The sequence below is a fragment of the Pelodiscus sinensis genome, chromosome 1 (assembly GCF_052426305.1).
Source record: "Pelodiscus sinensis isolate ZL-2025 chromosome 1, ASM5242630v1, whole genome shotgun sequence".
NCBI classification, from domain to species: Eukaryota; Metazoa; Chordata; order Testudines; family Trionychidae; genus Pelodiscus; species Pelodiscus sinensis.
Window position 1 is genome coordinate 94,860,660 of NC_143052.1, and position 140,925 is coordinate 95,001,584.

At 48.4% G+C, this 140,925-nt stretch overlaps 5 protein-coding genes across 13 annotated transcripts in view; 3 read left to right on the forward strand and 2 right to left on the reverse strand.

Annotated features, from left to right (window-relative positions):
* The first annotated feature begins 19,719 nt into the window (after nucleotides 1–19,719).
* On the forward strand, nucleotides 19,720–47,941 carry IL2RB (interleukin 2 receptor subunit beta). Its single transcript, XM_075937558.2, has 15 exons — nucleotides 19,720–20,803; nucleotides 22,017–22,125; nucleotides 22,525–22,648; nucleotides 24,115–24,190; nucleotides 24,949–25,057; nucleotides 25,444–25,592; nucleotides 25,889–26,081; nucleotides 32,105–32,228; nucleotides 33,724–33,799; nucleotides 35,153–35,261; nucleotides 36,002–36,150; nucleotides 36,682–36,874; nucleotides 38,967–39,078; nucleotides 42,243–42,327; nucleotides 43,106–47,941. Exons 1-15 carry the CDS (start codon nucleotides 20,768–20,770, stop codon nucleotides 44,018–44,020), a joined length of 2,559 nt encoding a protein of 852 aa, XP_075793673.2. The 5' UTR covers nucleotides 19,720–20,767; the 3' UTR covers nucleotides 44,021–47,941.
* Nucleotides 47,942–62,025: 14,084 nt separating this feature from the next.
* On the forward strand, nucleotides 62,026–98,556 carry TMPRSS6 (transmembrane serine protease 6). Of its 5 annotated transcripts, none has more exons than XM_025189993.3 (18): nucleotides 62,026–62,111; nucleotides 63,711–63,867; nucleotides 64,017–64,159; nucleotides 64,356–64,423; nucleotides 66,253–66,434; nucleotides 71,495–71,536; nucleotides 72,313–72,517; nucleotides 73,591–73,727; nucleotides 75,318–75,430; nucleotides 76,359–76,468; nucleotides 78,352–78,497; nucleotides 81,130–81,228; nucleotides 88,199–88,312; nucleotides 88,766–88,882; nucleotides 89,553–89,721; nucleotides 92,461–92,735; nucleotides 96,384–96,520; nucleotides 97,489–98,556. In XM_025189993.3, the coding sequence occupies exons 2-18, from the start codon at nucleotides 63,711–63,713 to the stop codon at nucleotides 97,645–97,647; spliced, it is 2,373 nt and encodes a 790-aa protein (XP_025045778.3). In that variant the 5' UTR covers nucleotides 62,026–62,111; the 3' UTR covers nucleotides 97,648–98,556. The 5 variants fall into 5 exon arrangements, with proteins under 5 accessions (XP_025045778.3, XP_025045777.3, XP_014434402.3 ...); XM_025189992.3 differs by lacking the exon at nucleotides 62,026–62,111 and adding an exon at nucleotides 62,122–62,231; XM_014578916.4 differs by lacking the exon at nucleotides 62,026–62,111 and adding an exon at nucleotides 62,129–62,395.
* Nucleotides 98,557–100,812: 2,256 nt separating this feature from the next.
* Nucleotides 100,813–111,532, reverse strand: KCTD17 (potassium channel tetramerization domain containing 17). 4 transcript variants are annotated; one of them, XR_012906225.2, is made up of 7 exons: nucleotides 110,093–111,526; nucleotides 107,944–108,052; nucleotides 106,087–106,178; nucleotides 104,524–104,619; nucleotides 103,989–104,114; nucleotides 103,081–103,202; nucleotides 100,813–101,695 (listed from the first exon to the last, which is right to left on the reverse strand). XR_012906225.2 is itself a non-coding variant. In XM_014578918.4 (6 exons), exons 1-6 carry the CDS (start codon nucleotides 110,306–110,308, stop codon nucleotides 101,666–101,668), a joined length of 669 nt encoding a protein of 222 aa, XP_014434404.2. In that variant the 5' UTR covers nucleotides 110,309–111,527; the 3' UTR covers nucleotides 100,813–101,665. The 4 variants fall into 4 exon arrangements, 3 of the variants coding, with proteins under 3 accessions (XP_014434404.2, XP_075793736.1, XP_075793747.2); XM_014578918.4 differs by lacking the exon at nucleotides 103,081–103,202 and having other exon boundaries at nucleotides 110,093–111,527; XM_075937621.2 differs by lacking the exon at nucleotides 100,813–101,695 and having other exon boundaries at nucleotides 102,836–103,202.
* A 3,202-nt stretch (nucleotides 111,533–114,734) lies between these two features.
* Nucleotides 114,735–121,797, reverse strand: MPST (mercaptopyruvate sulfurtransferase). Of its 2 annotated transcripts, none has more exons than XM_075937612.2 (3): nucleotides 121,714–121,797; nucleotides 118,585–119,224; nucleotides 114,735–115,503 (listed from the first exon to the last, which is right to left on the reverse strand). In XM_075937612.2, the coding sequence occupies exons 2-3, from the start codon at nucleotides 119,177–119,179 to the stop codon at nucleotides 115,205–115,207; spliced, it is 894 nt and encodes a 297-aa protein (XP_075793727.1). In that variant the 5' UTR covers nucleotides 119,180–119,224; nucleotides 121,714–121,797; the 3' UTR covers nucleotides 114,735–115,204. The 2 variants fall into 2 exon arrangements, with proteins under 2 accessions (XP_075793727.1, XP_075793716.1); XM_075937601.2 differs by lacking the exon at nucleotides 121,714–121,797 and adding an exon at nucleotides 120,975–121,104.
* Nucleotides 121,798–134,740: 12,943 nt separating this feature from the next.
* TST (thiosulfate sulfurtransferase) overlaps nucleotides 134,741–140,925 on the forward strand; it is a 7,518-nt gene continuing 1,333 nt past the window's right edge. The window contains exon 1 of the mRNA XM_006133797.4: nucleotides 134,741–135,398. Coding sequence (XP_006133859.1) covers nucleotides 134,804–135,398 — 595 coding nt within the window. The 5' untranslated portion in view covers nucleotides 134,741–134,803. The remainder of the gene's footprint in view (nucleotides 135,399–140,925) is intronic.

Sequence of the window (140,925 nt, forward strand, 5' to 3'; positions counted from 1 at the left end):
AAGTTCTGTCCGGTTCCAGGAAACCAGCCACAGATCCCTGGTCAATTTACCCTCTGGACCTTACCCACAAATCACGCTGGGCCAATCCTTTAGCATCTAACAACTAAAGGTTTATTATCACAAGAAAGAAAAGCATGAGAGTAAGGTTGTTAAAGTATAGTACGTTACATGCACCGAATCTCCCAGTTCTCGATGCAGGCTCTAGCAGAGATGTTACAGCTGCTGGTTTAAAAGTTCTTATTGCGCATCCTAAGATCAGGATGGGTCCACAGGTCTTTCGGGCTCTTCAATCCCTGCAATGCTGCCTCTGGGATGAAGTGCTGAGCTGAAGACAAAATGGCATCGACCACATGGCCTCTTTATGCCTCCTTCCTGGCCTCTTCTGGTATGCAGCCGGTCACCTGGCCCTCAGCCTCTCTCTGCTGGCAGCTCTTAGGTCTCCGCCCTCATGCTTTAGGTGTGTCCTTGGCCCATCGAGTGCCATTGTCCCACAGGGCCTCGCTAATCAGCCTGTTCATAGCAATGCTCAACCACATTCAGAGAAATATTCAGCTTCCACACAGATTACAGATTCCTACCTACACACACAGACATTATACACTCACATAAATAGCGTACACAGGATCAGCAAACAACAAGCTCCCATTCAATACCCCTTTTATACCATTGTTGGGGCCAGCACCCCCACCTATGGGTGCAGCCATGATCCGGCTGCTTCCCTCAAATTCCAGTAACGTGACACTACCCCTTTAAGGGCTCCGGAGAGGGAGGGGGAGGGAGAAGAGTGTTCTTGGTTGAGGCCAGAGTGGCCACCAAGGCACCCTGGGAAGGCTGGAGGCCCCCTATTTTGAAATAAGTGTCTACACAGCACTTATTTCAAAATAGCTATTTAGAAGTTGGTGTTATTCCTCATAGAATGAGGTTTACCAAGTTTGAAATAAGCGCTCCGCTATTTCGAATTGATTTCAAAATAACAGTTTGGCTGTGTAGATACTAGGAAAGTTATTTTGAAATAAGGGCTGTTATTTTGAAATAACTTTGCTGTGGGGACATACGTCTACACTGGCATGATTTTCCGAAAATGCTTTCAATGGAAAAGTTTTCCGTTAAAAACATTATCGGAAAAGCACGTCTAGATTGGCAGGATGCTTTTCCGCAAAAGCACTTTTTGCGGAAAAGCATCCGTGGCCAATCTAGACGCAGTTTTCCGCAAAAAAGCCCCGATCGCCATTTTCGCGATTGGGGATTTTTTGCAGAAAACAGTAATGTGCTGTCTACACTGGCCCTTTTGCGCAAAAGTCTTTCGGAAAAAGACCGAACGGGAGCAGCATAGTATTTCCAGAAAAGCACTGACGATCTTACATGAGATCATCAGTGCTTTTGCAGAAATTCAAGCGGCCAGTGTAGACAGCTGGCAAGTTTTTCCGCAAAAGCAGATGATTTTGCGGAAAAACTTGCCAGTCTAGACACAGCCTAGGAGTCCCAAGTTCTGCTGACAGGGCTTCAGATGTGACCAAATCTCCAGGGCTTCTGGGTATCAGACCTACTCCAGCAAACCTCCAAACAGCCCAGCCTGGTGCTAGGTGTTCAGTGTGGTGGTGGTGAGTGTGTGTGTAAAACAATAGCAAGACAGCATGAGTATATGGACTGACATCCATCTTGGGTCCAGATCAATCACTATTTTCAGCTGTCTGTCCAGCCCAGTTTATAGGTCATTTAAGAAGTCCTGCATGTACACTGGCTGTTGTGACACCTACATTGGGCCCCTCATGGATGTCTTAAAGCAATTCACATCCTCAGGCAAATCCTCAGGGTCTTAGAGTAAAGAGCCATTGAGTTCCATAGGGCATCTTGGAGCTACTGTTTCAGGTTCTCTGCAGACTCAGGCACACAGGGCTGCTTTGGTTCCATATTTTCTAGCAGCCATGATGGCCTCCCACCCCTTAAATACAAACTAAGAGTCTACTGCAGCCTTATAACCTACTTCAGGCCTCTGAGGTGTGCATGCTCTAATCCAGTGGTCCCCAACATGGCGCGCACCGGGGCATTTATGTGTGTCCACCGAAACATCTGGGCTGGCCCCGCCCCCAGTGCTCAGCAAATGTGTGGTGCCGGCCCTGGGCTCAGGGCGCGTGGCCCCACCCCAGGAAAAGTGGCGCATGAGCAGCCCCGCCCCCGGACGCCTGGCACGTGAGTGGCCCCGAAAGGTTGGGGACCACTGCGTCTAATCCCTCCTCCCTTATGGTGAGGTAGCATCAATATTGTTACACACTGAGCAGCGATAGCTTCCAGTGCGATATGCAATCCACCACTGCTTACTTTGCACCTAAAACTGAGCACCTAGCAGCTCTTAGGGATGGGGCGAGCACCCTCTTTTGCAATGCACTCTACTTTGCCAGTATTCTAGAGGGTCACTTTCCCCTCGTTTTGTTTTCCATGTCAGGGCCAGCTAGCTCTGCCTTACCAAAGACTCGCAAAGGAAGGCTCTGGGTGTAGAGCGGAGGGGAAGTACTTGGTGGGTCAGGTGAAGACTTAGTAGGGCAACAGGAAAGGGCAGTGAGCTAGCTCTCTCACCTGAGCTCCTCTCTCTGGTTAATGTGGCTGGGTTGCATTTGTTGCACTCAGCAGCAATTCACACATCTGGCAACCACAACTCCTTCCACCGCCCACGCTCCCCCCTCCCCGCCATGGCTTTCAGCAGGAGAAGGGGGGAGTTTTCACCAGGCTGCCAGCATCACTTCCAGCACCAACGGGACAAAGACAGTTCTCAGAGAGCTTCACCCTGGTCCTCATTTAGTCAGGGAGGTAGTCTCAGATGAGGAAACTGAGGCACAGCAAAAAGTGAATGGCTCCCAGTCACACAGCAAGCCAGCAGCAGGCAGAGTCCCCTCTCCCAGGGTGGAGGGCAGTGCCAGTTGAGACTGAAACTCATGGCTGACCCCCAGCGATGGATAAAGGGCAGGGCCCCGGGCCCCGAGTTGCAACAGGCCCCGCGCTCAGCCGCCATGCGGGGCCCAAACGGCCACTTGCGCCGCTTGCTCCTGCGCGGCGGCCTGGCTGAGCAGCGCAGAACTCGGCTGAGCGCACGGCGGGAGGTGAAAGGCATGACAGAGGCTCCAGGTCCTGCCCCCAGCCGTGTACGTCACCACCCTGCCCACCTTTGCCTCCTGCCGTGGTGCTCGGCCGAGTTCTGCACCGCTCAGCCGGGCCGCCGCATGGGGCCCAAACGCCTGTTTGGGCTCCGCGAGTGAGAGGCAGGAGGGGGAGGAGATTTAAATACAAATGAAAATTTGTAATTATTAATGCAGAATTTTGTTTAAGAATGACTTACAATATAATTTAAATAAAAATTATCCAACTAAATTAAGTTTCTGTCAAATTGACTCAATTCACATTTAATATGAAAATAGCCTTCAATTTGCACATTTGATGCCCTTTTTCTATTTTTTCTCCAAAGGGGGGCCCCGTGAAATTGTGCTGCTCTGGGCCCCGCAAAACTCTCATCCACCCCTGCTGACCCCCATGTCAGGTTTAGCGTCGCAGGAACTGCAGCAGTGCGTGCACACACACCCCTGCCCAAGGAATCCCCATGCCGACATGGAGAGACCATTTCCAAAGGGTGAGCAATCCCCAGGGTTCATTCTGTCTGTGGCCTGTTTCCAAGCAAAGCATTCAAGCTGAGCCAAACCTTTGAACTTCTTTGAGGCTCCCTCGCCAGTCAGGGAGTGTGCGCGCCTGCAGTAGGGGATCCAGAGGACGTCTCCACGCCCCTCCCTCAGCAGCATCACTCTGGCTGTGAAACAACGCCGCAGTCACCTCCCCCAGAAGGTTGGAGGGGATGATACAGTTGCCAGAATTGCTCAGCCTGGTGATGAGCTAGGAGTAGAGGGCGAATGAGACATGAACGGTTTCCGTGCTCTGTCACTGATTGCCTCCTTCTCCTGAGCGGCCAGCACTTCTTAGGGCGCCGGCATTGCAAAAGGCACTTTTCCCCTCCCCACCCCGCTGCCTCATAGGAGCTAGCAAAGAAAGGGTTACGTAACATCTCAGCCTCCCCTTGCCCTGAATGTCAAATCCCATCTCCCTCAGGACTCTCCCATAGCGCTCCCCTGGTGAGTGGACGGCCCGCGTCGGCCCTTAGCATAAGACCCCTCGACACGTTGCCTGCAAGTGGCTCTGCGTCACTCCTCCACGTGAGCAGAGCCAGAAGGGCTCCTCAGTGACCACACGTGGATAAAAATAATCCCCGTCCTTTCTGACTTCTCCTCCTGGGAGGGGCCACCCCCCCCCCCTCGCCACGGGCTGACATGCACGCAAAGGCCCCACAAAGAGACTCGCTCCGGGCTCACCACCAGTGGCCACTGCAAGCTCCGCTGGCTCCCCTGACACCCATTTATATCAGCAGAGAACTGGAGGCTTTCCCAGGAGAAGTCAGCCATGAGGCCGCCCCTCCAGCCCCTCAGCGGAGCTACTAAGACAGTAGCTGGCACCACGTGGCAGGCACTGAAGGCAAATGAGGGGCACTTCATGTTGCCATATTTCTTGGCTTGTCACAGCCCCTTTGGGCTCAGACCTGCAGCCTGTGTCTGGTCTATGTGGCACTTGTTCCTTCAGGTCACTTAGCTCTTTGATCTGGGCCTTGTCCCAGGGCTTCACTTGATTTCTTCCTTTCAGGTGCCTGTGGAGTGGCCTGCAATGCTCACCTTCTAACAGTCCCCTACCTCCCAGGGGTGCTGTGAGGCGCTCCTGGGGGGCACTATTAGAACATAGGTAGAACCTGCAAGGACAACACACGCCCGGCCTCAGCAAAAACACAGGCTTACTTGGCATGGATAAAAGGCTGCATTGATGGGGAGCTATGAATGCAAAACATTAAAAGCTGTGAGTGCAATTTGTTAGCACAAAGCTTTAGGGAGACACGCTCGCCTCTTGCACTGCTGAAAATAAATGGCTTCTATTCAACCACATTAATGTCATTAACTGTAATAACAGTCATGTCCACGAGCCCCCTCCCTCTGCTAAAGCACTGGGGCTCTGGACCAAAGATTCATAATAAAACACATTCAGTAACTGAGCATCTAATCAATCCTCTCTCTCTAAAGGGGAGAAGTTGCCTGGGACACAAGGTGCAGGAGAAAGGTTTTAAACAGAACGGGGACTGTGGTTATAATGACAAACTTCTCTGGAGAAAGAAAGGAAGTGTGATTAAACATTAAACAGGACCTTGTAAGAACTCCTCTGGGTTTATTTCCATTGCATTTCCCTGAAGCAGCATGCACTTTCTTGAAGTCATTTTTAACACACAATGAACCTTTGAATTTATCTTAATTTATTAGGCCTTGGAGCCTTTCCTCACTGCATAACAAATCTGTTGCACTCATCTGCACAAGTGTCCATAAACCAGTGGTTTTCAAACTATGGGCCGCAACACAATATTGGGTCAAGGAATGTCGGTCAGTGGGTCTCGCTGCTGCGGGGGGGGGGGGGGGGTCAGCTGTAACCCACAGCTCCTAGGTTGGGGTAGGTGGGAGGGGGAAGAGAGCACTCAGGGCTCTGTGCACTGCCCCTGCCCTGAGCACTCGCTCCATACTCCCATTGGCTAGAACCTGCTGCTGGGGCACAGCATGGTCTGCAGTGGCAGGAGAGGCAGGAAGCCTGATGTAGCCCCCCCGCTGCACCACTGACCTAGAGCCACGCAAGGCAAGCCCCTCCTGCCCCAGCCCTGATTCTCACCAAAGCCAGGGCCCCCTCTTATACTCCAAAGCTCTCATCCTCGGCTGCACTCCAGAGCTCACACTCTAATCAAATTATGTTGGATCATGGGGATCAACAATTTTCTTCAACTGGGTACCGAGAAAAAAAGTTTGAAACCTCCTGCTATAAACACACACGGATCTAGCATCCCGGGACCGTTGTGTGATGGGATCTCTGGGGTACAATGTGGAACTGTGAGACTCCTGCACCCCCTTAACCCTCCAGCTGTCTCTCACAATGCTTTCCTAGTGACCAGCAGCAAACCCCTCCAAGATATCACACTGCCAGCATGAAGAGGCGCAGCCAGCTTGGTTGCACAAAATTTCTCTGAGGGTGTGTCTACACAGCAGGGCTTAACTCGAAATAAGCTATTCAAATTGAGCAACGTCACTTATGTAGCTTATTTCAAAATAGCTTATTTCAAGATTGGGAGCATCTACATAGCAATTATTTCGAAATAGAGCACTCTGCCTCCGACTTCCCTTACTCCTCCTACAATGAGGGTTACAGGAGTCAGAGTAAGAAGTCCTCCAGCTTGACGGTATTTTGACATTATTTTGGAATAACTGCCTGTTGTGTAGACATGGACTAAGTTATTTTGAAATAACAGTAGTTGCTGTGTAGATGTACCCCAAGCCACTCATGAACTATTCACAGGGAAACACCAGCAAATTTCTCAAGCCTCCAGCCTGGCATCCCAGAAATAGTCCATCTTACACTGCTCAAGGTCTTCTCTTGAACAGTGCAAGCTTATTAAATAGTTTGCTGTTTTGTCAAAGGAAAGTGGGCATGCACTAGCCTTTGTAACCTGAGCAAATTTCCCAAACACTTCCAATAAAAACAACGAGAAGTCTTGTGACACATAAGCTTTACATTAAGCTTTCATGGGTAAAACCCACTTCCTCAGATGAAAGCTTATACTTTACTAAATCTGTCAGCCTCTCAGACTATGTTTACCCAGCAGCGTTACTTCAGAATAACTGACATTATTCCAAAATTACATAGTCTGTATCTATACAGCAAGCAGTTATTTCGTCATAATGTCGAAATAATGGCGAGCTGGAGGACTTCTTACTCCGACTCCTATAACTCTCATTTTATGGGGAGCAAAGGAAGTCAGAGGAAGAGCGCTTTACCTCGGACTTCCTGCTCTGTAGACAGCGCCAAAAGCTGAAATAAGCTATTTCGATTTAAGGTATGGAATTGACGTAGCTCAAGTTGTGTAGCTTATTTCAGCTTTAGCCCTACTGTGTAGACATCCCCTAAAGTGCCACAGGACTTCATGTTGTTTTTGCAGATACAGATTAACATGGCTGCCCCTCTGAGACTTCAGACAAACTCACGTGTACAGATAAAACATTAAAATAAGTTTATTAACTGCAGAAAGACAGATTTTAAGGGATTATAAATGGTATACTTTAAGGGTCAGAGATAATTACCTTAAGTAAACAAAAAGTGAATAGGCATTCTCTATACCCTAAACTTTTAGACAATGCAAGAGTTGAATCAAACAGCTTTTCTTGGATGTTGCAGGTAAGTTACAGTTACAAATACCCAGGTGGCATTTCTGTCTCAGCCTCAAACCAGTCTCCTTAGTTCAAGTGTTTGTCTTCTCAGTGTTCTTGTTGCCTTCAACATAGGTGGGAAAGGAGAGAGATGGTATCCTGATGCCACTGTCCCTGATTTTATACTCTTAATTAGGGGGACCAGACAGCCCATTTTTAAAGACACAGTCCCATATTTAAGCCCTCCGGCAGGTGTCCCGACTTTTTCTTAAAAACAGGTAAATTGTCCTGCATTTTCTGTTCCCTGCCATCAGTACTGGTGAGTCCTGCTGCTGGTCACCAGCAGAGAGCGGGAGGGTCCGGTGGCTGATGATGAGGGTGCTATGAAAGGCTGGTGACAGGGCAAAACTGCCACATGCCCAGCCACTCCCCATTCTGGTTTATTAGCACAGCCTCTGCTACACGCCAGCTCCCAGCCAGCAGGGCCCTGACTTCCAACCTATTTGTGGCCACCATAGCAGCTGGTGAGTGCAGGCAGGTGCCAGATAGTGTCCGGTTTTGCGTTGCCTCTGCTGCCCACACATCAGTCCTTTACATGCTCCCCCTCTCACTGCCCTCTCCCTAATTTTTCCCTTCACTCTTTCCTACCCCCACTACTCCCTCAGGGTATGTCTACACTAGCCCCGTAGTTTGAACTAAGGAAGCTAATGTAGGCATTTGAAGTTGCAAATGAAGCCCAGGATTTAAATATCCCAGGCTTTATTTTCATGTTCCCGTCCGGTCGCCATTTTTAAATGCCACTAATCCGGATTAACTGCCCGCGGCTACACACGGCAGTCAAACATTAACTCAAACTAAGTCCTTAGTTTGAGTTAACTGTTACACCTTGTGGAATGAGGGACAAGCTGCTTCCAGCCACGGGGTGAGCAGGTGGGAAGGAGGAAGAAGAGATGAGCTCTATAAAGACATAGGCCAGGTCACCCTTCCTCCCCCCACCCAGGACTGGGAGCAGCTCCCCTTCCTCTCTCCACAGTGCTAAAAGGTGGCTGCTGACCACATTCTGGTGTGACCCTGTGTAACACCCCATGTTGCCTTGGGGACACATAGCTCCAGGTACCAGGAGAGGTGGGTCTCTCCTGAAGGTCCAGCCAGACATGTAGGGCAGGGTAAGGCTTAAGGAGGATCCTGCATATTGGCTGAACTTTTGCGGTGCTGTCTCCCTATCCCAGGACTAAACATATGCAAAAAAAATCCATCTCCCCTCCTGGGTGTCAAGTATCAGAGGGGTAGCCGTGTTAGTCTGAATCTGCAAAAGGATATCCTGTGTTCCCCATTCCCAGCACTGAGTCCTTCCCTGCCTCCTTTCCCTACATTGTTGTGATCCCTGCTTTCTGGGGTAAGAGTATTTGCTTTTTAACTAGATGTTTCTATTCCCAGCAGCATTTCTTTAGCTGCTTTCTGTGCCTTACCAGCTAGGTGGAAGACGTCCCTCCCTCCAATACTTTTGTGCTAGCTGGGTCATTTGTATGCTCACAATCAATGCTTGGAAGCTTCCTGGCTGTTACAGGTATGTGAACTGCATCTTGACTTAAGAAGCAATTACTTTCCACAACCATGTCAGGACCAGAAAACTGGGACCCCCTGCTCTGTCCCTGAGAAGTCAGTTGTGTGGCTGCTCCCCTCTCAGGGGGCAATTGCACAGTTTCCTCCCTGCATCTGAGCTACAGGCTGCCGAAGTCCACAGATGCTGAATCAGCCACTTTGTCCTGGGCGTTCACTCCCAAGTGACCACTGAAGAGACATTTATGCGCTCCCACTCTTCTTTCCACATGAGGCGGGCTAGGCAAGCCAACTGCTTATGGCAGAGGTCCCCAACGCGCCGGGGCATTTATGTGCGCCCATGGAATGATCTGGGCTGGCCCCGCCCCGGGCACGCGGCACATGTGCAGCCACGGCCCCGGACGCGCGACGTGTGAGCGGCCCCACGCCTGGACGCCCTGCGCGTGAGTGGCCCTGTCTCCGGACGCCCGGCAGACCTAAAAGGTTGGGGACCACTGGCTTACAGGGTTGCTTATCTCCTGCAGAAATCCCTCCCCCATTTTCCTTCTCTGGGCTCCCCCCCAGACACATGCTCACTGAAGTGGGATCTTCTCTTGGGTCAGCTGCAAGGCATGTAGTTAACATCTGGAACAGTGACAGATACTCCACCCCTCTCCGTGCCTGCGGAGGTGCTGACTTTAGCTGTGGCGCAGGCAGGGCTGTAGGATTTATGGGGCACCAAGCAGTTCTGTTAGACTGGTACTATTGAATTATGCCCAATGGCAGTCGGGGGGGGGGGAGGGGGGAAGGAGGATGACGGTGTTTTAGAGCTGTGATTTGATAATCTTCAGCAACCCACTAATGAAATATTTTTAAAGCAAATTTTAAACTCGGGTCCTGTCAACTAACACAGTAAATTCAGAATAGTGATAGAAATGTAGCTGTGTTAGTCTGGTGTAGCTGAAGCAAAATACAGGACTATGTAGCACTTTAAAGACTAACAAGATGGTTTATTAGATGATGAGCTTGAGGAAGTGGGTCTGGCCCACGAAAGCTCATCTTCTAATAAACCATCTTGTTAGTCTTTAAAGTGCTACACAGTCCTGTATTTTGCTACAGTAAATTCAGAAACTGACAGTCTGTGATTGACAGGATCACTATGGGTCTCTCCCGACCCCTCATTGCACCTTATTCCCTGACCTGGGCGGACTGCGGTGTCAAGGGGGTTGCCAGACAGCAGCAGTGGACAGGGCTCCCCGCACTCACCACAGCAGCCATGAGCCGTGGGGAGCTCACTGGAGTGGCTGTGAACCTCTGCCCAGATTATGTGTGGATTTCACTATTCACGGTGGTACCAAGAACAAATCGACTGTGGGACTGGTGAGGGTTGTTTTACAGTATATACCTGGGGATGGCAAATGCATGTTAAATGGCTTCATTACCACTTGAATGGCCCTTTCGCAGGTACTGCTAATAGGTCGGGCAGGCTTTTCCACTTTTAAGTTAACTAGCTTCTCTCCAGAGGAAGCAGAACCACAGAATAGAGATTGGAATTTGTGGGAGGGAGGACATTGAGACCCAGTGGAGCCCCAAATTTTGGGGAGCCCTACACAGCTGCATATTCTGCATATCATAGAATCACCGAACACTAGAACTGGAAGGGACCTCAAGAGGTCATCGAGTCCAGTCCGCAGCTCTCATGGCAGGACCCAGTACTGTCTAGACAATCCCTGATGTTTATCTAACCTGATCTTAAATATCTCCAGAGATGGAGATTCCACAATCTCCCTAGGCAACTTATTCCAGTGTTTTACCACCCTGACAGTAAGGAAGTTTTTCCTAATGTCCAACCTAAACCTCCCTTGCTGCAGTTTAAGCCCATTGCTTCTCGTCCTATCCTCAGAGGCCAAGGAAAACAATTTCTCTCCCTCCTCCTTGTGACACCCTTTTAGATACTGAAAACTGCTATCATGTCCCCCCTCAGTTTTCTCCTTTCCAAACTAAACAAGCCCAATTCTTTCAGTCTTCCTTCCTTCATAGGTCATGTTCTCTAGACCTTTAATCATTCTTGTTGCTTTTCGCTTGACCTTCTCCAATTTCTCCACATCTTTCTTGAAATGTGGTGCCCAGAACTGGACACAAGACTCCAGTTGAGGCCTAACCAGCGCAGAGTAGAGTGGAAGAATGACTTCTCATGTCTTGCTCACAACACTCCTGTTAATGCATCCCAGAATCATGTTTGCTTTTTTTGCACCGGCGTCACACTGTTGACTCATATTTAGCTTGTGGTCCACTATGACCCCTAGATCCCTTTCTGCAGTGCTCCTTCCTAGGCAGTTGCTTCCCATTCTGTATGTGTGAGACTGATTGTTCCTTCCTAAGTGAAGCACTTTGCATTTGTCCTTATTAAACTTCATCCTATTTACCTCAGACCAATTCTCCAGTTTTTCCAGATCATTTTGAATTATGACCTTGTCCTCCAAAGCAGTTGCAACCCCTCCCAGCTTTCCTCTATAGACTTAATAAGTGTATTCTCCATGCCAACATCTAAATCATTGATGAAGATATTGAACAGAACTGGTTCCAAAACAAAAACTGGTCCCAAGAACCCCACTTGTTATGCCCTTCCAGCAGGATTGTGAACCATTAATAACTACTCTCCGAGAATGGTTATCCAGCCAGTCATGCACCCACCTTATAGTAGCCCTATCTAAGTTGTATTTGCCTAGTTTATTGATAAGAGTATCATGCGAGACCATATCAAATGCCTTACTAAAGTCTAGGTATACCATGTCCACTGCTTTTCCCTTATTTACAGGACTCATTATCCTTATCAAAGAAAGCTATCAGATTGGTTTGACATGATTTGTTCTTTACAAATCCATTCTGGCTATTACCTATCACCTTATTATCTTCCAGGTGTTTGCAGATGAATTCTTTAATTACTTGCTCCATTATCTTTCCTGGCACAGAAGTTAACTGACTGGTCTGTAGTGTCCCGTGTTGTTCTTATTTCCCTTTTTATAGATGGACACTATATTTGCCCTTTTCCAGTCTTCTGGAATCTCTCTGATTTCCATGATATGGGTAAGGATATATCTGGGTGCTGGAGCCAGTCTCAACCTCCCCTACGTCTGGAAGTATTCTGCAGAGGAATCAAAGTGTGTGTCTACATGCACCCAGAGCTCAAAATAAGCTCAAATTGCGTAGCTTATTTCGAATTAATTTTGAAATAGAGTGCTATTCTGAAACGTCCCTTACTCTTTGTGGAATGAGGTTTACAGGGACATCAGAATAGTGATCCCATTAGATTTTGAAATTACGGACTTGCTCAAAGATGCCGAGTAGCTATTTCGGGATACTTTGGTATCCCAAAATCTCTCCTCAGTGTAGATGTAGCCAACGAGACTTTCTCCCATTCCTTTTAAGTTTCCTGGACTTAATCCTTTCCCTCTGGGTCCCAATATACTATTCTTTCTTGCTGTGGGCAAACACCTTAACATCATGAGCTGCCCAGAAAAATCATTCCCAATAAGGATGTCAATAGAGATACTGTTCACCACCCCCACTTTTAATTAACTTTCTAACCCATCAGTTTCTATGTACATTTTGGCTACAGGAATAAGAATCCTGAACCCTCCTGCTAATAAAAGCTCTGCCCTTGGTCCTGGCAATATGTCACCTTTTGGAATTTAAATTATGCTTAACCACAGAAATCTATGCACCTGTATCTTTCCATCCTAAGTATTCCCTGCCATGAATTTTAACAACTTTTATGTGCGCTGTGGCTGCTTCTGCAGAATCCAGTCCAACAAAACCAATCTAAGTTGCAGGCATCTCAGAGGTTTTTGTGTTGAGGACAGCAGCATTAACATGGGCTATTTATTACTTAGCTCCTCCAAGCACACAACATTTATTCCTCAGGTGATCAATGGTATTACAATGATAGCATCTTTTGGACTCTTGTTTTTATAGGAAGCTTCTGATTTTGGGAAGGTGAATGCTCAGCCTCCCAGCGACTCTCTTTTCTTCCAGAGGTAAAACAGGAACTTCCCTTCCCACCAGTTTAAACCTCTCTTTCTACTGTTAACTTTCAACAGATGCCTGGGTAGACCCAAAGGCATCAGGTAAAGAAGTCATCTCCACCACAGAGGTCACATTTTTAACTCACAAACACTGTTTTGCATCATCTTTACATAAACTTATGGAATGTTATTGACCAATGGAATCAGTCATTTGCTCAAGGTTTTCAATTTCTTTTCCCCTCACTCATTTTCTTACCAGGTCATTCATCCTGTTTATATATTCTCCATTACTCATACCAGCACCCCTCTTAAGAGTTCTAAATGTCACCCAATATGTATCCAAGATTATTTACATTTTTGCATAATAGAATAGAATAGAATTTATAAATGTCCAGCAATCTAAAACATCCTTAACTGGCATTTCATTGACTATATTTGGAGTTTTACCAATTCACTTTGCAATCAGGGTGGGCCCTTCTTCCTCAGCAGGAATTTCACAAACTGCACACAGACTCTCCAAAGTAGTAAAATATTCTGTCATGGTGTCCGTTTCCTTGTAGACGGGACATAACTGGTCCCAACTGTGGATTCTTGGAGTGATGGGAAGAGATAGGCTTGATTTTTGGTTTCACTTTTCTAGTAAGCCCTGTTGGTGTTTTTGCTGTGTCTCTCTTTCCTCAGCTTCTGTGGCTTTCAGCTCTAAGCCCACTGATGTACTGCCTCCTCTCTAACAGTCTCTTTCTCTTTCTCCTTTATCTCCAGTTCTTTCATTCTTAACGGACACTCAGAGACTTTTTTCCATTATCTGTAATAGGTATATTTCTAACTTTTCAACTGCTTCATTCTTGCTCATCTTTATACATTTCTGTCCTTATTTCTTTCCTCCAAAATAAGCAAAGTGAAAATATCAAACTTGTAACTTTATTTTTTTTTACTGTTCTCAGCCTCACTGTTCAAACCAAATTAAAATGGATACATCAGTGAATAAAGTGCACCTCTTGCTTAGTACAACTGGCTGTGCACTTCACCCTGTTTGCTGCACCACTGTGATGGGGTCACTGGGGCACAACATGGAACTGTGGGACTCCTGCAGCCCCTTAACTCTCCAGCCAGGGCCGTCTCTTGCAATGCTTTGCTAGTGACCAGCAGCAAACTGCTCCAACTACTGTTAGCACACTGACGCCAGCATGCAGAGGCACAGCCCGCTAAGTTGCATGAAAGCTCTCCAAGCCACTCATGAACTATTCACAGAGAAACACCTGCAAATCTCTCAAGCTTCAAGCCTGGCACCCCAGAAATAGTCCATCTTACACTGCTCAAGGTCTTCTCTTGAACAGTGCAAGCTTATTAAATAGTTTGCTGTTTTGTCAAAGGAAAGTGGGCATGCACTAGCCTTTGTAACCTCAGCAGATTTCCCAAACACTTTAGACCATGGGTTCCTAAACTGGGGGGTGTGAAGAAATTCCAGGAGGGGGCGCGAGGCAACTCAGTCCCCCCCTCCCCATCAAGTTTTGCTGCCCCAGTCAGTTCCTTTTTTTTTTTTTGCTCAACAAGCTTTCCTGGGGGCGGAGGCAGGGGGAAGAAGGGACATGAGGGTTTTTCAAAAATCAAAAAGGGGGCATGATGCCGAAAAGTTTGGGAACCACTGCTTTAGACAAACTCACTGTTAAGGATAAAACATTAAAATAAGGTTTTTTAACTGCAGAAAGATAGATTTGAAGTGTGACATCTGTTTGGCATAAAGATCAGATATAGTTGCCTTAAGCACATAAAAAGTAAACAGGCATTCTCTAAATCCCTAAACTTTTAGACAAAGCAAGAGTTGAATCAAACAGCTTTTCTCATCTCACTGGATGTTGCAAGCAGGTTACAATTTTTAATATACAGCTGGAATTTCCTTCTTAGTCTGGGACCTGTCTCCTCAGTTCAAGTGTTTGTCTTCTCCACGTTCTTGTTGCCTTCAACATAGGCAGAGGAGGAGAAAGGTGGTGTCCCAATGCCGTGCACTGTCTCTGATTTTATTCTCTCAATTCTTTTCCTGGAAAGGGACTAGCCCAGGCATGGCCCTGGTGGGCCTTTCTGAGTCTCAACTGTGTGGTGCTTGCAAAACTGTCTCTTATTGACATGTAGCTTTCTTGTTTACAATTCCTCTGTTGGTCAATGGTTGTTTTATGCCCGCCTGGGTGTGGGTCACTTCCTTTGTTGTCACTGGAGATGTAGCAGTGGCCAAATCCCAAACTCACAACATCTTTCAGTAACAATCACCTAGCAAAATCTCATAACACTATATACACAAATGAGATACATATTGTGACAGAACAATGAGTTTCCTATGGTATCCTGCATGGCTTGATGGGTATGAAACACCACAACCATATACCAATGAGGAAGATGGGGGTTACAGAGTGCTACTTTGAGGTACAGCATGTCACACCTGGTACTTCTAATCTTACGCAGGCAACAAGATCATTGTCAACTCCTCTCAGGGCAATAAAGGAACTAATTTAATGTCAGCTGGCTGAGTGCTCATTGATTCGGTGGCTTTGGTGCAGCGCTGGCCTCCTAGGGCAAGTCAGCTGCCCAAAAGCTGCTATAGCCCTCTCATGAAGATCTTATCCTTGCAGAGTACCCTGGTGTTTTGGTCCTGCTACTGCTGTAAGTGGGGAACTTTGGGTGCAGGTCTGGGGTGGGAGGTTCCAGACTGCTCTCTAGCCATGCTGTCTTCCACTGCAAGGAATCTTCATGGGCTTGGGTAGAACAGCTTTTAAATCAGTAATAGCAATGCGTAAGCTGGAGCATCACAAGGGGGATGAGTCCTTGGGGGCTGAGGATGCAGGATCTGGTCCTTCCCCTGCAAATCTCAGTCCTTCTCCGAGCTAGGTGAGGGTCATCAGCTCCAGTTTCCATTAGAGTAGTTGAGGTTTCACAAAGCCATGCATTGTCAAGACGGGTTAATGCTGCATAAACCTGATGGTTATCTCATAGGGACACGGCTTTAGTGACAGCTTTTCAGAGACGTTCTCTGGGCACCTCGCCTGGCCATAAGTCACTTGGTCAAGGGCACAGAAGGAGGCAGTACCATGGCCAGGACTAGATTCTGGGTTTCATGTCTTATTACCGAACCACGTGGGCCCTGTGGCATTGCAGATGTGTCACAGAGGACAGCATCGGCCTGCAGAAACTTTCTTACTTGGGCTGATGCACACGAAGGAAAGACACCAGCTTGACTTTCTGAGCCTCTGGTGAGTTTGCAAGACTGACCATCAGGAAACCAAAGCATCTTTTTTACTGGGAACAGTAAAAAACACATTCGCTATAACACTCACTGAGGTGACTAGCAGACCTTCCCCTACCCCCATTTTAAGAGAGACAATTTTCAGACTAGAACCACAATTTAAGGGAAAATATGCTTGACAGGAGGTTGTAGTTTTAAGAAATGTAAATGTCTGAAAGGCAGGAAATTCAAAGTAAAGGTTACACTTAAAAAAAACCCCATTCTTTGGAAGGTACCAAAATTAACCCAGGGGGTGTCGAGAGACCTCACTAATGCTTTTGGGTGGGAGGAAGGCTCAGAAGTCCCTAGTGCCACACTTCCAGCTTCTCCTCCAGGATGCACCGTGATGGTTGTGCACCAATGGCATGTCTGCCATACGAACCTCACTGTCAATGTTATTGTTAATAAACCATACTCAATGTCTGCAATAGCCAAGGGCTCCAGTCCTCAGTGAGGGCAACAGAACAAATCAAAATTGAGAGTTTCTAGGACAAACCATTTTTTACAATATGATGAGCTGACAGCCACCCAGAACAGAATGATTCCATGCAAATGATTCTGTGCTCTCATACCTAGCAAATCACTTCTCTGAATTGCCTCAGTTGCTCCAAAGAACTGATATGTAATTGTATACGTGTAATTTCAGGGCGGGCTGGTTCATTTCAGTCTGATTAGAGAAGGGGGATAAAAATCGGGCTTTTAATGGACAGCTCTACACTATCCTTAAGTAAGGAAAGGCTAAGTTCCCACTGATGCTTCCAATCTGACCCTGTTAACACAGTTATAAGGACCCTTTGCATTTATAGGTTCAAATATTAAGCCTTAATGTTGGATTAACAAAGGGTTTTGTATTTAATTGCCGTGACTGTTTATCTGTTTTAAAGACAGAAAAGAAACCAAAAGGCAAATATCTTCACAGGGGCTCTACGAGGGTGGGAGTTTTGCTCAGCTTCACAAAAAAACATCCCGTAGCTTCAGTAGTACAATTTCATAGGAAATGATGTAACTAGCAATCAAAGGTAATGGGCTTGATCCTTAGTTGGTATGAATCAGTGCAGCTAGCTGACATCAGTGGAACTAGACCAGTAGTGGATCTTATTCAGTTATAGCACCAACCATGCACACAAGTGTCTATGTATTTTTTTCGGAAATATCCCAGCACATGCGCCTCACAGAGGACAAACTACATGGGAAGTTGGATATCTTACTTTTTTTTTTTTTTTTGCCAACTCCCTTAAATTGAGAATAAGTGAGGGCCTTGAGCTGCAACTTTCCAAAGCTATTGATATGAAGGCTGAGAGCAAACACAATCCCAAAGGGAATTGGGGAAGGGGATGAGTCTAATGAACACTGCATTGCAAGATTAGCAATAGGTGTTGCTACTTCAAAAGCTGCTGTGGTGCCCAGACACATAGGACTTGGCTCCATTACCTTTATTCCCCCTGAGGAGTGCCTTAGTCTGCAGGCAGTCCCCTTGAAATCTATGGAACTAATCACAGCATAGGCTACTACATGCAGCTTGCCTGCATTATGGATTTTTGCTCTGGTGTAAACTACTGATACAAAATCGCTAAGGCAGGTAGGATAAATTGCACTGAGGGAACAGTGCTTTACACCAGGGGCTAGGGTTACCATATCTTTAATTAAGGGTTTATCTTTAATTGCTGGGGACTGCAGGGCAGTCCTGGAGCCCCTCCCTCGTACAAGACACCCCCGACGGGTCATTGCACTCCACTGGTGGGAACACAAGCCCTCAAAGTGGAGTAGTGTTGGCATCTGGACCACATACATTTAAAGTATTTGATTATGGTTAAGGGATCTCCACCTTACCTTTTCCTTCCTCAATTTGCAGAGTTCTTCAGTCTCCAGAATAAGCTAGTTTCATTTATGCTGGCGGCTGGTTCACAGCCCTCAAGTGGTCATTACACTAGCTAGGGAATATTGGAGCATCGTAGCATTTAGCCCACACCCCCTCCTTAGTTACTCCCTCTCCATGCCACACAGAGATTTCCTTATGTCAGGATTACTCATCTGATTTTACGGCCTCTTTGTGCTGCCAAATACAGATCGGGGCTCTAAGGCGCATGGCATTCAGACCAGACTGTCTCAATTGGAGTCTGATGTGTCATGTTCTCCACTGCAGCACTTTGAGCATGCCCTTGATATCCGGACTGCAGTGGTTTGCGTGAAATGGTGCCTTTGAGCCCCCCTGACAGGATGCTCCACATCTCACTAGGCTGGCACCTTCTCCTGGCCACGAAATCAACTCCCTCCCACTTCCCACAGTAACATGCCACCCTTTGCCTCTCTCTTTGGGTCTGCAGTTCCTCTCTCGCTCCAAGAGCTGCTGCTGCTTCTTCATGGAGTCACAATTTGAACTTTCCCCTTCCAGGGGATGAAAGTTCCTTTTCCTCAGCAGTTACTGGCAGGCTTCCCTCTCACTGCTCCATGGAGCCACTCCCTCAGCGTCTGGTTGGGGAAACTGGGCTCATCTCTACTCCAGGTCCTGGGTTAGGGACCCTCTATTGAGCAGCTGAGGTCTGTTCCCTCTGAGACCTCACTGTCTTTCCCTCGGCCCTTTCCTAAACTTCTGGCTACTCCTTCCTTGGCTGGGTCTGCCAACTTTAGCTCTCCCTGATCCCAGGGAGAAACTACAAGCTACATGTCTCTGTAGCCTCCAAACCAGGCCCCCTCACCAACATTCCCTTGAATCCTTTCCATGCACGTGCAGATTGTTTCCAGTCATGTGCAGAATACATTTTATTATGTGCACCAAAGCATGCATGATTGTGCACCACCATTAGAAACACATGCTGCCGGCTGTGGGTCTGCTAATCAGCTGAGCAGCATTTGGATATCTCCTGAGGGCCACACAAGCATCCAGAATGCCCCAGGACTGACTGCAGTGTTTCGCAGCAAGCCCTCTGTCTGTTGCCATGGGCCTGTCCTGGCTTTATACGGGCCTGTCCTGCTCCTGCTGGGCTTAATTTACTCTCTCAGGGCTCATGTGGAGAGTATACCCTACTACAGCCTCCAGCTACAATCTTCGTAAAAATAACCCCTCCTCTCCCTCAAACCACTGTCTCACTCCTGTGTTCTTGGTATGTGAAACCGAATCTCTCTCACACTCACTTTCTGTGCTGGACTATCCATGACAAAGAGCGAACTCTCTCTCCAATACCCCCTGAACCCACTGTCTGGTTGGCTGTCATAGAGGGCCAATCCCACAAGGTCTCTACATTCTGCTCCATGAAATTGCCTGTCCTGGAGCTCTCTGTGACTTGGATTCACCTCCCAGACCCCTCCACTCAGCCAAACCTCCCACTGGACTTGAGCTCAGGCCTCAGAGGTGCTGAGGCGTGGACGCAGGGAGAGCTCAGCTCAGTGACTGACCACTGTGAAGTACCGGAGCAATGCCTGTTCCGCTCCAACACCACAGGCCAATGTGTGCAGCCCTAACCAGACAGGAAGTGCAATATGCTACACTTCAGAGAAAGCTATTTGTGTGTTTGGGGGTGGGGAGGAGGGGCGAGTGGGCGTTGGGGGATGTGTGAAGTGTGGGGCGTTTGAGAATCCTATTGCGTTTGTGTCTGTCTGGGTGTAGAGTGGGGGTGGAGGGACTATTGGGGTATGGTGAAAACGTGCCTGAGTGCACCTTAGAGAGTCACGTCTGTGAGGGCTGTCACGGGGAAGGTGCCTTATGCTGTGGTCACTACAGAGGACAAGGAGCCTGGCATTGCCACTTACCAGTTAAGAGAGTAAGTCACTTCATAACCTTTCCGGGCCATCTGTGAAATGGGCTTTCTCTCTGCCTCACAGTTGTGAAGAGCATTAATTAAGTGAGCCCCTCATGCAGAAGCGAAGATAGAGGCTCAAAGCTAGCGAGCATTATTTCGGGGGAGGGGGTGGTTTGTTTATGAGTGTGAGAAGTGTGTGAAGCAGACAAGTTGTGTATGCATGAAGGGTGTATTTGTACATGGTGCCATTGTGGCTGTGAGGGGGGAGGTTGTGTCTGAGGCCTTCTAACCACTCACTTGCATTGGATGAACACCAGGCATGATTTCCAACTGATTCAGTGAAACTGGTGCAACGGGTGAGTGCGTGAATGCTTTTAAATCCGCTTACACCGGGCTTCTGTTGGGCTAGGCACTGGGTACATGCAGGGATAAGCTATTCCAGCTTGTCTTAAACTGATACACGTGCCCATGTGCCACGGTGGGCATGTTTGTGCATGGGGGGCACGCACCCAGTTATATATCTCTGTGTAGCAATGTGCGCAGCCAAGTCACCAGTGCAGCTAAGCGCTTGCTGGAGCCTCACACCTGATTCCTTCCCGCCCCCTCCCATCACCTTTACCGTCAGGAAGTGGACGTGGTTTGGGGCTTTTTATTCTTGGCCTCGCTAGCCATTTCGGTACTCTGGCTCTCAGTCTCACTTTGACAGGGCGAGCTAGATGTAGCTTCCTGTGCTTACAGCGAAGAAACGACAGATCACTGGCAAGCTCTTTGCGCTTTCAGAACTGTCCAGCTCCAGCCCCCGTCTATTCCCACCAGCTGTGCCATGTGCTGAACAGGAAGCCCTCCTTGCCTTACCCCATCCTTCGTCATTCCAAGACCAGCACCTGAGTTCCATCGGACAGACCGATCCAGTCCCCGAGGGCCATCTCTGGCATGACTGCACGGCTAAGGAGACCATTGCTTAGGAAGGTAACGGGGTGATGCCAAGTGTCTCCCACACGGGGGTGGCTGAATGGAGATGCTTCTTGGAAGGGGTTTCAATATGACACATTTTTCTAGCTATTGGCAAGGACTGAAAGTTTCTCTCTCTCAGCATGCCCCACATCTCCCACAAACGGGGGGGTGGGGTGGGGTGGGGGGGAAAGAATGTTGTTTGTTTGCTCTCTATCTCTGAACTAAAATCGTTTAGCAAAACTGAAATATGTTTGTGCCCCCATGGCAGTCCTCTGGCAAGTTTTTGCAGGTCCTGCCCCCCCCCTTCCCCATCCAACATGTCCAGCGTTTGCTCAAGACCCCATCTCATTTTGTACAAAGAAACCTGGGGCTGCTCTTTCGAGCGGAGAAAGGACTGTTCCCCTTGCCTCCTGTCCTAGACAGAACATGGTCCCATCTCAGGAGCTGCATGGGTACAAGTGTAGCCCTGGACCGTATGAATATGGAGAGTGAATGCTTGGAGCCATGCGAATATGGAGTCTCGTGTGTGTGTGTGTGTGTGTGTGTGTGTGTGTGTGTGTGTGTGTGTGTGTGTGTGTGTGTGTGTGTGTAACCTAGATCTACTGAACATTAAATCCTTGCAAACATGGAGTGTGTGTGTGTGTGTGTTTTGAAACCTAGGTCTACTGAACATGAAATCCTTTTCCAAGCCTCATTTTCCCTGTCCCAAACAGGCTCTTCAGACTCATCCACTCACCCCTAACTCCTCCACTAACTCTCCCCTACACCCAGAAGACCCTCTGACTCCACAGCTAATTAACCACAACCGCCCCCTGAAGTCGCTAGAGTTTAAGATTGAAAAGAAACCACTTCATAATGTGAATGGGGTGTGGCTCCTGCAGTACTGTCTGCCTGAGTCAGCAGCCTACCTGAAACAATAGTGCTGAGCGGTGTGTGCTCATATTCATTTCAAGAAGGCTTTAGCTTTGTTATCAATTTCAGTGCTAGCATTGCAAAGTGTTTTGCTGCTAAGCAAAGCACACGAGGAAAGAGACAGGTCAGAGTACAGAGACAGGGCAGCTTGGTGTGTATGTAGAGCTTCAGTGGGGGGCAGACCTTGGATGTGTCACAGACTCCTGGTAGCAGCGCTGAGGGAGAAGACTGCTGAGGGAACAGCCTCTGCTGAGACATGTGGAAGTTTGTCATCCTCACCTGTGCTGTGGGGGGGTGTGTGTCTTCTCTCTTCCAGTGTGGGCCCCTCCTGTGCTCTGCAGGGATGAAGTCTGCTCTTCCCCTCCTGCTTTACCTCTGGCTGTCCATTCCCCTGGATGTTTTGCTGGCATCAAGAACCACTCTGGGTAAGAAGGGGTTCCCCTGCATCACTGCAGGAGAATAAGGGAGGTGCGCAGGTGGGGCAAAGTGTAAGACACAGTTTATCTTTATGTGAGGTAAGAAAGGTCACTGCAATTTGATGGTTTGTCCATGTTGTGCCATAGGGCAGGACGCAGTAGGGCTACGCAGCACAACAACAATGCAATATACAAGTTCTGATGGACTTCTGCATGTGAGATGTAAGAGAATTGTTAAGGGCCATTGGTTTCTTCCATTCTTGTTTGGAGACGTTCTTTGGTTGTTCCTCCAGGGCGCTAGCCAGTCTATGGAATGGACACTGCATGGAACTGGACGGAATGCACGTTCACATTTAATGTCTTTGTCATGCCAGGAATGATGTGATAGAATGTTTTCTCCATTCACAGGACTCTCAAATCTAACTTGCTTTTATGACACGCGGGCGACTCTCTTTTGCACCTGGGCTGCAGACAAGAGTCTCACAGAAACACCGTGCCGACTTCATGCCTTTTTTCATGAAGATATTGATGGGTATGTGGTGTCAGGCTCTAATTGTCATCATGACATCCTTTCATTCTACACACACACACACACCCTTTCCTAGGAGACCCTAAGCATAGGGCCAGATCCTCAGTGGTGTAACGTGATTGACTGCAATGGAACTGCTCACATTGACACTTGCTAAGGAGATGGGCCTCTGAATCCTCTTCCCCGTCCCTTCCCACACCCGTATGATAGCTAAAATCTAGGCCAGCTACTTAAATATCTCTCCACTTTTCAGTGGCAATCCAGAGTCAGCTTTTCCCTGCCTTCCTGTTTCTGTAATCAATTTATTCTCCAAAGAGCTCCACTCTTCCTGGGCTGTCCTGTTCCCAGGCCATAGAGCAAGGGCACTAATAACTAGACTGGGGCTTGCCGATCTGCAGAGAGAAGATGGAAGTAGTTTTACATGGATCATAACACTCTTCTACTGAAGGGATGGGCTCCCTCATGAATGTTCCATCACAGGCAGCAACGTGAGGCGTTCTCTGGGTCAAACATGCTTCCCCCACCATAGTATCTGCTAACCTTTCCCCCTTCTCAATCCACCATATTACCCTTCCCTAGCACCTTCATGACCTGCTCCCCACTGCAGGGGTGGCAGGCAGGGGCTCTGTGGTCTCTAGCTACAGGGTTTTGGTGAGGAGAGGGGCCAACCCCCTTTGGTGGTTTGGAGGATGCTCATTTGAGCAACAGCTCTGCACTGGTTCTTGCGGATGGTGGCTCCCCACTGACAGCTGGTGGCTTCCCTTAGATGCTGTGGGTGTGTCCACTATGGCAGCAGGTTTGCCATGGCTGGTGTGTGAGGTGGAAAGTGGGCTCCAGACACCAGCCCGGTATTAGGAGTTTGAACTGTGAGGAACTGGGCCGGCCAGCACCGGTGGGGAGAGAGGCAGGTGGCAGTGGCTAGAGGTCTCCCAATGAGCAGAGCACCAGTTTCACTCCATCGCTTCCTGCTCTAGTGCCTGGTGGGGTATATAGGAGAGACAATGAGGCGCAGCCTCTCGGTGCTCCCAGCGGCATTGCAGAGGGATGCAGGAGGCATTTCCTCTTGCAGCGGCTGCCACAGTCGGGCTGGGCCCTCTCGTGGGGTGAGGACATAAACCAAAGCGGTGGCTGGAAGGAGTTTGCCTGTGAGGACACCAGGACCCTTCAAACCACCCCCCTGCCTGGCCCATAGCATTTGGAATCTGGTGACTTTCTGGGCACACTGCCAAAGAACATCTGTTTGGAAAGGGTTTTGGAGGGGGTGGATTCCCCACATGGGCACAGGGGCTCTGTGGGTGACTGGCTGAGTTTCTGTTAGCTGCATAGTTTAATGCTGCTGGGATTTCGTGGCGTTGTTGTAGCAAGGATGTCAGACTGCCTAGTGCCTTAGATGATGTCAAATCTATATAAATAATGACACGCCCACAAGGCCCTGCAGCTCAACACTATTCTGGTCTTCTCTCCAACAGGAATAAAACAAGGAATTGTGAATTACCCATCACGACACCCAGTAGATGTGAACTAGCCTTCAATGAAAACATTGATGTAGGTAACCAACTGCAATGTAGTGGCTAATAAAAGTGGCTGAGTATGATTTGTTTGCAGGCTGTCACTGTCATAACAGTGAGACACAGAACTTATTTCCTGCTTCCAAATCCCTACTTTGGGTTCCAAAACATTCATGCCCTGGCCCACGACAGGAGTAATATCCCATCTCCGTCTCGGCCAATCTGTTACAATCCTCAGAAGGTGTCAACTGTTTTACAGTAAGTTTAGCTTCCTTAACTGGCTCATCAGTCAGTCCACAGCCCTGCAGCCTGAGGTCACAGGACACTTACCAGACCCAGAGAATCGTGCCAGGCATGCCAACCCAGCCTCTCCAGGTGCAGCACTGTGCACCCCACGTGTGGTGCACTCTGAAACTGCATTGTTGTGACATAAAGGCAGAAAAGCAATGACGCAGCGGCTGACCCAGCCTCATCATTGGATCCTGCAGCACAGATGGTACTTAAGGAGCAGCACCTGTCACCTCTGCCCAGCTTCAATCTGCTTTGCAGCCTACCCATTGCAGTAGAAGGGATAAGACTTGGATATTTAAGTTAGCTAGGTTCTGTGCCTCAGTTTCCCCAATGGGGCTAATCTAATGATTGCCCTGTTTATTAAGATGTGCAAAACACATTAAAACCATTAGGACGGGAGGTGCGATGGTCATGCACTAACAGAGCCGGAGGTGTTGGAGACTCGGGAATGTGAAGAATACCTAGTGCAGGGACTGGTAACACTAATAACAAATTTCCCTGCAGGTTCAGGTCTTCACCATATCCGACTCAGTTTACCTGACTGTGTCCTGTCAAACTGGGGAAAACTGGACAACTGTGGTGCAAGAGCAGGAATTCAAACCATGGCATAACAGTGAGTGGTCTTCAGGCTGCAATGTGTGGTTAGATCAGAACCCTGGGCCAGCTTGTACTCACATCTGTTTTACCCCATATACCCAATCCTCAGGCTGGCTTTTTCTCAATTCCCTACTGCCCTGTATGCTCACCTGAGTCACACAATGCCACATATTCACCATGTTGCAGCCCGTAGCTTCCAGCATGGTACTGCCACTTCCCTCAGTATTACCTCTGACATATTGCTTTGTGTCAACCCCAGTGCCCAGCCGGGGTGCATGGATCTAGGAACCAGAGCACTGTGTGTTAAAGCTGTGTCCTTTGGTGCCCAAAGCTGAGCTAGATGGTGTAAATCCTGTTTTCCATGAGTGTGTCCCAGCGCCTTCCTCCCTTTTCTCTCCCCAGTCCAGCTGAGACCTCCTGACAGCCTGCAAGTGGTATACACCAGCGACTCCAGCTGCAACATAACCTGGAGGGTTCCTAGTTCCTCTCACTACTTACGTAATCAACGGGAATTTGAAGTGCGGTACAGACATCCCAGAGAGCCCTGGGAGGTAAGTGCAGGACCCCAGACTAGCTTCTGATGCTGATGGGCCTCAGGCCCGGACCTAGTGGAGGAGGACAGAGCCACTTTGGTGCAAGGAAACTGCCACGCTTGCTTGTGCTCTAGACCCTTCCACACATGGCTGCAATGCCATCTCCTCACAGGTGAGGCCAAAAGTGGCAGTGGCTCCTGCTTCCGCTTTATCTGCAGCATCTGCTGCCAACTCTGCTCTGATTGCACAGCAGACAGGGAGTGGACCCTGAGTGGGAGAACACGGCAATCACTGTAACTTTTATTCCATCCCAGACTGCCAAGCTCCTCCCGATCAAACAGAACCAGACTTGGGTGAAGATTGAAAACCTGTCGCCTGACTCAAAGTATGAGGCCACCGTTCGCGTGACACCAAAGACATGTGGTGTGTGGAGCAACTGGAGCAAGACGCTGGTGTGGAGGACAAATCGTAGCAGTGTGGCACATGGGCCCAGGCTTGGATATGCAGGTAATCAGACTCAGAGGAGAGCAGAGGCCAGGGTTTGGAGGTAAGGGAGGAGAGGCACAGAGGAGAGGGGAGGAGGAGGTCTGGAGCTATGTGGGAGCAAGAAAAGTAGGGGAGTGGAGCGATGCACAAATTGAAAAACAATAGAAAGCTTGGAAATAGCTTGAGAGGAGCCTTTCCTGTAACCTTAGTCCCTGATCAAGTGAGCAGGGCCTGCTTATCTAGAGGACAAGAATCCCAGCGTGAAAGCCTTGCTAGTATTCCTGTCATAGACTCCGCCTCCTGCTCCTCCTCTCTTAGCAGGGCAGAGCAACTGCCTGACCTGTGGAGCAAGAGACCTGGGGAACATTTTCAGCAGGGTCCCTGTAACTTCAGAGCCAAAGTCTCACTTTCACTTTGACGTGGTGTTTTCAGAGCTTAAGGCTCATGGAAAATCAATGGGACTGTGACGGGGTACTATCACCCCGCACTCCGAGTGCTCCAACCCCTGCGCTGTACGGAAGGCGCGGAACACAACCTGCCGCTTGCGCCGCGTGTTCATGCACCGCGGCACAGCTGAGCGGCGCCACAGCCCGGGGCGGGGCGCTGTGGCCATGTCACGATTGCGCCAGAAGTGACGTAAGGGAGGAGGAGGGAGAGGGGGAGCGGCGTGGCAGATACAAAAGGGGCGTTGGAACGGGAGAAAGGGGGAAGACGAGGGAGCAAGCAAGGGAGGTGGAGAAGCAAGCGAGCAAGACGGAGAGAGAAAGAGGGAGAGAAGGCCGGCGAGGGAGCTGCCAAACAGGGCCAGATCCTCCCTACGAGCGGGAGAGGAGCTGTGGCCATGGCGTGCAGGCTGTGACGGCTGAGGAGCCCTCCAGCTAGAGCCGGGGTAGGAAGTAGCCCAGGGCGGGGGTCCCCTGCCTGGGCCTGCGGGCTGGCAAGTTGCCGTCAGCTGGACAGGAACGTGTCTAAACCTGTCCTTAGGGCCCTGGGCTGAAACCTGTGAGAAAGGGCGGGTCTGGGTCCTCCTACCCCGTCCACCCAAGGCGGGTGCGAGTGTACAGCTTATTGTAAACCGGGACTCACAGGGGCTGCCGGAGGGGCAAACTAGACGTTGAAAACTCTAAACAGAGGAAAGTTGAGGGCCCGAGCGGGGCCTCAGAAGGAGGGGGACTATCGTGCCCCTTCACAGGGACCTATAGGACCTAAGCTCCAAAGTGCTTGGTCTGACCCAGTATGACCACTTCTTATGTTTAAATGTCCTTAGGTACCTCAAGTCTATTGAAATCAATGGGAGTTGGCTGCCTCAACATCTTCTGTAAAATTTTACTCCAGGACAGTCTAGGGTTGCCAACTTTCTAACTGCAGAAAATGTGATTCCCCATTGACCTCCCTATAGTCTTGCTCCTTCCCAAAGCCCTGCCCCTTCCTCACCTCTTCTCTGTGGCCCTGCCCCTATTCACTTCATCCCCCCTCGCTCCGCCACTCACTCGCCCCACCCTTGCTCACTCATTTGTTCATTTTCATTAGTCTGGGCAAAGGGATTGGGGGGCTCCAGCTGGGGGTCTGGGCTCTGAGGCAGGTCCATGCATGACGGGTTTGGGATACAGGAGGGGACTCTGGGCGGAAGGGTAGGCTGAGGGGTTCAGAATGTGGGAGAGGACTCTGGGTTGAATCAGGAGGTTGAGGTGGAGGGGTATGGATTCTGGGCTGGGAGTGCAGGCTCAGGGTGGGACCAGAAATGAGGGGTGCTTGTAGTGGGAGGGGGCAGGTCCCTCGCACAAACGGGATCCTGAGCACTGGGATGGGACTGGGGATGAGGAGTTTGGGGTACAGGAGGGGGCTCTGGGCTGGGGCCCAGGGTTTCAGAGTGTGGGAGGAAGCTCAGGGCTGGAGCAGGGGTACAGGAAGCAGTGCGGGGTACAGGAGGCAGGGGGCTGAGGCGCAAAAAGGGGTTTGGAGTAAGGGCCCTCGGTGGCACTCACCTCAAGTGGCTCCCCAGAAGTGGCAGCATGTCCCTCTGATTCCTAGGCCAAAGGATGGCCAATGGGCTGCAGGCACTGACCCTGCCCACAAATGCCACCCCCAGTCTGCATTGGCTGTGGTTCCTGGCTAATAGGAGCGGAGGAGTCAGTGCTTGGGGCAGCCTAGTGTTGCCAGGTGTCCGGTATTGTACTGGACAGTCCGGTATTTGTGCTCTCTGTCCAGTAAAAACAAAAATATTTTCTGATTTTTCTGGCTGCGCACTGGACGGAAGCCTGGCGTGTGCGGGGGGAGCAGCTGGGAGTCCCAGCTGGGAGGCAGGGACGCGATTGCCGCCGGGAGCCCTCAATTGGTTGAGTGTGAGGAGGAGGGGAAGCCAACTCCTCGCTCGTGTGTCACTGGGAACCTGCGCAAGACAGGCAGCAAGTGCCCGGCTCAGCCTCACTCCCCGCTGGCCAATTTACTCACCCCCCTCCCTTCCCGGCCAGCTGGTTCTCCCTCACTTCCCCTCCTGATCTTCCCCGGCCAGCCTCCCTGCACTCCCCCCAGCTGTGCTTCCCGCCCCCCCTTACTCCCGGCCAGCCCAGCCCCCTCCCGGCCGGTCCTCCCTCCCCCGATATCCTGCGGCCAGCCCCGTTCCGTCTGAAAACCTCCCCACGATCAGCCCTGCTTCCTGTTGGCCCCCCCATTTCCCCTGGCTGGCCCCATTTCCCCTGGCCGGCCCCATTTCCCCTGGCCGGCCCCATTGCCCCCCCTCCCCCATTAGCTGTTTCCAGGCCCCACCCTTCCCAACTAGCACCACTCCTTTCCTGGCCGGTCCCCCTTCCCCTCCCCCTGCCCAATGAAGCCTGTCCGGGTTTTTGTGGGTTTTTTTAAATGACTACCTGGTAACTCCTAGCAGCGATCCAGGAGGTTTTTTTTATTTTGCTCACCAACTTTGGTCCCCGCCCCCCAACTTTTTTTCCCTTCAACAACATTTCTGGGAGTGGGACGGTATTTTTGTTTCAGCCATCTGGCAACTGTAGGCGGGGCAGTGCGCAGAGCCCCCGTGGCAGCCCTTCGGCCTAGGAGCCAGAGGGATGTGCTGGCTGCTTTCTGGGAGCCGTACAGAGCCAAGCAGGCAGCCTGCCAGTCCTGCTGCACTGCCAACTGGACTTTTAGCAGCCTGGCCAGCAGTGCTGTCTGGCGCCACCAAGGTCTCTTTTCAGTGGTGCTCTGGCTGGCAACCCTAGGACTCTCCCATGGGTAATGCAGAGCAGGGTGCTGGGTCATCCAGCAGTCCATGCCAGTCAGAAGCCTGCACAACCTGCAGCCCGTAACCAGCAGGGGTGTCTGGTGAGTCTTCAGCTCTGATCAATTTTAGTTTCTTCATGGGAAGTAGGTAGCTCGTGGGTGCCTCCCGCTGAGCCAGGTGGTGATATAAACACAGCAGCTGTGTTTAGAAGGAGCAGTGAGTTGCTGTGGCAAGTAAACTTTGACAGCACATGACCTGAGCAAAAAGGATCCAGCTACAACCAGTTGTCGTGGCAACTGGGAACCAAAGTTACCAGAGGCGGAGGAAACAAAGGGATCTTAAGGCTTATCTGCACTAAAGTTTTACTGAGAAAAGTCATCTTCCATTGACAAAACATTGGAGAGATACATGCTACAATATTCCTTCCATTGACAAAACTCTCCTACTTTGCCACCAATATAAAATGACCTCAACGAGAGGCATAGAGCTTTTTGTGGCAAAGATAGACCAACAAAGTGTCAGTGTAAACGCTACACTTGGTTATGGCCTCCAGGAGATGTCCCGCAATGACCATCCCAATCACTCTGGTCAGCAGTTGAACTCCTCTGCCCTGCAGCCTGGTACACAGGCATCTACCTCTCCCCCTTTAAAGGGCTGGGAATTTTTGAAATTCCACTTCCTATTTGCTGTATGCAGACAGCTCACATTGCATCTTCCCAGTTGACCATGGCGGTTCCATGCAGCAAACACTCTCCCACTTGGAGCACACTGGAGGAGTTGTTGGATCTGCTGGGTCTGCAGCTCTATCCACACTGGAGGAGTTGTTGGATCTGCTGGATCTGCAGCTCTATCTACACTCCAGCCCTAGGAACTTCAGTGCATGTGGTCAGGTTTCTCATAACATGTTAGATAAAGGCTATGATTGAGGCTCGCAGCCACGCCATGCAAAGATAAAGGCTCTGATGCAGGTGTACCAGAAGGCAAGGGAGTGAAACTTGCTCTGGTGCTGTGCTGGAGACTTGCCACTTCAGTCAGGAGCTGAACACTATCTTGGTGGGGACCCCACCTCCATCACCAAGAGCCCTGTGGATACTTAGGGTGGGGACTCCAGACAGCAGACTCCACCCTGAGAGAGAAAGTGAGGGACAAGGAAGTGGAGTTGAAGGATGACATGGGAAAGGCATCAGGGTTGTGCAGTTCTGTGATGAACCAGGACCTCTTCTTGACCCTGTATTGTTTGAGCCGTTCCCTGCATTCCATCACTGGAGGAAAGCACTGGTAAGTGACTTGTTTATTTTTTGAGCTGATGCTGCTTGGTTACATGGGGTAGAGTTGTCCTCATGCTAGAAGTGGGTGAAGGGGTAGAAATGGACAAGACTAGCTCTGTCGGCATGTGCTTCACAGTCCCATCTGCAACTGTGCAGTGGGGTGGAACAGTGTGTTAATGCACACTGAAATTTTACAGAAACCCTTCAATGAGTTCTCTAGGAAACTTTCCTGGAGGTACTTGCCAATCTGCTGCCAAAGGTTCCTTGGCAGAGCTGCTTTGTTCCTTCCCTGTTGTAGGGAACTTCCCTGCATTAACTGGCAACCATTTGTGTAGGGACCAAGGGATGGCACACAGGTGAGCAGCACTGATCTCAAGCCATATGCATGCATGAGAAGTAGCCTTGTTTACCCTCAGGAGAGAGATATTAACCCCAGCCTGTTGAAAATCACGGCAGAATTGACAACCGTGTCCCTGTTCTCTTGCACTGACACACTCAAAACATCTTAAGTCCCTCCCCATCCTTCCCAGGCTGAACTCACTATAAAAGGGTGCTTGCCAAGGGACAGAGAGGAAGAGGTGTGTTTTATTGCTGTGATGTGATGCTGTGAGCCCACTGTCACACTTCTGTTTATTATTTCTTGTGGTCTTGCAGGTGTGGCCTATGGGGGAATTCCCTACACACTGGTGGAGGAGGACATGTTTCGGGAGGCACTACAATTCTCTGATGGCACAAAACAAAAGCAAGGGGGCATGGAGACAGACAATTGATGAGTATTTTAGGATAGAGAGACAAGAGAGGAAGGACGTCCAGGAGTGAGTGTTAGTGGGCCTGGAGCAGACGCTGAAAGCAATGGAGGAGCAAGCCAAGATGAAGTCCCTAATCATGCTGCAGGCAGAATACTAGCCTGTTTGCCTTCCCTCTTCCCCTCAGAAGCCCACACAGAGTTGTCTGCCATGTCTTCCCCAAGTCTCTCCCACACATTCCTTGCATCTTCTTGGCCTGTCGCAGTATTCTGTTCACTCCACCCCTTTCGACCACTTCCAAAATGATACGTGGAGTTCCACACAGATTTGAAAGCCTCCATGAGGAGGCTGCCCTGTTGTCTCCCTTTCCACCTGGCATTTGCTGTATGTTGTTAATTGCAATTTAATAAAAATATTCTCAGAAAGCTGATGAAGCTATATTTGTCTTCTGCACATGATGGCTAGTGATGGAATTAATATGAAGTGGCAACAGGCACATATGCAGACTCCAAATCATGGATGCGATGGTTGGTCCATGTCTTACAAAAGGACAGGACACGCTAATGCAAAGAAGTATAAAAATGGTACAATATATAAGGTCCTGTTTGGGGCTCTTCATTTTGGGGCATTGGAGAAATGGGAAGGCCATAGGTTCCTTCCGTTCTTATTTGAAAAAAGTTTCTTAGATGTTCCTTCAGGGCAGTAGCCAGTCTATGGAATGGACTCTGCATGGAACTGGATGGAATGCATATTCACATTTAATGCCTTTGTCATGCCAGGAATGATGTAATGAAATCTCTTCTCCATTCACAGGACTCTCAAATCTAACTTGTTCTTATGACTCGCGGGCGACTCTCTTTTGCACCTGGGCTCCAGACAGCCGTTTCACAGAAGCACCTTGCCGACTTCATGCCTTTTTTCATGATGATATTGATGGGTACGTGGCTGAAATTATTTAGTAAAACCAATCGGTGTCAAGCTCTAATTGTCATCATGACATCCTTTCATTCTGCGCGCACGCACACACAGTTTCCCAGGAGACCCTAAACATAGGGCCAGATCCTCAGCTGGTGTAACGTGATTGACTGCAATGGAGCTGCACACGTTGAAACTTGCTAAGGAGATGGGCCTCTGAATCCTCTTCCCCGTCCCTTCCCGCACCTGTATGATAGCTAAAATGTAGGCCAGCTACTTATGTATCTCTCCACTTTTCAGTGGCAATTCAGAGTCAGCTTTTCCCTGCCTTCCTGTTTCTGTAATCAATTTATTCTCCAAAGAGCTCCACTCTTCCCTGGCTGTCCTGTTCCCAGGCCATAGAGCAAGGGCACTAATAACTAGACTGGGGCTTGCCGGTCTGCAGAGAGAAGATGGAAGTAGTTTTACATGGATCATAACACTCTTCTACTGAAGGGATGGGCTCCCTCATGAATGTTCCATCACAAGCAGCAACATGAGGCGTTCTCTGGGTCAAACATGCTTCCCCCACAATAGTATCTGCTAACCTTTCCCCCTTCTCAATCCACCATATTACCCTTCCCTAGCACCTTCATGACCTGCTCCCCACTGCAGGGGTGGCAGGCAGGGGCTCTGTGGTCTCTAGCTACAGGGTCTTGGTGAGGAGAGGGGCCAACCCCCTTTGGTGGTTTGGAGGATGCTCATTTGAGCAACAGCTCTGCACTGGTTCTTGCGGATGGTGGCTCCTCACTGACAGCTGGTGGCTTCCCTTAGATGATGTGGGTGTGTCCACTATGGCAGCAGGTTTACCATGGCTGGTGTGTGAGGTGGAAAGTGGGCTCCAGACACCAGCCCGGTATTAGGAGTTTGAACTGTGAGGAACTGGGCCGGCCAGCACCGGTGGAGAGAGAGGCAGGTGGCAGTGGCTAGAGGGTCTCCCAATGAGCAGAGCACCCGTTTCACTCTGTCTCTTCCTGCTCTAGTGCCTGGTGGGGTATATAGGAGAGACAATGAGGCACAGCCTCTCGGTGCTCCCAGCGGCACTGCAGAGGGATGCAGGAGGCATTTCCTCTTGCAGCGGCTGCCACAGTCGTGCTGGGCCCTCTCGGGGGGTGAGGACATAAACCAAAGCGGTGGCTGGAAGGAGTTTGCCTGTGAGGACACCAGGACCCTTCAAACCACCCTCCTGCCTGGCCCATAGCATTTGGAATCTGGTGACTTTCTGGGCACACTGCCAAAGAACATCTGTTTGGAAAGGGTTTTGGAGGGGGTGGATTCCCCACATGGGCAAAGGGGCTCTGTGGGTGACTGGCTGAGTTCCTGTTAGCTGCATAGTTTAATGCTGCTGGGATTTCGTGGTGTTGTTGTAGCAAGGATGTCAGACTGCCTAGTGCCTTGGATGATGTCAAATCTATATAAATAATGACACTCCCACAAGGCCCTGCAGCTCAACACTATTCTGGTCTTCTCTCCAACAGGAATAAAACAAGGAATTGTGAATTACCCATCACGACACCCAGTAGATGTGAACTAGCCTTCAATGAAAACATTGATGTAGGTAACCAACTGCAATGTAGTGGCTAATAAAAGGCGCTGGGGTGATTTGCTTATTAGTCATTACCAATGTTCCCTCTAATTTTTTCCATCCATGTGCAAAATAATTTTATGTGCACTGAGGCATGTGTGAAATGTGCCCACCAGTAGAAACACAAAACCTAGCTGTGTGCACTCTGCTAGTCAGTTTGGTGGCATTTGAATTTCTCCGGAGTGGCTACAAAAGCACACAGCTTACAGGGAGCACTGGTTGTCATTGTCATAACAGTGTGACACACAGAACTTTTATTTCCTGCTTCTAGATCCCTGTCTTGGGGTAGGGTTCCAAAATATTTATGCCCTGGCCCATGACAGGAGTCAGTATCCAGTCTCTGTCTCGGCCAATCTGTTACAATCCTCAGGAGGTGTCATGCTGTTTTACAGTGAGTTTATCTCCCTTAATTGGCTCATCGGTCTGTCCAGAACCCTGCAGCCTGAGGTCACAAGACCATCGCCGGATTAAGGGGGAGGCTAACCGGGCAGCTGCCTGGGGTGCCAGCCTAAGGGGGGCACCTGATGGTAGCTGTAAGGAGCGCCGTGCGCCCGGCCATGCAGCACCCCTTAGAGCTGCAATCAGGCGCTGCGTGCCCGGGGCCAGGGGTCGCACGGTGCCCCTTAGAGCTGCAATCAGGCGCTGCGTGCCCGGGGCCAGGGGTCGCACGGTGCCCCTTAGAGCTGCAATCAGGCGCTGTGTGCCCGGGGCTAGGGGTCGCACAGCACACCTTAGAACTGCAATCAGGCACCGGGGGCCTGATTGCAGCTGTAAGGTGTGCAGTGCGCCGGGGGAGAGGGCCACGCATGCGTCATGTGCCCGCTGCCCGGGTCACAGGAATGGCTCGAGCCGGCCCTGCACAGGACACTTACCAGAGACTCATGCCAGGCATGCCTCTCCAGGTGCAGCACTGTGCACCCCACGCGTGGTGCACTCTGAAACTGCATTGTTGTGACGTAAAGGCAGAAAAGCAATGACGCATCAGCAGAGCCAACCTCATCATTGGATCCTGCAGCACAGATGGTATTTAAGGAGCAGCCCCTGTCACCTCTACCCAGCTTCAATCTGCTTTGCAGCCTACCCATTGCAGTAGAAGGGATAAGACTTGGATATTTAAGTTAGCTAGGTTCTGTGCCTCAGTTTCCCCAATGGGGCTAATCTAATGATTGTCCTGCTTATTAAGATGTGCAAAGCACATTGAAACCATTCAGACGGGAGGTGCGATGGTCATGCACTAACAGAGCCGGCAGTGTTGGAGACTCAGGAATGTGAAGATTAGCTTGTGCAGGAACTGGTAATGCTAATAACAAATTTCCCTGCAGGTTCAGGTCTTCACCATATCCGACTCAGTTTACCTGACTGTGTCCTGTCAAACTGGGGAAAACTGGACAACTGTGGTGCAAGAGCAGAAATTCAAACTATTCCACAACAGTGAGTGGTCTCCAGGGTTTGGTCCCCCAAAGGTGCAATGTGTGGTTAGATCTGTCCCCTGGGCCAGCTTGTACTCATTTCTGTTTAGCCCATATGCCAATCTCAGGCTGGCTTCCTCTCAGTGCCCCATTGCCCTGTATGCTCACCTGAGTCACACAATGCCACGTATTCACCATGCTGCAGCCTGTAGCTTCCAGCTTTGTATTGCTGCTTCCCTGAGCATTACCTCTGACATGCAGCATCGTATCAACCACCCCCAGTGCCCAGCCGAGGTGCTTGGATCTCGGGATCAAAGCACTGTGTGTTAAAGCTGTGTCCTTCGGTGGCCAAAGCTGAACTAGATCCTTTGATGGTGTAAATCTATGCAGGGCTACTGAGTGCAACGGGGCAGTGCCCATTTAGCCCCGTACATAGCTGGCCCCTCTACTTAATGGAAACAAATGACTCGCTAGACCACAGAATCTGATCCTGTCCCATTAAAGTCTTAGGGAATTTTGCCATTGATTTCAGTGCGGGCAAATCCTGGGGAACCAGAGAAGAGGCGATAGCCACAAAATGAATGGTTCAGTACAAACGGTAGGGATGAATTCAGAGATGGGCATACTCTGTGGCGCTGCCTGGAGCCCATATTCCAGAGAGCAGAGTCTGCTAATGGAGCCACTTAACAGAGAATGAGAGAGCAACTCGCTATCGTTTTCGATGGGTGTGTCCCAGAGCCTCCCTCCCTCTTCTCTCCCCAGTCCAGTTGAGACCTCCTGACAGCCTGCAAGTGGTATACACCAGCGACTCCAGCTGCAACATAACCTGGAGGGTTCCTAGTTCCTCTCACTACTTACGTAATCAACGGGAATTTGAAGTGCGGTACAGACATCCCAGAGAGCCCTGGGAGGTAAGTGCAGGACCCCAGACTAGCTTCTGATGCTGATGGGCCTCAGGCCCGGACCTAGTGGAGGAGGACAGAGCCACTTTGGTGCAAGGAACCTGCCACGCTTGCTTGTGCTCTAGACCCTTCCACACATGGCTGCAATGCCATCTCCTCACAGGTGAGGCCAAAAGTGGCAGTGGCTCCTGCTTCTGCTTTATCTGCAGCATCTGCTGGCAACTTATGATGACAGAAGGGAAATATTTCTAGTCTGCCCAGTGCTGTGATGAGAAGCATCAGAGTGGTGTCCCTGTCCTCCCAATATAGAACAGAGAAGTCTCTGGAAATGACAAAGATAGACTGGGCCTGCTCCTACTGTGGAGCAGGGGGTCTTTGACCTCCTGCTACAGCATTAGACATAAGATATGGTGGCTGAGAGCAGTCCAGAGCCCACTCTGCTCTGATTGCACAGCGGACAGGGGTGAGGGTGTTGACCCTGGGTTGGGCTGGGAGAGGAGAAAACATGGCAATCACTCTGTAACTTTTGTTCCATCCCAGACTGCCAAACTCCTCCAGATCAAGCAGGACCAGTCATGGGTGATGATTGAAAACCTGTCGCCTGACTCAAAGTATGAGGCCACCATTTGCGTGAAACCAAAGACATGTGGTGTGTGGAGCAATTGGAGCAAGACGCTGGCGTGGGAGACAAATTGTAGCGATGTGGCACATGGGCCCACGCCTGCATATACAGGTAATCAGACTCAGAGGAGAGCAGAGGCCAGGGTTTGGAGATAGGTTAGGAGAGAGCAGGCAATGCCCTAGTCCAGATGGTTCCCCAGGTGAGGGCACCACCTCTTTTGCTCCTTCCTCCATTTGTTAAACTTTTGAGTATCTTATTTTTTTATTGCATTTGTAGGCCATATGATAGCATTGATCTATTACTTGTATGCATGAATTCTCCTTGTCACATAAAAGTTTAAATCTGCACACTGGAATTTGTAAATGTGTACTATATTTATTTGTGCAAAATATGAGCAAAAAAACAAATCTTCTCTTAGATTATAGAAACATTTTGAGTTGAAGAATAATTGAAATGTGCTTACATCAAGTAATTGAACAGTACACCAACATGGGTGGGCCAATATTAACAGTGTTAAATAGGTGACAGCCTTTGAATGTTCACCCTACTCCAGTAGTTCAAAAGAAGTAACAGTATTTCTTTATATTGTGGCCTACATTGAGGTTCAGTAGAGATCTCTGGTGTCTCATGAAATACGTTCTTTATTAGTTGCTACTTGCAATCTTCAAGTCTCAAAGCAGAAGGACACTTTCACAATCAAACAATGTTTACAGTATCGCAGATGGGCTCTCACTTCACTGTTATATCTAACTGACTGATAGCGATACCCAGCCCCTTAGATACCCACAATGGCATGGCTGGCAACAAAAACAGCTTCCTGAGCCCAATGCTGGCACTCTAAGTGTTCACCTGGGTTGCCTGGCCCTGGGAGAGACACACAGAGGAAAGGGGAGAACAAGCCTTGGAGTTATGTGGGAGCAGGAAAAGTAGGGGTGTGGAGGGATGCACAAATAGAACTATAAAAGACTGGGAAATAGCTTGAGTGGAGGCCTTTCCTATAATCCTAAACCCTGAGTGGGGCCTACTGGTCCAGAGGACAAGAGCCCCAGAGTGAATGCTATGTTTCAGCGGGGCCAGGATTCCAGTCACAGACTCTTCTAGGGGCTCCCTCACTTATTGTGGCAGAGCAGCTTCCTGGCCTGTAGAGCAAGAGGCCTGGAGAACATTTTCAACAGGGTCCTTGTAAACTTAGGAGCCAATTCCCATTTTCAAATGTGATATGAGCCTTTCAGAGCTTAAGTCTCACTGAAAATCCGTGGGCCGTGGGGCCAGATGTCTAAATGTCCTTAGGTGCCTAATGCCTATTGAAATCCATGGAAGTTAGCTGCCTAAACAGTTTCTGTTACTCCAGAAGTCCCCCATGGGCAGGGCAGAGCAGGGCTATGGATCACCCAGCTGTCCAGGACAGTCAGAAGCCTGCACAGCTTGTAGCCTTGGCAAATGCCATCTCCAGCAATGGTGTTTGGTGAGTCCCCAGCTCCTTTTATTTTTAGTTTCTTCACGGAAGTAGGCAGCTCGCGGGTTCATTCCCCCCCATCCCTGCTGAGCAGGGTAGTGCTATAAACAGAGGAGCTATGTTTGGAAGGGGCACTTTGTTGCTGTGGCAATCAAATTTTGACAGCATATGGCGTCATAATCCAGCTACAACCAGTTGTCGTGGCAACTGGGAGCCAAAGTTACCAGGAGAGGAAACAAAGGGATCTTAGAAACTTCTCAAGGACATGAGATCGAAAATTCTGCAAAGGTGTTTCCCTTTCCTCTCCCTCTTCTCTCCTCTGTATCCTTCCCTCTATTACAGGGGGTTTAGCAAGTCCAATCCAAGGGCATGGATAGAGGGGACATAAGATGAAGAAGGAAAGTAGTGATCAGGACAGAGCGCACGTGGCTTGGTACAGCTGTGTAAAAGAGAGGACAGCAAGGGGCCGTAGGTCAGGGATGAAATGTATAGTCATTGGAGTTGTGTGGCAGTCCAGGACAAGTGTAGAAGAGGAAGGATGCAGGTGAAATGGTGAGGTGCATTGTAAGGCCGGGTCAGGGGGTGCTCAGATCTGTTCCTATTGCCAAAGGCATGATGTATGGTCAGTCATCCACTTATCTGACCGGGGTGTCAAGAAGTAAAATGAAACCCAGCTGGAGTGACTGGGGTTCCCACTTCTTCTGTTCTGGCTGCCTTGTTCTAGTAACTCTTTCTTTCCTTTTGCAGTACTTCCCTTGGGGGACATCCAGCTTACAATGCCAGTCCTTGTAGGGACCACCTGCACCATCCTCCTCCTTGTCATCATCTTCTTCATCGTCAACTCACAGCCAATGAAATGGTAAAAAAAGACTTGAATGGTCCTCTTCAGTCCTGTCCCAGGCCCTGTGTATCTTTCTGTCTTCATTCTCTGTCTCTAGGGCCGTGTCCAGACTCGGGTTTTTTCGGGAAAAGTAGCCTTTTCCCAAAAAAACTTCCCCTGCGTCCAGACTCAAGCCGCGTTCTTTCGAAATTATTTCGAAAGAACGCGGCTTTTCTTTCGATGGCGGTAAACCTCATTTCACGAGGAAGAACGCCTTCTTTCGAAAGTTCCTCTTTCGAAAGAAGGCGTTCTTCAATGTTAAGAGGCCGTCTTTGAAAGAGAGCATCCAGACTCGCTGGGTGCTCTCTTTCGAAAAAGCGGATTTCTCTTTCGAAAGATCTGCCTGCAGTCTAGACGCGATCTTTCGAAAGAGGCTCTTTCGAAAGATGCTTTCGAAAGAGCCTCTTTCGAAAGAAGCCTGCAGTCTAGACATAGCCTAGGGTTGCCAGGTATGCAGTTTTGAACTGGACAGTCCAGTATTTGAGCTTTCTGTTCAGGGAAACAAACTAACTGAGAAAAAATAAATGAGAAAATACAAATGTCCACTATTTTCTAAATAAGATGTAATGTAGATTGTGATGTAATGTCAAGTGCGTCCGGTATTTCTGTTGAAACCATCTGGCAACCCTACTGTCTCTGACAAGGCTACCCCTGGGAGGCTAAAGTCCCTGGCTGCGTCTAGATTGGCATGATTTTCCGGAAATGCTTTTAACGGAAAAGTTTTCCGTTGAAAGCATTTTTGGAACAGAGCATCTAGATTGGTGCTTTTTTGCAGAAAACAAATCTGAGCTGTCTACACTGGCCTTTTTGAGCAAAAGCTTTGCTCAAAAGGGACTTTTGCCTGAACGGGAGCAGCATAGTATTTCCGCAAGAACACGGACAATCTTACATGAGATCATCAGTGTTCTTGTGGAAATTCAAGCGGCCAGTGTAGACAGCTGGCAAGTTTTTCTGGAAAAGCGGCTGATTTTCCAGAAAAACTGGCCGATCTAGACATAGCCCCTTAGTCTGATTTGGATCCAAGTCATTCCCAGTGCTGCAGGAATTCTCTTGTTGGATGAATTCTCCTGACCATGAGGGAATTCAGAGTTCGCACCACGATGCTGTGATACAGCATGATGTCATAGCATCACCAAGATCAACAAACAGCCATAGGACACTTTCTCTTTGGGTCAGATTTTAAATGAATTTTGGCACCCAAGTCCTATCAAAACCAGTAGGAATTAAGTACCTAAATGCCTCTTGCTGAAATTCACTTTTGTATAGAAGAAGCAGAACAAGGCCTATGCACTTTTTAATCTCTCAAAACAGGGCTACAGTGGGACTTGGGCAGTACTTGGACTGCATGCAGTCCCACTCCATGTGGTTTGGATTTCACCCTCTGATTATAGTTCCTGGGACAGGCCCCTGCTACAATATTTTGGTGCGATGCTGAATTAAACCTCTTCCTTCCCAGCACTGCTGTGCTAATATTGTTCTTAATCAGTCTTGAATGTGCCGCAGAAAGGCATCCAGCATAATAATGTAGAGAACAGCCTGGCAACATCACGGAAATGGAAAGTGGCTTCTGTTTTAGTTTCAGAGACGGACCCTGCAGAATAGCTAAAGGCACAGGGAAAAGCAATCCATATATCGGGGATGGGAAAGGTGCTTCCATATAAAGATGGCTTGCACGGGGCGTATATTTCAATGGCAAAGGAAGAGAGATTATAGGATTATATAATATTTATGAGAACTGAAACCATCCAGCCTCTCCTGTTTACCACGTGTCATAATGCAAGGGCAAAGGAGCAATCCATTTACATCATATATAAACATAGCTAATCCTCTTCCCTCAATTGTATAATTAGCCCATGGAATTCAATGATGCAGGATAATGCTGTGCAGAAAGGGTTAGACATGCAGGAATGAAAATAGCATCCGCAGCGATACATGCTAGTGTAAGTGTACAAGGACGATCAAATCTTCCTGCTTCAGAGCCCAGGCTGATGGGGCTCAGGAGGAATGTCCCTCACAGTAGATCATTGCACAGTAAAGGTGCATCGGGAGACTTTTAGGCTTCTGAAGGATTTAGCACTGGGCAGTGCTTGGACTGCATGCAGTCCCACCTTTCAGAGACAGAAAAGCAGACTTGATGACTTGGAACTGGAATGGTCTGGCAATCCCTGTGCCCCAGTGTAGCTTGTTCTGTCACGATGGTGCAAGGCATCGTGAGGCGGCACTGTCGTGTGAATGCCACACATTGCCAGGCTGAATCCTGATGACAAGGCAGAGAAAGGTGGTTTTGCCATTTCATGGCAGCACGGCAATCTTTGCATGGCTGGGATGGCAAGCAAGTGAGGCACAGTCTGCCCCTGGCAACCAGGCCCTGGAAACCATGCCGGAAATTTTGACCACAGATGGTGACCCTTCCAGCATAGTGGCTAATGAAAGGAATTGGCAGGCCAGGGAGAGGCAGGCGAGGATGTAGGTGAATGGTGGCATTATCAGATCTGGGGTTAGGGCTGAGGGAAATAACTTTTTCTACGCCATCTTCTCTCTCCATCTCTGTGTCCCTCCTGCGCCCATCAGCAAGTGTGAAGATTTGCTAAGGCTACTGGCGATGGCAGCGGTGTGGGAATAAAGAACCCTAGAGCTTGGTTCTCCTTCACTTACACTGTTATTACACCAGTGTAGCTCCAGTGACTTCAGTGAAGTTACTCTTCATTTACACTGGTGCCAGTGAGCACAGAGTCAGGCTCCTGGGGTATCCTGTGTCGGCAGAGGGATGCAGATTAGGCAGGTCGACGTTGCAAATGAGGCAGGGATGTAAATATCCCGTGCCTAATTTGCATTAAAATGGCCGCCGCATTTTGCCAACTCAACACTTTGTCGGTAAAAAGCCACGGGATCTGTCGAAAAAGGCTTGCTTTCTCGACAGATCCCCCTCTAGACTGCCGCTTTTTAACTGACAAAGTGCTGAGTCGACAAAACACGGCGGCCATTTTAATGCAAATTAGACGCGGGATATTTAAATCCCTGCCTCGTTTGCAATGTCGACCTGCCTAATCTGCATCCTTCTGCCAACAGTGGGATGCAGTCTAGACATACCCGTGGAGTGTCTTCAGCTCACATTCACTTCTCTCTCTCTTTTTCTGGTGAAGGCTTAAGAAGGTGCTGAAGATTTATATTCCAGACCCAGACAAGTTCTTCCCCCCACTGAGCACTGTGCACAGAGGTGATGTTCAGGTACGGGGATCGGGGAAGGCGGGGTGTTTGTGGGAGGGTGTCAGAAGAACACACAGGGAAGGAAGGAGAGGTCTGGCTACGGCCCTCGCGCTGCAGATGGATGGGAAGGATGTCTAGCTCCCAGATGGGGTGTGTGCGTGCATCACTGGCCCCTCCAGCACTGGCTGTTGGGGGATTTGCTTTAGTTTTATTTCTGACCTTTTAAAACTGCCATTTGGCTACTGCATCTCTAAATACAGAACCGAGAACATGCAAACCACCAAACCTCAGCATCTTGCTCTGCTGACAGGAGGGGCTAAGAGAGCACACAGGAGCAGAGGGACAGCCCAAGACTCTTGGAGTCCATCCCACCCTGCTTCTATACCTTCTCCTTCATTTCCTCTAGCCTTTCCTCCTGCCATTTATCATTTCTCCCTCTCTCTCCCTTCAATTCCTTTCTTTTTCTCTGTCACACTGTCTTTCTCCTTCCCTGTAGTATCCCCTTCTCTCTTTCCCAATGGAAATAACACAGGCAAGATTCTTGAGGAAGCTCCTTATTTTAAAATGCTTTGGAGTTTGAGTTGGGATCTGACCTTAGGGACCTAGAGATCCCAGAGGAGTGACGACAAAGGGTGTATTCTGTATGGGAGATGTCAGGCATGTATCCACCACAGGCATTCTGGAAGAGAGACCCCAGGCCTGTGTCTTTGTTGTGAGAATGTTATATTGTTGCTGCTTTGAATGTAACAATCTCTCTTCTGTGTCTCCCCCCCCCCACACTCTACCTTTTCCTCTTCAGAAGTGGTTCTCCTCCCCTTTTTCCACGTCTCTCTTCAGTGTGAGCAGCACCTCCCCAGAGATCTCAGAGCTAGAGATTGTTCAGAAGGAGAATCGGGAATCCCAGTTTCTCCTTCAAAAGGCCTTTCTCACCTCCAGCGCCCCCACAGAAACCAGCAGGAACTCACTCTCCAGCTGCTTCACCAACCAAGGCTACTTCTTTTTTCACCTCCCTGACTCCTATGACGTTGAGCCCTGCCAGGTGTATTTCACCTACGAGCCCTTCACCCGGAAGGCCAGTGGCAGTGACGATGGTGATTCCTATGGAACACTCTCCTCCCCGGATCTCTGCATGCTAGAAGATGACCTGCCACTGTTCTCCTCCAGATTTCTTCATTGCACCCAAGGGAACCAAGGTTTCCAAAACAGTTTGTTTGTGGGAGAGACACAGAGCGCAACCAATGGGCTTGGAGCACTGCCTGAGGCTCTTTCGTCACCCAACTGCCCCTCCCCAGCTTTGGAACTGAAACAGGATGAGAAGGTGAATGGGAATGTCACAGTTTTACAGGTCTCTGAATTCCAACAGGAGCCTGGCACGGTCCTCTCTGATCTCCCTGGGCTGCATGACAATGATGGCATTCAAACCACAGAAGAGGTTGGGGATGCAGACCCTCAAATCAGTCCCACTACTACTACTATGGCTAGTTCTCCGTTTTCCCAGCCCATGACTCTGCAGCAAGGTCAAGTGGATGATCTCCACAGGACTGCTTCCTTCAGCCAGGTCCCAAACGCTGGGGCCTACCTATCTTTGAGTGAGCTCCAAAGCCAATACAGCCATTGTTCCATCTACGAGCTGCCTTCTGAATCCTGTGAGCTGCAGGCCTTCTCTGGAAGGAGGGACGGACAAACAGATAAACTTGCCTGTCTGAGAGAATAAGAAGTTGAACATCAGTTTCCACGAACCCAACGGGACCTATCTTTTGACTAACATGGAAAAAGACCCTTGTACTTTTCACTAGTGCAGGAATTCTGAGAGCTTGGGTGGCCACCCAGGAGAGAATCAAATGCCGCCCAGCTGAGTAGTAGAGCGCCCACAGTGCCTAGAGCCAGCAGCATGTGTTTCTATTGGTGGTACACATCAGCGCATGCCTCAGTGTGCATAAAGAAATGTATTCTGCATGTGGATAGAAAAAATTAGAGGGAACATTGGTCGTGAGTTCTCAGGGGCTTGCAAGATTATTACCTGGGGGGGATCACAAACTGCACTTCACCTCTGGCATTTATAATAGTTCTTATTATTAAAAAAGTGTTTTTAATTTATAAGGGGAGGTTACACTCAGAGGCTTGCTGTGGGAGGAGTCACCAGTACAACAGTTTGGGTATGTCTACACTACCCTCCTAGTTCGAACTACCGTTACTCCTCGTGGAATGAGGAGTGACAGTAGTTCGAACTAGGAAGCCTAGTTCGAACTACCTAGTTCGTGCCCCGTGTAGCCGCGCTGCACGGGGTTCGAACGAGTGGGGTTTTAAAAATGGCGGCTCCCCGCTTATGCAAATGAAGCCCGGGAAATTCAAATCCCGGGCTTCATTTGCAAGTGTGGTATGCCTACATTACCCCGCTAGTTCGAACTAGCGGGGTAGTGTAGACATACCCTTTGAGAACCACTGTCGTATTGCAAGGGAGTGGGAGCTTTAGCAGCATGTGGAAAAAGCATGACCCAAATCTATAACCTGAAGGGAAAGTAAAGCTCAGTTTTGAATGGGGTGTGTATGAATGAATGGAGGGATGAGAATTTAGAAAAAGGGATGCTCAGGAAGAGGGATGACTGCATGGATGGGTTGTGTGGCACAGATAACATTTCCCTGGATAAGCTGACAGCTTGGTAGATAGTGTGACTTGATGGACACCATGGAAGGAGAACTAGATACATAAACTAGTAGACCAACGAATAGAGATGAAATTGAGGTAGCCAGAAAGGGGCATCACAACTGTGAAAGTACATAGAGCAAAGGAGAGAGAAATTGGATTGTTCTGCAATACAGGGTGAAGATAGTATCAAACTCTCAGGCCAAACTTTCCATCCCTCATGTACCAACTTACAGGGCATGCAAGCATCTACAGGGGAATAGAAATACTTGAGAAGGTGAGTGGCGAGCTACTTGTGAGTGCTGGGTGCTGCTGGGGATAGGGGTGATGGAAGGTGTTGAGGGTGGTCCTTATTGATTGTCCCAGGGTTTAGTTCATTTCCTGCACCCTTCCCACTCCACTTTGTATGAAGTGAATGTTTTAATCAGCTTGGTCCTAATCAGATATCTGAGTCTGGGCTTGGGTCTTCAAAGACAATTGAAAGCCAGAAATGAGTCAACTCATGCAAGGGATGTGATAAAAAAAATTGTTATTATCAGCAAAAAAACACTGGGTGAAAATTCCCCCAAATAGTGGGGCGTGAGGAAGCAAGAGAGACGCTAGCATAAAACAGAGCACAACATTTCCCATTCTTGCTGCAATCTTTTCATGAAATCAAAAGCTTCTCTGCCCTGCAGACCAAAACTCTTTCCTTTAACTCTGCTAAGACGATTGCAGAGGAATCCATCCCACATCCTGCATGAAGGGGAAACCGTCTGTTGGTCATCCCCATTCTTTCCATTGCTTGAGAGGAACAATTGCCCAATTAGCAGCTAGGGCAGATAAATCACCTCCATAAATGACTACAGATCATTACCTTTGCTTAAAACCAAAATTCAGTCCATCTGTTTGACTAAAAAACAGTTTGGATAGCATTTTGCACCGTCTCCATATTTACCGATTGGAGGCAGAAGTGCTGAAATAAAGGGAAGCTAAGGGTAGAAGGAAGGCTGTTCAACTTGGTTCCATGGTGTCCCTCTGTCAACTGTCTGAGATTCACCCCAAGTTCAATGCTCCCCTTTTCCACGTGAGTGTTAAGTCTCCTCCTTTGTCCTGGGACTCATGTTTCCGCACCAAACTTACTCACACAGTTTTCATTCTCTTGAGTTCTGAAATGGAATGCTGTGCTGGTCAGATAAATGAGTGTCCATTGTGTTTGATTTTGTCACGAAAGTGCTGCTGATACTGCAATAGAATGGAGCTTGGCCTAGTTAGCATTGCGAATGTTGCAGGGAGCCAGCCTTTTCCTGTGTCACTTTCTCCAAACCACTGCGCATGTCTCAGGATGCTGGTCGTCCTACCATCTCAGAGACACAGGGGATAAAGAAGGGACAAATACTTCCCAGCTGAGTGAGGAGAAGGCTTCCCACTGTATGTACTGTGCCATGGGAAGTTCGCAAGATGCAACAGAAAGAGTGAGCACCGCTGGGCTGGATGCTAGCTTAAATGGCCAATGATCCCATAGCAGTTCCTATGTATTTCTTCATAAGCTTCTTAATCATTCTTGCTGCTAAAATGAATTTTAAAAACTGCCTTTTTTGTCAATAAAATACCAATCAAGAGCCCGTTTTTCAAAATAGCATGGTTTTCATTGCCATTTGTCGTGGGAACTTGCGTATTAACAAATGCTACTGCTTGGATGGAAGTGAGTTCTTGATCACAGGTCAGGGATTAGGAAGAGGGCATAAGGGGGTTAGCTCTCAGTCACAGATAGTCTGCTGCCTAGACAATGGGTGCAGGGGACAGAAAGGCGTTTTGCCTTTAGCCAAAGGCTGTTGGGCATTGGTAGATTGGGGTCGGGGAGCAGAAGGGGGTGATTTAAGGGACTGCGCTTCACTCATGGACAGCTGGTCCGAAGCTAGTCTCCTATGGTCTGCAATCCTTCAGTCCCATTTCAGTTGCTGGGTTTAATGTGTGGCTGGCTGGGTGGTGTTGGTGGATGTTCAAGAAGTCAGACTAGTAGTGGTCCCTTCTGGCTGCCCTATGACTCTATTAAAAGAATGGCAAGACTCCCATTGACTTCAACAGGCTTTGAATTAGACCTTTGGACAGCAAATTTAAGGATCAGATAGTGATAAACTCTCAGAGACAATCAGGTACTGGAGTTCAGGGTTCAGGGATTTGGCATCAGGAGAAGGCATCAGAAGGAATAGTTTTCAGTCAGAGACAGCTGTGTAATTTGATAGCAGCTTCAGGGGAAGGGGAAGATATTTCAGGGGAATTAACCCTCAGTCACAGACAGTGACAGGGAGGGTGAAAATAATATAAGATGGATTTTAGAACCTAGTCACTTCGATTCACTGCAGTTTGACTCAGGAAGTATCACTGTCAGCAAAACTGCTGCAGGCCACCAAGAATCACTTGGTCAACTAAGTATTTTCCCATTTCTGAAAATGCTGACAGCTTTCAAGCATGTAAGCTGCCGGAGGTGAGACAGCAGCCACTCTGGGGTGTGAATGTGTGACGTGCTGTGGCAGGAAGTGCTCAGTGTAAGATCTGATGATAACTGGACCTTTATTCCAGGAAGCCAGGTCATGTGGTCTGAAGTTGCTGCAGATGTGTGATTAGCTGAGCTGTGGAGCAGAAATGGCATTGCCAGTTTCTTCACGACCCTTCTCTGCTAAGACATGAAGACTTTTTGGAAGTGCCATGAAGGTCTCAGGGTCCCAGATGGATCAAAATGTAGTCTATACAAATCCACAAAACTTGCAACAGGGTGGTGTCCATCCACTCTAGTTTCCTTATCAGATTCAACTCCAGCACCAGTGAAAAGTGCCGGGACAGCCGTCTTGGAGAAAGAGCCCTCTATCTTAAGCAGAAGTATAACACAGTAGTAATGCAGGTTTACACACATGCTACCCTGACATCCCTACCAAAGTACCTTATTTCTGACCTAAAGAGAGCTGCACAACAGCCAGTGCGCGCGCGCACGCGCACACACACACACACACACACACACCTCCCCCCCACACCCAGCCCATAGGAAAGTGAAAATTCAGGCCAAATTCAGCCTTGATGGCACACTGCTTTGACGTCAGATTTGCTTTGGAGTCTGTTTTCTTGGTTTATTCAGAGATACCACAGTGATAAATGTGGTACTCAGATTGCTTAGATTAGATTAGTGTCTACAGATACAGCACCGCTGCAGTTCCACTGCCCTGATGCTACGGTGCCGCTGTCACATACCTGGTGAAGATCCTCTATCCTGACGGGACAGAACTCTCCTTTTGGCATAATAAAACCACCTCCTGGCATAACGCTGTCCACACTGGTGCTTATGTTGGTGAAATCTGTGTCACTTGGGGGGTGGCTTACTCACACCCCTTGCAGAACAAAGGGTATGTTTTCACTAGGCAGTAGATCGATGCTGCCATGGTCAATCTTCTGGGATTCTAGTATAAACCCGCAGCTAGATCTAACTCAAAGAGTTCCTCCATCAGCACTGGGAGTACTGTGTCTCATGGAGGAGTAAGGGAAGCTGACGGGAACATTTGCTCCCATCGGCCTTCTGCTGTGTGGACAGCACGGAAACGTGATATCAGATACTTAAACTCCAGCTACGTAATTTATGTAGCTGGAGTTGCATATCTTATTTCAACCTTCCAATGTAGTGTAGACCAGGTCAAACTCTGCCAATATAACCTATAGTGTAGACATAGCCTGGATTCAGTACTTGGCATCTCTATGAAGACTATCCACAAAGGTGTGGCAATTGTGTTTTAGAAGGGAGGATGGATGATCTTGTAATTTAAAAGCTTCAGAGGGGTGGTCGAGTTAGTCTGTAACAGGAAAAACTTTAAAAACAACAAATAGTCTGGTAGCAGTTTAAAGACTAACAAAACATGTAGATGGTATCACGAGCTTTCATGGGCACAGCCCTCTTCTTCAGATGACCAGAGTGTTAGATGTCCAGAACCAAAATAAATAAGGGAGAAAGTGAAAGGGGGGGACGACGGACGACAGAAAGAGGCAGAGGGTAGATAAGTATCAAAGAGAAAGCCGAATATGTATGTAACTGGAAAAACTGGAAAACAACAGAGAGTCTATTAGCGCCTAAAAACTACATAGTGTGGAGGCAGGAAAAGGGAATAAGGGAATTTGTGTGCAGCCATCTTGGTCTTGTTAACAAGAGAGCAAGAGTCAGGCTAAGTCTGTGGCCTGACAACGCGAGATCTGTAATTAGACGCTGCCTTCGCCTCTCGCCTCCATACGGAGATAAGGATAGAATGCTGACTCTGGTAGGGACCTTAAGATAAGGAGCATCTGGGTGGAACTAAATAACTGTTAGCCATTGGTGTTTGTAATGGGAAGGAGACTAATTGTTATTGTTATTATATTTAATAGACAGAATATAAACTGCTTCATAATTGCTTGTATTCGAAGATCTGCCTCGGTGAGGGGGGGGACTTCCCCCCTGTCCGAACCAGTTTTTCCGTTGCTGCAGCTTGTAATAAAACTGCCTCTGGCTACTTGTTGCTTACAAACTCAGAGTGAAGACAATGTTTTCTTCCACAATTTGGTGCTGTGACTCGGATTGCAACGCCCGATTGAAGACCGCGACAGAGGCTGCAGACCATCCCCCTTCACTCCCATGGCGCCAAATGAGAGGTAAGAGACCTTTTGAAATCTCTACTGGGGTGTGGAGGAGGACTGCCTGTAGGGTCATCTGCTTCTTGTGGGCTCACGCCATCCGAACTTCTTGAATCTGCAACAAGGTCAGACGCAAAACGGTTCCGGGGAGGTTGTTTTGTTATCCCCAAGTAGGCCTAAGTTTATGCAGTGCTGGGAACTGCTGTGGTATTGGTGGTGCCGCCCCGGGTACGGGAAGAAGGTTGTATTGCGTCCGGACATAAGGCACCTAGGTTTATGCAGTGCTGGGAACTGCTGTGGTTCTGGGAGGAAACGTGTTGTTTGCCACCCCAAATATGGACGAGGTCCATAATGAGAGATGCATCTAAAAGTGGGAAAATTTCTGTGTGAAAAGCATGCTGAGTGTGAATGTAATGAGTGGAGTGTGAATGCCGCTGCCCAGGTCTCTGAAAAGTAAGCTGATTCCAGCCGCACCAGGGCTCTCCCACAAGGGAGTTCTGAACGAAAGGGGGGTCAGCCGAACCTCGAGACCGAGCAGATATGTGAGGGAGTGACGTCTCCCCTTATTTCATGAGCTGCTGATAAGGTCTGACACTCTAGACCCAGCAGACCCCTTCTTTGGAGTGTGTAAGATTTAGTTTCCTATAAGCCACTGAATGGACGGGGAGTGGACAGGATACTCCCCTGAATGACTAAAATGGATGGGGGTCAGTCTAAGCATACCCCCACCCCCAGACCGCTGAAAGGCACCCCTGCGTACTACATGTACGTGCATCATGGTCCAAGGACCTGTAAGCATTTGACAGATTGACAGAGAAAGAAATTAAAGCCCTGAGGGATGAGATTGAAGCTCAGAAAAGCAAAAATCCACCCTGCAGTGAGAAATGTAACTTACACGCAAGTGCACAGCCTCTCCCAAGCTTAGGGGGGAATTTGGCCCAACATTACCCCCTCTACTCCTCTCTATGCCCAGCCCTATCTGGGCCCTTACCACACATTACTGAAGATAGAGAGGAGGCACAGAAGATAATTGAAAGGTATCAGATCTTCCCTTTGGAAGAACGGGCTCTAGTTACAAATCTGTCCAATCCAAAGCAAAACACTGAGTTTTGGAATAGACTTAACAGCTTGTGGGAAGTATTCCTCCAAATTCTCAAGGAAGGAATGCTTGCCGACCATCAAGCCATATTGGCCCTAGGCATTTTGGTTGGAAACATATACACAGAACACAATGCAGGAATAGGAAAGGGCTGCCAAGCAACTTTAGGAGATTCTCAAGCCCTTGTTAGCGAATAGATAACTACAGCCTTTCTGGCTGGAATCACAGGCTACCCAAGGATGTTTCACAACGCACAAGTGGGGGCCATCCAGAAAAAAAAACACAGTTAAAACCTTTCCCTCACACACTGTTATAATTAGCTTGAGGGCGTGGGAGGACGTAACCTAAAAGCCACCCTAAAAGCCAACTAGTGGGAATTGAACTTGAAGATGTAATCACTAGAAGCTAAATCTGCCCTAACAAGGAGACACATTCTGCAACATAAATCTCCTTACAGAGCATGGTCGAGTGATCCACCCCAGAGTCAGCAGCATAGATCAACTGCTGCAGCATGGATGTTATGAAAACCCTATACTGAGAAGTTTAAAATTAGTAATAGCTGACTGCAATAATACACATTTGGATTTACCTATTGAAAAGAATTAGGAGGTGTGGGGGCTAATGGAAAAGCCCATCCTCCTTACCAAATTGATACTGAACAAACCTGTGTCATTGGGAAAAGGTCATTTAGCAAGAATCAGGACAGATCATAAGAAGGAATTAAGCGATTGTTGTAATATATGAAGGGAAACCTGCTTTAAAAAGTGACTCCTTGTTTCTTGCAGCCTTTTTCAATAATCCAGGCAAAGAAACAATCAAATTTACTATTTGGCCACAGACTCTTTTGTTAAATCTGCAAAAGGAAAATAAGGAATTCTATTGACACTTAACTGGTTAACTGTATAAAAGAATGAAATCTATACATTCAATCCTTAAGGTTAAATTTACTCTTTAAGAAAACAAATCTTTGTTTTAAGAATCCAAACCCTGAAACTTCACTATGGGTATGTCTACACTACAAAGTTAGTTCGAACTAACGGACGTTAGTTCGAACTAACTTTCCTAGGCGCTACACTAGCGCTCCGTTAGTTCGAACTTAATTCGAACTAACGGAGCGCTTAGTTCGAACTAGGTAAACCTCATTTTACGAGGACTAACGCCTAGTTCGAACTAGCTAGTTCGAACTAAGGGCTGTGTAGCCCTTTAGTTCGAACTAGTGGGAGTCTAGCCCTTCCCAGGTTCCCCCTGGTGGCCTCTCTGGGCACAACCAGGAAAACTCTTCTCCTCTCCCCCAGCCCCGGGCCCTTAAAGGGGTAGACTCTGGCCAGACGGCACTAGAGTCAGCCAGCCCTGCCAGGAGTCTCTGCCCCGAACCAGTGGCCCCACCATGAGCCAGGCGGCCAGTGCGAGTGACACGTCCCCTGCCCAGTCCCCCAGCACCCAGGGGCCAGCCAGGGGCCGTAGACGGCGCGCGGCCTCCTGGACTAGTGCGGAGGTCATGGACCTCATTGAGGTTTGGGGGCAGGCCCCCAACGTCCATGATCTCCGCACTAGGAGGAGGAATGCGGCCGTCTATGGGTGCATAGCAGCCGCCATGGCCACCAGGGGACACAGGCGCACCCAGGAGCAGGTGCGCATTAAAATTAAAAAGCTGCGCCAGGCGTACGCCAGGGCCACAAGAGGCGGCGCCACTGCAGGGGCTGCCACCTGCCCCTACTTCACTGCCCTCCACCAAGTCTTGGGGGGCAGGGCGGTCCATCCACCAAGTCTTGGGGGACATCGAGCCGGGACCAGAGGGCCCTGACCTGGGCACACCAGAAGGGTCACCGCCAGCAGCGTCGTCCAGGGAGACCGTACCAGGTAAGTAGTTTGAATTAAGTAGTTCGGGGGGGAGGTGGGAGGGAGACCAGGGACCGCGCGCGTGGGCCATGTCTTCCACGGATCACGCAGACACCTGTGCACGTGCAAGCACGTGCCATGCCACCCTTGGGCAGGTGGCTCCAGCTGCGTGACACCCAGGGGCCATTGCCCAATAGGCACATGCTTGTGCAAAGAGACGTGACATGCTCCCGACCCCGGGGCAGGACCCAGCAGGATGATTTCCCTTCACATGTCCCCTCTACACGGAGGCAGGGGACATCTCCCCTTCCCCCCGCTGCCCCGGCCACACTATACATGGCACAGGGACATGGGTGCGGTCTTGGGGCAGCTCCCAGTCCCGGGGAGAGCCAGACATCCTGACCATGGCCTCTGTACAAGCACAGCGGCTGTGACGGTGCAGGACATGGTCACCCTCACGTTGCGGTGTTGGGGAGGGGGCTGGGCATCATCCTCTGCATCCCCAGGGAGAACTGACCACTTTTCTTCTTTCTCTACAGCTGCACCAGCTGCTCGTGCAGGGCGCACCACCCCGCCCGGGACATGCTACCGCACCCACAGCCTGCTCCGGACTGCCAGCACGGAGCAGGAATACTGGGACCAGCACCTTGGGGCCCTGCAAGCCGTCACCGCACACTACGGTCGTGGATGCGGGAAGACCTGCAGGTCCGCCACGAGCTGCTGTCTGAGCTCCAAGGGCTGAGCACCAACCTGCAGCTCCTGCTGCAGAGCATGGTGCCCCGTGCTGATCCTGCACCAGCTGTCCCCCCAACTGCTGTCCCTCCTCCCACTCCTGCTCCCCCTCCCACCTCTCCCTCCTCAACCCCCACAACCTCTTCCTCAATGTCCACACCCCCCACCTCAACCTCCGCACCCTCCACCCCATCCCCCCGGGGACGCCGAGGCCCCCTCCCTCGCCGTACTGGGAGGCGGTCGGCCCGGTGAGACCCCCACCCCTGATCCTTCAGTTTCCCCACCCCCTCCTTTCCCTTGCTTCCCCCTTTCAGCTCCCTCCTCCCAGTTTTCCCCCTCCCCTCTCCCAGCCTCTCTCTTCCCCTCTCCCACCTCCTTTTCCCAGTTTCCCCGAGTTTTGTTAAATAAACAGAGTTTCTATTTTTGAACACACGTGTCCTTTATTTTGTACATCAATAAGAAGGGGGGCTAGGGAAGGGTAAGTGGAAGGAGGTGAGGGAGGAATGGGGCACGAGCCCCCGATGGGGAGGACTGGGCTGGCTCTGCGGGCTTCTGGGGGTGGAAGCTCTCCTGCAGCCCCCCGATTGCCCCCTCTCCCCAGATGGCAGCCTGCGGCAAGTGCAGCCGGTCTGATGGCCGAGTGCTGTGATGTGCCCAGTGTGGGTACTTCGGGCACTCCAAGCCAGGACTGGTTTGTAAGCGGGGAACCCCTGAGAACTGTCTGTCCAGGGTGGGGGTCGGGACCCTTTAAGCGCAGCCCTCGGCTAGCCTGAGACAGCATCTCCACGCTCTACGTCCTCCTCTGATGCCCTGCCGGCACTGCTTCTGGCCATCCTTAAGCCCTGTTCAGAGTCCACTCAATGTGGACTTGCTAGTTCGAATTAGCAAAAAGCTAATTCGAACTAGTTTTTAGTTCTAGACGTGTTAGTTCGAATTAGCTTAATTAACTAATTCGAACTAAGTTAGTTCGAACTAGCGCTGTAGTGTAGACGTACCCTATGTCTCTGTTCAAGGCTGAGTTGATAACACTTTTGGCTTGCTTTCAAATCCAACATTATATGTGAATACAGGCTGCCTGGCTATTTCAAAGGAATATAAAACACCTGTCCTCTCAAGTAAATTGTCCAAATACAAACAAAATATTTATAAGTGGCCATTTAACAAAATTTAATGTCAATATTATTATTACTATAGTCTTAATAAGTAACACTGTATATGATTCTTTTCAGGAAAAGAAAAGCTTTTTGCTTGCTGGAACAATAACTAACCAACCCCTTGTGCTAAGGAGAAGCATTATAGCTTCACACATTAAGCCTGATCTGTGGTACAAGAGGGAAACTGAGGCATGCCACTGTTGGGGAGGGCTAGCAACTCTAGAGGTAATTCCAGGGAGTGGAAGGTCACGAGTACCGATGAAGCACCCTTGTTCTCGTAAAGTTATAGCTCACTCGCCCATGGAAGTGGTAAGGAACTAGCTGTAACCGGTTCCCCTAACAGATCTTAGGCAGTATTTTAAGTTATAATGGGTCACCCCGACGGGGTTTTCTTGTCTTTCAGATCATCAGAAAGCGCTGGTGCCAGCTGAAGAAAAACAACAAACAACAACAACAACAACAACAAAAAACCATGGTTCTGTGTCATGACACAATAAGTTTGTGTTCTGTCCAAGTTTGTCTTGTGTGTCTTAATTGTAATACGTATTGCAAATATTGTTGTGTGTAGGATATTGTTTTAATGAAAGGATAATTTGAGTAAAGCAGAAGCATTAATTTAAACCATCAAAATTAATAATTGGGCCCAATCAATTGGCAACTTTAAAATTCAGTGAAAAGATAATAGTTTGGAAATTGTTTAGGCTAGGAGAATGTTAACAATGTCTCCACGGGTGAACAAAAAAGGAACTGGAAGGAAGCAAGGAGTGCATCATGTGAACAGAAGGACTGGAAGTGGGGTACCAGCCCCTCCCCCACCGGATTGGTTTTGCTTTAATGGCTACACAAATGAAATATTTAGCTTCTGCAAATTTGCACACCAACCATAAAAGTGGTTTGGGCAGAGATAATAAGAAATCTATAAGTAACAACACGGGCAAGTGGGACATCAGCATATTTAAGTAAAGATGCCCACAACAATGAGGAAACTAGTAACCTCACCATTGCAATAACAGCTACTTGCCCTGCTACTCATTGGTGCCTGATGCCTTAAAAGGCCTCAAGAATTATGGAATTGCATGGGTTCCTATTAACAATTAAACATCTGTGAACCATGCTTGGTCCTATAAGAGAAACAGTGACTCTAGTCAATGTAACCTCCTTCAAGTCACGTACATAGAACAAATACACACTAACAGCAATGGGGAATACACGGCCTTGGGCCTCCCCGCATTCACACATAATTATTTTGTTTATTGTAACAACATGAACACTACGAGGACAAAGAATACACAATCCTCTGAGTTCAGATAGGGAAACACCAAGTTTGTATGGAATATTGTGGGAAAGAAGCTAAACACTAACATCAGGCCACTGAAGTTGGACCTACTGACTCCCACTGGGGCTTACCACTTAAAGCCCAGACAAAGGTAACCCCTGAGGCATGGCTGTCATTTGTTAAACAATGGCCATTGCTAACTTGCCCTCATTTGGATATTATTAACCAGGTCCTTAAGGACAAAATAGAGCCTCCCAATTGTGCATCATGCCCTGAACAGACCCGTCTCAGAACCAGGACAACTGTCACTGGTCCTTACCTTGGTGATGTTCCACACTGGTATAGACCAGCTGTGTACTAGACTGGCTAGTCAAATTGGCAAGTGCCTGATTAGGCAACGAAGGGGCTTAGCAGATACCATCGCAGATTGGTTTAGGCCTGAAAACTCTGTCAGCAACACTTATGTCATAGCCCAGAAATTGTATGAGAATCCAGGCTGGTAGATGCAGTAATATCCAGTGCCTGTAAAGGCCTAGACACCAGCCAAGCCAACCGATTGATCCTGAATAGTTTGAAGGATCTGTCCAGCTCTGTGTCCATTTCACTAAACCTAACCAGATATTTGGACCAGAGATTAATTGGATTGTTAATTAATGGAACTAAATTAAAGGTATTAGAAGGCCAGTATTGAAAAATAGGATAGCTTTGACCACCCAGCCCTTATGGTGGTGAGTCCCCATCTCCCACGGGCCTACCCATGGGAGTGGGGAAGTAGAGAATCCATGAGGACCCAAAGGCCCACCTGGACAGGGCATAGTATAACAGTTTGTTTTTGGCCCCTCTGGGGATTCCTCACTCAGATCAGATCAGAATGGTAACCTCCCTGCCTGTACCAAAGCAGGAGCATATAGATAGATCGAGGGCATCGCTTATTCTGAAGGTGTGGAAGCCTCCCTATACCCAGGGATTGTTGCACCCACTTTGATAAGGAAATTTTATGTACCTGCCCATTTAACATCATGACGAATCAGCCTAGGTTTGATGTGGTTGTCTCAGAGAAACAAAAACATTGAGCTGGTCCAAATAAACGGTACCTACTGGTGTTTGACTACCCAGACAGATCACTCCATCCTGCCCCTCTACATATCCGTCTGTGTGCATAACAGCCCCTCGCCGGATGATCCTGACCGTTGATGGAATCAACGCACTTCGGCAGTGATGAGTAACCTAACATGAGATTCTGAGTGGCATGGTGGAAGTAAGTACCTAGAGGAGGGTTTACTGGCCCTGCAGGCGAAGATCGAGGAGTTGGTGGCCAATGCCTAAAGATATGTCGGGGCTGGCCTTCTGAGGTACACACAGATAGGGAAACACTGTGGACCATGCCAAACACCTACCTCTGCAGCACTCAACCAGGCAGTAGAGGTCAAACCTATAATCATGGGCAGCGCCAGTAAGGCGATGAAATATCTTAAAGATGTATTTAAATAGGGTTTGCCAAATTATGTGGGAAGTTTCGATTATAACATTTATAACAGTGCTGGTGCTGTACTCGTACTTCCAGAGTAAATTAAAACCCCTTAAATTGTTGTATTTAACTTGGTAGGTTAAAGAGAACCCCAAAGTCAAAAGAAAGGAACTGTAGGAGTAAACTGAGGCAGTCCATGGTATCTTGCTGAGAACTGACAACTCAAACCTGAAAGTATTAGGCCAGCTTGGGAAGTAAAACAGTTCAACAGTTACTGTGACCCTGGTTCCCCTGGCAACCACATTCCAAAAGGGCCTCACTTTGATAAGGCTGGTACCAAACAACCAAACAACCACACTGGATCGTTTTTACGGTTTGCTTTATTCCTAGGAAATAACCTTGGTTCCAAAGGAGCTAGCTGGCTTTTAGCTCAGAGAATAGAGACTCGTATGTCCATCAGCGAAAGACTGCTCTAGAAAGACCTTTACCAAGTTTTGCTAACCACCAACACCTCTGTGAAGTGCCAAGAACTGACTGTTGGCCAATGCTTCTCACTGCAAAAAGATCCCTCCATCTCGAAATGATCCTACCCCGATTGCTGATAAGCCTCTCTCTTCTGGTCCTGCTTTCCTACCTGCTGGACACCAGAACCACCAAAATATTACAGGGGGTGTGTCTAGACTACATGCCTCCTTCGACGGAGGCATGTAGATTAGCCAGATCGGAAGAGGGAAATGAAGCCGCGATTAAAATAATCGCGGCTTCATTTAAATTTAAATGGCTGCCCCGATCTGCCGATCAGCTGTTTGTCGGCAGATCGGGGCAGTCTGGACGCGATGCGCCGACAAAGAAGCCTTTCTTCATCGGCACAGGTAAGCCTCGTGAAACCAGGTTTACCTGTGCCGATGAAGAAAGGCTTCTTTGTCGGCGCATCGCGTCCAGACTGCCCCGATCTGCCGACAAACAGCTGATCGGCAGATCGGGGCAGCCATTTAAATTTAAATGAAGCCGCGATTATTTTAATCGCGGCTTCATTTCCCTCTTCCGATCTGGCTAATCTACATGCCTCCGTCGAAGGAGGCATGTAGTCTAGACACACCCAGGGTGATGTGCTGGTAACCCCTCCCCTGCATGATGCTGAACCACGACTGTTTCAAGAAAAAAAAGAGGAAAAGTCTGCTCCTCTGACACCGCCAAAGGCCAAAGATTTCTGACTACAAAAGGACATTAAGAACTGACCTTGGTGAAAGAAGCGAAGTATTGTATATTGCCAAGGAGAAACTTGTAGGAGTGGTTTGGGTTTCTCCCTTTGATCTGGACTCTGTGCTTATGGACAGGTACCATCAGCATGTACCTGCCCTCCCTAATTTGGTTACTAATTATGATATGTTGTATGATGTTACTAAAATTATAGAACAGCCCCATCATAGAATTATATTGGGGATATTAATGATTATATTGCTTTTGCTTATTAAAAGTTTCATATTTGATTGTTGTTGTAAAAGATGTAGTAATAGAAATAGCTTTAATGTTTGTACTAATTATGTAATGTTTAATGAAAATAAAGGTTTAGAAAGGTAGTTGTGCTGTAAGCACAAAAGGGGGGATTGTGGAGGCAGGAAAAGGGAATAAGAGAATTTGTGTGCAGCCATCTTGGTCTTGTTAACAAGAGAGCAAGAGTCAGGCTAAGTCTGTGGCCTGACAACACGAGATCTGTAATTAGACGCTGCCTTCGCCTCTCGCCTCCATACGGAGATAAGGATAGAATGCTGACTCTGGTAGGGACCTTAAGATAAGGAGCATCTGGGTGGAACTAAATAACTGTTAGCCATTGGTGTTTGTAATGGGAAGGAGACTAATTGTTATTGTTATTATATTTACTAGACAGTATATAAACTGCTTCATAATTGCTTGTATTCGAAGATCTGCCTCGGTGGGGGGGGAGGGACTTCCCCCCTGTCCGAACCAGTTTTTCCCTTGCTGCAGCTCGTAATAAAACTGCCTCTGGCTACTTGTTGCTTACAAACTCAGAGTGGGGACAATGTTTTCTTCCACAATAGTTAAAAGACACTGGGGGTCAAGTCATGTGAGAGACACTGATAAAGCTTTGCGTAGTTATTACCAGTGCTAATGGTTTGGATAGTGCTAGCCCCTGCCACCTACATAAACCTGTAAGGAACATTTTAATCTCCCCGGACATTCAGTATTGGGTTTAAAAGTAGCATCCTTCTACAAAAACACTTCAAAACTAAATTATATTACAAAGGGAAACAGCTGAGCTGCAATTCATTTGCAAATTCAATACAATCCAGTTAGGCCTGAATAAAGATCTCAATTGGTTAACACATTACAAAGGCCACTTCCCCACTCTTGATATTCACATCTCCCTATCAGTGAAAGAGACACCTCCACCCTGATTTGATTAGCCTCCTTATCACTTGATAAGTAATTCCTTTCTTTTGTGGTAGTTTCAACAAAATTACCTCCTCTGTCATCATTTCCACTCCAATTCATCTGATGAAATAGCCTTTTACTCATGAAAGTGTATGCCCTAATAAATATGTTAGTCTCCAAGGGTACATCTGCACTGTGGGCTAGAGTTAAGATATGCAACATCAGCTACGTTAATTGTGTAGCTGAAGTCAAAATATCTTAACTCAGCTTTTGCTGTTGTCTACACAGCAGGAGGTTGAAGGAAGAATACTCTTCCTTCGACTTCCTTGTGAAATGAGCGTTACAAAAGTCGGAGTAAGAAGCCCGTTATTTTGAAATTATTTTGAAATAAAGGGCTTGCGGTGTAGATGTGCACTCTGTTATTTTGAAATAATGTGAGTTATTTCTAAATAAGCATGAGGTGTAGACATAGCCTTGAGTGCCACAGGACTCCTGGTTGTTTTTGCAGCTACAGACTAACACGGCTGCCTCTCTGAGACTTTGTTTTTTGTCTCTCCTTTGTCCAGCCCACTGCCCCAGCAAGAGACTCCTCTCCCTCACCACCTCAGAACAAAAAACAGGACTATGTAGCACTTTAAAGACTAACAAGATGTTTTATTAGGTGATGAGCTTTCGTGGGCCAGACCCACCTTCCTCAGATCAAATAGTGGAAGAAAATTGGCACAACCATATATACCAAAGGATACAATAAAAAAAATGAACACATATGAAAAGGACACATCAAATTTCAGAACAGAAGGGGGAGGGGGAGGGAGGTAAATAGCCAAGCCCTTCGATACAACTGCATCTGCTCTAATCCCACTGACAGACCAGAAACTTCAGGATCTCTACCCAAGCATTTATAAACCTAAACTACCCATCCGGAGAAATAAAAAACAAATCGAAAGACCCAGACGAATACCTAGAAACCATCTACTTCAAGACAGACCCAAGAAAACCAACAATAGAACACCACTTGTCATCACCTACAGCCCCCAACTTAAACCTGTCCAACACATTATCAGTAAACTACAACCTATACTGGAACAGGATACTATACTCCAAGAGGCTCTGGGAGACAGACCCATAGTCTCCTAGGGTATGTCTACACTACCGAACTAGCTAGTCCGTGCCGCGTCTAGCCGCGCGGCACTGGGTTCAAACTAGCCGGCATTTAAAAATGGCGCCGGCCGGCTTCATGCAAATGAAGCCCAGGAAATTCAAATCCCGGGCTTCATTTGCAACTGCGGATGACTACATTATCTACATTAGTTCGAACTAGCGGGGTAGTGTAGACATTCCCCTATAGACAGCCACCTAAGCTCAAAATGATTCTTACCAACAACCACAGGACATACCACACTAATACCAACCCTGGAACCTTCCCTTGCAACAAACCCCGTTGCCAGCTTTGTCCACACATTCACTCTGCTGATACCATTATTGGACCTAACCAAGTGAGTTATAAGATCAAGAACACATATTCCTGCGCATCCAGAAATATAATTTATGCTATCATGTGCCAAAAGTGTCCGTCTGCTAGGTACATTGGACAAACATCTCAGACACTTCGCCAAAGAATCAATGCCCACAAAACAGATATTAGACAGGATCACAAAGAAAAAACAGTTTCTTGCCATTTCAACCAGAAAGGGATTCTCAATGATTTGATTACCTGCATCCTGCTTCAAAGATCTTTTAACACCAGACTTGAAAGAGAATCCTCTGAACTGTCATTCATGCTTAAATTCGACACTTTACACCTCGGTCTAAACAAAGACATTAATTATCTTACCCTTTACAAAGATAGCTTCCCCAATTATCACCACTAATATCATTAGCTCACAGACATTTACCTCCCCTCCCCATCATCCTTCTGTTCTGAAATGTGATTTGTCCTTTTCATACGTGTTCATTTTTTTAAATTGTATCCTTTGGTATATATGGTTGTGCCAATTTTCTTCCACTATTTGATCTGAGGAAGTGGGTCTGGCCCACGAAAGCTCATCATCTAATAAACCATCTTGTTAGTCTTTCAAGTGCTACATCGTCCTGTTTTTTGCTTCAGCTACACCAGACTAACACGGCTACATTTCTATCACCTCGGAACAGCCGGTGCCATTTTGCCTTTATTGCCACTGGGACCAATGGAGGTAACTAAGACAGAAAGCAGTTGCTGTGCAACTTGTTGCCTCCCAGGGGAATCTGTGATCCAGCTGCACTTGCCTTCCACGTTAGGCTTCCCAAGGGGCAGGAGGATTGTTACCCTGGGCTGTTTACAGCATCATCTCTTCACTGCCTTTAGATCCAGTCTGTTAGCAAACCTCCCTTCACTCAGAGTCAGCCTCCATTAGAGAAAGCTGTGGCTCTCCGGGGCATGCTCAGCCCTCTGTTGGGCCGGACAGGGCAAAGACCAAAACAAAGGGACATGGCCTCACCTTATTGATTGCCAGAGAGGCCTTGGGCTTGAGTAAACACGTCTCTACCAATGTGTGCGTGCCCAGCCACATGCACAGCTGCAGGTTTCAAAGGTAGGTCTGTAGCTCTGGGGAAACCCCAGTGCCTAGAATTGATCTGCTAGCAAATTGAGGCTCTTTTTGATCAGTTTGTGGTTCTTGGTGCGGCTGTTGTTTTGGAGGACTCCTTTGAAGGTGGAGTAAAGGCCCTCACTCCTTCCTCCTGCCCCCCTCCTGGGTGGGGGATACCCACTGGAAAACATTAGCCAAAAGGAGACCACAGCGAAGCAGAAGAGCAAGGGTTGGTGTATTCGGATCTCTGCCGCATGTGAGAGGCCTGTAGGAGACAGGAAGTGGAGGTGTTCATGGATTCATTGTTGTCTCTGTGCCAGCTCTTGTTAAGTTAAATGTTTTCCATTGAATTGCTTTTTCTTCTTAAACACTCTTTACATGTGTCTGTATTGAGGGGCAAAGTTGTGGATTGGGAGGGGTTGGTATCGGAGTGAGTAGGGAATGCTGGCTGCCCTTTGTTGTTCACACACACACACACACACACACACACACACACACACACACACACACACACACACACACACACACACGTTAATACAAACTTCCATGTGTGCTTATTCATGTGCCTCCATATGCTTCAGCCCCCTAGGGACCTCCTCTAACATGCACCCCTCATCCCTGCACCATAGCACAGACCGGCACAGGCCCATGCGATGCACATAACTCACTAACCAATGCATGCGCAGACAGAGCACCCTGGAAATACGCTTTGGAACATGCTCACACACACTCAGGCGCTCTCTAACCCCCCTGCACACTCCCACACATTCACATTCATGCATGCTCATACCTCACTCATCAGTGAAGGAAATATGCAAATCCTTTGGCCTCTGCTAGAATGTTGAAAGGTTATGGGTGATAGGATTTTAACAGGGCCTAATAAGGGGCTGCAGAGGGAAAGCGGCCCAGGAGCATCCAGTCTTGGCAGGCTGTGGTACTTAGAGAATCATAGAAGGGGAGTAGGCAGGAATAAGTCGGACAATCAGGTGTTGTGAGAGGAGCAGTAAAGATGGCCATGTGGCAGGTAGAGAACTGAATTACCTTGCGGGGTGCTAATATATGCCAGAGGGAAGTGGGGTGAGGTAGGGTAGACACAAGGTACCTTACAGACCACCTGGTGTTGGCCACTGTCAGCAGACAGGCTACTGGGCTAGATGGACCTTTGGTCTGACCCAGTACGGCCGTTCTTATGTACAGTGGGGTATGCAGCATTTGACAGCTGTTACCCTGCATATTCTTGGAGCTCAGTGGTCTGCATCGCTGATTGCATTCAGTGACCTTTGGGGAGGAGACATGGGCATGCTGGGGAACACACTGAAAAGTTAGGATGTACAGACAGTAGAGGCACAGAGCTAACAGGAGGGTGGTTAGGGCATGATCCTAAAGGTTTCACTCTGCTTCTGCCTAAGTAAATAACTGAATAAACTCCCATGGGATTTCAACAGAGTTTTGTGTGTGAAAGCAATAGCAAGGTCCTTGGGATCTGGCATGGATAATAAGGAGAGGTACAGATAAGAAGATATGGATGGCAAAGGGTACACAGGAAGGGAGTGAGGGATGTACTGAGAATCCAGCCTGATGCCTGGTCTGCTGCTGGACTAGATGCCCATGATGGAGGCTGAGGAGCAACAGGAAGATGCAAACACCCCATCTGAGGATGAAACCAAGAGGAAGGCTCGTGACTGCCTGCGCTATGCACCCCTCTGGATGGTCCTTGTTTTGTTGGCTGGAGCTGGAGCACTGAGTTGGTATTTCCTAGGTAACAATTATAAGGCGTTTTGTTCTTTATGCTAATGCTGACCTGGCCTAGTAACGAGGAAGCCAATGTAGATGCTAGCTAAGTTCCTTCCCCCAAAGAGCCCTCTGTTCTCCACACCCGTGGTTAATCTGTCTGTCTTTTGTTGTCAGACTACAGACCACGGCACTTGGAATCAACTGTTCTGCAGTTCTACTCAGGCAGCCTCCGGATCCTCAATTATCAGTACTCCCTGGATCTTGGACGGCCAGAATCCAGAGCCTTCTGGACTGAGTCAGCAAAGCTACAGAAGATGGTGAGGATGGTTTCTTATGTGGGGTCAGGACTGAGGCAGTTCTGTGCGTGGGGGAATGGGTCCTGGGTGCTTCTGCAAATGGAATCTGAGGTGGATTATACTTCAAGCAGAGAGGGATGGAGCACTGGGCGGGTCCCAAGGGAAGTCTGCTGTTGTATTGTTGCTGGGTAGTTATCAGATAGCATTCTTGTTACAGCTAAGAGAACTCATTTGTGTCACGGACTTGGATCCATATTACAATTCCAGCACAGTTTATGCCTTTGGGTAAGTGTTATGTCCACATTAATTTGCTTTTCAGGACTCTGTCTCCCCTCTCCTATGTGAAAGTTACACCTAGGTTGTGATCTTGCTCAGCAGCCAGCTGTCTTGCTGACAAGAGCTGCTGCAACCTCCATTCTTACTTCAGGGGGGCTTTGGATGAGAGCTGATCAAAAATGGAATTTCCATCCCACAGGAAATCCTGAGAATTCAACATTTATTTTCAGCCCAAACTGAGATGAAAAGTCAAAATATGGAAAAGTCCAGAAAAAAATGAAATAGGTATTATTAAAGGGTTTACTTTTGGACATGTTCTACTGAAACAATGTTCTAGCATTCTTGGATTGAAATGTTTTGTCTTGTACTGTCCACATAAAATGAAACAGCACAGAGACAGACCATGGTACACCCTGGGAAATGTAGTCCTGCAAGGGACAAGGCCCATAAAGGAGAACGGAAGTAGAAAGGATCTGGAACTACAACTGCCACAGAGCTCCAAAGTGGCTCAGGCAGATGCAAAGATTAAGGTCAACCTCCTCCCAGTATTCTATTTTTATTTTCCCCAATAGTAAATTACATCAGCACTGATCTTTGCTCACAGAAAATTTCTTTTTCAACAAGCCCCCTATTTCCAGCAAGAAGTTGCTCTCCAGGTTGGTCCATTTTCTCTGTCCTTCAGCTGACAAATTATGGTGGCTGTGATTGCCTGTCATACATAAGTGGTCTCTACACAGAAGCTCCCTCTGATCAACTGAACAGAGTCTAGCATTAATCACTTTTCATTACTAGAAGTTGGAACATGGAGCCTTAAAGACAGAGATAAAAGCAAGCAGGCGCGCCCTGGTGAGCAGCTCCGGCAAGAGCTGGCTGAGCTGCGGCAAAAGCCAGCAGGGAGCTATTTAAAGAGCTGGCAGGGATGCAGGTTGCAATAGGACCGTACCTGTAAGAAATTTTAAGTTACTTTCACTGCTGCTGAAAGGTCAACATTTTCAATCTGGGTCAGCAGTGACCACAGGTAATTTCCACCTGAAGAACAGCTTAATAATCTCAGGCTAGTTTCTAAAAAAAAAAAAAAAAAAAAAAAAGCTTAATGATCTCAGGCTAGTTTCTAGAAGGCAAGGTTCCAGATAATTAAAACCACCATGACCAGTGGCACAAGATGGCTCTCAGCAGAACGACCAGGTATTGAATGGATGATGGACACACTGGCTGTTCTGTTCCTCTAAAGGTGGATCACTCTAGGTCAGAGCTGAGGCACGTTGGTGGGGCAGCGTGTTTTGGGATTCTTGCACTACGTGTCTGATCTGTGGCCGAAGAGAGGAGTGCATCTGTCTCCGGGGTGTCGCAGGGCCGGATTAAGGCATGGGCTAGCTGGGCAGCTGCTTGGGGCGCCAACCTATAGGGGGCGCCTGTCTCCCGATTGCGGGCTGCAGCAGCTCCCAGCGGCCACCCTGCAGCAGCCGCCTGGGGTGGGGGTTGCGTTAATCCCTGCAGCGCCTGCCAGCAGCGCCCTTTCCCCTGCGGCCATGGGGCCCTGCACAGCCAGGCTCGGCCCTTCCCAGGCGGCCCCGGGCTGCGCGCCAGCAGCGGTAGCCAGGCTGGGCTGTGCCGGGCATGTGCATCCTGCCGCTGCCAGCTCCATGTGCCCTCCCCCATGTGCCGGCACAGCAGCAGGGCCCCGCATGAGCCCTCCCCCAACCCTGGGCGCAATTAAACTGTCTGCTCGGGGCGCCGGAATGGCTCGGTCCAGCCCTCAGTGAGGTGACTCTGACCTGCACTGAACTCACTTGAAATGAAAAGGATGAAAGGAAATTAATGTGCATTCTCCCTGCTAGGGAAGGGTCCCTTACCTTCTTCTTCTGGTTCGCCCTTCAAGTCCCAGAGAGTCAGCATAAGGAGATGACAGCTGAGAGGGTGAACGTGATTCTTTCCGGAGAACTTCTCACCAGTACCAACAGTACTGGCAGATCCTATCAGACAGAATACCAGGTTGACCCAGACTCTCTGATTCTGCTGGGTAAGTATCAGCCACCCAGGTGTGGCCCAAACTTTCAGGATCAGGGGCTGAGACCTACAAATTGCTGCAGGCAGTCTGGGGGCACATCTATAGTTAACACAAGATCCATGCTCTGGAGTTTGATCTTCTAGAGTTCTATTCATTGGGTCTAGTATAGACCTGTAAATAAAATGCTGAGGGCAGCTCCTGCCAGTGTCTGGTACTCCTCCTTTTGTGAGGAGTAAGGGAAGCCAATGGGAGTGTTTGCTCTTGTTGGTCTCCCGCAGCATGAACGCCACCATGGCTCAGCTTAAGGCTCATTTTGCATAGCTGGAGTTGCGTACCGTAAGCCAGCCTTCCAGGTCCAGTGTAGACCTGGCCTGAGAGGATAAGCCAAATGACATTACTGAAGGGGAAGGAGGAGAGGAGTGAGTTAAAGACAGGTAGAGAGAAAAAGGGGGATGAGAGAAGAAGAGAGGAATGGGAAAGTGGATACTAGAGAGAGAGACAGGAGACGGGACAGGGGGATTACAAAGTGTTTCCTCTTTGTACAGGACACTTTCCAGGAAGTTTGGTTATTCCCCTAAAGAATTATAGACTCGTGGAGTAAGAGTTGACAGTGACTGACTAGGAGCCATCTGATCGTTTCCTCTGCCTCCTCCTTCAGCTTTGGCAAACACAATTGTTCCCCACATTATATGCTTTGTTGCTTTACTCGGTTCATTTTAAAATGTCCCAAGCAACTGGGACATCCCCTAGGAGACTATCCCACTCTGATAGACTGAGAACAGAATGCAATATATTTCAATTACAGTTGTTTCCTATTTCACGATGCTTGTAATATTTCTGTCATTTCAATTCCCTGGATTGACTTCAAGACTTTTTTCCAGTACACAAAACAGAGATCATGGCCTGCTAGTGTTGCCAGTTTTGGTTGGATATTTGCCTGGAGATTTAATCACATGACAATCTTTAAATCCCAGAGACTCCAGATCAGTCCGGTGAGGGCTGGCAACACTACAGCCTATTGGAGTGTCCTGAGATTGAGGTCCTCAGAACTTCAGGTCTTTTATAGGCCTTCATCCAAAGTTTCATTACATCATTGGAAAAAAATACCATTGATGGCACCAAGATTTGGATCAAGCCCATATTGTGATTGTTCCCTCCTTGCTCTGTGATGTGAGGCCTCTTTGTATAGAGCCCAAAGGATCTGTATGTATTTGTTGTTGTTTTTTAATTCTGCCCTAAAAAATTCATCTCTAATTTGCTATCATTGCTATTCCTGGGGCCTCCTTCACTATTGCCAATTTCAAAGTTTCTCATTAAATAACATGTTTCCAATCATTTCCCTCTAAATACATTATCTTGCATTTTTCCCAGATAAATCTAATTTCAGTATTTCCCTACCTTATTTCTAACTTCACAGAGTTTTTTTTCCTCTGTTCTCATAACTGGTTTTTTAAAATTTAGTATTCATGAATGCCATTAAAATGTTTTTTACGCCTTCTTCTGGATCATTAATGAAGATATTAAATAAGACCAAACCTAACAGCCCACTGAACACATCTCTCAGTTTAATAAATTGCCATTTAGAATTATCTTTTATTTGTAGCATATCAGTGTCTGGTGTTTTGTATGTGACAGTGCTCACATTTAAGTCAATTTAAATCAAGATTTCATTAAATACAGGCCTAATGATTCACTAAAAATCATGCTACATTGCATCTTCTGCTTTCCCTTTTTCCACTAATTTAGTAATTCTATAAAAAAAGCAATCAAATTTGTCAGTACCATTATCTTCTAAAGGTTTCCAGTTTTCTCCTCTCATTCCCTTCACATTTGTTCATTATTTTATCAGTGTCTAAAGTTAGATTTGCTAAATTCTAATTGCCATAGTCATATTGGGGTTTCCCTGACTCCATGACATGTCAAAACTAAATATCTGTTGTTGAGTAAGATTTGATAGTTTGGGAAGAAGTGTGTTTAGAGCTTAGAGCAGGGCCAAAAATCAGAACCCCAGAATTCTGTCTGTGGGGTATACACTGCTTTAAAAGCAAATCACTAAATTTATGTCTTTATTTACTTGTCTCTAAAATGGAAATAAAAGTTAGTTAACAATTCCTTTACACTTTCCAGTCTCAGAGCTTGTTGAGGCTTAAGTAACTGACAGCAGTAAAGTGTTTTAAAATCCTCATCCAAATGCTCCTATGTGAAAACTCTGACTAAATTTGTTAGCTGACTCTATCATAAGGTGCCTATTTTATCAACTCACTGTTTTGTATGTGGCCCGCTCATCCAAGTTTCCCCTCACTTTTTTACTAATAGATATTTGTAATCCTGCAAACTGTCTCCAGCCACAGGATTCCAGACACAATAAACACAGGTTTGAAGTATCAATCATGTCCCTTCCTGAACTCTAAGTCTTCTGTAGAAGCCTATCTAGTATCTATAGGATTACCCTCAGCAGGCCATCTGCCTAGGAACTGTATATAATCTAGTCTCTCTTCCCTGCCCTCACAACTTCTGAAACTACTGTCTTTCCACCCCAGCAGCCCTCCACTCAACAGAACTCTTGCTGCTGGCCTATATGAGGACCAGGTGATTTACAAGCTATCAGCTGATTGCTGCCTCTCAGGGTCAGCTGGGAGAAAGCTTGATAAGTCACAGGTGGATCCAGCTCCTCTAAACAGGCCAACTACCCTATGACACTATTTTTAAACAGGGTTGTGGATTGTCTTCTCTTTGTATTCCTTTGTAAAGGCACCTAGGCTACGTCTAGACTGGCATGATTTTCCGCAAATGCTTTTAACGGAAAAGTTTTCTGTTAAAAGCATTTTCGGAAAAGAGCATCTAGATTGGCACGGACGCTTTTCTGCAAAAGCACTTTTTGCGGAAAAACATCGGTGCCAATCTAGATGTGCTTTTGCGCAAAAAAGCCCTGATCGCCATTTTCACAATCGGGGCTTTTTTGCACAAAAGAAATCTGAGCTATCTGAGGGATAGCTCAGTGGTTTGAGCATTAGCCTGCTAAACCCAGGGTTGTGAGTTCAATGCTTGCGGAGACCATTTGGGGCAAATATTTGTCAGGGATGGTACTTGGTCCTGTTGTGAAGGCAGGGGACTGGCCTTTCAAGGTCCCTTCCAGTTCTAGGCGATAGGCAATCTCCATTAATTTATTTATACACTGGCCCTTTTGCGCAAAAGGACTTTTGCCCGAACGGAAGCAGCATAGTATTTCTGCAAGAAGCACTGATTTCAGACAGTAGGAAGTCAGTGTTCTTGCGGAAATTCAAGCGGCCAGTGTAGACAGCTGGCAAGTTTTTCTGCAAAAGCAGCTGCTTTTGCGGAAAAACTTGCCAGTCTAGACACAGCCCTATTGTATAGCAGGTCAATATTCCAGTATTGGGCATCTCTCAGTGGAAGTGGGAGGGCTTTGTTCTCTTTCCACCCCTGTCTCTCAGAGACTACAAGAAACTCCCAGGCTGTGTCTACACTGGCGCGATCTCACACAAAAGCAGCAGCTCTTGCGCAAAAACTTGCTGCCTGTCTACACTGGCCGCATGTTCTTGCGCAAGTAAACTGACGTTCTAATGTATAAAATCAGGGCTTCTTGTGCCAGAACTTGACGCTCCCACTCAGGAATAAGCCCCCTTGCACAAAAGCTCTTCCAGAAGAGGCCAGTGTAGCAGGCAACATGAATTTCTTGCACAAGAAAGCCCTATGGTTAAAATGGCCATCAGAGCTTTCTTGCGCAAGAGAGCGTCTACACTGGCATGGATGCTCTTGCGCAAAAGCACATGCCAGTGTAGACGCTCTCTTCTGGAAGAGTTTTTGCACAAGAACTCTTCCGCAAAAGAGTTTTTGCTTGAGAACGCGCCAGTGTAGACGTAGCCCCACTGTTTTTCAATGGAATTATTCCAACAGGAAGAAGAGGGCCCCAGATTTCTTAATTCCCCATAACTGGTGGTCTTGCTAAAGATTCCCTTTGGGCTGCAGTATTCTGTTACTCTAGTGTTCATGGTGCCAAACTCACATGGCTTGTGATCACTTGTATCAATCCTCCCTATTGTTCTCACATTTTCAGTTGGTTTCTTTCCATTCACAACCCTCTTTGGCAGATGCAGGGCCCATTCAGGTTAATGGAAAGAATCCCATTGCTTTCAAGGGCCATTGGTTCAGGCCCTGATTGAGAAGCACCTAATCCCTTTGAGATTTGGCTTCTTTTACCCCCACTTCCCGGGACAGCCTTAGAGTATGCAGTTATAGGGGGCATCCAAAAATTTAGGGCGCCTCTGGATCTTATGTCTACCCATGCCTCTTCTTACTTCTGTTCTGTGGCTGTGCTTCCTCTGGAGAGGAGCTAGTTAACTTAAAAGCAAAAAAGCCTATCCCTTGAAATAAGGGATAAAATTTGCATTAAAAATATTTCACTAGTGGGTTGCTGAAGATTATCAAGTCACATCTCTAAAAAATCGCCCCTCTCCCCAGCTGCCATTGGGCATATGGGCACCAGTTTAATAGGTCTGCGTAGGGCCCCATAGAGCCTAAGGTCAGCCCTGTCCACTGCCTTGTTCTTTCCTTCTAGAGCAAGAGAGAAGGCAAGTGGGTGGAAACACAGGAAGGGAGGCAGGGTAGAGCCTGGGAGGTGTGAGAAGCAAAGCAGTTCCCTAGCCTACTAGTGCTTGACAGTGAGCGTGGGTAAGAGGGGAAGGGCCTAAGGCTCCCTGAGGCATAGCTAAGGAATGGCAGCCTAGGTTAACAACTTACTTGTGTGGGAAGCAGCGAATATGCCTGGGAGAATACCAGATGATGGACAAGCAAAGGAGGTGAGAGACCCATGGCAGGCTGAGACTAAGAGGGACAGAGCCCATGGTAGATTGGACAAGGACAGACGATAAGATGAGTAAGGTAGATCTTGATAACAGGCTTAGTAAGGAACAAAGGCACCCCACAAAGCACTCAATGGGTGTCAGAAGGAGGCTGTTAAGCACAGAAAGGAGAGGGGTGCATCCCACAGCTTAGATTTTGGGTATTACAGAGGCTTATGTTTTTGTTTCTTTTGTTTATTTTCTTTCTAACAGAATCCAGTGTGAAAGACATAGTAGTGCTGAAATCGACTCTGGGTAGGATACACTCTCCCTTTCTTTTTTAGTTCATTTTATTTGGGAGCAGGGAACCTGCTGAGGGGCCAGAATTACAGTTTCTTGCCCTGAGATGTGAGATTCAGGAAAATGAAGGCAAGAAAATTGTATCCAAGAAGCACAGATGCTGCACACAAAGAACAACATTTTCAAAAGCACCACCGTGACTGAGCAGCCTAAGTCCCATTGACTTCCAGATCCTCAGCAGGGTTAAGTTTGGATTTCAATGGCAGTTAGGCACTGAGATATCATTGAGGAACGGGGCCCAAGTCACATAGGTGTAACAAAAGCTCTAGCTAATAGCTTTACATGTGCGCTCAGGCATTGCATGTGCATGTGATTATGATGTGTGCATTTGGAAACTCACCCTTCTCTTCACTTACACACCCCATTTCAGAGCTGCCAACCCAAGGAGAGCTAGTAGTGTCAGTAGGAGAACAGGCCACATGGACTGTAAATGGAATTCACAATAAGTGGAGGATGGGGCCAGGAACAAGGAAAACGGGGCAAACAGAAAAGAAAAAGGAGAGGGAGAATCTGCTTAGAAGAAGACAATAATTAGCACGGCGTTAGCTAGTGAGAGGGGACTGGTGTCACAGGGAGGAACTAGGGGGAAATGTGAAAATAAACTGGGACCCCTGAAAGAAACTGGGCTAACACAGAGCCCAACTCTGTAATAGAGGCTTGTATTGATAGACTACAGGAGCTCTTGTTGCTAAATCCTGTCCCAAACAAGCTTGTTTGTCTCATGGATTCAGGTTGCTACAGGTACAGCCTCATCAGGGAAGAGGAAGTCCTCAGGCTGAAGGGCCCTGACTACTTGGCCTCCAGTTGTCTTTGGCACCTCCGTGGTCCCAAAGGCCACATGATCAAGCTACGGCTGGAGTGGACCCTCCCAGAGTGCAGGGACCGGCTGGCTATGTATGATGCAGCTGGGCCATTGGAGAACCATCTTATCACCTCGTAGGTAGCTTTCATATGATAGCGATATCAGACACAGTGAGTGCTAGGAGGAAGGCCAGTCAGCTCTTGCTACTTACAAAACTGCAATAGTCCAAGGGTTTGGATGATTAAGAACAGCAACTCGGCAGGGGCAGGGATGGGAGTACAAAGGCTTGTGCTTCAGAGACCAAGGAGCTCCATGAGAACATCGCTTGGTATGGGAGTCCTCCTCAGGGCAGCCCAGATCTTAGGGTCAGGAACCTTATAAGAGGATCCTTGGACTGATCCTTAGCAAGTGTAAATCGGTACAGTTGTACTGGCTTCAGTGCAACTCTGCTGATTTTACACCAACTGAAGAGCTGGTTCTCAGATTCTCTAGGAATCGGGTCTAGCACATATTAAGGTGAGCAGGAGAACAGGGGATACAGGAAGGGTCTAAAATTACCCTAATAGATGTGGGGGACTCCTTGGTCTCAGAGTCCTCATGAAAATGGTCTGGCTTGAGACAAGAAGAATGTTCTAACCGGGGGGAGGGAGATGCTTCCTCATCCTGATCTGAGACCTTTTCTCCATGCTATACTGTGATTTAGTTTACGAGAATGAGAGCAGCAAAGGTATTTAAGCTCCTCATTTCCATTGATTTTGATGAAAGTAAGGAGGCTAAATGCCTTTGAAGATCTGGGCCTTAGCATCTAGCCACATACTGGAGTTAAAACAATGAGGAGTCCTGCAATACCTTAAAGACTAGCATGTTTATTTAGGCACAAGCTTTCTTCAGCTGGAACGCACTTTGTCAGATGCAGGAGGGACCACAGACTTGTCAAGCCCCAAGACAAGGTGGGGAGGAGCCCAGCTCCATGGTCCTGGAAGGGGGGGGGAGCTGGTTGCTTTCCCTTCCCCCTACCATCCATTCACCCCACCCGGAACATGCTGCTTGGGGCTCCGGCAGCAATTCAGAGGGTCTGGGAGCAGCTGCCCCCTTTGCTTCCCCGTTATCTGAATAACGTTATCTCTTCTTTCCCCTCTCTTTACTATCACTTCACTCTCCTGGTTTCCATCCGCCTTCGCATTTCCTGCTGTCGCTTTCCACTTAGATTCTATGGCTGCAGCCGTCAGGAGCCCATGGTGGAAGTCCTTTCTTCGGGCCCCGTCATGTCCGTGGTATGGAAGAAAGCGATGTATAGCTACTACGACCCTTTCATCCTCACCGCCCAGGCTGTGCCCTCTGAAGGTGAGGAAGGCTGAAGAAGCAAGGAGCTCAGAGAGCTGACACGGTTCAGATCCCTTGACAGCTAGCTGCACATATACTACAGGGCACTTTTCAACCACCATCACAAGATGCTTTCCCCTGAGCTGGAACATGGCAGCTGTTTCACGGCACACAAGAGCACCATGCCGGAGCTTGGGATAGGAATTCATTAAAGATTGTGAGGCACTTGGATACTCCAGTGAAGGCAGCCAAGAAAGGAGGGGGATAGACAGAAGTGAGGAACCCTGCATTCAGCTAAAGCAACAGGGCAATTTAGGTCAGCAGAATAGACTCCTGTTGGCAATTGGCAGCCTTATTAGCAGCCTTATTTTGCATAAAATGCCGAGGGATCTTTAATCACCATGAGCAGGATCAAGGCTTGGCTTGTCCAGGTCAGTAGGCATAAGGCAACACTCACACATCTCGGAACCACTCATGCCAGGCTGGAGCAATGGCACTGGGTCAGAAGGAAGAGTACCACCTGGGAGAGCAGCAAAACTGCTTCCTTCAATGCTGTCGACACTTCTCTGACTGTCTCCCAAGCTAGCACAAGCCAGGCCTGGCCCCGGCTTAGCTCGCAACAGCTCAGCCTGCGTAGCCCTTCCCATGTCAGGCTTTCCTATTTTTCAGCCACTTACTCATTTGTGTGCTGTACACACTGCCCTTTTCTCTGGCTCTGGTCTCTTGGCATCTCCTGCACTACAGTCCTTCACCTGACACTTCCCAGCTCTTCCTGACAAGTACTCACTGTGGGAAGCTGGCATAGCAGAGTAGAGAGGCGAGCAGGCCTCCACACCTGCCGCTGACTTCCCCTCTTGCCTGCCAAGGAGCTCCCCAGAGTGGGGATGTCTCTGGGGCTCCCAGCAAACGCAGCTGGGAAAATACAATGTGGGTCCCACAAAGAACAGGTCAGACGATGTGCACAGCAGACAGCTTCCTGTGTGTCTAGAGCAGTGGTCCCCAACATGGTGCCCACCGGGCCATTTCTGTGTGCCCACCGAGTGATCGGGGCCAGCCCCGCCCCCGGGCACGTGGTGCATTTGTGGTGCTGGCCCCTGGGTGCACAGCGTATGGGTGGCCCCGCACCTGGGTGCACAGCACAAGGGCTATGCCGGCCCTGGGCGCGTGGCACAGGCATAGCGCTGGCCCCGGGTATGCGGCACAGCGGTGGCGCCAGCCCCGGGCGCGCAGTGCAGGAGCGGTGCTGACCCCAGGTGCGCAGCACGTGGGTGATGCCGGCTCTAGGGTGTGTGGCACAGGAGCGACGCCAGCCCTGGGAGTGTAACGCATGGGTGGCACTGGCACTGGGCACACAGCATATGGGTGGCCCTGCCCCCAGGCGCGTGTGCAGCCCTACCCCCAGGCGCGTGTGCAGCCCCGCCCCCAGGTGCCCAGCAGCCCCAAAAGGTTGGGGACCACTGGTCTAGAAAACGCCTGGCCCACACCTCCCCCCATTGTTCTTTCGGGGTGGGGCGCATCTCTCTTTTCAGCTTTTAAGGGTCCCATGTACCCAGACCGGGGCCGGGGTCTCTGTTTTGCCCAGCTGACAGCGGGCGGGATCTGTATTTTCAGACTGCCAGGTGAATGTAACGCTGCAGGGAGGCCTGGACCTGCAGGGGAAGATCAGCACGCCACACTACCCGAGCTACTACTCGCCCAACACACAGTGCACTTGGCACATGATGGTGAGTCCCTCTTGCTTCCCCTCTTTCCCCAGCCAAACCTTGCCACAGCAGTGGCTGTGGACACAACTCCAGGGCACCTTTTCCCCTCACCACTGCTCTGTGGCAATTCCTTCTGCAGTCAGACTGGCATGGCATGGGGGGGTCTCACTCAGACATTCATGAGATCACAGCCACCAAGCTCTTCCTGTAATGTTAAATGGTGGGAGGGCATCCCTGCTAGGTCCCCACCTATAGGGGAGGAAGGTTTGGGGTGAGAGGATTCCAGTCAGGAAAAGATTGGGACACACTGCCCTACAGTGCTTCCAGTTCTGGCTTTGGTTCCCTGTGACCTGACTCCTGTGGCGCTCAGCCTAGATCTCCACCCTGCAATTGCGACTATCAGATAAAATCACTGGGCAGTCACCTCCTGTTCTTCACACCTGTCTTAGTTCAGTCAGGACCCGGCATGAGAGTAGCAGGGTTGAGGAGAGAGGTGCCTTGGCACAGCTAGGGTGCAAGGCCCCTGGATTGGAACAGCAGGGGTCCTATGTATCAGGGCTGAGGTACTGCAGCAGGGTTGGGAGTAGGATCTAGGACTGGAACCGCCAGCCAGGATGGGGGTGCACTGGGGAAGGTGTTTAGGGGGACATTCGAGTGATCTAGCAGGGCGTGTTGGAAGCAGTGACTGAGGTGTGCTGGCAGAGGTCTTAGAGGCAGGCCTGGACTGACAGAGGGTGCCACACTTTAGGATTAAGGCAATGGCCATATGGAGCAGAGGCCTGGTCCCTGTGCAGACTGTGCCTAACTCTTGCCAGCTGGTACTCTATAAATTCATTGCTGTCCCATTTGCGTTCACTCCATCCATTTCATGCTGAGCCCCATTTGGCTGGGTGGGAACATAGCTTGCCGCTGCTCCCTCAGCTCTGCTCTTGGATCGCTCTCTCTGCAGGTCCCATCTCTCGACTATGGCGTTGTCCTGTGGTTTGATGCCTATGCACTGAGGAGACAGAATTTTGATCTGCCATGTACTCAAGGCCAGTGGATTATTCAGAACAGAAGGTGTGTGTTCACATTCTTGCGGGGTTGTCATGCTCCACGCCCAATCCCAGGTTACTTATCCAGGAGTTTGAATTCTCCCCCAGCCTGCTTTTGTTCAGCTGAGCGCATGGTTCTGAAGGAGGATTCTTTGCCAGCTCTAACTTCTGTCTACTTGCTCCCTCTCAGCCATTTGATTTCTGCCTTTCACGGTAACAGCTGTTCACTGTGCTGATGACACTTATTTGTCCATATCTTTTTCCATATCAAATTACTCCTCCTTGTTTGTTAACTCTGCTTATCTTAACCAAATAAATATATGGCTTTGCCTTAGCTTCCCTCAGCAAAACATCTGAGAGAGAGAAATGCTGCTCATGGACAAAGCAACATCCTCAAACCTCTCCTGTGTCACTATCAGCTTCCCTTCTTCCTCCTGCTATTTAAAACAGACTGTCTTGTTTCTCCCCTCTGTGTGCAGCCCTGGCATCCTCCCACACCTCCTGTGTTTGCAAATGTGCCTATCACCACCTCTGCAGTAGTGTCTGTGTGCACCTCTGCCTCAAATCCTCCTCCGCGCAAATCCGCCTCTGAGTCTGTCTCTTCCTGCTTTACCTAGGAAAACCTCCCTTCTGTAAAAACTTCTCTATGGCCTCCCTAAGCCCAGCTGCCATCATGGACCAGCTGTGGATTCCCACCTTCTCCCATGCACAAGGAAGTACTGCCAGCCTCAGATCCCACCTGCTGGCTTCCCTTTCATTTCAGGGGCCCATTCAAAATTTCCCTTTTTATTGTAAACCCCTCTATGGGTCTTTTCCAGCCAACCTTGCAGACCTTGTGTCTGCTGCCCACCTGACTTCAGTAACCTTTCTGTCTTTGGACCTGATTCAGGGAGTTGATCCAATGACCTCAGACTCTCTACTATGGATGTCAGTCTATTCTCCCTCAGCTCCTGTCATCAGCAATAGTTGTCTTGTATGTCTCATTTCACCAACTTCCCCTGTACTTACATCCCTTCCTTACACATACGTTTCCTTTCCTTTCTTTCTAGCACAGCCTGTCTAACTCTTATTTAACCACGTGAAGCATCTAGGACAGGAGTTTATAGGAAAGCCAGCATAGAAATAGCACTGGATTAGACAGCCCAAATTCTGCTCTTGTGCAGACTGGATAAATTGGGATTAATGTCTCCCAAGTAGGTGGAGTCATTCTGGATTCATACTGAGGTAACAGAGTGAAATTTGGACCTTTGAACTGTGTGTAAAATACAGTTTGCAAAGAACACCCATGACAGCAGTTACCTATGTCTAGTTTTTATTGCCATCTGCATAATATTCTCCTCAAAGCTGTTGGGTCCGGAACCATTGCTCACGTCTCTCTAACTTGAAATGATGTTTGCTGCAGCCTCCATTTCAAATTATCCCCATTCTACCCTTCAAATATCTCTTTTCCCTTCCCTCTATTTATCAGTCTCTAGGGCTGCTTCATCACACATTTCCCTTTCTCTGGTCACTTGCGGCTAGCCCCTGAGCTTGGGTACAGTAGTGTAAAACCAGCCACTTCTCAAGTTGCTCTGTCCTCCGGTCACCGTTCCAGCTGAGAAGCGAGGTGCTGGTGCAGTGGAGGGCAGCACATGGTGCTAGATGGCCAGTCTGCTGAAAAAGCCTGGCCTCCCCTGTATTTCCAAGGGCATCCCCACTTTCTCTATCGCCGCTTTACAGTACCCACGTGTGTTTCCCCATCTCTGCTATCCCAGGCCTGGGGTTTGTCTTTTTCTCATGGACCAGACCCCAGTTCCCAAATGCCATGGAAACTTCCTGCCCCAATACCCTTTCCCCCATAAAAACTACATTCCCTCCTCCTCCCTTTTACCCAAGCACTGGGATATCCTGACTGAATTTCTCTATCAGGTTGTGCGGCCTACGGACCCTGCAAGCCTATGCCGAGCGAATTCCTGTTGTGTCCTCCACTGGAATCACCGTCAACTTCTCCTCTCAGATCTCCTTAACCGGACCTGGAGTGCAGGCTGCCTACAGCCTGTATAATCAATCTGATCGTGAGTACAGGGCTTCTTATAGCCTAGAGGCGCTGAAGAGAATGTAGTCCGTGTCTTTCACTGCTAGCCAGTCACCAGCAGCTCTCTCAGGCTTCTACCATGAATTGAGAGCCACACACATGCCAACTCCCAGATACATGCTCCCCATAGGCACATACACACTTTACCCTCATGAATAAATGTGCACACCCCACTCTGAAACATGGGCACACAACAGACACTCAGGCACACAATACACGATCATACACACAGCTCGCTAAGGCATTGAGGGACTGTAAACAGGGAGGCTTTATCCCTGCCTCTGCATTACTGAGCTAGCCCTGGAATTAGATGCCATAGATCTTGTCTTCCTTACCGTGGGCTGTCGACCTGTTACGTAACTTCAGCTACGTGAAAAATGTGGCTGAGGTCGACATACTTAAGTTTGTTTACTGCAGTATCTTTACTGTGGTAAGTCAACAGCTCGGACTCTCCCCTTGACTCCACTTACTCTTCTTGTTTTGGTGACTACCAGAGTTGGTAGCAGTGGGTTCAGCAGTCGATTTATCGTGTCTGTATAGATGCAAGAAATCAACCCCTGCTGGATTAATCACTGTCCCTTGATCCAGCCCATAGTGAACAATGTTCATCGCTTGTTTTAACTTGAAATGACCTAGTTTCAATCACAAAGGCTCCTGTAGAATTATTTCCTGCTTACTCTTGGAATGAATATGTGAGTGGGAAAGACAAAACCTGAAAACACACTCTCTCTCTCTCTCTCTCTCTCCTCCCCCCCTCCCTCCCTCCCTCGGCAGCTTTTTGCTCAAGAACAGCCGTTCTTGTGCAAAAACTTGCCTGCTGTCTACACTGCACGAGCGTTCTTGCGCAAGTAAATTTACAGTACAGGCAGTCCCCGGGTTACGTACAAGATAGGGACTATAGGTTTGTTCTTAAGTTGAATCTGTATGTAAGTTGGAATTGGCTCCAGAGTCAGCCGCTGCTGCTGAAACTGACCAGCGGCTGACTACAGGAAGCCTGAGGCAGAGTTGCTCTGCCCCAGGCTTCCTGGAATCAGCCGCTGATCAGTTTCAACAGCGACTGAATCTGGACGCCTGGGACAGAACAGCTGGGGCGCTGCCGGGTAGGTCCCCGCAGGACCAACCCGGCAACACCCCAGCTGCTCTACCCCAGGTGTCCCCAAGTCAGCTGCTGCTGAAACTGATCAGCAGCTGATTCCAGGAAGCCCGGGAAGCTCCGCAGCGCTACTGGACCAACTGGGCAGCACCCCAGCTGCTCTGCCCCAGGCGTCCTGATTCAGTCACTGCTGAAACTGACCAGCAGCGGTTGAATCAGAACGCCTGGGGCAGAGCAGCTGGGGTGCTGCAGGGTTGGTCCAGTAGCGCCGAGGAGCAGTGCTGCAGGACCAACCCGGCAGCCGCCAGCTGCTCTACCCCAGGCGTCCGCAACAAAAGCCTGGATTGCTGGGGGGGGGGGCGCACTAGCTGTGCACCCCGCCCCCCAGCAGACCAGGGAGACCTGGAGCAAAGCCGCGGAGGAGGGGGCCCCGCCGCCTCTGCGGCTTTGCTCCTGTCTCCCTGGTCTGCTGGGGGAGTTCAGCAAAGCCGCTGGAGCCCCCCAGCAGACCAGGGAGACCGGAGAAAAGCCGCCGCCTGCGCGGCTTTGCTCATTTGTCCTGGAGCAAAGCCGCCCAGGTCGGGGGGGGGGGGAGTCCCCCGCCTGGGCGGCTTTGCTCCTGTCTCCCTGGTCTGCTGGGGGGGTCCAGCAAAGCCGCTGGACCCCCCCAGCAGACCAGGGAGACCGGAGCAGCTTTTCTCGCCCCGGAGGACACGGGTGGCAGACCCACCGCCCGTGAGCTCCGGGGCGAGAAAAGCCCGGTTCGTATGTGCGGATCCAACATAAGTCGGATCCGCGTAAGTCAGGGACTGCCTGTATAGCGTTGTAAAACAGGGCTTCTTCCGGAAGAGTTATTCCTTTCCCCATGAGGAATAAGCCCTCTTGCACAAGAGCTCTTCCACAAGAGGGCAGTGTAGACAGGCAACATGAATTTCTTGCACAAGAAACCCCTATGGCTAAAATGGCCATCAGAGCTTTCTTGCGGAAGAGAGCATCCACACTGCCATGGGAGCTCTTGTGCAAAAGCACATGGCAGTGTGGACACTCTCTTGTGGAAGATTTTTTGGACAAGAACTCTTCCGCAAAAGAGTTCTTGCTCAAGAAGCCGCCAGTGTAGACGTAGCCTCTGAGCCTGTCTCATTTTAATGTGCAGTACCTAGCAGTGCATACGGTCCCTCTCTGCATACTCCCTGCATATCCTGGGGACACTCTTTCAGGGCCTCATGTCACCAGGGAACCTATTCCAGTATTCCACCCAACATCATGCATGGGGTAGCAAAATGTAATACCAGTGTATCTCCCAGGAACTCTGGTGAGAGACTGCTCTTGTATTCCAAGACTCTGCCATACGACCTGCATTAGTTACAAACTATTAATAGTTTGGAAATATAGCAAGCACTGCATGGACATCCCTGAAGAGTTGGCCAGATCAATAAAGCTTGCAGCCTCTTAAACCTCAGTATTTTGCTTTTAGGAGGTCCTGGAATGGGAACTAAACATTCCCTTGTGATTTTTTTAGCCTGTCCAGAGGAGTTCCTCTGTTCTGTCAATGGACTGTGTGTCCCAGCCTGTGATGGGATCAAAGACTGCCCCAATGGACTGGATGAGAGAAACTGTGGTGAGTGAGCCATTATTTCTATTCCCAGTTTCTCCTCAGTAGTTTGCAGCCCAGTTCAACTCCCTCCTACACAAAGGAGTTGGTCTCTGTGGTCCAAATCCAGTTCTCTCTGTCTCTGGGGGAGTCAGGAGAACCCCACAGACACTTCGCTGCACCAATCAGGCTGGTGAAAGTAACAAAGGCATTTACCTGATTACACACAGCTCCTCAGTCTACCAGAATCACACTGCATCAGTCTGTTAGCAAGTGAGAAGCCGGCTCAACGTACACCCAGCTTCTCCATGTACTCTCCAGGCCCTGTATCCCTGAGAGACGGAAGGCCCCAAAAAACAGTGCAGCAGAAAAACAGCCTCCATACACCACGATCTACAAGTTCCTCAAATGAATCCCTGACCAACCTGCAGCAGTCCTCTCCCCTCCCCCAGCCACGGCTAGTACAGTACATACCTGACACCACCTCTCTCTCCCATTACTGCTCTGCCAGCGAGCCTCAATCTTGGCCTATGGCCCCACACTGATCTGGGTGTCTCATACTGCTCTGCCAGGAAACCAAAGGCCAGGCCTGCCAACCCACCTGTTAGTTCACTCTTGGTCACCCTTAATACACGTAGCCTTGCACGTAGAGCTCTGCATCGGAGTGCACTATTCGCTGCTGGGTGGTGTCTCCTGCTGGCCATTCTGGGTATTAGCTCTGTCAGGCCAACACCTCTTCCTGCAGTTGCACTCTGGTTTTTGTTCTCTCTCTTCCTCTGTGGCCCTTCTCTCAATCCAGGAGCTTTGGCTTCCTCTTCATGACTTGGCCTTCCAGCCATTTCACTAAGGTCCTCCTCTACCAGGGTAATCTTTCAAAGTCTCCCCGCAAGCAGCATCAGGCAGCCCTCATGCTGCTGTCCTGAGTCACCCCTGCTGTGACTCCGGCAATCTTCATAACCACTGCCTGTAGCAGCACCACTCAAGAATGCATAGTAGGAACAGCCTGGCCTGCCTTCCACTCTGCATTCCAACCAGGGCTCCATAGGGAACAGTTAAGGTCTGCATCTCCTCCACTTGCTTTCATTCCTGGACTCCTGCCTACTCCCCTTTCTCTTTATCTCAGGAAGAAGGGCTGCAGGCTTCCTGCTTTGCTGTCCACCTCCCTTACCGTCATTATCGGCCTCCTGGTTTTATAGAAGCCCTGCCTGTTCCTTCACAGGGGAGCTTTTTTTTAATTAGCTCCCTCCACCTAGCCTGAAGCTCCACTGTTTGCAGCTTAATTGGCCGATTGGGCCCACTTGGTTTAGTGCAGCTCTTGCAGGGCCTGTGTGGGGAATGCACCCTCTCACAAACTCTTTGTATTTTCATATCACTTGCAAATATCATCTAATTAACTGTATGTATTCTTAGTATTACTATAGATGGAGAGAACAAAGAACAAGAGGTTAGGTCAGTGTTTCCCAACCAGGGTTCCACGGAACCCTGGGGTTCCACAGACCATTGTCAGGGGTTCCGTGAGAAATCGTGGAATAAATAAATAAATACATACATTTTTTCTTACAGTGTAAGCTGACATATATATATAACAGCGCTTTACAAATAAATTTTCTTGACAATAATTTAGCAGTAATTGAATTGCACTCCCCGCTGTCAACTTTTTCGGGCCAAGCAAACATTTTTATAGGTGGGGATTCCTCGGGATATGAAAAATTATTTTAGGGGTTCCTCCATGGGAAAAAGGTTGGGAATGACTGGGTTAGATACACGGTACAAGGACACCCAGCAAGTCAGTGTCAGAATTTAGCTCTTAGTCCCATTCTCAGGGCATCAGACCAGATAGCCTCTATGCAACACTGCTCATGCCTGTTAGTCCTGGCACACAACACTTCTTCCCTGCAGTTTCAGGCCTTCTGGCTGGGAATGTAGGCTCTGGGGCTGGCGATGAGCAGTTCAAAATGTGGGGTGCAGCAGGAAGGCTGATCTGGGGCTGCGGCCTAAAAGGACTCCCCTCCCCCCACCAGTCCTTCCTCCTCTCTTCCTCCCCCCTCTCTATTCCTACCTCCTTACCATTCCACGGGGAGTAACAGTTAATCAGAACTAAGGACTTAGTTTGGATTAATTTTAAACTGCTGCATGTAGCCGCGGGCAGTTCGTTTGAACTAAGGGGGATTTTAAAATGGCGGCCGGATGGGAACATGCAAATAAAGCCCAGGATATTTAAATCCCGGGCTTCATTTGCAACTCCAGTTGCCTGATTTGCCTACCTAGCTCGAATTAACGAGCTAGTGTAGACATACCCTTAGAGCCAGGCCGGGCAGTGCATGCAGCATGGAGCTATAAGGGGCAGTTGCTTGCTGTCCAGAGAGCAGGTCAGAGGAGGCAAGTGGAAGGTGCACAAGGATGGAAGGTGGGGCTGGAGAAGAGACTTGGTGCTGATATCTGTGGAGCTGGGCTCCTAGAGCCCCAACAGTGGTGGAGCCCAGATACCATGGGCCATACAAGTCGCCGCCCCTGCCGGTCCATGGATGAAGTTTCTTTTTAAATCCATTGCTCATTGCTTGATCTGAAGCAGGAGGGTTTATATCATTTGTTGTCTCCCCACACATGTCTCGTGTAGCTGTGATGGTCTCATTCGCTATATAAATGTCTAATCCTGTTTTCAAACCCTGTTAAAATGAATTCACACTAGACCGGGTACAGAGAAGGACTATGAGGATGGAGAACCTACTTTATGGGAGAAGACTTGGCTAGTTCAGCCTAGCCAAATGAAGGCTGAGGGGAGATATGATTGAGGAATACATCAGAGGAATACACATCAGGGAGGGAGAGGAGTTATTTACATGAGAGGCCAATATTGGCAACCACAGCAGATGGATATAAACTGATCCTCAGCAAGTTGAGGGTTGAAATCAGACAGCCATTCAAGGGGAGTAGCGGGAGGGAAACTGTCACATGGTTTAAGACTGAGCTTGATAAGTGTATGAAGATGGTGTGAAACTGCCTACAGTGGCATATAGCTCAGTCTTGACTGATATTAGCAAATATCTCCAAGGCCAGAGTGATGGCACACTAGATGGGGAGGGCTCTGCATTACAGTAGAGAATTCTCTCCCAGGTGTCTTCCTGGTAGGCCTCAGCCACATGCCCAAGATCTAACTGATCACCATATCTGGGGTCAGGAAGGAATCCCCGCCCCCCCAGATCAGATTATCAGAACTCCTGGGAGAGAGGTCATCTTCCTCTGCTGCATGGGTCACATGCAGGTTTGAACTAATAAATAGTGGATTCGCTGTAACTTGAAATCTTTAAATCTGAATTTGAAGATTCCAGTAACTTAGCCAAAGAATATGAGTTTATTACAGGAGTGGGTGGGTGAAATTCTGTGGCCTGGGACATGCAGGAAGTCAGACTAGATGACCGTGATGGCTCCTTTTATCTTGAAAATTCTGAGTTCTTGACTTCAGCTGTATCTTGTGACTGAGTTCCGCAGGCTAATTAGGAGCTAGATATAAAAAGATATCCTTTCCTTTTTCAGTTTCAAATGTGCTACATTTCAATTTCACTCAATGTCTCCATGTCTTTGCATTATTAAAAGGGGAAAACAAAGCCAACCTGATTTACCTGCTATGAGGGCAGGGGACTGAACTGGATGGCCGCGTGAGGTTTCTTCCAGTTCTAGTGTGCTATGATTCTACCTTCTCTAGCACATTCATTACCCTGTGTGCTTGTCAAATTTCCTCCTTTTCATCTCATCTCTGAACCAAAACAACCCTTGTCTATTGCCCTAGATTTTTCCAGGCCTCTAATCACCTGAACTCCTTGGGTTAGTGATTCCACAAATAAATATATTGAGGCAGTGCCTAGAGGCCCCAGGCCCACTGTGTTGTATTGTGTTTGGACACACACCCGCATAGCAATAAGACAATCCCTGCTTCCAAAGGACTTAATTGAATGATAAGACAAAAGACAACAGGTAAATGCAACAAACAGCAAAGAGTATGAGACAGCAGTGAACCAACCTAATATCTGTAACATGCTATGGCCTGTGTACACCACTCCAACCTCTAAGCTGTTGTGGAGTATTTTGCAGGCATCAGAGGTAGGTTTGAAGGAAGGATTTGATGGTGTAATGGCTTTGTGGATGCATATTGGCTTTGTGGTTTTCTAATTTTGTTGTAGACGGGCTAACCAGAACCAGGCCCAGTATTTCAGGTGAAGGCACACCCTTGATTTATAGAATAGCATTCAAGTACTTTCAGTATTATTCTTATTCCTATTCCTGATACTTCCAAACACTTTGCTTGACTTTGGCAGGCATGTCCATAACACACACTAAGCCCAGGCTAGAACTCATGTTTGAGCCCATCCACACACACATCAGTCTGACTTGGGTCAGCAAACACTCAGAACCCACTTTTTAGGACCATACGGGAAGTGTGGGAGGGGGGCAGTCAGCATTAGAGTCCAGCTGCAAATCAAATCCAGGCCCAGTCATTTTGCAGTGCAGATGCAGCTTGAGCCATAGACCTGATTCAGAATATCTATGTCACTCTGTAGTGCAGTGTGGACATATTAGCACAGCTATGAGACCTGCGTCCAGCAATTGTTAGCCCAGCTTCATAATACAGTGTGGACTCTCAAGCAGAGTGACCACACCAACTCCTCAAGCCTATGGGCACAGCCCTGTGTTACAGTGCAGCATCGACATACCCTTTGAGCCTGGCCTGACATTGAATGGAAGCTTTCAATGAGCTATCTAGGATGACATCCAAGACTATTTCCTGCATGGTTAGTTAATTTAAAACAGGCTAAGTTTATTCTTCCTAGATGCATTACTGAGCATTTGTTAACAATTTGTTTAATCTGCTATCGAGTTGCCCTCTGAAATTTGCTGCAGTTGCCTCTACTTTTGACTAACCAAATCATTTTGCAGCAGCTGCAAATATTGCCACCTCAATGCTCTCTCTCAGTTATTAATGGCTATATTAAATGCCAGTCCTAGCATGAACTTTGGGCATGCCACTGTCTTTGGCAGAGCTTGATGACGTCTATCCTAGGGATACCTACTTCAGCCAGCTTGGAACTGTTGGCAATTATCTTGGAGAATGTATGGAGGATGGGGGAGGTCCCAGAGGACCAGAGAAGAGCAAACAGTATTTATCTTTAAAAGGGAGAACAGAGGACCCCAGGAGTTATAGACCAATCAACCTAACCTCAATACCTAGAAAGATACGGGAACGCATTATTAAACAATCCGTCTGTTAGCACCTAGAGGATAATAAGATTATAAGGATTTGTCAAGAACAAATCATGCCGAACCAAATTAGTTTCCTTCTTTGACAGAGTTACTGACCTTGTGGGTAAGCTGTGGACGTGGTAGATTTTGATTTTAGAAAGGTTTTTGACACAGTCCCACAAGACAGTCTCATCTAGGGAAATATGAATTGACTATAAGGTAGTTGCACAAGACCTTACAGTTGCACGTTACTCCTGTGAAAAGGCCACCAGGTCCCTGCGACTGTTAGGCATGCAGGGGGCCAAGGAGGCATGGCATACTGCTTCTGCCCCATACATTGCTTCTGCAGGTCCTATTAGCTGGGAACTGCAACCACTGGTAGTTGTGGGGGCGGTGCCTGTAGGCAGAGGCAGCATGCAGAGCTTTCCTGACTCCCTGCCCAGGAACCTGCCAGCTGTTTCCTTAGGTAAGTGCTTCCCTGACCCCTCACCTCCCATGCCCCAAACCTGTTCCAACCCAAGTCCCTTCCCACACCCCAAGGCCCTCGAAAACAGCACAGAGCCTCTCATGCACCCCAAACTCCTCACCCCTAGCCCCATCTTACAGCCTGCACCCCCAGCTAGAGCCCTCGCCCCTGCAGCCCAACCCCTGCCGCAGCCCTGAGTCCCCTCCCACACCCCAAACTCTTCATCCTCAGCCCCACCCCAGAGCCCACATCCCCAGATAGAGCCCTTCCTTCCCCCCCAAACCAACCTCCTACCCCATCCTGGTGAAAGTGAAGGATGGAAGGAGTGAGGGCGAGGGGCCTCATGGAAGGGGTAGAGCAAGGGTGAGGCTTGGGGGAAGGAATAGGGCAAAGTTCAATATTCTGCCATTAGAAAGAGAGCAATCCTAACCGTGGCAGGGAAGTGTATTGCCACTGCAGTGTAGACATACACAAGTTCCTGTCTTCTCTAACCAAATTCCACAACCTATCTGGGCACTCAATCATGGATTTAAAACTAGCCATTCTTCTACAAAGGAATTTTGCCATCCAACTACAGAGAGTGATGAACTGGAATTCATTTACAAATTTGACACTGGCCACTTGGGCTTGAATAAAGACATTAATTGGTTAACACACTACAAACCCAATTTCCTCTGCCTTTAACATTTGCATTTTCACGTCAAATTTATGAATGGGGCACATCCAGCGTACTTAATTATCCTCATTAACACAGGTCCTACAATTGACAGGTAACTGTTTTGCTGTTAAATATACTTTGGATTCTGTTATTTCCACTCCAATTCATCTGATGAAGTGGGTGTTACCCACGAAAGCTCAGGATCCTATTTGCTAGTCTCTAAGGCTATGTCTACACTATCAGATTATTTTGAAATAAGTTATTTCAAAATAATAATTCCTGAAATATCTATTTTGAAATAAGCTTATTTCTCTTTGCAAGCAGGAGTTGTTATTTCAAAATAACAAACCCCTTACAGTATTTTGAAATAAGAGGATTGGTAACGTGGACACTTGCCTTATTATTTCCAAATAACTTGCCAGTGTGGACATGCCCTAAGGTACCACAGGGCTACTTGCTGTTTTTAAAGTTATAGACTAGCATGGCTACCTCTCTGAGACCAGACACCACTTGCTCTTTCCAATTGAGGCCCCCTTGTGGCTAGTGGTGCATACTGCTGAGGGATAATAGACCTGCTCTTTCCCTCTGTCTTGCTTTTCTGAAACCCACCCGTTTGCTTCCTGGTATTTTGGTCTTAGTGTGCTCAGCGAAGTTCCAGTGTGAGGAGGACAGCACTTGCATAGAGTTCACCAAGGTCTGCGACCAGCACCTGGACTGCGTTAACGGGAGTGATGAGGAGAAGTGCAATGAAGGTAGGGAGGGGAGACTGCTGGATAGTGATAAAACCCCTTCCCCCCAGCAGCTAACAATGCATGCAGTGCAGTTGTAGCCATGTCAGTCCCAGGAGAGAGACACAGTGGATAAGGTAACAGCTTTTACTGGAACAGCTTTTGCTGGTAAGCAGTTGGTCCAATCAAAGATGCTACTTCACCTGTCTTATCTCTCTAATAAGCTGTTGACAAAATTCCTCTGTTGAGCCCTAGATCAAGACACCTGCTAACACCAAAGCACAGCTAGTAATGTTCTTTCTTTTAGCCTACCAGCTGATGCAGGGGTATTACTGAAGAAATGCCCATCTAGGGATTCACCAAGGCAGTGGGTTGACATGTATTTTTTTATTTTGGCTGCCCCATGCTCTCCATTGAAACACTCCAACCCTCCCTCAGTTCTCCACTTTTCTCCCTCATCTGACTTCATCTTTCCAGGAGGCCCCTGTGGTTCTTTCGCTTACCAGTGTGCAGACAGGAGCTGTGTGAAGAAACCCAACCCTCAGTGTGACTTCACCCCTGACTGCAAGGACTCGTCTGATGAGAAGCACTGTGGTGAGGCGTGAGAAGGGAGGGTGCTCTCCTAAGCACTGCCAGAGGGGAGCTCCCAGTGGTGGAGTTAAGCAGGGTGCTGGCTGGGCGCTGCTGGGAGGAATTACGTTCCACCAGAGCCCAGGTTGGCACTGCTGGAGTCAGGGTCGCTGCTACTACTCTGAGGAAGCTCCCATTAAAGGAGCAACAACTGGCCTGGATCAGGCGCTGCTGTGAGGAGGTCTCAGAAATGGGGTCCCAGCTGGTGCTGCCTGAGCTCAAGCATGTGGAAAAGGTCGTTTGGGGTTCACTGTGATAACAACAGGGTAAAGCCTCACACTATTCAGTTGCCTCAGCTTTGACCAGGGCCAGTCCTAACCAATTGGCGGCCCTGGGTGGCCGCTCGGCTTGTTTAAAAAAATACCGGGGGGAGGATTTGGGAGGTCAGTTGCGGCCCACCCCTAAGACCAGCTCTGTCGGCGGCCCCTTGAAAATGGCGGTCCCAGGCGGCCACCCGGCTCACCCACCTCTAGGACCAGCTCTGGCTTTGACCCACTATAAAATGGCTCCAGCCAGTGCCAGGCAGGGTGTAAAATGGCAGACTGTAAAGCAAAGGGGAAGGGCAGACATGGTGTATGGTGGCTTCTCCTACACTTTCTGCCCTGAAAGATTTGTGATATCTTCCTCTCCTTAGACTGTGGATGGCAGGCTCCTCTGAACCGGATTGTGGGTGGCGTCAATTCTATAGAAGGGGAGTGGCCGTGGCAGGCTAGCCTGCAGGTCCGCGGGAGCCACGTTTGCGGTGGGACGCTGATCGCCAATCGTTGGGTGGTCTCGGCTGCTCACTGCTTCCAAGATGACAGGTAAATGGTGAGGGAAGAGCACCATAGAGGAGACCGAGTTGAGGCTGCTTTCAAATCAAAGCTGGTTGGGTCTCAGCCTAAGACAGCTTGGAGCTACATCACAGGGGAGCCACACAGTTCTGAATGCTTGATGATAGTGGCTCAGAACTGGAGCAAGGAGGTTCACCCTGCTGGAGATGTGTGTGTATTAGGGATGCAGTAGTGTAGCCAATTAACCAATTAATGGATAAGCTAAAGCTTATAGGTTAATGCTATAGACTACACGCTTTCCTTCCCCTCCTCCCCGCCAGTAATTTTTTTAGCAGGTTGGCCAGCAGCCTGTCTCAGTCTTGGCTCATGCCAGGTCTGGGACCTACCCCGGCTGTGGCTCTGCTTTTAAAGTGTATTAGGAGCCAGGTGGGCAGGCAGCCTGGCTCAGTTCTAGCTTGCACTGGGTCTGGGGGCTCACCCCTCTCTCCCCCGGACAGGAGCTGCTGCCACCCCGTGCTGCTGCCTCTCTATCAGGGGCAGCAGCATGGGGTGATAGGCAGTTGGTCTGCAAGGAGAGCTGTTTTTTAAACTGGCTCCCCTCACGGATCAGTTCCCGCCTGGCACCCCACACTGCTGCCTCTGATACAGAGGCAGCGGTGCGGAGTGGCAGGGGATACTTGGGAGCAGGGCCGAAGCGCACTGGCTGCCGGTGCCACCCCCCGGGACTATAGAATAGTCAAGTAATCAATGAGAATTCACGAGGTTAATTGACTATTCAATTAACCGATATTTAACATCCCTAGAGTGTATGAAGCCAGGACAGTGGTAACAGGGAGGTGCTGGGGTGCCCTGGGATGGCATAAAGGGGAGGGGAGGGAAGCTTGCATAGCTCTCATCTAACCTGTGCTTGGCTCTGGCCAGCATTAGCAGCCCCCTCACGGTCATGAGTCCTACAAACATACACAACTGGAATGTTTTCTCCTTCATGCATGAAAAGAGTAAATGGGGACGGACGTGGGGAAGCCCAGTGTAGCTTTACATGATGAGAGCATTGGTGGACCTCAAGCATTGGTCCCTCACCCAATAGGCATTAGGCCACTGATGAATTACCACTCTGTGGGATTCTTATCATTTAAAGTGGGCTTCAAGCTTTGTCACTCATGTCACAGCCCCCTAGTGGTTCTGCTACTCCTAAGAATAATTGTATATTGGTTGCAGCCAAAGACCTTAGTTAAAATAGGAGCCCCATTGTACTAGGAACTCGGGCAAGCACTGAAGAGAGACATTCACAGCCATGGGGAGCGTACCCTCTAGAAACACAGACAAAAGGTAGAGAAAATGTCTGCAACAGCACAGCAAGGCTATGTCTAGGCTGGCAAGTTTTTCCGCAAAAGCAGCTGCTTTTGCGGAAAAACTTGCCAGCTGTCTACACTGGCCGCTTGAATTTCCACAAGAACACTGACTTCCTACTGTCTGAAATCAGTGCTTCTTGCGGAAATACTATGCTGCTCCCATTTGGGCAAAAGTCCTTTTGCGCAAAGTTTTTGCGCAAAAGGGCCAGTGTAGACAGCTCAGATTTGTTTTGTGCGAAAGTGGTGACTGAGGCTTTTTTGCACAAAAGTGCGTCTAGATTGGCACGGACGCTTTTCCACAAAAAGTGCTTTTGCAGAAAAGCATCCGTGCCAATCTAGATGCTCTTTTCCACAAATGCTTTTAACAGGAAACTTTTCCGTTAAAAGCATTTGCAGAAAATCATGCCAGTCTAGACACAGCCCAAATAAATAGGGTTTAGAGCTAGTGCTGCTTTGCTAGTTATGTGTTGTGTAGCCTGGGGTTTATTTTTACTACCTTTATTATTTTATACTGGGATTTTATACTGGGGTAGGAAGAAGAAAAGGAGAGAAGGGAAAAAGAAATAGTCACAGTTGGGCATGTGCCCTGCCAGGACCAGCAGGCTGGGGTTCAGAAGCATGAAGACAAAGATGAATCGTAGGCTATGTCTAGACTGCAGAGTTTTTGTGCAAAAATGACTGGTTTTGAGCAAAAATTCGCAGAGCGTCCACACCTCAAGTGCATTTTTTGTGTAAGTAAATCGACAGAACGGAGAGGTTCTTGTGCAAGAGTTATTCCACTTTCTACGAGGAATAACTCCTTTTTGTGCAAGAGCTCTTGCGCAAAAAGGTGTGTGTAGGGTTGCCAAGTGTCCAGTACTTTCTGATTTTTTTTCCCAGCCAGTAGGCGAAAATCCCAGGCTGTCCAGCTCAATACGGAGGCAGCTTGGCAACCCTAGTGCTTACTGGGTTCCACAGGGGAGCTGGCCAGCCCCGCAGTGAGGCAAGATGGCGAGCAGCCACTGGCAGCCTGTTAGGGCCAAAAAGCCTCACCACATGTTTCTTAAAGGGGCCACACTCTTTTTGTCTTGTTTTGTTTTTGCTTATCAACTCTCAGGGTCCTTTTTTTGGGGGGGGGGGTCGGTATTTTTTCTGAAACCATCTGGCAACCCTAGGTGTGTGTGGATTGGGAACTGCCCCCTTTTGTGCAAAAAACCCCTATCGAAAAAAGGACAGGTGCCCTGGTGGCTATTCTGTGAATAGCTATCAGCGCTTTCGAGAGAGCATCCTTTATCCAACCTTTGTAGCTCTGATTTTTCAGCCCTCTCCTCATTTCCCTCTCTCCTTCATTTCACCTAATTTTTCACTCTTCCTTTCCATGCCATACTCCTTACCTGTCTTTCAAACACGGATACACTTTTTCTCCCCTTGTCCCCAGCGGATTGGCTTCCCCATTCATCTGGACTGTCTACCTGGGCAAGTACTTCCAAAACATCACGAGCCAGAATGAGGCGTCCTTCAAGGTGAGCCGTATCCTCCTGCACCCGTACTACGAGGAGGACAGTCATGACTACGACGTGGCCTTGCTCCAGCTTGACCACCCAGTTATAAACTCATCCTTCATTCAGCCCATCTGCTTGCCCGCCCACTCCCACCTCTTTGAACCTGGCCTCCGTTGCTGGATCACCGGATGGGGGGCTCTCAAGGAAGGAGGTACATGCTGCTTTTGTCAGGATCCTGCGGCTATTTATTTTCCTCGGGAGCTACATAAAGGGGAATTTTTAAAAAGCACAAAAGGCAGATAGATGCCGACAGCCACGGCAGGCCCCAGGGCAGCCCTCAGTGCCAGCTGGAGCGTGGCATTCCCCTCCATCTCCAGCTCTCAGAGTCCCACGGAGCAGTGCTCTGGCAGCAATTCAAAGGGTCCTGGAGCTCTGCCTACTACCACCACATCAACAGTGGCTGGAGTCCAAGGCCCCTTTGATTTGAATCACCAGGCCTCACAGCAACTGTCCCCTTTATATCATCACCACCACCACCCCTGCTGTCAGCAGCCCTGCACCCAGCTCTCATGGAAAGTTGGACTAATTACTCTTTGTGCCTTTGGAAATCTCCTTCCAAAGGGTATGTCTAGACTACATCCCTCTGTCGCCAGAGGGATGTAAATTAGACATATCAAAATTGCTAATGAAGCGGGGATTTAAATATCCCATGCTTCATTAGAATAAAAATGGCCGCCGCTCTTTGCCGCCCTGACACTTTGCCGGCAAAAAATAGCAGTCTAGATGGGGATTGGTCGACAAGGAAAGCCTTTTCCGACCGATCCCTTATGCCCGTGCAACGAGGTTTACAGGATTGGTCAGAAAAGGCTTTCCTTGTCGACCGATCCCCGTCTATACTGCCGCTTTTTGCCAGCAAAGTGTCGCGTCGGCAAAAAGCAGCAGCCATTTTCATTCTAATGAAGCGTGGGATATTTAAATCCCCGCTTCATTAGCAATTTCAATATGTCTAATTTACATTCCTCTGGTGACAGAGGGATGTAATCTAGACATACCCAAATAGATACATTGTGTTGTGATGCCAGGAGGCTCACACCACCACTTCAGTAAGGGATAATGTGCTTAGCCAAGATCTGATGCAGGGTCCCCCCAAGAAAAGTTGGATTATGTTCCATTTCCAAGCTTTGATTTGCCAACGCCCTTTACCTTACTGCAGTGGTTCTCAAACTGCAGTAGCAGTGACCTCTTTCACATAGCAAGCTTCTGCGCATGACCCCTACTCCTGCCTTATAAATTAAAACCACATTTTTATATTTAACACTATTATAAATGCTGGAGGTGAAGCGGAGTTTGGAGGTGGAAGCTGACAGCTCGCAACACCCCCTGTGCAATAACTTCACAAACCCGTCTGAGAATCCCTGTCTTAATGCATCTGCAACCTACAATACATCAGCTTTGCCACAAGATGCCCTCCTGCTCCCCCTAGTGGACAATCACACTGCATCATTCAGAATTATCACATACTGATGCAGTGTCACAGCATAAAGACATAATCCCACTAGTCCCCAAAAAGAGGAGAGATTTTAGCTGTCTCACCTTATAGGACCTAGTTCAAAACAGTATGAGTCACCCTGGGAGGACTGGAATGGGAAGGTGCACTGCTCTTGGACAGTTCTCAGCTGGAAACGTTGGGTCTGAAGTCTTAGAGAAGGGTCTTTATCAGTGAGTGAAAGGATCATGAAGGATTTTTGTAACTATCATTCTGTGCGGACAGCAGCCATATGTGTGCACACACACACACACACATACACACACACAGAGTCTTCTTCTGAAGGGAGTAGTAGAACGCTGACAACTTTCCTATAGTGGCTGGTGACCCGGACTGTCAAAAAGAGCTGAAATTAAAAAAAAAAAAAATCAGGCCCCTTGAAGCTATTGAGCATCCCAAATAAGAAGGCATGAAAAGCATGTGTTACTTTGGAAAATGTAGCCCCCCCCCGCCCCCCCCTGCACAGGTCATTTAAAACTACCCAGGAAAAAGCACTAGTAAAATTATAGTAAAGAAGAATCCTGCCCTGGCAGGGAGATGGGCTAGATGACCTACAGTGACAAATCAAATAGCTATAATTCTCCAAGGGTCCAAATACTAAGCAGCTGTAGGCTGGAACAACTCCTTTAGAAACAGGGAGCTCAGGGTATGTCTACACTATAGAGTTTTGTTGGAAAAACAACTGTTTTTCCAACAAAACCTGAGTTAACGTCCACACTTTAATCGTGTTCTTCTGAAAATAAATTGAAAGAACAGAGGGGTTTTTTCCGGCATTGGTAATCCTCTTTCTACGAGGAAGAAGCCTTTTTGTGAAAGAGCTCTTTCAGAAAAAGGCGCGTGTGGACACGAAAGATGGAGTTCTTTCACAAGAAGAGGAAAGAGGAAAATGCACAGGTGCCCTGGTGGCCATTCCGCCCATAGTAATTGCAGCTTACACGCGAGAGAGCATCCATTCAGTGTGGATGCTGTCTTTCAAAAAAGCAGATGGCTTTTTCGATGTGCTTTTGTGTGTAGACACTCTCTTTCAGAAGAAGTTTTTTTGGAAGATCTCTTCTGAAAAAAGGTTCTTCCGAAAGAAGCCTGCAGTCTAGAAATAGCCTCACTTATTTCAGATTTCCGTTTCAGTTCCCTGCCAATGAGCAAATTACTGTTTAATTCAGACAGGTGAGTATGAAATGCCAGGAAAGAATTCCCCTGGCAATGGGAGGGCACTATTGGCACAAAGATCAATGTGGGGCAGCTTTGTGAAAGGAGTGGGCAAGGAGGAGTAGACACTTTCTGGACAGACAAAATGTCTGAAGCTGTGGACTCGGAACACAGGGAGAAGCCTGGAACACAAGGGGTGGCATAAGAGAAGGGGTGGAGCAGAGGTCAAGACAAGGAGACAGAGCACAGTCATGAGAGACATCGAGAAGAGCGGAGCTGGCTGAAGGGATGACACAGGGCCCAGATATATCCCTGCATTTGTGCAGGACAGGCACCATCACACCGATAGAGAGGCTGCAGCTTGCACTTCCTTCAATCAGCAGCTGCATGAGCCAGCACAACCCTTCAGGGCTATCCCAACGTGTGCCTCTGGTGAGGTGGTCATTACAACCCGCTACACTCACACAGTATTGCCTATGTAAAATTCCAGCCCACCATGTGTCTCCTGTTCCACTCATGGAGCTGATTGGAACATTCATGGAGACTTATCCTTTGCATAAAGTTTTCATCAGAGAGATGCTGCCTAATTCAAAGGGGGCAGGTTTTCATCCAGGATCTGAGTCAGACAGACCAGGGACCTGAACCTAAGTCTCCCCCATCCCTAGCTAATCACCAGTCTATGTACCCACACTACTGCCTGAATTTAGATCCTGGATTGGATCTAAACCCAGACAGCACAGCACAATTCTGTTTTTGTGGGGATGTTCAAAAGGCCGTGTTTTCAGTGCAGTGTAGTACAAAAAAAACCATGTTTTGAAAGCACAAAAGTTGCCGTAAAACAGAACTGTCATCCTCCAGACATCTCTATCTGTCCCCCGCGCTGGGTCAAAGAGGCTGCATGGTATTTCTGAATAGGGCCCAATTATGCAGGGCCTTGTGGCTGAGGCAAGAACCATGAACTGAAACAATAAAAGATATGAATCCAGAGTCAGGATTAGGGGAAGGAGTAAGATGTGATATAAGTGGAGGATAAGATGGTGATCAAACTGTAGCACTTTCGAAGAACTAGAGACCGAGAGCCAGGAGATGTGGCCATAGTTTGGGGATTAAAGAAGAGGCAGGGAATTCTGTTGTTACTCACCTGCTGTTCTTGTGTTCTGTATCCAGGGCACACAAGTAACATCCTGCAGAAGGCGGATGTGCAGCTGATCCAGCAGGACATCTGCAGCAAGGCCTATCACTACCAGATCTCTCCCAGAATGCTCTGTGCTGGCTATCACAAGGGCAAGAAGGACGCCTGCCAGGTGACAGAGGAGATGTGGGAACTCCAACCTTAGATGGGGGGGGTTAATTTGGCAATGGATTAGTAGGGGTCTTTGTCCCCTGAACATGTGCTGTAGCTTTGGTAAGGAGTATATTGATTCCAAGAGGTTAGACGAAAGACCCTCTTTCTGCAACTGGAGGTTACCACATCTTGCCCACGTTTATCCTCTGGGGCAGATGCAGAAACTTTTCTTCTTGGTTTCTCAGGATTACATTCAGTCGCCCATGAGCTCCCCATAGCGATAGGACATTGGTGGAGCCACAAATGGCTCCAGAGGGAATATTATCCATTTCCTCCCATAGGTCTTCTCCATAGTCAGGAATGCTGATGACCATAATGCAAGTTGAATTTTCCCTTTTCCGAGTTCAGGCCAGTACATCCTCTCAGCCACTGTTCTACTTCCAAGCAACTTTCCATCTTCCAGAAGACTGTTCCCCATACTCCCTTCTAGAGGGCTCTCCAAATTGAGACCTCATCATGTGTTGATTGCTGTTGCCTTCTCTGCCTGCTCCTACATTACCCTTCATCCTCAGACAATTCCACTGGCACCCCATTCATTTTAGGATCCAGTTAAAATCTGCAATCATCAAAGCCCTTCTTAGACTTGCTCCACCCCGTCTCCTCCTGAGGACCGCCCATTGACTAGAAGAATAAGCAAGAGGCTTATTGAGGAAGGAGACACACATAATTAAGGATCTGCTAGTGGCTGATACCTTTCCTTAGGAGACTTGGGGTTCTGATTCTATCCTACACACCCAGTGGCCCAAGATACATAGCTCTTTTGGGGGTATTACTGAGGCCTTGGGCAGTGGGATAGAGGGGTTAGATTGTAGCCTAAAGAGGAGAGGAAGTAGGTGGCATGTGTTCATATAGCTCGTGGGAGATCTTCAGCATGCTCCATCCCCATCACTTTAATGTCCTGATGGTTTTGTTTCCTTCCTCTTCTAGGGTGATTCCGGAGGTCCCCTTGTCTGCAAGGAGCCCAGTGGCAGGTGGTTCTTGGCTGGCCTGGTGAGCTGGGGGCTGGGGTGCGCACGTCCAGATTATTACGGGGTCTACACCAGGATCACTAGCGTGATAGGCTGGATGAAACAGACAATGAGCTGAGGAATGTCCACCCGTGCCTTCCCCAGGCACAGGCTGAGCTGTTTACCTGCTCCTGACACTGATCACTTGTCTCCATCACATTGGGAACGACAGAGACTATGTTTTGTTTGCAAGTGTCATGCCTGAGGAGCCTAAAGCCTTTGGAACGGGGTGAAAGCAAATCTGCCCTGGGGGTATGTACCAGTGGGAAGCTCCTCCACCCTCTCCAAGAAATGCCAAGTCTTACATTAAGGCCAAGCCCACAAAGGTCTTTGGTGCATCAGAGAGAGAGAGTGGATGGAAAGCCAGGGATCTTGAGAAGATGCTTTCTGGGCAGGGGAATGGGGGAGACGAACTTTACATGAACTACAACATGATTCATCTCCAGTCCCAATGCGGGAACATTTGCTGCAAGAAAATCTGACTGATGCACATAGCAATGTGATTCCAGGAACTGTGATATCAATCTGGCTCTCTCTCCTTCCCTGCCATGTATCCTTCTCCTCCCCCCACATCGCTCCTTCTCGCCCATCTCTTTAATTGTTTCTTTCCTTAGCTAGAGGGTGTAGTTAGCTTCAACCAAGCCATTATGTGTATATCAGAGCCTCCAAGGCGCGATCCATCACCATTTCCCCAAGTACGTGTCACTGCCACAGTGCTGTAATTTCACCATCATTTTATGCTACAGTTGGACTCCCTCCAGGCAGAATTTGTGGCCACTGAAACATCTGCGCAACCTCCTATCCACTCCCTTGAAATCATTTAAGACCTTTACCACAAAAGATCTTCCTCCACTTCCATCCTCTATGGTCAGCAAGGGAGGGGAGAAGACCGCAAGCAGAAAACTGTACATGGTGATGGATCTGTATTTATAAAGAACTATTACAGGATACAGTCCGGAATTGAGAATAAAACCAATTATTTTTTGCTCTGAAATTTTCTCTCTGTGTTTAACTCTCTCTGGGTTGAGAATGTGTCTGCCAGCCTAGAATTTCATACACAGCAATCTGATGAAACCAAATCGGAGAGCCTCAAGAAGAGCCTATCTTCTCCCTCTGGGCTACCGCCTGGGGACAGCATGGATTATCGGTAACATGTGTCCGTGCTTATACAGTACTCAAGGGGCTGTGTCTAGACTGGCAAGTTTTTCCGCAAAAGCAACTGCTTTTGCGGAAAAACTTGCCAGCTGTCTACACTGGCCGCTTGAATTTCCGCAAGAACACTGACGATCTCACGTAAGAAATCAGTGCTTCCTGCGGAAATACTATGCTGCTCCCGTTTGGGCAAAAGTCCTTTTGCACAAAGCTTTTGTACAAAAGGGCCAGTGTAGACAGCTCAGATTTGCTTTGCGCAAAAGAGCCCCGATCGCAAAAATGGCGATCGGGGCTTTTTTGCGCAAAAGCGCGTCTAGATTGGCATGGACGCTTTTCCGCAAAAAGTGCTTTTGCGGAAAAGCATCCGTGCCAATCTAGATGCTCTTTTCCGCAAATGCTTTTAATGGAAAACTTTTCCGTTAAAAGCATTTGCGGAAAATCATGCCAGTCTAGACATAGCAAAGGGTGTTTCTAGGGAGCCTGGAGTTACTCTCCACCCAAGTCCCGAGGAGGGGCGCCTAGTGCAAGGGAGCAGCAGGAGTTCCCCTTGCCTCGCTCACTGCCGAGGTGGGAGCTGCAGTGACCGGGCAGCCTGCTGCACAATGCCCCACTACCCTTTCCCAGCCTGCTGTGCTCCACTTCACCATGGCGATGGGAAGCAGAGCACCCTGTGACCAGGGCACTCTGCTTCCTGCTATCGCAGTGAAGCTAAGCACAGCAGGCTGGAAGACGGGCAGTGAAGCAGAGCAGGCTATGGATCACTCCGGCTCTAGTTTCACGTATCCGGGCAGAGTTCCTCTGGGAGGTGTCCACTGGCTCCATTGACAGCTTTGAGGAGCAGTGGGCGCTGTTTGGGATTCTCTGCTCGGTGTCCCTGTCTGGCTCCCTTGTTTTGAACCTCTGACCCGCGCCCCCTGACCGTGTTTTTCATTATTTGTCCCTCGGAATTAGTTGATGCCTAGGTTCAGTCACCCCCCCCCACACACACACACACAAGGCTGGGGGAGGGGCTTTTAGAAGTGGGTGGGCATCAGCCACTGCTGCAGCGGGAGGGGCAACTGCTGGTGGTGCCCCATGCCAGGCCTCCCCCTCGGCCGTCCTGGGCCTTGCACTGTTCCAGCCGAAGGACAGTTGAGGCAGCTGCCGCAGGATCCCCCACAGTGTGGAGCCTGGGGCAGCTGCTCCAAACTGTCCTATGGATGGGCTGGCTCTGACAGTACTCATCGTTGTGGTGTGGGGTGTGAACTGCAATAGCAAGATTTTCCCCCATCAGACCTGCTATACACACTTGGGGAGCTACACAGAGGCTACGTCTAGACTGCATCCCTTTTTCGTAAAAGGGATACAAATTAGACGTATCGCAATTGCTAATGAAGTGGGGATTTAAATCTCCCCCTTCATTAGCATAAAAATGACTGCCGCTTTTTTTCTGCAGGGAGCTTTGCCGGAAAAAAGCGCCAGTCTAGACACAGATCTTTCGGAAAAGAAAGCCTTATTATCCCCTAGAGGGATAAGGGATCTTTCGGAAAAGACTTCATTTACGAAAAAGGGATACAATCTAGATGGAGCCAGACAGTAAAGGAATACCCAGCCAGGCTCTCTGCGACTGTGGGAAAGTTTCTGTCACTTTAGCCAGGAAGCAGAACATCCCCTGGCACTGTTGGGAAGAGAAGGCAATGTGTGTGCAATAAATATCAGTATTTAGATCAATTAAGGTCAGAGTAGATGATAAGGAGCACAGGCCAGGACCAAGCCTCCTGATAGAGCTGCACACAGCAAACAACTTTTGTATCGTGTGTTTATGAATTTTATCCAGGGCCAAGTGAGCAATGGACTTAGCTTCCTTTGCCCTACAGTATTTCCACTGGAGCCGTAGGTCCCCTGACCCACCAAGTGCTGGGTGCAGAGACTCCCTTCACCTGCACATCCTACCTCACCTCCATTCCCAAACAAAGGGTGGGAAAGGAAGACTGGCTCTGATTGGAGGAGTTCTAATGCCATCGTGCAGTTAATCTGAAGCCTCAGTCCTAGCTCTCAGGCTCTTCCCATGAGCACCAAAGTGCTGTGGGAAAAAGGAGAGGAGACAGGTAGAAATGGACAGTGAAATTTATTCAGGAATTGTGACACAGCACTCTCAGACACAGCGGAAAAGCCCACACCTCATGCCCACAAGCACAGGCAGGCATCTCCTTGCTAGAACAGTCAGAAGCTACATCAGAAGATAGTGTAGTTCTCACAGGTGTGCCATGCTGCACACCTGCCTTTTTCACTCCCTTTGAAATGAAACCTCTCCCTGCAAGGCCTCTGTGTGCAGATTGCCCAGCAAAGGATCAATCCTGTCCCCTTTCCTTCTTGTAAGAAGCACAGAGGAAAGGAGCAGGGATCTGCATTTGCCCCCTGGTAACAAGCAAAGCTCTACTAGCCTCCCCAACACTGGCTGTGGCAGTAAATCACATTCACAGGCCTGAATCTAGTCAGCAAGTGGAGGTAGGAAGCGTGTAGCTGCAGAGCTCTGTCCTCTCCAGCAGGGGTCACTGTGACCAGTGTTTATTGGTAACGAAAGAGGTGCCGGGCTCAAACAATGATTTTCTTTCATAACTGATGCAGCAAGCCCAGAGGTGCCGAGGCTCAGCCCTGGCATTAATTAAGCACAGATGGAGACCCTAAGAAGGGGAATATTGTGGGCATGGGGAAACTGCAGGGCTCCAATTACATCCTCTGCAGTGAGTCAGACACACAGGCATGGGTATCTGCCTTGCTCAAGGGGGATGTGGGCATCAACTTCAGAAACAATATTCCAAAATACAGCTTTAAAAACAAAGGCAACAAGTAGAGGGTGAGGGGTGAAGTCGCTGGGACCCTGTCCCACAGAGGGCTGCCATAAACTACAATACAAAAATAAAGATTTTAAATGGAAATAAAAAGTCTGGAGTTGATTGTCGGTATCACATCCGGAGGCCTCTGGCTTGTAACATCTAGAAAATGAGAGAGACGGAGAACAAACCCAAAGGCAGAGTGAAATCAAACATGGAGGAAAAAGGGAGAGCAGGACAAATCAAGAGGAAAAGCAAAGTGACAGAAGATGAGAGAACACAAAAGAGAGGCATGAAAAGAGAGGGAGTGAGAGAAAGAGAGAGGAGGGAAAAATCCATGTAAGTAAAATACACTGACTCCTAGGAAAATAGTATGCAGGCCTCATAGCTGAGGGCACAGAGACTCCTGAACAGAGGGATGGAGAGAGCTAGCAGATACTGGAAAACCAATGACTTCCCCTAATCTTAGGGGTGTGGAACAAACAGTTCAGGAACCTTCAATTTAGCACAAACCCTGTACGCTCCCTAAAAAGAGACACACAAAGCCCTTTTCTAGATCTCCTCACCTCCTTCACACCCTCCACCCTACAGCCAGAGCTGGTGTGCCCACGTTCCTGTTCTCTTGCTGCCAAAAACCAGGATGTACTTCACAAAGAGCTGCCTAGTTTCTATTTTCACCCCCAAGAATACTTACCCTGTCAGAATCTGCTGGGAAATACCCACTCAGCAAAGGTTTCTTTAAAAGGCAGGGAAATATATGGAAATCCTCATGCAAAATATTCTCTTAGCTATCAAAAGGATTAAACAGCAACTTCTGGGGAAAAGTCATGTGCGTGCATGGGCCAGGCACTCCCTCCATCATCATCCTATCTTCCTTGCTCTTGTTCTCAGTGTCTCACCGCTCTGCTCTTCCTTCTGCTACCAGAGCCTCTAGTCCAGAACTAGAAGGCCTGCTTAAAAAGTAAGGCACATCCAAAGGGAATCAGAAAAGCACAGAGTAAGAATCAACCCTTCCCAGCCCCCACCAGAGCCCTATAAACCAGAGCCAGATCCATAAGAAGGGAGATGAGAGTCACTCATGCAGAGCTCAGAGTCATATCTGAGAGTGCAGACAGGTACCATACCTGCAGAGGAGGAAGAGTGAGGAGGAGGAGGAGACAGGAGCCTGAGCAGGGAGCACACAGGACCCCAGGAGTGGAAGGTGACAGGGGAGGCAGGAACCTAGGTGCCCAAGGAGAGTGAGGGAAGATGGGGAGAACTGTGTGGAAGGCAGGAAGTAGAAGAGAGGTGAAAAGAACCCCCTGGGCAAAAAGGGAGCAGGAGGGGGAATCTGGACAGGAGACAGAATTAGCAGAATCCCAAATAGATTAATTTGCTGCAAATAAAAATAATAAAATAAAAAGTTTAATATAAAGCAGTAGCCAAGTGTAATAGATCTCCCCCCGCCCTACCACTGAGCCCTCAGCCCCCTGCATTCCCTGTTCCCGGTGTGGTTCCATCAGCCCCTTCCCTAGTGCTTTCCTGACACTAGCTGCGTGGACTCTCACCAGATGGGAATGGACGGCTTTATGGTTGGGTTTTTTTATTATCATTTTCCTCAGGGATTTGATGCACCTTTCTCCTCTGCCTCCTCCTCCTGCTCTTCCTTCTCTGGATCCTCCTCTGTGCTCTGCGGCCCAGCATGCAGTACAAAGGGAAGAAAGATTGGAGACACTTGCAAGTCCTGCCATGGTGACTCTTTCTCATGTACAAGGGCTCTAAGAAGCAGTCAGATTTGGGCATAGGAAGGAATGACCTAAAAACCTTTAGGGTTCAGAGGAATTCAGACCTCCTGTGAAACCCTGAGCAGGGATTGTGCATGGGAATCAGGCAGGTATGTATCCCAAGGTATGTATGCAGATGGGTGTCAGGGACTGATGACTTTTGGTCCTTCCCATGTTCTGCAAGACACGTGTCTACCAAGAAAGGGTGCACCAAGGGAGTTTCTCCCCTCCCTTTCCAGCCTGGAGATGAGAAGGGCGCCTCCCATTGGCACACACCAGAACTCAGGGAAGGAAGTATTCCTCACTCTCCAAGAGGATATAGTCCTTTAGTCAGCAAACAAAGGTACCCACTGCAAGGCATTCTGGATATCCACACATCAATGGGAGTGGTAGACACATTCAGTTTAGGTAGGAAGAGAGATGAGGAGGGATACTGGGAGGCATGAGAAGGGCAGAGGTACCTTGTGACTGTGATTTGCTACACACACACACACACACACACACACACACACACACACAAAGTCCTGTTTGTTGGGGGTAGCACTGCATGACTCTGAACAAAGAGACAGGCCGTGACATTTCACTGCCTGGCTAGCCCACCATGGAGGGGGAGGGAGGAAACAGAGAAGAGGCTCCTTATGGTGATGAAGATAAGCCATTAACAGGGACAGTGAAGGGCAGGTTGGTCTCACCTTGGCTTTGCGGCTAGGCTCAGAACTCAAGCCATTAGGGGAGTTGTACAGTTCTTTGGAGACTACACACAGGAACTCTGTCTGGTCCTCATTCCCATAGTTATAGGACGACCCAATATTCACCAGCTGGAAATGACAAGAGAGGCAAAGTCAAAGAGCTCTCTCATGCTTTGCCACACATTCACTTCTCACTGGGAGCAGGGATATGGTCAATGCCCTGCAGAAGCATGCAGCCAGATACTTATGTGCTACTTCAGCCAAGAAACCAGAGAAACTGGGGACTGAAGAGAGAACGTGACAGAGAGAACTGGGGGTGGGGAGGTGGAGCTGCTATAACACAAAGAACTGTAACTTCATTCAGATTCCTCCATGCACCCCAGAGAAGTTGCAGAGAGCCTGGGACCTACTGGCACGATCTCTGCTGAGTAAACCCAGCACAGTATGCACAGAGGAAAAGATGTATTCTGGTGCCTTGGTGTTAGAGCACGTTCCCCATCTCTCCGCTAGCACACAGCTCCTCTGCCAGCCCACACACCTGCTCAAAGCGCCATCCATCAGACATAGTGGAAACCATCTGAGTGAGCTCTTCTTCCTGGCACTGCAGCACCCGGTACACATGCTTTGGAGGCACCTGTGAGAAGAGAGAGAGATATTGCTGAAGAGCTTGGCTTTCGGGGCAGATGCTTCAGCAGGAAATTGAGCCAAGCAGCCTAAAAAGAGCCTAAAAAGACTCTGAATGTTATTTTGTGGCAAAAACGGATACCCCTGTGGCTGGGATTATAAACATGAGGGCCCTACAAAGAGGTACGAGAGAACAAAGATTTCTGCAGAATCACACCTCAGGTGCAGCAGGAGAGCACATAGATTAAAAGGATCTACCGTGAGGAGGGGAAGGATTCAGCACCCAGCACAGTCCAGGGTCATTCTTACAGGAAGTTTGCATTTGTTACTGTTAATGAAAGCCATTTATATAGTGCCATCTCTGTCCCCTGTGCTTGAGCAAGGAGGCACAGAGGGAGTTTACAAACGAAGGCAGACAAGGCTAAAAGTAATGCAAGTTCAGACATGGGATAACTGTTGAAGGAAAGAGACAATGGCGAGATCACTGGTGAAGGAAAGTAGTAACTCTGCTGCAGGATTCCTGAATGACCTGGAGAAAAAAAAAAAAGTCACGTAATCTCTCTGAGTCTTTGTTTCCAATTTGCAGAATGGGAGTAATCTGTTCTCTCCCATTCTTTCTCTTGTCTACTTAGACTGCAGGTTCTTTGGGGCAGGGACTGTTTCTGTGTTTGTATAATACTGCGATTAGAGCCCTGTGTGTCTCAGGGTTATAATGCAAATAACAAATATTCATTACTGTTATTACAGGAATAAATGTGTATTAAAGAGCAATCTGAAAGAGGTAATTACAGCAAAAGATGGAGGAAGCACAACTTAGTGATTTTCCTCACCACAGACATGCCCTTCACCTCCCACAGCATTAATGCCTCAGTGACATGCCACAGATACTAATTGGATTCTAATCCAGATTCTAACTGGAATCACAGGGGCACACAGACAATGCATCTTCAACAAACCATCCCATTCCCACACTGAAATAGTCCCTGTAATTAATACCCTGACTGGAGGTACAGGATATAGTGTCCTTCCAGGTCAGACAAGAACAGCATCCAGTGCCACCGCTAGGATTACTGTTTTATTTTAACTACCAAGGTGGTTTCCTACTGGGTGAAGATTTTGTGCCATAGAATGAAGCTCGCTAACACTGATCAATGGAATTATCCCTATCTTTATGGGTCAGCAAACAGCCCCCCATTGATGTGACAGGGCCACCTCAGCTAATACACCAGGAACTGAACTGAGAACCTTCACAGCAAAAAACATTAGCTTCTACAGCTTGAGCTAAAAAGCCAAGGCTCCATGTCTGTGACAGCTCATATCCTCTACAGATTGGCATGATGTGAGGCTAGTAACACCCACCCACTAGCAGATTATTTTTCCACAGCACTTCCCCGCTGTCTCTCCCATATTTGACCTCCCTTCTAGCTCTCCATTCCCCCTCTCCCTACTTCGCCTTATCTCTCCTCGCCCCTCATACCTGTGTTACTGTGTAATTCTTCTCCTCCAACCTGTCCTTGATTATTCTGATTAAAGGGCCAATGTTATAGAACTCCGCTTCTTCTAGAACCCCTAGAAACACAGAGAGCACCAAAGTAAGTGTTTACTCTTTTTAGTCCCATTTCCCAGTACTCGGAGCTTCCTAAAGGGAAAGCCCCATCTGTCTGTCTCGGGAATTCACATGCCTGGACTGAGGACTCTCTACCCTAGGGAGGAGAGCCATCACCACGTAATAGTTCTCCACTGCCTGGAAGCTCTTACAATTGGAGATTGAATTCAGGCCCCCTTTATAATTGCCCCAGTGGAAGGTGCAGATGTGTGTAACCAGGCTACGGTGTCAGGGTCTCCACAACTGGAGACAGAACCCGATCTCTCTGGTTAACGTTCCCAGGCTTCTGAGAAACTGCACCCATATCCCTATCCTGGCTGTTATTCCAGGAGAAGGAGACTGCCCACGAATGTCTAATCCCAGGCCTGCTAATTATTTTTCCAGGAAGGGAAAGGGTTAGAACCTCTGATTACTGACCCAGGGTGTCTATGAACTGGAGGGTGAATTTAGGCCCCTAATTAACACAGGACACATTCTTGCCCTGTTAGTTACTGTCCTGTGGGCTCTGTTCAGCAGGGATTAAACCCAGACTGCTCAGTTACCGAGTGCTTCCCAGTCAGAAGCAACCCTAGTTATTGTCTTCGGAATTGAATCTAGATTTCTGGTCCCTGTCCTGGGCTTGTTGGTGATCTCTGCATGACACTTTACCCCAAAACAGATAAACAAAGATTTGTGTTTCACTTCATTACCTCCAGTAGCTGCATCTGTCCACTCCCCTAAGACACACATGACTGTGTTTGCAAACAGGGAGGGTACATGGCATCTTATGGATCCCAAGGGAGAATAATGCTTAGGAACCAGCATTCTGTTACTACACAGGTTCCCTCTTTGAATCAGTACATATACAGGGCTAGCAAGTGGGATTTATTTGCCCCCTAACTGTCCCTGTTAGGCCTATGGTGCACTGAAAAGATACACTGGCATTGCTACATCAGTCAGGGCTGTGACAAACACACACCTCTGACCACCACAGCTATGCTGGAAAAAACCTAGTGTAGAGACAAATACATCGATGGAAGAGGTGTCTATAACTAACTGTTTGGGGAGGCAGCATTCCTATAATGAGAGAAAAACTCTTAATGACACCATAGCCACACTGACAATCTCCATAGTGTAGGCACACCATGAAATCCTCTCTGAGCTTCTCATTTTCCCACTGCTTTGGTCCATCCCCCAAAAATAGGAGAAATGGAGAAGATCAATAAGAAAGCATTCTAGTCTCTTGGGGCTCAGACCCTGTAAAGCTAACACCAAGAAAGGCCATCCATTCCCAGCTTGGGAATTCATCAAAGATCCTACTGTGCAACACTACTATGGCCTATCCACTCCTTTCCCCTCCCATCCCAGCCCCAGACACAAAAGCTTCATGTTCCAAATAGTGGAGCACTGGTGAAGAAACCAGTGTGCACAGAGTTGCATTAACATAGGCTCACCCTACAATAATATCATGCCATCACTACAGATGGGGAGAAAAAACTTGCTGGAGTTTCCCAAATCTCATTCATTGTATTGTATGGTAAATGGGGCACAGAGAGCTTTCCAGGATGAGGACTCCCAAGATAGACATCTCAAAAATTCTAGCAGAAAAGAGGGGGCCTGCTCCCTGGGAGAATTTTTTAGACAGCAAAATTGAATATGGTCAGGACATTGGGGTTAACAGCACCTGTTGTATCCCATCAACAGAGGGAATGGATGTGAAGAGGGAACTGTCTGGGTTTCAACACTCACCTTCTTCAGCCATGTCTTTGTTCAGTACCAGCTTGCCATGACGGAGAAAATTCAGGATGGGTCCAAAATAGGTGGGGTCCCGGTCTATAAGGTACGCACCAGTCTCATCCTAACAACAGAGACAAGCAATGATGGGAAGAACCCAGAGGAAAACTTATCACTGTCCCTAACTGCTCTAGACAACAGACTATAATAAAATAAAAATTGTGGCAATCCTAGGTTACATTCTACAACAACTTCAGTCTACAGAGCACAGGACCAGGAGTAGGAAACCTGGGTCCCTTTGGCTGTTGAGAATTCACTTAATCTTTCTGTATCTTGTTTTCCCTGTGAAAAAATGGGGATAATTATTAGTGCTGGTTGGGAAACAGTTTTTCAGTCTTGTGAGAATTTTTGAAATTTATCTATTTTTTCCCCATACTATGATGAAAAGTCAAAATCCTAAAGAAAATTATGAATTGAAAATTCAAAAAGAAGAAAAAAATGTTAACTGGAAAAATAAAAATATATTTCAGTTTTGACTATTTTAAAACATTTTTTTCTTAAAATAACTTAAATTTCAAAGCAAAGTAAATTTGATCCAAAGCTCAGAATTATTTTCATTTTGAAAATGTCAAAATGAGACATTTCAGCAGTTCCAAAACTCCCTCCCTACCTCCAAAAACCCCCAGGAAATTTGTCAAAACTGACCCCTTTCCCAGGAACAATTTTGATTTTGACAAACTGGCATTTTCTAAGGAAAAAACATTTTATCAAAAAATTCCTAACCTGATTTGAGAGCTACAGGTTAAAAGTAGCATACAAGAGCTAACTTTGGATCCCAAAGCACTTCCCAAACTGCATTCATATGGCACCACAGAAAAGCAGCCATCTCTGGGGTGGATGGCTGCAGCCAACCGGCACATATTACACTACAAAACAGCAGGGAGAAGAGGAATGTTAAACCAATCTCTAATTAAAAGTGTGCTGGGATTGTTAACATTCAGGCAGAACTTTTTTGTTATAGGTCTCCATCCTAATATGCATGCTGAACAACTGCACAGTATTTTCAGTGCATCTCCCTTGAAAGAGCAAATGGCTGAATTGATCCTGCTGAGGCCTTAGGTTCTTGGTATTTCACCCCTGAAATGAAGATCCCTAACCCTTTCCTGTACAGTAACTCCTACTTAACATTGTCCTGGTGAACATTGTTCCGTTGCTTATCTATGAGAACACATTCTCATTTAAAGTAGTGCAATGCTCCTTTATAATGTCATTTGTCCGCCTGCTTTGTCCATTACTTGTAGGATTTCCTGGAAAAGCAGCCTGTCCTTTGGGGGCAGGGAGTTGGAAACAGGGAGGGCTGGCAGCCCCCCATCAGCTTCCCTAAATTCCCTGAAAGGTACAGTATATACTATTCTATACGGTTACCAGGGAGATCCCAGAATAAAAAGATACCATGTGGAGTCTCAGCTCAGGGCTCCTACCACTTCAGCCTGTATTGGGAGGAGGAGAATGGGAGAAGCGCTGTGTGTAAGCTGCGAAGCTTATCTGTCACCAAAAGAAGCTGGTGCAATAAAAACATACCTCGTTCACCTTCTCTCTCTTTTATGGGAGGCTAGTAATCATGGCCCCATACAGTAAAGCACAGACTTGAGTCCTATGTAGCTGTGGGGGGCTAGGGCACGTGGGAGAAGAGGGGACATTTCTCGTGGGGCTGGTGCAGTGTCCCAGACAGCTGATGGGGAAGCAGGGGTTAGGCTGAGCCACACACTATCGGGGGAGGGAAGGTGGCAGCCTGTTTGGTCCCCACTGTTAAGCCAGAAACAACTCCCCTTCCACAGAGGGGTCCGGTCCAAAACCCCCGGGGGCTCTGCACAGCTGGAAAGCAGGGGGCGCGCTCGCCGGGGGAGAGGGGAGGTGTTTTAACGAGGGGTCTCTCTTCCATTGCCCTGGGCCGGTGCGCGCCGTCCATCAGCCTGTCTCTCCAGCCCGCTCCCTCCTGATGCTACCCGGGGACCCTTCACCTTCCTCCGCCTGGATCTGCTCCTCCCAGCCGGGCCTGCGCTGTTGTCCGCCCCCCACCCCACCCCACCCCACCCCACCCCACACACACGCAGGGTCGGCGCTCCCCGGGCGGAGGGAGAGCAGGCACCGGCTCCCCGCTTACCCGGTCTGACTGCAGCTCCTCCCCCTGGCACAAGCGGCAGAGGAAAGATTTCTGCTCCCGGCACAGGGTCTGCCTGGTGGTGAGGAAAACCGTGCCCCCGACATTGAGCCGCACCCACTTAGCCCGGCTGCCGTCCGCGGGCTGCGGCGGGGGGCTCTCCCAGGTGTACGACACCCGCTCTGCAGCCTGCGCTTCCTCCCCGCCTTCCATCCTCATCGCTCCCTCTCTCTGCCCAGGGCCCCCCGCTGGAGACGCCACTGCAGGTGTTGGGCACTGGAGGATTCTGGGATCTGAAGTTTATCCGGTGCCTTCCACCTCGGAGTTGGCTGCTTGTCCCTTGTGCTCAGTGCGGGCAGCGATGGGATCTCTGGGGAAGGAAGATTGTGGACAATGACATTACACTGAGCCCATCCCTAGTCTGCTTTTACTAGAGATGGGCTCAAGCCGCAAAAGCCAGCTCCTCGTGCTGAACTCCCTCCCCACAGTTCCAGGGATGCCAGGATGATAGGCTTGCCTTAGAGCCATTCTCTGGGCACTGCTAGTCAGTTGACAGCCGTAGAGTACTTTGAAGCAATAGGTAAACGCTATTAATATTAATCACCACATTGTATCATCTCTGCCATTGGTCACCCAAGAATCCTGGGAGCTGTAGTTTTGCATAGCTCACTGTCTCTGCAGCCCCAGGTCATTTTTGGCACCAGCAGATGCCAGGAGGATTAGCACTAATGCTGGTGGCGGTGGATATGAGAGGATTTTGGAAGGTGCAGCTTATACACCAGCTCTGGGTAGTGCAGACAGTGTTGCTTTGGGTTGAGGAAAAATCCTGCACATGGGCACAGAACAGTTGGGGCTAACACTTCCAATGCTGAACCAGACAGATCTGGTTCCTGTTCTCCTTTTACACCGCATCATAGCCTTCACTTCTCTGATAGTGCAGCAAGGTGCTCATGGAAGGCTCAGCCCATTTCTTTCTTTGAGACTACATGGATGCCCCTGGAGGTAGCAGACCAGTGGCCAACATCAAATCCCTGGCTTCTTGAAAGGTATCTACTATAATAATCACTTATGACTTCTAACCCCCACCAGTACTAAACCTGCCTCTTTCCTGGATGTGCTTCTCTAGATCCATTCAGTCCCAGGCTTTTCCCCTATGCCCACCCCATCCAGGGGATTAATTCATTCAAACAGCACCTGCCTCTCTCTCTTCTAAATGCCCTGCTCTGGGGGGTGGTTTTGAGAAGGAAGAGAGAAGTCAAGTTGCACATAACCCGGGGCTAGGTGAAACACAAAAGCTTTATCTATGCATCCAATTATGCTTCTACCTCACCCAGAGGTCACCTGACATATTAATGGCCATCCATATCTGGCAGAACAATGTTAGTAGCTTCTCTCCCTAAAGGCTGACATTGGCCCAGAGTGACTCTCCCGCAAAAAAAAAAAAAAAAAAAAAAAGCAAGCACACTTGACCATTTTTGGCCAGGGTAATATCCATAAAGTGCAGCACTGAAGTATAAAAATTTGAATAGGTACATGTCTATTAACCTTTCAGGGGGTTTTTCCTGGGTCATCCTCATTCCACCTTTTTTATCCCATTGTCTGGTGCAATTCAGTCCTTTTAGTACATAAAAGGGTCATAAAGGCAACAGATTTCTCCCCAGATGTTACCCAGCCTAAAGGAATTCCCTGGAAAACACATCCTTTCCCCCCACTGGAAGGAATTTGCTGGTCAGGTCACCAGGGTCCTCTCGCTTCAGCCCTTTATTTTGCTTGGATATTTTGATATCACAGAACCTGCTTTTCTGAACACATGGTACTTGTGGATGGTCCAGACCATGTTCTTCTCGTAGCTTGCCAGCTCGCTGAGGAAGTCTGTGATCCTTGCATTGGGGCTCTCCTGGGCCATCTTCCACTTACTCACAATAGCCTCACTCCCAGCTCTGCAGGCCCAGGGCAAGAGGACAACAGGGGCAACAATGCAACTTCTGCTTCCGAAGAATGGGGAAGAACTAGTCTCAGACTCCTGCCTCTGTTCTGCCCCCACGTCTTCCCATTGGCCAAAAATGGCTGACTGCCTAGCTGAGCTGGGCTTTTTGGTCACCAGCTTACTGGTCGCTAGGGTTGCCCATCTCCAGGCCATTGTCCAGGGGTCCTGGCTGCTAGGCCAAGTCAAACCTGGGCCTCCTTAACAAACCATCTCCCACCAGCTTGTTCCACACAGCACACAGGGAAACTGAGGCACACATAAGATTCATGTAAAACACTGCAAAGATCCCCAACTTTATTACACCAGAATACATCATGCCTCTTACAGGCCCCAGTGTACAGGGTCTGCTGGAGGGGTGGGAAGGAGATAGCATAGCTGGAATATACCCTCTAGCTATTTTCAGCTGTTAATTAGCCTCTAGGCCAGCAGTTCTCAACCAGGGACTGAGGTACCCATGGGGGCCTCAAACAGGTTTTAGGAGGGTCCACCAAGCAGGGCCAGTGGTAGACTCATTGGAGCCCAGGGCAGAAAGCTGAGCCCCACCACCTGGGGCTGAAGCCAAAGTCTGAGCAATTTTTGCTTCATTACCATGTAGTTGCACTCTTGCTAGCCCCAAGCACTGGCCCTGGATTTTATAAGCAGAAAACCAGTTGTTGAGGCCATGGAGCTTTTACAGCATTTTTGAGAGAACCCCCATCTTAGCCCACCACTGCAGCAGAATGTAGGTGCAGGAGCAAGCTGGGGATACGGGTCTAGGGGCACCTACCTGGCACAACTCCTGGGGTGGGGGAGATTACAAGTATCTCCACACAGATCCTCATGCTCCCTGCAGGCACCACCTTCCCCATCTCTCTCTACCCCTTCTTCCCACCCCTGTTGCTCCCAGTGGCCATGATTCCCAGTCAACGGGAGCGACAGGAGATGGTGCCTGCAAGAATCACTTCCTTGAATCATGGGGAGCCATGCAGTGCTGCTTCCTTCCCCCCTGCCAGGCAGAGCCCGTGAGCCCAATCAGGTCTGCATCTTGCCTTGATTGGGCCCACGATGTTCAGGTCTCCTCCCCACCCCCCAGCAACAGTGAGAGTCAGCTGGTGCTCAAGCCACAGCCTCCTCCCACGGGGGGGAGAAGAGGGAGGGCAAGCAAGGCAAGCCACAGGCTTAGGCTCCCTGCTACTCTAGACCAGAGGTAGTTCTCAAATGGTGGATCAGGACCCAAATTGGGTCATGACTCCATTTTTAAATGATCATCAGGAAGGATGCAAAGTGTTAACCTATTACCCAGTAAGCATGCCCCGGCACACTTGCCTGGGTACCCGGTCAACCGGCAGGGGGCTGCTCCAGCCGTGACACTCAATGATGGGTTTAGCCAGCCCGCCCAGGCCTGTTAACTGGTTAACCTAACCAGGATTCTACATCCCTAGTTGCCAGGGTTAGCATTAGACTTGCTGGGCCCTGAAGTCAAAGCCAAAGTCCCATCTCTCAGGCAAGGCTCAGGTTACAGGCCTCCCACCTGAGGCCGAAGCCCTTTGTCTTCATCTTTGGCCCCTTCTCTCCCCACCTATGGCAGGGGGGCTCAGGTTGGGGCCCCTGCTCCTAGTAATTTTCATTGTCAGAAGTTTGAGAAACCCAGGTCTAGGGTAAGTCTATATTCATAGCATGAGGGGTGCTGTCAGTTCTAGTGCCCAGACCTGGACTACCATAAGAATGAAGTCATCATAGGAGGAAGGGCAAATTGTAAACATGTAACTCACCATTTGTAATGCATCCCAGCTGCTCACTGAGAATTAATCAGAAGTCAAACACCCACACATACACTTCTCTCTTCAGACTAATCTAGGATAAAGGGTGCTATGACCAACAGGAACCTTCCTTTAATCAAACTTACTGATGGCAATGTGCTTGTACAGATGTAACCAAGAGATTAATTCAGTTTTGGAACACGCTGAATCAAATACCTTGACATTATTTGCTGGGGCGATTTTCAGCTTCAAGACCTTCAGTAGTAGCCTTGAGAAAATGTCTGCCTTTAGGGGTAGCTCATCCCTAGGACAAGGTACTGAAGCACAAAACTAGTTTTAAGCATGGGCACAGTCCTGTGCAAGTCAGTGGAAGTACCTGAAGAAGAGCTCTGTATAAGTTAGTCTCTCTTGCCAAGGGAAACGGATCCAATAAAAGCTATTACCTTGCCCACCTTGTCTCTAATAATCTGGGACCAACATGGCTACAATGTTGTCTACAGCAGGCGTACTCTCTCATTCCCACAGTTAGGCATATATAAGTGTCATGCTGAATTGGAGCAGAGCAGCTGAAAGTCACACAACTGCATGCTTGTTATTGGCTGCAGGACATGAACAGACTTAGACAAACAGAGACGTATGCTGTCCCTTTCTTATTGGAGTTACAGGGCTCCCCAGGGGAAACTGAAATATACCTACCACGGATGAAGCACACACTAAACTCACCTCATTACAACAGCTTTCTGCACCCCCCTGCTACCATAACTACTGGTTTTAGCACACTATCTTAATCACAGCTAGCGTGGCCATGTCTACCTGAGCCAGAAATTCCACCCGCAGCTGGGCTAACAGTCCCCAGGGAGGGGGACAGAGCAAGATGCCTCTGATCTGTACTGTCCGAGGCTCAGTACAGGAGAAGACCTTTAAACATATTAAAAAGTGTTTTTATTACATAATCTTTGAAATATATTCTTAAAAAAGGAAACAGGATTACAATGGTGGATGCAATACTGGCTGAGGTCAAATCCAATAAGAGTCCGCGTGCGAGGAGATACTCAAAAAGTTCCTCTACTCATATTCCTCACAGTGTCTAATCAGGAGAGATCATCCCCATGGAGAAATCCAGCCTCAATTAATTATCCCACCATCCTATGATCAGTGCTTCCCCACCCCACCCTTCCACGAAGATGGTATAAAAACCCATCTTCCATGCCCAGAAAAATTAGTGGGGGGAGGGAAAGGGTAAGGCGTTAGAACCATTTATGTTTAGATTTGTCACCCAAGACCTTCACTCAGTAGCACACTATGATTTTAAAACAGGAAAGGCTAAGACCATCTCCCAGAGCTTGTTTCAAGGCAATTTGTCTGCACTGAAGGGGCAGAAGCAGTGCTTCAGAGGGTCTTGCCTTTGCCCTCAGAGATGACTTCTCCAGGCCGTGCACGCATGTACCACTCCACCCAGGCACCATCATAGATAGCCACCTCTGGCTTGCCACAAAGGTAGGCTCCCAAGGCCACGTGGCAGGCAGTGACTCCCGAGCCACATGTGGCTACCACTGGCTTTGAAAGGTCCACTTTCTTCTCCTGGAATAAGCTGCGGATCGCCTGAGGAGTCTTCTCAAAGCCAGCTTCTGTGAGAAAATCCAAGAAGGGGATGTTCACGGAGCCAGGGATATGACCAGGCTCAATTCCTGGAGGAAAAGAAAGGGACCAATGCAGACAAATTAATCTTTACATCGTGGAGGGTCCCACCCCTTCCTGAAAACACACTCTCTCACTCCCCCCTCCCTCTACACTAGGGGTCTCAAACTCAATTTACCTTGGGGCCAGTGCCAGTCCTCAAATCTTCCTAGTGGTCCAATGGGCACCCCGCTCTGGTAGGACTCCAGGGAGAGGGCCAGGTGTCTCTGGGTGTCTCCCAGCTCCACCTGCTGGCCCACGTGCTGCTTCCCCTGGGCAATTTAACAACACTCCCCTCCCCTGGGTAGCACGGTGGGGCTAGAGTGGCTTCCGGCTGCTAGCTCTGTTCCTGTGGCCTGGGGGAGGTTCATGCAGAGCTATCCTGTCCATAGGAGAGTTCAGTGTGACTGCCCTCAGCCCTGGGCTTTGAGGAGCCCTGCAGCGGCTGCCCCCAACCATTTTATGGACAGGATGATCCCTCCATACTCAGGTTAGCCCATGGGGCCCTGGGCGGGCAGGGGCCAGCAGCAGGGGTAGGGCCCCCCTGTACTCGCCACGGCAAAGCAGAGCTATGCACAGCCTGCTCTGCTCCACTGCAACTCCTGCTGCAAGCCCAAGCCAGGCCCCCCAGTAAGCCCCAAAGCCGTGCCCCTCAGGGGAGGGGGCCTGCGGTAAGGGATCCATCCAATGGGGGTAGGGGCAGAGGAAGCGGTGCAGGGGAGCAGGTAGGAGCCAGTGATCGTTTTTAAGCCAGCTCTTTGCAGAGCTGCCTGCCCCCTCCCCAGCACTGCTGCTGTGGTTGGGAGGAGGGGAGGGGAGGGGAGCAGGTGGCTTTACAGGAGCCAGTGCTCATGGGGAGCCTGCTCAAAAGCCGTCAGCCCCTAAGCACTGGCTCCCGCTTGCTCTCCATCCCCGCTGCCTCGGATACAAAGGCAGCAGGGAGGGGGCTTGCATGTAACCATGAAGTTTAACCAATGAGCTTAGGTTCATCGGTGAGTTGTTTAAACAAATACACTAGCACATCCCTAGACTGGATCAGAGGCTGGACTTGGGGGAAGAGTACGGGGACACACACCCCCTCCTCCGTGCCAATAGCCATGCATAGGCCAGATGGCTGTGATATTTAAGACCCTTGTTCTAGAGCCTCTGCACAAGGCTACTGTGAGGGTTAATGTCTGTATGTTTGACTACAAAGCATCATATAAAAACTAACTAGTATTAAAGGTATGGGGGAGGGAGGGGAAGAGAGCTATATTCTCTCTCCTCTCCCCAGATCCCCAAGAACTTGACCACACTGCTGCCTTGGAAACATGGGACTCTGCATTCATCCTCAAATATACAGCTTCTTTACTACTTGTATGGGCTGAAAGCCAGTCTCTGGTACCAAGACCAGCTCAGTGCAGCTCAAACAGCTAGGAGTGGGGAAAGGAGCACCCTTTTGCAGGCACATGTGACAGAGCCACAGTCTATACCACACCTCTTCTATGTGCCTGATTTGAGACTCAGCTGTGGAAGCAGGTGAATCAGCTGAGAAGCAAGATAGTTTTAGAGTGAAGGCACGGAATGGGACTCAGTAGATTTTATTTCCATTCCTTCCTTTACCTTACATATCGGCTACGTCTAGACTGGCATGATTTTCCGGAAATGCTTTTAACAAAAAGTTTTCCGTTAAAAGCATTTTCGGAAAAGAGTGTCTAGATTGGCAGGACGCTTTTCCGCAAAAGCACTTTTTGTGGAAAAGCATCCGTGGCCAATCTAGACGCGCTTTTCCGCAAAAAAGCCCCGATCGCCATTTTCACATTTTCTCTGCTGTCTACACTGGCCCTTTTGCGCAAAAGTCTTTCAGAAAAAGACTTTTGCCCGAACGAGAACAGCATAGTATTTCTGCAAGAAGCACTGATTTCAGACAGTAGGAAGTCAGTGCTTCTGCGGAAATTCAAGTGGCCAGTGTAGACAGCTGGCAAGTTTTTCCGGAAAAGCAGCTCATTTTCCAGAAAAACTGGCCAGTCTAGACACAGCCATCCTGTTTGTCTTTAGACCTGTATCCTAGTCAACCTGAGCCTCAGATTCACAGCAGAACTGCTTCCTCCTTTCCTGCAGCATATGGAGACCAGAACATTTGTCTGCCTTGGCCATTTAGGTTGTAAACTCTTCGTGGCAAGGCTATCTCCTATCAGGGGTTTGTACAGCGCACAGCAGAATTGAGCTCTCTGCGTGCTACCCATACTAAAAATCATAATCTACAGTAAATCTGGCTGTCAGATGGAGGACTTCACAGCCAGGATTAAAGACTCAGGGCTTCCTGATGGCACAGATGCAACAATTAAACATCTTGTGCTTGGTGTCATAAGTCCTTGCCCCACGATGAATGTGTTTTAAACAAGCATTTCCTGTAGCATATGGAGACCAGAACAGTGTGCGTGGCAAACAGATGTAGGTAAGCAAAGACAGCATCCACAAAGATGCTAAGCAATCTCCACTTGAAATCCATCTTTAGAACAAATGAGTTTCTATCCTGAATAGGGATGTGAACGGCTAGACACTTCCCCCTGCCCTTCCGCCACCACTCTCAGAAAGAGGCAGCAAGTTGGGGGGAGAGAAGGAGAGGTGATTCAAAGCGGCAGTGCCGCATGGAGCCCAGGGCCAGATCCTGGGCTTCATGTGGTGCTGCCGCTTTGAAACACTGCATGCGGCCCGGGGCCAGCTAGCGAGTCCCCAGCTGGCAGTGACAGCACTGCACTGAGCCTGGGGACTGCTGACCCTAGGCTCCATGCAGCGCTGCTGCTTTGAAATGCCCCAGGGAGCTCAGGGCCAATGGGGGACTGCCTGAGTCCCCTGTTGGCCCCGTGCTCCCTGCAGCGCTTTTACTTTTGAAGTGTAGTAACAGCCCTGGGACCAATGCTACACTTCAAAGGCAGAGGCACTCTATCAACTAATTGAATAGTCAATGCAAATTGCATCAACTATTCAATTAGCCCGTGAATCTAAATTAACACCCCTAATTCTCTACCTTCAGAAAAGAGTGAGAGTCACACGTTGTGCCGTCAATGGACCTCATATTCGTTATAGTGATGGCTAAGCAGATGCGTTACCTTCTCTGGGTTCTGCTTCTGTCCCTCTGAACCGCCCTGCAGAGCGAGCATCCACCAGCTGGAAGGCATGTGACTCTATGTTCTCATTTATGTCCTCATGGGTCTTCACCAGTGACGTGTCCAGGGAGGCATGGAACTCCACAGGAACGGCTCGACTCTTGCCAGAGCTCAGCGGATACCCCTCCAGCTGCCAGTTCTTCAGCCCACCATCTAGAAGGGAGACGGCATGGTGCCCAAAGGCCCGGAACATCCACCAGACACGGGGAGCAGAGAAGAGACCCTGATCACTGGCGTCATACACCACCACGTGGGAGTCGTTCCCCACACCTAATTTGCCCACATACTCCGTAAACTCATCTGCAGTAGGCAGCATATGATCATATGGTGATGTGCGGTCACTGCATTGGTCAATGTCAAAGAAAGCAGCACCAGGGATGTGACGCTCCTCAAACTCATGCCGGGGGTCACGCTTCATCTTCGGAAGATACCAGGATGCATCCAGGATCTTCACGGCCTGTTCAGCCTGAGGGGATTTGATGGTTTCTGAGAGCCACTTAGCCGACACCAGTGCCCGATAAAGGAATTGCTGAGACATTGCTCCTGAGTCCTGGCCAAATTCAAAGAGTCTCTCTTGGGTTTTCTGAAGGGGAGGAAAAATGAGGGATTAGTGACAGGAGATATCAGGGTGAACTATTGGAAAAAAGAGTAAGCTCCTCTTTGGGGGGGGGGGGGGGGGGAGGAGGAACTGTGTTTTTCTCACCGTGTACAGCACCTTGCACAACGGACTCTTGAGTACTATAACAATAAAAAAAATAGTAGAAGAAAGGAACGCGTGCCCCAAGTTACAGAATACAACTACACCTCTGCTTCACTCTGTGCATGCCAGGCCAAAATCAGCTCTGCTGTGACACCTCTGGGGCTAGGTCAGAAATCAATGTGGCAGTTCAAAGATCATGAAATGAAGTTAAAGACAGAGAAATCCAGGGAAAGGAGCACCTGCAGAGTCTGTCTGATACTAGACTAAGCCAGCTGTATGTGGCAGGAGCCTGAATTCAAAATCAGGGAGAGAGAGCTCCTGTGTGTGTACTTTAGCAATTACAATTTTGCTGGGGACACAGGTCAGTGGTACATCTCCCAGATGCTACCACCAATCACTAAGAACATTGGCCAGTCCTGCACCTGCACTGTATGTGTCAGAGCCAGCACCCTGGACCACACAAACAGGAGCTCTGCACACAAGGGTCCCAAACCCTGAATTAAAGACTGCAATCTCCCTATTTAAAAAAAGCTGCTCATTTCCCCTGATCCCAGTTTTGCTGCTGTACTCTGCCAGCACTGTGGCTTTCCTACATCTCCCTGCCCCTTGCCACAGGAGCATGAGAGGAGGGAGGAGGGGTGCGCAGCTTTGGGAAGAGTCTTCACTTCCCTGACAGGCCTAGAAAGAACTCCAGGCAGAGCTGCCCCTTCTCATCCGGCTGCCCCACCAGCATAACCCCTGCCCTGGCAGCACGGCACCTCAGCTGTGTCTAGACTGGCATGATTTTCCGGAAATGCTTTTAACAGAAAAGTTTTCCGTTAAAAGCATTTTCAGAACAGAGCGTCTAGATTGGCACAGACGCTTTTCCGCAAAACGCGCTTTTCCGCAAAAAAGCCCCGATCACCATTTTTGCAATTGGGGCTTTTTTGCAGAAAACAAATCTGAGCTGTCTACACTGGCCCTTTTGCGCAAAAGTTTTGCGCAAAAGGACTTTTGCCCGAACGGGAGCAGCATAGTATTTCCGCAAGAAGCACTGACACTCTTACAAGAGATCGTCAGTGCATTTGCGGAAATTCAAGCGGCCAGTGTAGACAGCTGGCAAGTTTTTCTGGAAAAATGGCTGATCTTCCAGAAAAACTGGCCAGTCTAGACACAGCCCTCGGGTTTCCCTTGCCAAGTATGTTGCACAGAAGCAGGAGTGGTCAGTGATCAGAGGGACTCATGGTAGCACCCTGAAGCTGTCCTGCCTCCCTGTGCCCCCAGCAAAACTGTAATTGCTAAATTACAGCCTCTTCCGTGTACTTCCTGGGAGCCTCCCCCCCACCGGCACCACTCACCTATGCTGAGTGACGCTCATTCAAGGCCACTCGCGTGCCTAACCCGCACCTACAGGACACTAACTGGGGACCACCCCTCCCCAACCAGGTTTAAGGGACGGTCCCTGGGGAGGACTGCAGCGCAAACAAAAGCCTGCCCGTAAGGCCTGGCACACGCTCCCTCCCAGCCACAGCCTGCTAGGAGCGGAGCCTCTGCGCCCCCGAGCAAAGCTCGGCCTGGGGAGCCGTAGGGGCGCGGATCCCACGAACCCGCCCGTGATCTGCCCCCTCCCCTCGAGCGGGGCCACCGCCCGTACCTCCGTGCCCCGCCTGGGTCGCGGCCGCTCAGCTGGGAACTGACACGCGCGCCGGGGCGCCTCCCCCAGCGCGCCGCGCTCCCACCCGCCCTCTGGCGCTGGACGCGCGCTCCGGGGCGGAGACAAGCGCCACCGCCCACCCGCCTGCCCAATCCGGGCAAGGGCTGCGCGGGCAAACCAACCCGGGGGGGCGGGGCTCGCGCCAACCCGCAGCAGACCCCCAGGCTCCGGGGGGGGGGGCGGGGGGCCCGACGCCGCTCCTAGGGAAGGGACCGGGGCACGTTTCCGCCCCTCTCCCGCGCAGCAATGGGACGCGCCGCCCGCAGGGCGAGAAGGACAGCAAAGGAGCCAAAGGCGCTTTGGGCGAGGAGGGCGCGGCCGCCGTGCTGAGTCGGGGCCGCAGAGGAGGGACGTGCCGGGGCAGGGCCGCGCCTGGGGGCACAGCGTGTGGGCTGCCTAGCGAGCTGCGTGTAAACGCTGCCCTTGCACACGCGCGCCGCGCCCGGATCCAGCCCCTCCTCTCCGCCTGTGTGCTCGCCATACGGGGTAGCTAGCGCTGGGGGCGTCTCCCGCTGGGGGTTTAGTGCTGAAGGGGGCGGGCTGTCTCGGAAGCTGCTCTTCCAGCACGAGGAGTCTTCGTGCAGCAGTTTCCTGTACCGAAGGGCAGTCTCTTGGTCGTGCTGTGCAGTCACATGCCAGCTTGTCTTTGGCTAGGGTCCCTTATACTGTGGGGCATCACCTTGTCCGAGCCCACGGTCCTCGTTTCCTGCTGCGCCCGGCTCTTTTGGAAGCCGAGGTGGGCAAGGTGGTTTTTATGGCTCTGGCTCTCAAGCTCTCCAGATTACTACAACCAATCGGGAGTCTGGTTTGTCTTCTTGCATACTCCCCCCACCCTCCAGTTACCTCACACGTCAATTAAAACAACGCTCAAAAACTGCAAGTGGCCCCTTAGCACCTTAGAGACTAACAAAAATGTAATAGAAATGTAGCCGTGTTAGTCTGGTGTAGCTGAAGCAAAAAACAGGACGATGTAGCACTTTAAAGACTAACAAGATGGTTTATTAGATGATGAGCTTTCGTGGGCCAAACCCACTTCCTCAGATCAAGTAGTGGAAGAAAATAGTCACAACCATATATACCAAAGGATACAATTTAAAAAAATGAACACATATGAAAAGGACACATCACATTTCAGAACAGGAGGGGGATGCGGGGGGGGGGGGGGGGGGAGGAAGGAAGGTAAGTGTCTGTGAATTAATTATATTAGAGGTGGGGAGAGTCTCTCAATGACTTAACCACCTGCATTCTGCTACAAAGACCTTTTACATCTGCACTTGAAAGGGAATCCTCTGAACTGTCATTCATGTTAAAATTCGACACTCTCCGAGAAGGAATGAACAAAGACTCTAACTATCTTACCCATTACCAAGATAGCTTCCCCAATTATCACCTCTAATACCATTTACTCTCCCCACCTCTAATATAATTAATTCACAGACACTTACCTTCCTTCCTCCCCCACCCTTTCCCTTTCCTGTTCTGAAATGTGATTTGTCCTTTTCATATGTGTTCATTTTTTTTAATTGTATCCTTTGGTATATATGGTTGTGACTATTTTCTTCCACTACTTGATCTGAGGAAGTGGGTCTGGACCACGAAAGCTCATCACCTAATAAACTGTCTTGTTAGTCTTTAAAGTGCTACATAGTCCTGTATTTTGCTTCAACAAAAATGTCTGAGTTTTCCTGGGCAAAACCATCTTCTTCAGATGATAAATATGAAGCAAGAGGCACAGAGGGGCAAATGTAAAGCAGAAAAAGAGGGGGGGGGGAGACTAACATGTTTACCCCTCTGAGACCTCTTTAGTGTTTGCCCCAAGTTAGGCATAGGCAGCAGTGGATGGATCGCTCAATGACTGCCTCTTCCTCTGAAGCATCTGGCACTGGCTACTGTCAGAAGATAGGATAGTGGGCTAGATGGATCTTTGGCCTGTCCCAGCATGGCCTTTGTTTCTTAAGTAACTACTGGCTTACAAAATCAGTATAAAAATACAAAAATGTCACTGCACACTGTTACTGAAAAAATTTCTGATTTTTGCATTGTTACCACAGAATTATATAGTACATCAGTTGGAATATAAAACTTACATTTCAGTGTATAGTATACACGGCAGTATAAACAAGTCATTATATGACATTTTAGTTTGTACTGACTTTGTTAGTGCATTTTATGTAGTTGTTAAACTAGGCAAATACCTAGATGAATTGTACTCCCGGGAAGATCTCTGCCTATACACCTACCATTGGTAGAGAGCCACTGTTTTATGGGACCTGCTTTTGTTGGTGAGAGAGACCAACTTTTGAGTGGCACAGAGCTCTTGTAGCTGGAAACCCTGCTCTCTTGTCTCTCTGTCCAACAGAAGTTGGTCCCATAAATAATAGAATCTCACCCACCTTGTTGCTGTAATATCCTGGTACCAATATGGTTACTAGACTGCACAGTTTCATGGTTGAGATTCACCCTTTGCCCTAACACCAATTTAGCTAGTCATATAACTGCTCTGTCAATTCTAGAGTCTATTTTCACCTTGTTACCTCCCTCCCCACTGTCAGGGTTTCAGAATTATGTGCCACAGGAGACTGAAGGTAGTTCCTTATTCCCAGTTCCTTTCTGGTGGTGCCAGCTCCCTATTCATGATTCCAAGCTCCGTATTCATAGGCCAAAATTATATTTCAATGTAAGATTACGTGTTTAGAAATAGCACCAAATTAACGTGATGGAATATGATAAAGATACATGAGTAATTAGTTAATGATTACTTATACAAGCAAATAAGCTGGTAGTTGACTTACTGTGCTGACAAACTTAAGCCTCCAGTTACCTGAAATGACACGTGCCTGTGACCAACAGTTTCTTCTGTAGGAGCTGGGACACGCCGCACATGATTCAATCCATAGTTCCTGCTCTTTTTTCTGCTACATGTTGTGATCTAGCCTGCCCCACTGCTATCTTGTAAATAGGGCTTGAATAAAGCTATGAGCTGACTAATTAAATAGCTACAGGTTGGACCTCCCTAGTGCCCGGCACCATCAGGACCTGGCCAGTCCTGAATGAGAGAATTTTCTGGATATGGGGAAGTCTTCTGCCATTGGCCCCTAAGCCCATCACCTGCTGCTGGCATTCTGCCCTAGGAGGCACCCTGCCTCGCCCTCTCCCCCAAACTGGCTGGACTGCTTGCCCAGCTACTGCTGGCTCCCTGGGCAGCAGAAGCTCTGGCTCCTGCCATGGAGTTCTGGCCCCGTGCATCCAGGGACAGCCGCAGGGTTCCAGTCCCAGTTCCATGTTCCAGGAGGCTGCTGTAGGGCTCCAACCCCGGCCCTGTGCTCCAGGGGGCAACTGTGGGGCTTTGCCCCCATTCTCTCACTCCAGGGGGCAGCTGGGTGCTTCAGCCCTGTCCTTGCACTCCAGGGGGCTGCAGTGGGGCTCTGGCTCCAGCTCCATGCTTCTGGAGGCTGCCAGGGAACCCCAGCCTTCTGCCCTGTGCTGCCCCACGCTGCTAGAGGCTGCCACAGTGATCCACCCATGGTCCCATGCTTCCCCCAGATGGATCTCCTGCCCTTAGGCTCCCAGGCTCTCTGGTCCAGTAGAATCTGTGGTTGTACTGGATGATGGATGTTGCTGGAGCAGATAGTGCTGGTTTTCAGAGGTACAACCTGTACTATGTATTTGAGAAAGTTTGTCTGTGTGCCTGTGCATGAATCTGTCTGTCTGTTTGTTCAACAACTCCTCCTAAATGATAAGAAGTGGGACCACCAAATTCAGTATGCAGCTTCCTCTTTCCATGCTTTAAGTGATAATAAGGGTTTGGTTGTGCCAGGAAAATGGGACATGTCCAGAATGGGATGGCTTCTCATATAACCATACAGAAAAGAGACAATCACCAGAATCTGGCTGTTCCCCCAGGGAAAGTGCACAATTTGCTGCACTCCTCACTCTGGGTGGGGAGCTGTAGCCAGACATGAACCCCATCTTGGTTTCCGCCCCCCCCCCCCCCCCCCAGAGAGCAAGAGAAAGGCAGTCAGCCTTTGATGCCCTGCGAACGCAGGTGTGCTGCCTGTCCCTGATTCTACCATAAACAGAAACCAGACAGTAAATGGGCTAGCTGACGACCCGGGGCCTCCCGCTGTCCTGATGTCCTGTACCAGTAATTGACATGCCTACACTGTCCCAGGAGAGGAATCTTCGCCAATCACATACCAGAGGTGCCCATTGTCTGCATTTTCCCAGATGTGAATTATGCTTTGCACCCTTCATGGGAAACTCGGTGTTCAAAGCCATTTTTCCTAATTGGCCACTTGAGACCAGGAAGAAGCCTACCAAGGGGTATAAAGAGGGGTTTAGTAGCTCACCCCATTTGAGCTCCAATCATCTACACCTGCTGGCAGGTATTGATTGTCTCCCGAGGTCTGTGGGACGCCCAACCTCGCCCTACTTCTTCCCGAGGGATTGAGAGAAAGACGCTGGCCACGCCAAGTCTGGAACACAGGGGTGAGAATATATACCTGCTAGGCCCTGCCTCCACCACGAAGAGGAGAGGAAGAGGAGCAGCATGCCCCCCTCCCCACAGGGAGCCCCAGCATCCTTGGAGCACCAGGAAGGGAGGCAGCCCGAGCTGCCCTGGAGCATGGGGAGGGTGAGTGCTGAGGGCAGCAACATTCCACCCCCACAATGCCTACAGCAGGTTTTCTGGGGACAGTGTGGGTGGGGCCAGGCTGGCGGTTTGGGATGGCAAAGCTTCCCCCACCTAAGCCCCATGTTAAGGATACAAGCAACACTGGGTAAATCTAGTGACAAAATAAGTCTCGGGTCACCCCAAGTGACATGTCTCTGTGAATGTCAGACTGTTCTGAAGGCGCTGGGACATGCCATTCGCTGACCCAAACATTGTTCTTGAGCAATATGCTGCCATGTGTCGTGCCCCCACCCCATTTCCATTATACGTGGAATTTGAGGAAGGATCTAGGGCTTGACAGGCTGTACATGACAAAATATACCTATTAGGCACCCCATGTGATACATCTTGGCAGCCATCAGACTGAAGGAGCCAGGGCATACTACCCATTGACATGAAGCTTTGTTCTTGCACAGTAAGATGTCACTTCTCCAGCCTACTTGCTTTTTTCTATATGGAGATTGAAAAAGGAGCTGGGTTTTGACAGCTTGTACTTGCAAAATAAGTCTTGGGTCCCAGCACCTCAACTATTAAACTGATGGATTTGAGACGTGACACTCAGACTTGACACTTTTTCTATGAACAAACTGGGGCCCATGTCACTAGTGCTCTCCAATCCATCCCAAACACACACACACCTTTTAGAATGGAATCGGAATGGCAAACTGGGGCAGTTTCAGAAGGTGAAAATGCAGATTCTATGCTTGCAGCTACAGGGATTTGGTGAGTGCTGTGTTTGTTCTCCAGGAGGATTGTGTGGCTGGGCTATGGCACCCTGAATTGCCTGGGTAAGACAGATCTGTTTGTGTCTGGCAGCTGGATTTTGAACACAACCGGTGTTTGACATCTCTGAGAGTAGTTATTCCCTCCCTGTTTGCAAGGTAGGTAGCTGAACAGTAATGCTTGATATATATCAGTTGCCAGGTGAACAGGAATGACAAATCAGATACGTTTGAGTGGGAGTTTACTAGGGTATTGCAACACCAGTTTTAGGTATGTCTCTTCACCAGATAGCAGATATGGATGATGAGGGAACAACTGCTGTGTGACTTGCATTGGATGTGCTGTGTTTTCCTCTCTCATGGAAGATGCAATGAATTTCTGGCGTACGAAATGCAAACTGACAGCCATACTGTGGGAAAAGATATGTGAACTGGAAACATAACTGGCAACATATTGTCATCTTCTTGAACAACCAGATTTGGAAATCAGTCACAGATGGCAGAAGGTGATCAATGATAAGGGAATTGGAGACAGTAAAAACCAAAGAGATCGATAAGCTGTCTGTGATCAAGAGGGGAACGAGAGTCAGGAGACATTTAGCCCAATGAGAAGTATCAAAATGTTTTCAGATAGCAACTCTACTACAGAAGAACCTTTTATAAATGGAACAGAAAGCCACAGGAAATATACCTGATGCATGTCCTTACAATATGAAATAACCAACACTTATTCACAAGAGAAATTCTTCAGCAGTCCTAAGAATGCAAATAATAATCAGCAAACTCCATACGAAGGAAAGCAGACAGAAAATTAAGCAAGGGACAGAATAACAATAGGATGATGTGCTGGTTACAAGCGTCACACAGAGCTAACAGGATTATAGAAGACCTTAGACATCTTGGAAGTGAGTGGAAGAAAAGTAAAGTTTAAGTGATCTTCTCAGAGAGTCTACTAGTCCCATGAGGCAGAAAATACTGGAGGTGAATTGTTGGCTGCATAGTTAATGTGAAGCTGAAGGTATTGGTTTTGTTGAAACTTTCAGTGGGAGAGGAGCCATACAAATGGGATGGCCTGCATCTCATAGATAAAGGGCTAACCCTCTCAGATGCAGATTAGCTGGACCAGTTAGGAGGTTATTAAATCACCAATGCAAGGGGAAGGTGCTAAAGAAACAAATGCAGTACAAAACTCAAACTTCTTGTGCTGAAAAAATTGAACGGATGTGGCAAAGAACGGAAAAAGAAGACATTTTTCAATTGCTTGTATACAAATGTTAGGTGTCTGAGTAAAAGGAAGTAAAAATTCTTGATAAGGAGAAAAAGATACATAACTGGAATTACCAAAGCCTTGTGGGACATGACTGAATAGAATCTGTTTAGGAAGTAGAGTAAAAGAGGTGCGTATGCCTTACAATTAGAGACTATGGGTATGTCTACACTACAGCACTAATTCGAACTAACTTAATTCGAATTAGTTAATTCGAACTAAGCTAATTCGAACTAGTGCATCTAGACCTAAAAACTAGTTCGAATTAGCATTTTGCTAATTCGAACTAGCATGTCCACATTGAGTGGACCCTGAACCAAAGTTAAGGCTGGCCGGAAGCAGTGCCGGCAGGGCATCAGGTTAGGACTTAGAGCGTGGAGCTGCTGTCTCAGGCTAGCCGAGGTCTGTGCTTAAAGGGACCCGACCCCCACCCTGGAGAGACAGTTCTCAGGGTTCCCCACTTGCTTGTCTACCTCGATGAGGGACAGCAAAGCAGTCCTGTCTTGGAGTGCCCTGAGTGCCCACACTCGGCACATCACAGCACTCAGCCATCAGTCTGGCTGCACTTGCCTCAGACTGCCATCCGGAGGGCTCAGTCGGGGGCTGTCAGGATCCAGGAGGCCCTGCAGGAGAACTTCCACCACTTCCACGAGGTGTACCGGTAGTTCGGAATAGGAATCCTAGTCCGAACTACCTAGTTCGAGCCCCGTGTAGCCGCGCTGCACGGGGTTCGAACCAGCGGGGTTTTAAAAATGGCAGCTCCCCGCTTATGCAAATGAAGCCCGGGAAATTCAAATCCCGGGCTTCATTTGCAATTGCGGTATGCCTACATTACCCCGCTAGTTCGAACTAGTGGGGTAGTGTAGACATACCCATAGAGAGTTCAGTCTATGTAGCTGATCAAAAAGAAGATTGAGACATAACTTTATTATGGTGTATATACATATCTTCATAACGAAGAGCTGCACAAGCCTAAATTTTAAACCTGACAGGACTTGAACTTGATCCAAACCTATCTGATCTGAGCCGAAGAGGGTCAAATACTATTCCAACCCACCCTAACCCCTTGCACATGAGACGGTGTCACCTTCAATCTATGGGGTTGATGTAAGGGCAGCTGTGACTGTTGGCATGCTCACTCTGAAGCTCATGCAGGTGCAAGGTGATGATGACTGGCAGGACCGAGGCATGTAGCCTCTGTCACGTTAATCCCATGGACAGGAAAAGAGAAGCAGAGCGGACCCAACCCAAGCTTGAGAGGATCAGGTTGATTTACAGTCTGACCTCACCCAAACTTGACATTTCTCATTGGATCCTATCAGATCTGGGGCATGTTGGGGCATGTTGACATAATAAAACACTGGGAACCATTTGTGCTTCACATGGAAAAAATGCTGGCTACTAAAGGGCTCTTTAATCTAGCAAAGAGAAATAGAACAAGAACCAATGGCTGGAAACTGGAGCCAGATGAATTTAAACTAGAAATTAGTCACTAATGAATAATTTTGGAACAAACTACCAAGGGTATTGACAGATTCTTGAAATCAAGTGGAGATGTTATTCTCAAAGTTGTATTTTAGTCAAATACAAGTTTTTACTGGACTCAATACAGGGTGCAGGTTGAAATTCTACGGTTATACAGGAAGGCAGACTAGATGATCTAATGATCCCTTTTGGCATTAAAAACTATGAATTTATGAAGCCTTTTTACAATCCCTTCTGCACACTGCACACCCCTATCAAAGTTTCCCCCTCTGCGTGGAAGCTTCAGGTTGATTGTGTCAGGATTACAGACTATAAAAAACTCCATATTGAGAGGCAAGCAGCACCAAATTATGCAGCAATTCTAAGCAGAAATTCACAAAGAAACTTCCCTTCTGTGCAAAACAAGGGTTTATTATACAAAGCTTTAGGAATGCTTAAATATAGCTGTCACCAGAGACCAGTAGCAACAATTAATTAATTGAACCAGTTGTTCAATTAATTAAAATGATTTTTATAATAAATAGCAACTTCTTTACCTACTTTACAAAGTCAGTGTCACAGTGCACAAATTCAATGGATTGCACCAGTTTTGTACACGACATTTCATTAATGGTGAACTATACAGGCAGTCCCCGATTTACGCAGATCTGAGGAGTGGCGCTACTGGAGCAACCCAGCAGCACCCCAACTGCTCTGCCCCAGGCGTCCCCAAGTCAGCTCCTGCTGAAACTGACCAGCACTGACTACAGGAAGCCCGAGGCAGAGTTGCTCTGCCCCGGGCTTCCTGGAATCAGCCGCTGATCAGTTTCAGCAGCAGCTGACTTGGGGACGCTTGGGGTTCTTAAGTTGATTCTGTATGTAAGTCAGAACTGGCGGTCAGTTTCAGCAGCGGCTGAATCTGGACGCCAGTTCCGACTTACATACAGATTCCACTTAAGAACAAACCTACAGTCCCTATCTTGTACGTAACCCGGGGACTGCCTGTACATCAAGTTCATTACACTTGCATTCAATATGATCATAGAAAGATTCAAAATGCAACCCTTGGCTGTTTGCACCAGAGATTTCTGTGCATGATAGCAGGTAACTTGAAAGAAAACAAGATGCATTTTGGTGGTCAAATCAAAGCAGTGACCCATGTCTTTTCAAATTCCATTCACAGACTATTCAGACAAAAATGAATTGCCTCTACTTCAGAAGAGCTCATTATCTGTTGCTCTTTTCTGTGTAACTTGAATGTAGCATTAATATTTAAAATATATGAAATATTGATTAGTAGAGAGCATCAAAATGATTTGCATAAATAGTAAAATTTATTAAAGCAAAATTGGTGTAATTATAGGTACAGAGTTGTTAGGACATCGTAAAACATTGGGAACCATTTTGTATGTTTCCACAAACTTGGTCAAACTGAACGCTGGCATTTCTATGATGGAATTTTGGAATTAAAAAGGAAATTAAGTGTAGATAAAGAATCCAGTCCCACAAAGTACATTAAAATGTACCAGCCACATTGCTTTGTTGCATAAGTTTCATAATAACTCTCAAGACACTGGCTGATTCAGCTGCATGGATTCCTGTAAGTAGTTTAGCCGTGTTAGTCTGGTGTAGCTGAAACAAAAAACAGGACTATGTAGCACTTTAAAGACTAACAAGGTGGTTTATTAGGTGATGAGCTTTCATGGGCCAGACCCACTTCCTCAGATCAAATAGTGGAAGAAAATTGTCACAACCATATATACCAAAGGATACAATTAAAAAAAATGAACACATATGAAAAGGACAAATCAAATTTCAGAACAGAAGGAGGATGCGAGGGGGGGGAAGGTAAATGTCTGTGAGCTAATGATATTAGAGGTGATAATTAAGGAAGCTATCTTTGTAATGGGTAAGATAATTGATGTCTTTGTTTAAGCTTAGTTGTAAGGTGTTGAATTTAAGCATGAATGAAAGTTCAGAGGATTCTCTTTCAAGTGTAGTCTTAAAAGGTCTTTGAAGCAGGATGCAGGTAATCAAGTCATTGAGACAATGTCCTTTCTGGATGAAATGGCAAGAAACTGTTTTTTCTTTGTGATCCTGTCTAATATCTGTTTTGTGGGCATTGATTCTTTGGCGAAGTGTCTGAGATGTTTGTCCAATGTACATAGCAGACGGACACTTTTGGCACATGATAGCATAAATTATATTTCTCATAGACTCATAGACTCATAGACTTTGTCAGAAGGGACCATTATGATCATCTAGTCTGACCCCCTGCACAGTACAGGCCACAGAATCTCACACACCCCTCCTAGAATAATCCTCTCACCTATATCTCAGATATTGAAGCCTTCAAATACTTTGAAGACCCCAAGATGCAGAGAATCCTCCAGCTGTGATCTGTACCCCATGCTACAGAGGAAGGCGAAAAACCTCCAGGGTCTCTGCCAGTCTACCCTGGAGGAAAATTCCGTCCCGACCCCAAATATGGCGATCAGCTAAACCCTGAGCATGTGGGCAAGACTCACCAGCCAGACACCCAGAAAGTTCTCTGTAATAACTCCTATCATCCCTCCATTGACCTATTTCCCAGTGATAATGAATGGTCAATTAGTTACCAAGATCATGTTTTTGGATGAGCAGGAATATGTGTTCTTGATCTTATAACTCACTTGGTTAGGTCCAGTAATGGTATTAGCAGAGTGAATATGTGGACAAAGCTGGCAATGGGGTTTGTTGCAAGGGAAGGTACCAGGGTTGGTATTAGTGTGGTATGTTCTGTGGTTGTTGGTAAGAATCATCTTGAGGTTAGGTGGTTGTCTATAGGAGACTATGGGTCTGTCTCCCAGAGCCTCTTGGGCTGTGTCTACACTGCACCCCTTTTCCGGAAAAGGGATGCAGATGAGACAAGTCAGAATTGCAAATGAAGCGGGAATTTAAATTTTCCCCGCTTCATTTGTATAAATGTGGCTGCCGCTTTTTTCCAGCTCGGGGCTTTGCCGGAAAAAAGCGCTAGTATAGACAGGGATCTTTCGGAAAATAAAGCCGTTTCCGAAAGGTCCCTTATTCCTGATTTTAAAGTAGGAATAAGGGACCTTCTGGAAAACGGCTTACTTTCCGCAAGATCCCGTCTAGACTGGCGCTTTTCTCCGGCAAAACCCCGAGCCGGAAAAAAGCGGCAGCCATGTTCATGCAAATGCTGCGGGGGATATTTAAATCCCCCGCGGCATTTGCAATTCCTACTGGTCTCATTAGCATCCCTTTTCCGGAAAAGGGTGCCAATGTAGATACAGCCATAATGTGTTGGACAGGTTTAAGTTGGGGGCTGTAGGTGATGACAAGTGGTGTTCTCTTGTTGGTTTTCTTGGGTCTGTCTTGAAGTAGATGGTTTCTAGGTATTCGTCTGGCTCTTTCAATTTGCTTTTTATTTTTCCGGGTGGGTAGCTGAGGTTTATAAATGCTTGGTAGAGATCCTGAAATTTCTGGTCTCTGTCAGTGGGAATAGAGCAGATGCGGTTGTATCAAAGGGCTTGGCTATAGATGATGGATCGTATGGTGTGTTCTGGATAGGAGCTGGAGGCATGTAGGTAACTGTATGAGTCAGTGGGTTTTCTGTAGAGAGTGGTGTCTAATTTTCCATTGCTGATTTGTACTGTGGTGTCCAGGAAATGGATCTCTCGAGTGGAATTGTCCAGGCTGAGTGTGATGGTGGGGTGTAGGTTGTTAAAATCTCTGTGGAATGTCTCCAGTGTTTCTTGGCCATGAGTCCAGATCATAAAGATGTCATCGATGTAGCGTAAGTAGAGAAGGGGTAAAAGGGGACGGGAGTTGAGGAAACGTTCTAAGTCAGCCATAAAGATATTAGCGTACTGTGGGGCCATGCATGTACCCATGGCTGTGCCGCTGATCTGGAGGTATAAGTTGTTCTCAAACTGGAAATAATTGTGGGTGAAAACAAAGTTACATAGGTATGCTGTCAGATTGGCAGTGGTGTCCTCTGGGATACTGTTTCTAATTTCTTGTAATCCGTCTTCATGTGGGATGTTGGTGTATAGAGCTTCTACGTCCATGGTGGCAAGGATGGTGTTATCGGGGAGGTTATTGATGTTTTGTAGTTTCCTTAGGAAAGTCAGTAGTATCTCGGAGATAGCTGGGAGTGTTGGTTGCGTAGGGTTTGAGAAGAGAGTCTACATAGCTGGATAAACCAGTAGTGAGCGTGCCGATACCTGAGATGATGGGACGTCCAGGGTGTCCAGGTTTATGGATTTGGGGAAGCAGATAGAACAATCCTGGTTGGGGGTCAGAAGGTGTTTCTGTGTGGATTTGTTCCCGGGTAGCTGTAGGGAGGCTTTTAAGGAGACAGTGTAGTTTCTTTTGGTATTCCGAGGTGGGATCAGAGGAGAGAGGTTTGTAAAATGTGGTGTTGGAGAGTTGTCTGGTTGCCTCCTGTAGTAGTTTGTGAGCATTCTAATGGTGCTCCCTGTTTTCTGTGTTTTAGAAGCCATAAGAAACCACTCAGAGCAGCAGGATAATATTAACCTAGGTGAGCTCCTATGTTTGCAAGTAATAAACATGATTTTTTTGGGAGCCAACTGTGCCCAAGTAGCATGTTCGTATTATTGTTGTGGAATGAGCAAAAGATGAAACGCTAATCATAAGAAATGTTTTATATCTGTAATCCAATTAAATGAATTTTGATACATTTAGCTAATTTTCTACTTCCTCTGACATCAAAACAAAGTTCCGACAGATTTCTTCATTTGTAACTATCAGATAATTTATTCAATAACATCACAGCTTGATGTACAACACATTGACTGAATATTGCTTTTTGTTGATTTTTTTACCTGCATATCGTATGTTCACTAACGAAGAGAACACAAAATAAATTGCAGTAATATAGTTGTAAGACCAAAACTAAAGGGTCACTTCTGGGAATAGCATTTCCTCGTCTCTTCATAATGAAATAACTATTACAGGGATGTGATACTTGAGGTGACTCAAAACATATTTTGTCATGTAGAATCAATCAAAACCCCAGTTTCTTATTCACCCTCCATTCAGGACACAGGAGACAAACACCTCCAGATGTTAGGGAAGGTTGTATCTGGATCTGAACTTCACGGCTGCCCCCACCTTTGGGTGGTGGCATGTCCCAGGCCCCAGCTCTTTCGTAAAAGTTTGATGGTCACAGGACGAGTCACTTTGGGGTGATCTGGAATGTTTGTCATATACAGCCAGTACTAGTTACTAATTTAATTTTTTATCACAGTCCATCACATTAATTTGATAACATTTCTAAAACTTTATGTTTACATTGATATGTTTTAAAAATGATTTTGGCTTTTAAGTAAGGAGCTGGCAGCATGGGATAAGGAATAAGGAGCAAATCTGCCAGTCTCTTGCAAAACTATTCTGGACCTGACAGCTGCGGGGAGAAGAGGAGGAGGGAAAAGAGGAGGGTGGAGTTTTTAGAGCTGTCTCAATCCAACCAGCTGATTGGTTGAGAACCAGACACCAGAGGCTGGGATTCCAGTAGGTTTGGCTCCTCCCCATATCACCTCCCTCCCTTCTGGTGGTACAGTTCCTGTTCGCACACAGAGTGCTAAGCTCTCAGTTCACTACACAAACAGTCTTGGACACAATGGTGCAGCAAGTACTGTACAGAGCTCTGGTCTCCACCAAGTGGCTCTCAGAATGTGTCCGGGCCAACCGGATTGGGCCCAGCCTGCGGGTGCTAGATGCATCCTGGTATTCTCCTGGGGAGAGGGATGCCCTGCAGGAGTTCCGAGACCGGCATATACCAGGCGCCTCATTTTTTGATATTGAGGAGTGTAAAGACAAGACGTCGCCCTATGAGCTCATGCTGCCCAGTGAGGCGCATTTCGCCGACTACGTTGGGCACCTGGGGATCAGCAATGACACACATGTAGTGGTGTATGATGGGGATGACTTGGGGAGCTTCTATGCCCCCCGAGCCTGGTGGATGTTCCGAGTCTTCGGGCACAGAACAGTCTCCGTGCTGAACGGCGGGTTCAAGAACTGGGTGAAGGATGGTCACCCTGTGACATCAGAGATCAGCAAGCCAGAGCCAGCAGTGTTTAAAGCCACCCTGGACAGGTCCCTGCTGAAGACCTATGCAGACATGGTAGAGAACATGGAATCCAAGCGGTTCCAGGTGGTGGATTCCAGGTCTGAGGGGAGGTACCGGGGGACAGAACCAGAACCAGGGAATGAAGGTAGGAGCAGTACATGGCGTCTCTTTCAGGTGGAGGTTTGCTCAGGCACTACTTCTCCTGCCTGCTAACAAATACACTTTGCAGTAGTGTATCAGGTTACACTAATACACCCCTCTCCTCACTGACATGCACACTAACAGGGCCTAAATTTCAACAAACAGATCTGACCCATTCAGAATTCGGGGGTGTTTAAATCTTTGGATCTGTTATAAAAGCAGGTAACTGTGAAGTTTAGATCCTGTCACAATATTCCCTGAAGTCAGTGCTTGTCTCCTGTGTCCTACTGCCCCTTATAGAGTTAATCATACTGCAGATGTGGGAGAATAGGGCCTCCTTATCTAATGTTAACAGATGCACATGATTGGTTTTTATACTTGCACTTTGCCTTCCTTATACATACCAGCAAAAGGCCAAGCGGCTGTAAACACAGCTCATTTTTCCTTGTAATTTGAGAGATCTGTTTTCCCTTGGTGAATAAATCCAGTTCCCTAATCAGCAGAGAACTTGATTGACTGTATCGTTGTCCTTTGGATCCTTACCAAAAATCCAAACATTTTGAAAAGAGAGAGTCCCAAACTCTGTCTCAGGGTCTCATTTGCTCCCCCTCCCCCCTTCCCTTTCCCTGACAAACTGCTTGTACAACAGTAACTTTCTCAACCATGGCGGGGGCAGGGAACATTGTGCCTGGAGTTTCTATAGAAGCATGCCTGGAATGGAATCTTGCTCCGTTGGAAGTTAAAGGCAAACTCCCTTATTGCTAAATCAAAGAGTTCACATAGCACAAAACAACCCCTCACTTTTTTCTCCATTCTGCTCATCTGAAGAAGTGGATTTTGCCCATGAAGGCTCATGATACTATCTAGATAAATATAGAGAGTTTTGTTAGTCTCTAAGGCGCTACAGAATCACTCTTTTTTAAAAACACGAGATCCTTTTAAATCCCAGGATTTTTTTAATTCTCTCTTCTGATTTCTGAACACCCAGCAGACAGCCTGTCTTCACTCCATATTGTATGTGTGCACCCAGATTGTTGTCATTCTTATTTCTAGAGCACCATATGTGTTCCAGGGGTTTTACAGTTAGAAAGCACGAGAGACGCCTGTCCAGTGCTTCATTTGTGCCAGAGCTTTGCAGTTCAGAGCCCAGCACCTCTGAGTTTGCTGCATCAGTCATGAAAGTTAAAAAAAACCCAAAACCACTGCGTGAGTCCCAGAATCTTTTCATTACAAATTAAGCACTGGGCTTGCCCCCAAAAGATTACTGGCTAAGGTCCTGATCCTCCAGTGAAATCCCTGCAGGCAGACCCCTGAACCCCACCGGAGCTCCATTGACTTTGGTGGGGCTGTATATGGTTTGAAGGGTCCACATTTGTAGAACCAATGACAGGACTGGGATTTAAACGAAACACAAGGTCAGATGAGGATGGAAGAGGAGGTACGGCATGACAGGGGTTAGAGGAGTGAAAAAATCATGAGATGTGCTCGTGGTTAGTTCCCTTTTTAAGTGTATTAACAGCTGGGATTGTATTTTAGTTCACTAAAGCAGAGGTTGAAATTCAATCTGAAATGCCATACAAAATACCCCTTGCTGGTGGCACGTGGATTCCACACTCTTGGAGTGGAAGTAGGGAGTTGTCACTGGCCAGCAAATGCTGCAAGAACTCCAGCATTTCAGTGACTGTTCATTTTTACGTTTGAATTAGTTCCCCAGGAGCATGGGTGCCCCTTTTGTGTTTGTGCATGTATCCCAGCAGAGGAGACTTCCAGGAACACGCCCACAGCAGTGTGCGCTCAGTAAGCTGCTAAAAGCTGTTTTCAAATCAATTACCACCCCAAATGCAAACTGCATATTGTAAAATGCAGAATTTACACTCGGATATGCAATCTGAAATGAATGTTGTGGTTGGCTGATTACATAGGTCATTGCCCTAGGGAGTAGCCACCCAACAGTCCCAAAGTGTGGCACTGCCAGCAGTCCCCACCTCAGTTCCCTTTGCCAGGGTGGATTTCCTCAGTTCTCCATACCTCCATCTGTTCTGGAGAGGTGGCGGAGCCCTTTGTCCAAATCACAGAGTAGCAAAAACCAGCTAAAATATCCCACAAACAAAAAAGGGTATTCTGCCTTTCAGGAGCAGTTCTTCAGCCAAGACTCTCTTCCCAACCCTCCTCTGGGCTACCTGTGCCAGTTTTTATGGCTCTGGCATAGTGTACTCTACCCTCAGGCTGATTCCCCCTGAAATACTCTTCTCTGACCCCTTTTGGATTCTGTTCCTTGCATCCTTTCCTAGCCTCAGCTAGGCAGCTAGCTTTGGGCCTTCCATAGAGGCAAGGCCTATCCACTCCCTGGCTATGTCTACACTGCAGGCTTTTTGCACAAGAACAGCTGTTCTTGCGCAAAAACTTGCCAGGTGTCTGCACTGCATGCACATTCTTGCGCAAGTAAATTTACAGTACAGCGTCAGAAAACATGGCTTCTTCTGGAAGAGTTATTCCTCTCCCCACGAGGAATAAGCCCCCTTGCGCAAGAGCTCTTCCACAAGAGGGCAGTGTAGACAGGCAACATGATTTTCTTGCGCAAGAAACCCCTATGGCTAAAATGGCCATCAGAGCTTTCTTGCGCAAGAGAGCATCCATACTGCCATGGACGCTCTTGCACAAAAGCACATCTCTTGCGCAAAAGCACATGGCAGTGTGGACTCACTCTTGTGGAAGACCTTTTGCACAAGAACTCTTGCACAAAACAGTTCTTGCGCAATAAAAAGCCTTCAGTGTAGAAGTAGCCCCTGAGTTTCCACCAGCACAGTGAGCGCTCTCAATCCTTTTATAAGGCCTATGTGTTCATTAAGCTATCACCTGACCATTTTAACTCTACTCCCTCAGGGTGGGCAGCAACTAATTAATTACGGCACGGTTGTTGCTCATTTCCTCATTCCCCTTTATAGGCACTAGGCTCTTTGCCACCGTCATCCAATCAAGGTCACGAGACCATGAAACTTAGGGTACGTCTACGCTAGCCCCCTAGTTGGAACTACGGAGGCTAATGAGGATGACCGAAATTGCTAATGAAGTGCGGGATTTAGGTTGGCCAGAGGAAAAATTTCCTAGTGATCAGGGTGATTAAACAGTGGAATAAATTGCCTAAGGAGGTTATGGAATCTCCATCTCTGGAGATATTCAAGAGCAGGTTAGATAGGCATCTGTCAAGAATGTTCTAGTAGGTGCTTGGTCCTGCTGTGAGGGCAGAGGACTGGACTTGATGACCTCTCAAAGTCTTTTTAGTATTCTATGATTCTCCCACCTATGATCTGTTCAAGTTGTAAGTTGCTTGGGGACAGAGGAGGTGTGTCTAGACAACAGGGTTTTGTCGACAAAAGTCCACTTTTGTCGACAAAACTATACCTGCGTCTACACTACCGCTGAGTTCTGTTGACATAACGTCGACAGAACTCAGCAGTTTTGTCGACGCTGCTAAACCTCATTTTACGAGGCATAACGCTTTCTGTCAACAGAGTTCTGTCAACAGAAGGTGTTACTGCATGTAAACTGTCCTTTGCGTCTACACTACCATGTCGACAAAGCAGCTTGCTTTGTTGACAGACCTGAATGTAGTCCAGATGCTCTTTGTCGACAGAAGCCTGTAGTCTAGACGTACCCAGGGGTTTCTTTTTCTACCTATTTTGAAATAACATCTAGCACAATGGGTTCCAATCTTGGGTGGGTGCTCCCAGTGCTACCATAATCAAATAAATAAATGACTACATTATAAGCCATGTCACATTTAAAATATTAGGCACAAACCATCTGCCCAGCAAGAGTCATTTAATGAAAAACTTGTGAATAAATACATGAGAGAGTCTCTCAGTTTCTTGTCAGGCAGCAGAAAAAGAGAGTCAACTTTCCCAATAAGTTGTTTGTTAGGAATTACTGCCCAGATCCCTGCCACCTTGTTTTTCTCCTGCTGATCTACAGCCTCATCCCTTGTGTTCTCTGACTCCTCTGCCCTCTTGCTCTTCCCATCCTCCTGAATTCCATTGTTCCTTGCTCTCCACCGACTGTTTTCTGTTCACCCTGAAAGACCCGGGTAGGAGAGAGGGATGGAACTCAGAGGACATTTCTATGCTTTATGGCACCTTGATGATTGAGTGTCTGTATTCAGCTAGCATTTGATTAACTCACTTTATGTTATTTTTGTTAGATGTGAATGCACACTGAGCCTGCTCTGATGGATATGCTTTTAATAATAAAAAACGTAAATAAAAATAAATCAAATCTTTGCAATGTAAGCAACCTGTGGGTTTGGGTCTGGAGACACCGAAGGAATGAAGCAGCAGCATAATTTACAAAAAAAAGCTAGGAGTGAAAATTATTCTCAGCTCAGCACCTGCCAGGGAATGCTGAGATTGTTTCCAAGGGAAGTGTGTGGATACTGCTGGGAGCTGGAGCCAGTTTCTAAGGCGCTCAGAGGAGACAAATCGAGAAGCAAATGAGACGAATAATGTCCGTCTGGAGCAGTGGGTTATCACACAATCACTGAGCAGCCTTCCAAAGAGACCTAGCATTGTTATAGATTCTGCCTCCCAGCCCTCAAGTTTTACCTGTGGGACAAAATAACAAATTACAGACTTTGCAGCATCCCCTTATGATGCTGCATCCATGAGTGATGAAACTGCATCATCATCACATATAGACACAACATTGTGATGCTGCATTATGATACATGGTCATGGTATTGTGAGGCCTGAAATTAATTGGTAACTCTTTAATCTGGCTTTGTAAGAGGGGGGACAAATCTATGGCCATCAGGACCATCCCACTGTTTTGGGCGTTGGTGCCAATCTGTCTTTAAGACTTAGGTTCTCATTTATCTGATTGTCCCATGACTTGTCTCTTCCAGGCTCTTTAGAAATGTAAACCTGTCTCTGTCACTGGTGAATTGTTTCAAGCCAGTGTTTAAAGTCTCCTACTCTTATAGGGCTGAATCCAAAGCCCATTAAAAACAATGGAAAGACTCTCATTGACTTCAGTGGGCTTTGGAACAGGCTTGTGACGGGCTACGTCTACACTGGCCCCAAATTCCAGAAAAGGGATGCAAAGCAGGTAAGTCAGCATAGGGAAATCCGCGGGGGATTTAAATATCCCCCGTGGATTTAAATAAACATGGCCGCCGCTTTTTTTCCGGCTTGGGGAAAAGCCGGAAAAAAGCGTCTAGACTGGCGCGATCCTCCGGAATAAAGCCCTTTTCCGGAGGATCTCTTATTCCTACCTGAATCCTACCTGAAGAATCCTACCTGAATTCCTACCTGAGGAATAAGAGATCCTCCGGAAAAGGGCTTTATTCCGGAGGATCGCGCCAGTCTAGACGCTTTTTTCCGGCTTTTCCCCAAGCTGGAAAAAAAGTGGCGGCCATGTTTATTTAAATCCACGGGGGATATTTAAATTCCCCGCGGATTTCCTTATGCTGACTTACCTGCTTTGCATCCCTTTTCCGGAATTTGGGGCCAGTGTAGACGTAGCCACGGTGTTTGCTG

What these genes read in the sequence shown, in the direction of transcription:
- MPST (XM_075937612.2), bottom strand. Translation starts at nt 119,179, where the DNA reads ATGTCTCAGCAATTCCTTTATCGGGCACTGGTGTCGGCTAAGTGGCTC. An exon ending in AGAAGCAGAACCCAGAGAAG is followed by an intron (nt 115,504 to 118,584) that starts GTAACGCATCTG and finishes CTTTTCCTCCAG; the next exon opens with GAATTGAGCCTGGTCATATC.
- TMPRSS6 (XM_025189993.3), top strand. Translation starts at nt 63,711, where the DNA reads ATGCCCATGATGGAGGCTGAGGAGCAACAGGAAGATGCAAACACCCCA. An exon ending in GAGAACCATCTTATCACCTC is followed by an intron (nt 72,518 to 73,590) that starts GTAGGTAGCTTT and finishes CTTTCCACTTAG; the next exon opens with ATTCTATGGCTGCAGCCGTC. An exon ending in CACTGCTTCCAAGATGACAG is followed by an intron (nt 89,722 to 92,460) that starts GTAAATGGTGAG and finishes CCTTGTCCCCAG; the next exon opens with CGGATTGGCTTCCCCATTCA.
- IL2RB (XM_075937558.2), top strand. Translation starts at nt 20,768, where the DNA reads ATGACTGCACGGCTAAGGAGACCATTGCTTAGGAAG. An exon ending in GGAGACCATTGCTTAGGAAG is followed by an intron (nt 20,804 to 22,016) that starts GTAACGGGGTGA and finishes TCTCTCTTCCAG; the next exon opens with TGTGGGCCCCTCCTGTGCTC. An exon ending in ATTCAAACTATTCCACAACA is followed by an intron (nt 35,262 to 36,001) that starts GTGAGTGGTCTC and finishes TTCTCTCCCCAG; the next exon opens with TCCAGTTGAGACCTCCTGAC.
- KCTD17 (XM_075937632.2), bottom strand. Translation starts at nt 110,308, where the DNA reads ATGAGGATGGAAGGCGGGGAGGAAGCGCAGGCTGCAGAGCGGGTGTCG. An exon ending in CAAAGACATGGCTGAAGAAG is followed by an intron (nt 106,179 to 107,943) that starts GTGAGTGTTGAA and finishes CTGTGTTTCTAG; the next exon opens with GGGTTCTAGAAGAAGCGGAG. An exon ending in AGAATTACACAGTAACACAG is followed by an intron (nt 104,620 to 106,086) that starts GTATGAGGGGCG and finishes CTCTTCTCACAG; the next exon opens with GTGCCTCCAAAGCATGTGTA.